This window comes from Amblyomma mixtum, chromosome 10, assembly GCF_055824585.1.
Source record: "Amblyomma mixtum isolate Tamu chromosome 10, ASM5582458v1, whole genome shotgun sequence".
In the NCBI taxonomy this organism is placed as follows: domain Eukaryota; kingdom Metazoa; phylum Arthropoda; class Arachnida; order Ixodida; family Ixodidae; genus Amblyomma; species Amblyomma mixtum.
Genome location: NC_143021.1, coordinates 99,264,901 through 99,394,385, shown reverse-complemented (window position 1 = coordinate 99,394,385; position 129,485 = coordinate 99,264,901). Strand labels below are relative to the sequence as shown.

At 47.5% G+C, this 129,485-nt stretch overlaps 2 protein-coding genes across 3 annotated transcripts; both read left to right on the top strand.

Moving 5' to 3' along the window:
- Positions 1-60,100: 60,100 nt before the first annotated feature.
- Positions 60,101-118,864, top strand: LOC149326519 (carbohydrate sulfotransferase 11-like). 2 transcript variants are annotated; one of them, XM_089563892.1, is made up of 3 exons: positions 60,101-60,355; positions 78,272-78,924; positions 118,427-118,864. In XM_089563892.1, the coding sequence occupies exons 1-3, from the start codon at positions 60,254-60,256 to the stop codon at positions 118,674-118,676; spliced, it is 1,005 nt and encodes a 334-aa protein (XP_089420018.1). In that variant the 5' UTR covers positions 60,101-60,253; the 3' UTR covers positions 118,677-118,864. The 2 variants fall into 2 exon arrangements, with proteins under 2 accessions (XP_089420018.1, XP_089420019.1); XM_089563893.1 differs by lacking the exon at positions 60,101-60,355 and adding an exon at positions 77,518-77,771.
- Positions 87,740-89,354, top strand: LOC149326520 (uncharacterized). Its single transcript, XM_089563404.1, has one exon. It carries the CDS (start codon positions 87,740-87,742, stop codon positions 89,102-89,104), a length of 1,365 nt encoding a protein of 454 aa, XP_089419530.1. The 3' UTR covers positions 89,105-89,354.
- Positions 118,865-129,485: the final 10,621 nt, after the last annotated feature.

The following is a 129,485-nucleotide window of genomic DNA, read 5'->3' as shown; positions in this document are numbered from 1 at the left end:
TGTTATTTACACTGTGCGTAGGTTGCCGCACTACATTTTTTTCCATATTTACGTATGCTCTTCCACGGATATATATATAAATGATCCCGGGCATTCTAACAGAATAAAACGATTCTACACGACTTACGCTAGCCATATGCTAGGGCTTCGTAGGATTCTGAACCATTCTCTAAATCCTAATGTTTGACTGTTCTCATTTATTCTAGTTTACTCCTTCCAAACAGTGGTTTGCTCGCGTGGTTGGCGCCTATTAATGAAATGAGCATCGTTAGGACCTATGCTTATTGCGGCGTATTGCGGCTGCGATACTGTTGGCATTAATTACTTTAGTCCACATGTGATACCCACCCACCGATACACAGTGCATTTCAGTTGGTTCCGAAGTTCTCATTCTCAGGTTGCCACCTGCACGTTGGGCAGGCTGTGTGACGTCACAAGGTCCCGTTACTTGTACCGAACAATCGGGGATGTCAGACAGCAGGGAAATTTTTGGTCAGACTGCAACCTAAAAGCTATCCCATTAAAAAACTGTGCGTCCACTTCGCCAGTGAACATCTTAGCGTCTTTCGGTGGACCGTCTAACAGACGCTTTTTTATAGACCGACGGTGAACGGCTTGGGTTGTCTTTCTGGTTCTGGGACATTGCCTACTTCTTCGCGTCCCAGGAGAATAGCGTTTTTTATAGTCGCTGAGGGCTATCAGCAGCACCCGCTGTATTTACTGTGTGCAGAACACTTTGTATGCCACAAGACTTACGGGTTTATAGAATGCCGTGTTGGATGTTTTGACAGAGGCAAAGCTGCGTGTTCTCCATGTCGATATATACTCGCCTATACACAACAAAATATACCTTTAGGTCCACATTTTATAGGGCCTTCATTATCTCCCTGACCTTTTTATATAACTGTCAGAAAAGGTTTCCCCTGGCGACGCCATGTTCGACACTGAAAACTAGGAACGTGACTCAAGCACAGAAGTTGTATAAACGCAAACTTTCAGAATCTGCAAATCCGAAGGACATGCGTTCCGATTTCTGCGTGTTACATATGGAGAAGTTTATGCTTCCATGAGTGTGGTAGTGGATAGCGCTTGAGGTACAGACGATGCAAATCTTTTCGAAAATGTAGGAACGGGGCTTCTCATTACTACATTTCATGGAGAAGGCAGCAAAGACGTGAGGGAAGCGGACCTATAAGAACCTACCGGCTTCATCGTCTGTTTGTTCAGTTTGTCCTTCTAGGCTTTTTATCACTGGCCATTAATGAGACAGCTTCTATCAGCGCGAAACCCAAGCGGACGCTTGGGTGTCCGTGTGACAACATCCAGCACAACAGAAGAACAGAGTATTTAAGAGCGATTACTGCGTAAAGTGGCACAAAAGAAGCCGCAGCAATTACCTCGCTCTTTGTGGTCACTACAATTGGGTCATGACGACGTGTAATCAAAGGCTTAAAAACGTCCGCAGGCAAATGCCTTCTAGATCGCCTGCTCATTGATTACAATACTCAAACAGAGGAGCGAACCGAAGTTGAGCGGACTGGCGCTACGCGCTCAAAGTTCGACCACTGCCACAAAACATGACAAAGGAGCCTCACCAGGGACGTCGGACCGCACGTGTTGCGGCCCTCAACGAACGCTATGGCTCTCGTTACGGAAGCTTCCACACAGATGGTACGGGCCTACACCACGGGGTCGGTACACGGCCGCGGTCATCCACCAAAACACATACATCCAGGGACTCACTTTCCACGCCTCAAACATCACACAGGCAGTAGTCGCCATAGCGCTGGCCACTGCAGAACGAGACTAAAGTGTTATCATCACTGACTCCCGCAGGGAGCTTGTAGAAATTCAGAATAAGGGTGCATTTCTCAGCGCGCCGAGATAATCCTCCACGGATGCCAGTACCGGGTTTGACCGGACACACTTGTCGTCATCTGGGCCCCAGCACATGCGGGACTAGAGGGGAGCGAGTCCTTAGATGCCTCAGCCCGCGCGTTTAACCGTCCGGCATGGCCTCCGCCCCCGCCGCTTGAGGAACCAGAACCCCATCAGGTCCTTACATACAAAGAAATTGCTAACTTGTACAAAACCCGACACAGCCTTCTTCACCCCTCGAAAAAGGGCTAACCAAAACTCAGGAGCGTTGACGCGTTTATACGCCAATACAGTACTGTGCCCGAAATTAGTATACTATTTCAGTCCGGCTTTTAACGGAGAAGGCCCGCACTGCGGGTGCGCCTCTTCGCAAGCGTACTATATGGTGTGGGCTTGCTCCTCTGATCCCGCCAACCCCCTTTCCCTTCACCTACCCGAGAAAGCTGCCAGGCTGCCCTGTTCGGCTGCTCTACCTTAGAGAGCCAATGCGTTCACATGGCTGGGGCCCAAGGAAGCACAGGTGTGTCGGACCTGGGACATCTCCTAGCCTTTTCTAAGGGGCTAGCCTTTAAGGCTTGCACCCTCTTTTCTCACACATGCAAATAATATCAAACAAATGTTTTTCACCACCACCACCTTGCCAAAATAAGGGTTGTGGGAAAAGGAAATTTTAAGACTTCTCGATGGAGAGAGCGAGATAACTTAAATGACAAAAAGGATTTGGGAAACGGATGTCCCCGCAAGACCCCACTGTTCTATAGGTTTTGAGTTCATGGTGTTTCATAACGTGGGCGACCCGGCCGGTGGCGATCTGCTGCATGGCCGGGTCCACAGAGCGCAGTAGGATCTCCCACTTTTCCCGACGGGTCGCAGGCTCCAGGGCCCACGGAGGAAAGTCCGCAGGGCATTACGAGAAATATGAAGATAGCAAAAGTAATAGTCTTGTTCAAAAGCGGTGACAAAAATAATTTAGATAACTATAGGCCTATATCTATATTGCCGCTGTTTTCGAAACCGTTGGAAAAAAATCATTCACTCCAGGCTGCTCACTTTCCTCGATAGGCATTCCCTTACTAATTGAGCTGAGTATGGCTTCAGAGCTGGCTTATCAATGGAGGTAGCTATGTTACACCAAAAGGAATTAATACTACGCATCATTGAGAATAAGCTGCTAACTCTAGGTATTTTTATCGATTTCTCTAAAGCCTTTCCTAATAAATCACACTAATATGTTAGAAAAACTTTTTTGTTATGAAATTCGAGGTATAACAGCTGATTTGTTAAGGAGCTATTTATCAGGAAGGTATCAATCCGTTTGCGTTGACCGAGAATAATCAACTGTCCGCAATATTAAATGTGGCGTTCCCCAAGGCAGTAAGTACCCTGGGGCTGCTCTTCTTCATTATATATATATATATATAAAAGATCTTGCAAACATTGAAAACTCCGCGAATTATATTATGTATGCAGATGACACAAGAATCTTTTTAACAGGAACAGACGCTAATGACATAATAAAGCGTTGAAACTCTTTAATTCATTTATAATAAATTGTTCTAAAATAAAAGTTGTCTTATTCCGTCTAAAAACTGTCCCACGTACCTTTGATAAGATGCTACACATAAATGACTCTGGTATTGAAACTTCTCCTGATGCTAAATCCCTGGGAATGATATTTAATAAATTTCTGCTTTGGGACCATCACACTGACTACCTACGCACTAAATTGTGGAAGGCTTTAGGTATGCTAATGAAGTGTATGTTTTTTCTCCCGATCCACCAAAACCGTCTAATATATGTAGCCCTGTTTGAATCACATTTGCGCTACTGCCATTTTGTCTGGGGAAATGGCAGCATGAAGGCAATGTATAAACAAATAATAATTGAAAAAAGTTCTACGAGTGATTTCATACCAGCCTTATGATGCCCACTCATCTCCATTATTCACTAAACTCAAAATCGTGAAATTACAGAACCTGTATGACTTTAAGCTACTGTCAACACTTAAATCGGAAATACGTAAAGGCACACATACCCTCACAACATTGGGAAATTTGAAAAGTAACATATATTTGCGCGTAATGGGGCACACAGAACTGTGGCATTTTCAAAGATCTCGCACAAATTATGGATTTCAGATGGTTCAGTGTAGCATTCCAAAGATTTTAAATAAATACCACCTCACAATCAGGAAATTACGCTCACTTTTTAAACTTCACTTGCATTCACTTTTTGTATAATGCTTGCTAATACTTCTCTGTTCATTCCAATTTCTTATGAAATCGATGTGTTTGTATTTGATGTCTATTGTTTGCAACCTAACTTCGCAGTCGGGATATTTGTTGCCTTCATCTGTGCTACCTACCTTTGTCAAAGCGTCCGCTGTCAGTTATTGGGAGGTGGGGCTAGCCAAGCTACTAATGTGTAGCTTTTTTCCTACCTTCCCTACCACGTCTCATGCATCAATTTTGGCTTTGCGGTAAAATAAACTTCAAATGCGGGTTAGTGTTTCTAAGTGTAGTGTGGAGGTAGGTGCACTGGGTAAGGGATGAGGTGTATGCCCCCGCCTGGATGCGGAAGAACAAAGAGGAGGAGGGAAGGGTGAAGGTCTGAAGGTGGTGCCATAATATTTCGTGGTAATTGTCAAGGAATTAATGGGATGGCGGATATCGCTGGCGCTCGGCGCGATCTGCCTCAGTCAGCTCGCTGAAGGAATGCTAGCACTCCCAAGAAGAGCCCGATTTTTAATTCGCCATCTCTCCTTGCAAAGCTGCCTCGTTCACGTATCCAAATGAATTAGAGTAGTCGGACTCTTCACGCACAACCAACGACGCTGCGACACAACACTCGCCAAGCTCCCGCAGGTGAGGGACCAGGCTTCCCGCATGGTCCACCGGGTTTCCAACAAGCGCGATGGGTTTCGATGCAAAGACACCTTGCGGCTGACGAAGACATTCGTGACCAGTCGAATCGTGTATTCGACTTCCTACATCCGCATGCGAAAACAAAATCATGAAACGAGCGCTGGCCCTCCCGGTCTCTACCTCTACCAGCCAGCTAATGGAACTGGGGGTGGTGAACACTTTTACGGAGTTTCAGGAATCCCACCTAAGCAACCAATACACTCGTCTCACAAAGACAGGGTCCGATCGCCGCCAACTAGGCCGACATCACATCCAGCCCACCTAATTCACAGAGGAGAGGTGTTGCCTTCCTGTACACTGGAGACGCGCCCTCCACGTGCTGCCCCTCCCCACCAACATGTCCAAAAAGGACCACATGGGCAGGCACCTGGCGTGGTCGGAAGCCTTAGACCGTCGCTTTGGGAGCAAACCAGGAGTATTCTATATGGACGCCTCGGTCCCAGAGCCCAGGGGACGGCACACGACAGCGATAGTCAACGGGGGCAGAACAGTAAATGCCCTTACTTTAAAGGCCCAGTCAGCAATTGACGTAGAAGTGGTTGCCATCGCCCTGGTAGCCTCTGACTCCTCCTCGAAATACATAATCACCGGATAGTGAGGGGCTGGTTGAAACGTCGAGCAAGTGTAGGCTACTCCTCTGGTTTATCGCATCTGCTGAAATTGTTGCCGAGGGTCGGATCCCGCGCACCGATCTCTCGTTTGGGCTCCAGGTCACCAAGGCTTGCACTGAAAAAAGGCAGTAGGCGCCACCCGTGCTCTCTCCCTCCGGAGAATGCCCAAGGGACCCGATGCTGACCAGGACTCCGATTTAAATCTAGTTTACACTTTTAAATAAATATGCGATTATTATCAATGCACACACCAAAATCTTCCCAGCCCGTGCAAAGGGTTCAGGAAGGCCAACGAGCGGGAACTCCTGCGCCTGCTCGTATACACGATGCTGTGCCTGGCATCTCTGAAGCATTTCGATCCCCAATTCGACGGGCGGTGCTCCCACTGTGGGGAGTTGTCTGACACCTACCCCATAGTGTGGGCCTTCCAGCAGAGCCAATCACTAACCGCCATCCCAAACCACATCTGAGAGGACTGGGAGGCGCATGCACAGCCGCTGTACCCTCCAGGCCTAAAGGGCCTTAACACAGCGCGCCCGGGCTGCGGAAACCACCAATGGGGTGCCTGAATAGGCATCCCACCTGGTTGTTGTAAGGACTTGACCCTTCTGGTCATGATCCCCAACACCTTTCCCTGTGGTTACATAACTGTCTTCATCACCCCCTTCCGGTTAAGACCTCGGGCGTGGTCATTGGCCGCTTCGTTGCCTTGGTTCCCAGAGTGAGCAGGCACCCATATCAGCTCCACATGGAGGCGGATGCATTAAAGGGGCGAGATTAAGGCTGCGGAATGCGATCTCACGGACGCGCCCTCGTGCAAAATGTAAAGAGTGGAGATTTCGAATCGGTAAGGACACACCAGGCATTAGTGTAAGCACAAGCGCTAGTGCTGCTTCTCCGGAGGATTCCGTGGTGGAGGCATTAAGGCGGAAAGTGGCGATGGGTTGGAGTGTGAAGTTAATGACTGTAAGTGCCGCGTCTTCGCTTAAGCAGGCTACATCCACCTGTACGGCGTCGGCTTCCGAACTGCAGTATTTGGGGGGCGCTTTTGCACGGGCTAAGGCGGGTCGAGCGATGGGTGCAGTGGATGTTCCGTGAATTGTGGCGATGGGTTGGAGTGTGTAGTTCTAGCGACTGCCACTGCCGAGTCTTCGCTTGTGCAGGCTGCGTCCACCAATACGGCGTTCACTTAGAACCTGCAGTATTTGTGGAGAGCTTTTGCACGGGCTATGAGCCGTGCCGAGCGAACGATACGTGGTGTGGGTGTTCCGTGAAGAGTGGCAATGGGTTGAGTAAATAGTTCTAGCGACTGCCTTTGCCGAGTATTCATTTGTGCCGGCTGCTTTAACCATAAGACGTCGACTTCCGAACTGCAGCGTTTGTGGAGAGCTTTGCATGGGCTATGCGGCGGGCAGAGTGAACGGTGGCATGGTTTTTCCGATGGAGGAGTTTTACCAGCAGCTGTGTGTGTACGAGGCGGGCGATTCGTGGTAATTTGTGGTCGGTTGCTAGGCGAGTGTATTCTGCTTCTCTGTGGACCTCTATGAGTTCGTGTGCAGTGCTTCAACTGACGCATGACATCTATGAAGCTCTCGATGGAGACTATGCGCGCCGTGAATTAAGTGAGGCTTCTTAACCGCATTGTTATAAAGCAAATGCGAGAGCATTTAGATTGCCTGCTATGATGCTTAAAAGGAGTGTCTAATGTTATCTCGATTTCCCCCGCCTAAAACCTGTAGGAACCGGTTTCTTGGTCCTTATATGGTATGCATGAGTCACACCTTTCTTAGATCATTCCCTTACCTTTCATAAGTTACCATCTGGGATTGAATTAATCTGACTAACGACTCCACCATAATGCAGCAACTAATTCACGCTGATTCACCTTAATCTATCTTCTGGGCTGGCCTTCGAAATATAGTTCAAAAGTATCTTTTGGTGGTCTGAATCGTTTAAAACGGCGCGAACAAAAACAAGGACCGAGCAAGAACACACTGCGCTTGTGTGTGTTACTGTGTTCTTGCTCGGTCCTTGTTTTTGTTCGCGCAGTTTTAAAATATTCCGAAATATCTGGGGGTTTCTTGGTACTTTCGCGGGTGCGTTCATTTGCAAATTTTGAAAGTTTGCGGCGCACTATGATTCGCGTAGCGGCGATCAGGTGGTGTTACTGATGTAGCAACTATCTCAATCGCACCATCGACCCAGATAGATGAAGAGTTCACTAATCGTATCATAACTGCCGCCCTCACAGGAGGCAAAAAAAAACAACAAAATAGAGCTTGTGGTAAATTTATCCGGTATGCGACACATGAAAATCTCGTTAGTTTTAAGAAGGCAAGAGCCAAAGGTCGGTACGTCTGTCAGAGTGCCGAGAAAGCATCATGGCAGAGTTATGTTCCATCCATTACCAGTCAGATGACATCTAAAAAAATGTGGGAGCAGGTTCGAAAATTAAATGGCAACTTTTCACCATTCACAATTCCTTTTTTAACAACACCTGGCACACAAACAAGCATAGGGGAACAGGCAGACATATTGGGGGAACATTTCGCTGCAGTTTCAAGTTCATCACACTATACGCAGTCTTTTTTTAAAATACAAAAACACAGCCGAAAAACAAAGACTTCCAACTAGTGGAGGTGCAAACCAAAAATATAACAGTGTCCCTCCAAGAAATAAATACAGTACTGTCTGCTGGTAAACAAAACTGCTCCAGGACACGACGAATTCCACTACGAAATGCTGGCCCATCTCTCTCAACCTGCCGTAGAAGCATTTTTAAGATTCTTTAACACAGTTTGGATATCAGGAAAAATACCTATCGCCTGGAAAAAAGCTGTTTTTGTACTGTTTCTTAAAGCTAGTAAACCCCCAACCTCTCCTAGCAGTTATAGTCCCATAGCCTCGCCTAATCCTTCGAAAGTATTCTAAATATACGATTAACCTTTGTTCTTCAATCCTGTAAACTTCTTGATATCCACCAGTGTGGTTTTAAAAAGGGATGCTCCTCTACAGATCACCTAGTCCGTCTCGAAAATGCTATCAGAGAAGCTCTTATACACAAACAACACTGTCTTGCAGTCTTTTTCGATTTAGAAAAAGCATATGATACAACCTGGAGGTTCAGGATTCTTCAGGACTTAGCTGAACTTGGCATCCGTGGCAGAATGCTGAACTGCATTAAAGACTTTGTATCTAACCATTCATTTAATGTCCGTCTAGGCTGAACCCTTTCGAGAGATTTTATTCAGGAAAATGGAGTGCCTCAAGGATTTATTTTAAGCACAACTCTTTTTATTGTAAAAATGAATTCTCTTAACGAAATAATACCAAAGTTCGTTATCTATTCACTTTATGTAGACGACCTCCAGATAGCTTACACAGCCTCCAACATATCAACATATGAAAGACAACATGAGCAGACAGAAATGGCTTCCGGTTTTCTCCACAGAAAACAGTGGCCATTCCCTTTTCACTGAAACGAGGCTCACAGGCAGACCCCACCCTACACCTGAACGAAATAGATTTACCTGTAAAAAATGAACATAAATTTTTAGGCATAACATTTGACAGAAAACTCACTTTCCTGCTTCATATTAGCGCGTTAAAAAAGAAAACTTCGCGATCACTGAACATACTCAAAGTCCTCTCGCACAAACACTAGGGTTCTGAAAGGACAAGCCTTCTAAAAATTTATCGTTCTGTGGTACGATCCTCATTAGACTATGGTAGTATAGTGTATGGTTCAGCAAGGCCATCGTACTTGAAGCAACTTGACCCAATGCACAATTTAGGTTTACGTCTTTCAACTGGTGCTTATAGGACGTCGCCTATAACCAGTCTTTATGTTGAAAGTAATGAACCATCACTTAAAGACAGAGAAATCATGCTCACATGCTCATACATTCTAAAAATCCGTTCCCTACCGCAACATATCTGTGACAAAATAGTTACAAAGTGTCCATCCAGAACACTCTTTAATAACAAAGCACTAGCTACCAGGCCACTCCTCTTGCGTTTTGAAGAGATGTGCCAGAGTCTTGGCGTACTGAACACATTACCTAACATTGCGCTCAGAGGAGAGCCACTACCTCCATGGTAGAACTTTCCTGCAATATGCGACTTCACTCTTACACAGTTTCACAAAAAGCAAATCCCACAACAACATATAGTACAAGAATTTCTTGCACTAGAGGAAAAATACAATGGTTTTACGGACTTTTATACTGACGGTTCAAAAACAGATGCCTACGTAGGAAGTGCAGTAGTACGAGGGCGTGAGAAAGAAATAACCAGACTTCCACAGTGTGCATCAATTTTCACAGCCGAATTTTATGCTTTATGCTTAGCCGTAAAAAAAAAATATTAAATGAAAACTTCAAAAACAGTATAATTTACGCAGACTCCCTCAGTTTAGTTACAGCTCTCCACCCTAGAAATGCATTTACCCCGATGTTCGGTGACATCATACACAACAAAAGCTTTGTTGGGTGCCGAGTCACGTCGGAATTAAAGGCCACAAGAGAGCATACCTCTGCGCTGCGTAGGCTCGTGGCAAGCAAATAACGAAAGTAAATTCCATTTAAAGGTTGCCTGAACTTGGTACTTTGTGAAATAAAGAAAAAATGGCAGTCTGCGTGGGACAATGTAGCCAACAACAAACTAGACTTCGTAAAACCAGTTTTAGGCGAATGGAAATTGTGCACTCACCAAGAACGCTTCAAAGAAGTCATTATTAAGACACACGCACCTGACACACAATTTCCTACTTACAAAAAGAGATCAACATATTTGCCAGGAATGCGGAGTTGAAGTTACGATTAACCACATCTTATTCTCTTGTACGAAATTAGAGAAAGTAAGGAGAAAGTACTTCACTCAATTTTATAAAGAATACATCCCTTTTTATCCTACACTGCTTTTAGGAGATAAGGCAATTGTTGATATATCACATGGTTTTAGCTTTCTTAAAGAATCAAGATTTCTAAAGCGTCTCTAAATGTGTTTTACCCACTGGCCTGTTTTAATTCTAATGCACCTCAGCCACTTTCTCACCCCTGAGAAGACGGCTGAGGTCCCTATTCTATCGGTTGGGGACCTCGAGATCCTTGCACAGCCAAGGATGGCTGCTGAGGTTACCGACACTCTTTAAAGCTTTTACCATCAGTCAGTTCTAAAATTTTGTCTTATATTTTTCTAGGATCGATGAATTAACTTTTTAGGCCCTTTATACCGCCGTACATTTAGTCTTTTGCATAACATCCTCTATAAAACAATTTTCTATACCCTGAGCTTGGCTCATGATAGACTAATCGCTTATGCGCCATTAAACACAACACAACACACAAATATCGTTACTTCTTTGCATGTGGCTACACGCCTTTTAGTAGCGTTATATTGAAGTGCTTTCTTTATTTGCGCACGCTATGTTCTAGTGAGCTGCATTTTTTTTTGTCATACGAGCCGCATTTAGAGTCGTAAGAGCCATGCGCTTCTGCCTTTGGAAACACGATATATGGTTAGAGACGAAGAACGCGCTGCACGCGAATAAGTGCGCTCCGTAGAAAAGAGTCTGAGTGAGAACAGCTCCACTGGCGTTAAATTGGAATGGTGTGTTGTTACTGTCTCCTTGCAACTGTGGTATGCTGTTGTCACGGAATGCCTATGCCACCAAATACCTGTCTTATAACGTCTCTCTGGGAGGTGGCACATGTGACTTCCGGTTGGTTGCTTTGTATTTGTAGGAAAGCGGCCGTTCCGTACGGAATTCTTTTATATGTCGTGGCACTTGCGATGGTACTGAATGATTGTGCTTTCTGTTGACTGCAATGAGTGAAACAATGCATAAGTACTATTTCTGTTCGTGCTGACAAAACGCTTGGAGTAAAGGAATCCTATCCCTATTTCTTGCAAACACGACGTAGCGCAAATACGAACATCAGCACTACTTACTTGTTACTTAGTAATAATAGCAACGAATGAAAAGTATTTTTGGGCACACTTAATTTTGTAAATGTTATTATAATAGTTCAGAAAACCCAATGCTTTATGTCACAAGCCATGATCTGGTCCCTTCGCAATATCTCCCAAGGTCAGATGAAATTTCTTTTTGTATGCTACGCATGGAGCAGGCATTAATGAGATCAGTTGTTTTATGCAAACGTTGCTGGGTAACTTCCTTTATAAAGTGCCTGCTTGAACGTTTCCTATGACAGCAAGCTGACTATTCGCATTTTTCCTCCATCTCTAATGCCCTCCCATTTGTTTCTGCCACGGGGCGTTTATTTTTTTTAGCATAACTTTTCTTTGTATCGACGCAACTGTCTATCGATCATGCGTTCGGAAAAGCAGGCCTAATTTCACTGGCAAAGTGCAGCTCTATTTATGCCCTTTGTGCGCGACAGGCTGGTAGCTCGTTTTCTGCGGGTGCGAATTTTAAAATTGTCTCGTGTATTCATTCATCAATCTCAATCTACGACACTGGCGCGTTTTTTGTGGTGTGGTTTTAAACTAATATATTACGACTTTTTTGCGCTGTTACATTTTTTATATGCGCTGAACTAGACTCACACAATGGTATGACAACCCTGTGCTCGGAAATTAGAGTGCCCGAGAAGAGCTTCGTGCGGAACGCGGCAGCGTCTTACAATGCTGCCAGGGAGTCCACAGAACGCCATCGCACGTTCGGCTCTACGCCTTGCTCTTTGGTAAAATAGCTTCTGAGGAAAGGAAATGCATCTGTCTGGCCTATCTCGGTGGACACCTGAACCTCGCCGTAAAGAGAGGGAGGAAGATGGGAGTGAAGGAAGACACCTTATTGACTAGACGCGCCTTTGTTCATTCCGAACCAGCGAGCTGGCATGGCGGAGTGGTTAGCGTGCTCGTCTCGCACTCCGGAGACCCTGGTTAAATAATAATAATAATAATAATAATAATAATAATACTTTATTTCCACCAAATCAAATACAATTTGATGGAGGAGGGTAGAAAGAAAGCGGCTATCCGCTTGACGGAGTTCTCCTCTCCTGTTCAGACGGCAGTGACAAAAAACGAGGAACTAAATTGAACATCAAGTCATCAGGTAATTAACAACATAAAATGAAGAACTAAATTGAACATCAAGTCATACATGAATAAAAACATCAATATAAGCAATGTCTGTAAGCAAACAGAAAACGCAGAAATCAAAAAGGGGTATCAGCACAGTAGACGACCAGTCATCAAATAACAAAAAGGGTGGAGAGCAGTTCATAAAACAGGAGTTGATGTATTAGCACTTAACCAAATGAACAATCATACTACTCAGAGAGGAGATGATTTCACGGAGGTTTACGCCTGCTTCAATTAATTGGTTTTGTAAATACGGCAGTTGGTAATTAATTCTTTGACGACCGTAGCTAGTTCTTGTGAATGGTAAAACCCATTGTGGTTTGTGGCTATGCGGATATGGTGAATAGAGGAAATGGTGTCAACGTGGCGCTTTTGCTCAACTGTATACACGCGCAGCAGTCTGTAAGCATAGAGGTTCAATATGGTAATAATGTTGAGGTTAGTTATCAAATCCTGAGTTGTGTGTCTAACGGGCAAGTCATAAACTATAGAAGGACTGAAGAAGCGTAGCTTGTTGGGCCAGTTGGTGCATGGTATGTAGAAAACCAGCGAAAAGGACGCATTCACAAGGAGGAGAAGTACACAGGACAACGCTGGACAATCCAGCGTTGTCCTGTGTACTTCTCCTTGTGAAATCGTCCTTTTCGCTGGTTTTCTACATACTATAGAAGGACTTTTTTCTGAAGTACTAATATCTTGTGTAAGTTAGTATGTGTTGTAGTTGCCCACTCTAATGTGCAGTAGTTTAGGTGTGAACAGAATAGGGAATTATATAAGACAAGTTTGACTGTCTGTGGTAAAATATGTCTGTGGCGTGATAGGAAACCTATAACCTTAGATGTCTTCAACATGACATGACTGACATGGCCATACCACAGCATATTTTCGTGAAAATAAACACCAAGTGATTAAATGATTTTACTATTTCAATTTCTTCTGATTTATAAGAGAGAGCTAGTTCTGCACTACAAGTTTTATTCTTCGGACGGAAAATACAGCTTTCGATTTTGACAGATTTATTGAAAGAAAATTTGAGCCTGACCATTGCTCTAGATTCTTTAATATGCGATTAGCATGCATGTTTAGATCGTCGCAAGTATCACCAGGTATAAGGATAGTAGTGTCACCGGCATAAATGATAAAGTGGGTTGAAGTGTCAATAGTTACAATGTCATTAATGTAGAGATTAAACAGCAGAGGGCCAAGGATGCTGCCCTGAGGGACACCGGTATTAACTGAGCGTTGTGATGATTTGAAGTTTCTAATCTGAACATATTGTTTTCGAGATGATAAATAAGATTTCAAGAGATGCAAAGCTTGTCCTCGTATCCCGTTTAGTTCAGGCTTTTCCAAAAGAATACTGGGACTAATCCTGTCGAACGTCTTCGTGAAATCCACAAATATGCCTAGTACTAACATTTTGTTTTCTGTTGATTTATTCTGTCTGAATCCATACTGTGAACTAGTAATTATGTTATGAGATTGCAGAAATTTTTCCATTCGTATTAGCACGATTTTTTCTAGACCTTTAGAAAATATTGGAAGAATACTAATTGGTCTGTAATTACCAAAGTCATTCTTAATACCCTTTTTATACAGGACAGTCACCGTTGCTATTTGCGTATCTGAGGGGAAGGTTGCGGTTTGTAGATATAAGTTGTATATATAAGCAAGATGAGTATAGATGTATTCAATGATATACATGTATTTCACAGGGCGAATCTGGATGTTGTTGACGTCACAAGAAGTGGAGTTTGATAATTCATGGAATGTTCGTATAATTTCCCTTTCATCAATAGGTGCAAGGAAGGGAGTGGCAGGGCACCTAGAGATACGTCTGTGGTGCTGTTCAGATGCAGGTTTAACATATTGTGTGAAATGAGTGTTAAATGCTTCGGCTAAGTTTTCTCCTGCATAATCTTTTCCGTCATGAGTCACCTTATCAATGGCAGCGTTGACATACTTGGCATCAAGGGATCGCAGCTTTTTCCAAAGTATGTCAGGACGGTCGACTGAGCCGAAGTAATTCTCGTAATAATGTCTCCTTGCATTGCGGATGATGTCATTGTTTAACTTATTTCTGTATTTCTTGAATTGCTCAAAAATAGAATTGTTTTTTGATGCAACAAAAAAACTGTACAGTTTGTTGTTCTGTTTTATACGCGCAAGTAGCTCTAGTGATATCCATGGTTTCCGTACGTTCCTACCTTTTCGTTTGTTTTTAAGAGGGAAATGCTTGCCATATATAGAGTTAAACTTTTCTGCAAAGGCTTGATAAGCGTCATTCGCGTTGGTTTTGTTATATACATCGTTCCAGTTTACAACGCACATCTCCGCACGAAAAGCGTCGAGGGATGCTGCGTTATGGCTTGGATTAAAGATGCATTCTGCTTTCTGAATTTGGGTTTCACGGTCTGACAGAATAAATAGATTCTCATCTGGTCACTCAAATCACAACAAGCTACCCCGGATATTATGGATGAAGGATTGATATTGGTGATAAATAGATCAAGAAGTGTTTCGGAACTCGAGGTTATCAATATCAATATCAATATCAGGTTATACGGGTCGGCTCTTTGGTAGTAATCGCCAAACCGAAGCTGCGCAGAATTATACCGAAGTTAACACTATTTGCAGCATTGGATAACATGTCTATGTTAAAATCACCGCTTATGACTAACTCATATTTATGTTCGCTTATAAAAGTAAGAAAGGACTCGATGTATTCAAAGAACAAAGAAATTTCACCGCTCGGTGGTCTATAAAACACAGAAAACACAGTATTATTGGTTATTACAGAAACAACTTCCACATCTGAAGACATATAACATAGGTCTTCTACCATGTCACACCCAATTCGGTTGTTAGCAAGAATACACTCTCCTCCACCTCGACGACAATCACGGTTCATAGAAAACGTTGAAAATGACGGCAAATAGAAGTTATTCGTATTCAGCCATGGTTCTGAAATCATAACAAAATCAAACGAAAAGCCAGAACTCTGGAGTAAAATTTGACACTCATCTAGTTTGTTGTTTAAGGATCGCACATTGAGATGGAAGCATTTCAATACAGACGAACACAGCCACTGTGGAAGCAACGTGTGGCTTATAGCACTGGGTAACAGATAACGTATGCTTGCAGCCATGATAGAAGTTGTGGTATGGCATTGCACTGAACAGGAAATTATCAGTTGACAAAGTTAGCTTGATCGCGTGCATCGGTGACCACCTGCACGGAGTCGCCTTCCTTCTTGCGGATGAGGACTTTGCCGTTTGAATACCAAACAAATCGGTAGCTATTGCTTTTGGCCCATTCTTTAGTTGTTGAGAGAAGAAGCTTTGCTCGGCGTATCAGGTAGTCACAGATGTACAGATTGCTGTCCTGCTCTCGGAGCAAAGCTCGCTTTTTCATCCACTCATCTTTGAGTGTTTGCCTTTCAAACCGCACTAAAATAGCAGGCACTTTACTTGGCTTAGATGAGAGCCTATGACAAGCCTCAACATCGCTCTCTTCGACCTCTGCTAAATCAACTAGTTTAGCCACCTCATTGACTTTCTGGAGGATGTATTCCTGGTCAGTTACCGGCACGCCGTGTGTCTCCAGATTCGTTTTTCTGCTCTTAAACTCAAGGTCATTTATATCAGCATGCAGCTGGCGTATTTCTTCAGCATTATTGGCGTTTTCTACATGTTCGAACCTTTTCTTAATCTGTACGATCTCTTTATCCAGGTTGTCAAGACGATTTAGGATATCATCAAAGTGATCAGACATAGTTTGAAATGAGTGTTCGATGTTGTCGACCTATTCCTTAAGTGGCAAGAGGGCGTCGAGCTTGCGACTCAGTTCAGCGAACGCGGCAGCTACATTGAACTCCTGAGACGCGTCTTTTGTATTCGCCGCGCCACTACGGGAAGCCGCTTTTTTGCATGTCGGACAAACAAATTTTCTGCAGCAGTTCCCACTTCTGGTCTTCGCAGACGCATCTGTTAACCCAGAACAATTTTCTGCGTGGTATGGGTACGCGCACTGCTTACATTTAAGAATATTATCAGCAGGTTCAATATCAAGATTTCAGGCCAAAAAAATTTCATTTTCTGAGTCACTCATGGCAAGCTATAATGTAGCACACTCCGTAGGAAACAACAGCAAAAAAAAAAAGAAAACAAAAACAATCTAGCAAGCTTGGCAGCAGCAGTGGTTTGAGCATACGCAGTGAAGAAAAGTGTGGAAAAAGTACCACAAACCTGTGAAAGAGCAGAGGGACTTGCCGAAAACGCCCGTCCGTAGCTCGCCACTGCCGCTGCCGAACTGCTGTTAAAGTGGGGCGTAGCTAGTCGACGAAGATAACGCGGCGGAGTGTTTGTGATGCACGATCCGAAAGCCGCCGATTCCTGGGCGTCCAAGAAAAGCAGGTCACTGTCGTTAGGTTCCGGCCCTCGATGTAGCATGAAAACAGCATAGCCAGGGACTTTCAAAGCTTGTGGCAGCAGGACTCGAACCACACAAACCTGGGTAAAAGCACAGGGACTTGTCAAAAACGCCCGTCCGTAGCTCGCCACTGCCGCTGCCGAACCCAACCCGACCAATTTCCTACTCGGTTTTATTTATTTTTGTGGTTTCGCTAGAAAGGGTAATTAGGCCAATTGGTTTAGTAAGCAATTAACTAAACTCAGTCGCACTTACTTGAAGCACCACTATACCATCCATTTGATTGGTTGCACGGTTACTAGGCAAAGTACAATTGGCCCCGTTTGAAAATCGCGCAATGTGACGTCACTACCATTTCGACCAATTGAAAAGCGTGACATTTCTCTCGACAACTTCTGCTTACAACGATGAGGCATTAAAGTCTTCCACCTTAATAGGATAACGCTTGCAGAAATACGCTGTCAGAAGCAGAAAAGGGGCCAATACCAGCGCTGTTGCTGCGACAGCTATTTGGTGCCTTTCTCACGTACTGAAATCAACAAAAACACACAGCCTACGAAGAAATATTCTCGTCTCCTCCCCTATCCTGGCCGCAAGCACAGCCAAAAATTGGCGCAGCAGGGAAGTGCGAGCTAGGTTCGAAGTTTAAACGCCATTTTTGTTCTGGAGAATACAATTAGTATCGCTTTTGATGTTTATAAAATTTATTTGATGCATCCCTTCTGCTTCACCGCGGTTCAGTGGCACGAAGCTACAGATGCTTAAGACATGATCAAGGATATACGAAGAAGCTCTACTTTGACCAACCATATCCTTGGTAGAGTTCCAGTTCGTTCACGTTATTAAACGAGTAAATCGCTTGTCCTTATTTGTAAAGATTTTGAAAGAAATGGACGGAACCGGCAGTCTTCTCTGGACGTAATTCGCTGCATATTGTTTGACAACTTTGGAAACTAAACTTACTGAATGTACAATGTTGTTAGGAAAGGAGGGTTTTTAATCAATCTCGAAGCTTTCGCGAATGCCCTCTGGCGCTACCAGCCCCGAAGTTCACATCGTCTGCAGAAAACAAAGCACAGCAGGCCGCAAAAAATCATGGCTTGTGTTTGCATGTGCCCACTATTTGCAACGGAACGACAGGATGCCATTTGTTTGAGGTTACAGAGGCCCAGGCCATACAATTTGCAAGGCTGAGACCTTGCAAGCCTGAGGAATCACGCATAACACGATGTATCTTATTCCTGTGTAAACTTCCAATCATGAGGCTAATTTTTTTCTGCACAAAGCATATTTTATTTATTTATTCATACTGTCAGTTTATGCCAAGAAAGGAGTTGAGAATGTTCAAAAATATAAAACACAATACACAATATGACACACAAATGGAACTAAACTAACTTTTTCTCCTCTTTGACATTTATAGACACAGTTGTGGCAATTCATACAATATGTAAAATCGAGCATTATAGTTTAATCATCAGATATAAACACCACAACGGGCACTTCGCAATTGGTTGCAGTACTAAGAGCATTTCCTTGACCACTGCTCCTTACTGAACACTGTTCAAAGGAAGTGCTGCTTGCAATATCGTACAAAAGCGCTCATTCTTCGGTAGTGTTAGAGAATACCGTAATTCTCTTCCTCTCGAGACTGTCAACCATTTTTACCGCTTTGAGTGGAAATATGCTCTCGTATGCTAGTGAGCAGAGTTTATACCTGGTCAGAAATTGGCAGCAGTTGAACAATTTCTCGTTTTCTAGCGACATGCTAAAATACAGCTATCAGTAAAGGAAATTTTGTTGTTGCTAAAGCCCAGACATCAATTATAGGCATTTTGAACTCCATTTTTTTCCCGTCATGCTTATAGCCTGTAAGAATTCGCACTGCGGTAGAATAAAGAAACTCAAACTCAATCATGAGCCCTAGAAAGATTGCGAACTCCACCGTACTTTCAAAAACGCGTCATACCAGTGGGGTGGCAGCAGAAGTTTAGAATTCATTGCATTAGCAGCTAAAGTACTGTGCAGTACTGTGATTAGTCTATGAGGCACTTCCGCTGCACAGACAATTCTTCACGTGGGCGTTTCATTGCCAGAAAAAGGCACCTGTGACGATTTTTTTCTTGCTCCACACCAAGCTTCCCGTCAAGAACGAAGGAAACCCCCGATTTTTTCCACTGAGATTATACTTCGGCACTACGCTTTCTTCCACAGTTCCCTCGCGATGATCGCCTCGGTCATCGTCGTCAAATACAAGGATCTACTCCGAGGAGCACTGAAGACACTGTCAGAGGCTCAAAACGCGTCGTACTATCTGGACCATGTTGGTAAGCCATCATTTTGACTGAGTAGTTATGACACCCAGTGCAGTAGTAGTCCAATGTATATTGTGCAGGTAAGCGTCATCTACTGTCTTCAGGTGCTTGACGATAGGTCTGATCTTCCCATCGTTGTAGTGTGGTTGGCTGATTCGATGCGGTTGCTTTTGTACACTCGGAAAGCCTGGTGGTCTTCTTGTGCATAAGCTCAAAGGCGACCATATATACGAGCCAAAGATTTCGACCGTAATGCTGTTTGGAGCCCATTGGTTCATTAAAAAAATTATATATAAAACCATCATATGAATGAAAGCGCGTCGAACAAAGCAGCACGTCAAGCAATAAGAAAGCATAAATATGGACATTCATTTTGTTGTACCTGCTCGATATTCACCGCATATTGTTGCTGGATATATTTATTCCAAGGTTCCTAAAATTCAAAGAAATTTATGCTGTGCAGCAAGGTACTCATGACACAAAATTCTCTGTGAACGCCGTATAATGTGCTGTCGTGGACGAAATCTGTATGGGATGTGGAATTATTGGAAATGCGTGCTCTATCTGTTGGAAGTATGTCATTTGAACTGACTAGCTTGAAAATTCAGAAATTAATATTTTTCTGGGGACATGTGCCATGCATAATTTTGTCCAAGACTTCCCGCTGCTGAGTAAATTACGTAGGGAATATTTTTTCTGCAAAACATAAGCAAGCCGCAGCAATCTTGGAAGAAACGGGATGGTTACCATTAGGCTCAAGTATTACCTTCTCCTTCAATAAACATGTACTAGGTTTATCTAAACAAGCATTGTAAATATACGCTTTACACCGCGAGCATTTCAATCATTCACTTTTCTTCTGCAGCGTTGCAATCTGATAGATGCCCTACAGAGAACAGCCATCAACAAGAAAAGGTGATATCGGTGAAAAGCGTCTCCTGTTTAAAAAAAGGTAATTTTTGCTCTTTATGGTTCATGGGGGTTTAACGTCCCAAAGACACTCAGGCTATGTGAGACGCCGCAGTGAAGAGCTCCGGAATGATCGACCACCTGGGCTCATTAACGTGGACTAACATCGAACAGTACACGGGCCTCTGGAATTTCGTTTCCATCGAAATTCGACCGCTGCGGCTGGGATTGAACCCGCGCCTTTCTGGTGGCTCGGTGCCATAACCACTGAGCAACCGCAGAGGCTCTTTGCTGTTCAGTGGAATCGTCCTGAATGTACTGACACACATGATTACGACTAGGCGCCCCTAAAAGCGATGGTCGTCTGATCACGGCTATGTTTGGTAATCAACTTACTTTAAAATTGCACTGCACCATTATCTACAGTGCACACTGGAAGAAGAAAGACTTAGATGTTATGCACTTGCAGGTTTTGACGTTAGTGGCGACAACACTCTTGAGGGCATTGCAGATATGTACAAAGAACTGGGCATTGGCGGGCATCGATGGCAGGGTGACGGTGTAACCAGCTGCATGATGAAGTCCTATCCGTCATGACGGACAAGCTCTGTGATTTGAACAGCGCACTGCAAACACATCGACCCAGAACTACGAGGACAAAGCTTATGTGTGGACCCTTTATGACCCTGAAAACATCACCCAATTCCTCAGGTGCTGCTTATATTCTACTGTCTTGGTATATGCATGGCGGCACCGTAGGTTTTTTTTTCTTTCGATCATCGCTTTTTGCAACTCGCTCCTTAGTATCCACGCCGCAGTACACTGCGGACATTGCGGCGCAACTGACGCATAGGTATATGAGAATATACAGAGTGGGATGCTCAATAGTGCTTAAGCTGTACAAATCACACACAAAAATTTATTTTTTATTCAGGTAGAGAAGAGACAAAATCCAGCGGTCCGCGTAGAAAATGTCAGAGGAGTTCAAAAGGGATGGCGGATTGATACTTATAAACTGAGAAGGCAATGCAGCTGTTGTAAATCGCTTCGCGAAATCCGCTTCTCAATGCTCTTTGTAACGCAAAGCTTTGCTCGGATTCATCTGATGGTGTGTCGTGCTTTTTGTAACTCATACGATTAAGCTTTGTTGGCTATGATTTCGCTAAAGGGTGACTGCGGTGAACAAGCAGCATGACTTGTGATGTTCCCGGAGCCTATCATTAACACAACGCCAACATGTGGTGTGGCCGCTTTCGGTTGGCCACACCACATGTTGGCCACACCACAACAGAAAAGCAACGTGCAAACTTTTTTGCATGCCTTAACCCTCGCGTGCTGCCGCCGCTCCTGACGCGGCAAAAGTGCCCCAGACAGGACATTGACATTGCTAGAATGAAAGGTTCCGAGTGTTTCGCAAGTCATGCAGTTAGGTTTGGTTTGGTTTATGGGGTTTAACGTCCCAAAGCGACTAAGGCTATGAGAGACGCCGTAGTGGAGGGCTCCGGAAATTTCGACCACCTGGGGTTCTTTAACGTGCACTGACATCGCACAGTACACGGGCCTCAAGAATTTCTCCTCCAAAGAAATTCTAGCCGCCGCGGCCGCGGTCATGCAGTTAGCTGCGCTATAAAAACACCTCCACACTGCGCTCGGTGTACAAAGTCCAGCCACTGTTATTAAGAGCGCAGTCATGCGTCGATCCTTGGATAACCTACAACAACAGCTGTATGAATCACTCTGCATTTGGTTCGTAATTGACGACGCGTGTAGACGCTACCAGTTAATCACTTTCGCAGGGGTAGAGGTAGCGTTCTTAAGAAGGTGATACGACTGGGCCCTGCACGCATTCAGAGATGTGACGACGTTATTAAGCACCTGGCGCCATAACTTTTTTCTTGTTTGGCATCGTTCCATTTCGCCTTATATTATGTTTTAACAGCTGAGATAAATGAATTCCCACGAAACTGAAATCTGTTTAAATTTAGCACTTTCTGTCTTCTTACTTTTTCTCCTCTCTAGTTGCTTGGTAAGCAGAATAGTGCACTAGAAAAGCGAACCCCTAGAAACTAGACTGGACACTTCGCAATTTCAGATTAGGTATTGTACCTCCCCGGGTATATATCGTTTGAACTGTCCGAAGACTATTTGCCTTAGAACGCACCTCATAGCAAACTTACCTAGCGGCAAATTTGAGGGAAAGTGTCACCAAAGATGCTTGTATTGTTCTTGTTGTATTGCTGCCTTGTATTGTTCTTGTAAACATGCGATCGCTAAACTCCAACGGCAACTTGCAAGCATTAGCAACTAGCAAGCATTACTGTTTATTGTGAATAAAACGCTAAGATTCATGTGTATTAACTTTCAACTATACATTGCCGCTGAGAGGCTTGCAGCTCTTGAGCATGCATTGATTCAGAACTACCGAGCAGCTAGTACGTCACAAAGACTGCACATAACCATAATAGATGTGTCAGCTAAGACGTATGCGCTGAAGTGCAGTTCAATTATTAGTGTTACTAGGAATGACAGGCAGTGTGCGCAACTTAAGCACACCATCACGTGTTCCTCAGTTTTACTGGCCAGTAACAGGATATGAAGAGTCTCCGAGAAATAAAAAGAATTCGCTTGAATACAATTCATTATTTGTTAGCATAAAAATGAGAAAAATCAGTAATTCAACTCGTGCTGTTATTGACAGCATCATTGGTAAATAGCGCTTTGTAAGACGACGAGTCCTAGCTGGGTGCTTGCGCAATGAGTATTGTTATGGCACTTTATATGAATTAGCACCATTCCCTGGAAAATTATGCTGCCTAATGTTGCGAAAAATGAGTTGGTTCAAGACAGACAAAAGGATCGGTCAAGAGAAAAAATCCAGTGGAAAATCAATATAAAACAAAACAAAAGATCAGTATTCAATGCAACAGTCTGTATTAGTCGGTTTAATTTTTTTTTTCAGAATTCTTCCGATATATTGTTACAGAAAAGAGGCTGCGTACTTAAAGGGGCCACGACAGGGTCGTTCTTCACATTGCAGTTTTTTTACTTCAGCATATAATACAAGAGCCTCTGATTCAATTTGTAAAATGTGGGTGCTTAGGGCGTACTGTTATTCGAAAAAATGCGATTGAAATTGAGACCAGGAAACTCCTCCCACCGGCAGCGACCGCCATATTGAATGCTCTCGTGACGTCACTAGGACACACACGGAGCAACGTCGTCTCCTATCATTGGTGCAATACGGGCAGCGAGGTCTCTTGTCTTGTGTACTCTCGCGGGCGATCGCAGTAGCAGCCGTCCCTCATATATGAGTGACTAGTGCCGCAAAAGCGATAACAGTAAGGTAGTTTTCCGGTAGGGAGCTATCACACTAGGCCGATGCGACGTCGATCGACGGTCGGTCGGCGGGTCGGTATGTAGATGCCGCAGCTGGCGTACCGGTATGTCACGCTTGAACCGATAACGACGCCAGCACGACCAACGACCGCGTATCGTAGCAGTGTAAAGAGTGAGCTTCGGTGAACTTTTGCCAGATTCTTAGAAATTTCGGTGGACGGCAGAACGCCGCCGGCCCCGTGCCCCTTTTGTGACGAGGCGTAGCGATTCCGCAGGATTCGTGTGTGCGATTGGGGAGAGTGAATTAAGAGCTCTTAGCGCATGCAAATAGCCTTCGAGCGTAGTTTTGGCTACAGTAACTATAAAACGACGACTGCCACACCTCACGATGCCCTTACAGTAAGAGAAAAGTGTCGATGTGACCCGGTGTGCAGAGCATGTGTGTTCAGGGTCGGCAGTTGGCAGCAGTCGTCTGCGTCGACTGTGGGCAACAAATTTGTTATTTAATTAATAGAAGTGGTGTCCAAACGCATTTTCAGGCAATGCAATTTAAAATTAAATATTGTTGACATCCGAAGAACCAGATACAATTAGCAAGGAGCGCCGTACGTACGCGATGTGTTTCTCAAGCAGGCGATAGCAGCATCGGCTCTTATTGCAATGTTATCGTAGTGTGTAAACGAGTCAAAGTAAATGCTAAATGAAGCACTATTACCTTGAAGCACTCATTTAGGCGGCGGCGACTATTCGTCGGTGTGGGCAGTGAAACATACGAGTCGTGTTGGCTTCTGCTAGCGGCTTGGTTCTGCAAAAGGGGTCCAAGAGCCGAGAGAACTGTATATTCGACTTGCACACACACATGTACACGTAGCGAGGAGGCAGTCGCATTTGGCACTTTTCTCTGCTCCTTTCGTGCCGCAAGCTTACTCTAGTGCCCCATTGTGATAATTTGAGTTTATCGAGCCGACGAACAGCGGGCAAGAAGAAAGGGCTAGCGACAGATCGCCACGTCGTTCACGGCGCACATCGGCGAAGGCATGCATGGCACGTGCCGTTTTTCGCGTACGGGAGCACTTCAGTGCTTCTAAATATAGATAATAAAACAGGGGTTCCCCGATTCCTGTTTCCTCAATAGTCAGAAAACAGGCGCCACGAGCAAGTTCGCTTTCACAAGGATCATTAAGCTCGCGTGCTAAGGTGAAGGCTTCCGAGAAGAAAACACAGAAAATGCATTTTATTTCGCTAAGCTAAAAGAAAAAACTTTTCGAGCAACCGCCGTCCACGGTGTGCGAGCAAGCACCTCAACGCAGCGAACAGCGCGCAGCAGACGACGCGGGGCGGGTATGCCCTTGTGACGTCAGCGATCAGAGGTTGCCAGACCAGCAGGTAGCTCTCAAGAGAAACGAAAAAAAATTGTTTTAAAAATATCCACCGCACAGAATCAACTGAAACTTCGGGGAGTGGTAGTTTAACGTGTTGGGAATTATGTGCAGTAAGCAGGGTATGCGCAAAAATAGCCTGTCATGGCTCCTTTAAGTATTTAGCTTTTGAAAGATGCTCCATCGGCATCACTTCCCCGTTGTATATAGATCCCCCCCCCCACTTACACAGTAAATACTGCCGTAAAGCAGACCCAGTCTTGTGACAGAGCATTGGTCCCACCACTCAAACTGGAGGCATAGCATTGCCCACGTGCCTGATTCTTGGTGGATAAGTGCTTTTGGCAGTCTCCGCAAGTGTTGACAAAGCTTGATGCCGAGTAAACACTGTTTTGCGCCCTAATGGCGCGTGAAAAAAAGAGACCTCTAATTACAGCTTCACGTTTTTCTTTCGCTGAAGACATGTTTGCTATGACAATCTCTCTTTTGGGGTATGCCTCTGGATGATGCTTTGGTTTCCGAAACCACGCAGCAGGAATACGCAAAGGGAACCTCCTGACCTACTAGCGCTCGACAGTAAAAATAATGTAAAAGGCGTCAGTCCAAGTGTTTAGCCTGCATAAAACATGGCTTCGTTGTTCAGTCGACTAAACAAGGGCGTCACACCGCTTCTCAAGAAAAAGTGTTCCTTTGACAAGGTGATCTTCTAGAAGTGACTTTCGCACTCAGCCAGCTACGTGCGCTGGTAGGTTCGTTATCCCAGAGAGCTTTGGGATACTGGGTTCATTGAGCACAATAGAAGAGCAGAGCTTGAATAATTCGCCACAGGTTGCTTATCCACCTCGCCACTTGTTATTTAGGTTGGGTCATTTTTGCCAATCTTGCGAAATCGCCCTTTTATAGTGATTGTCACCAGTTTCCTCGCCACTGTACAAACCAACCAGTGCTGGCTAATGTTAGCGATTTTTGCGACCTTACTCTTATTTTTTTAACACAAAACGTGGGCTTCGGCCATCAGATGAATTGCACATCAACACTCAGACACTGCCTCATGCTCTTTGCCGTGCTTCATACTCTTTACGTCTACTTTGTAAACTCCTTCCGACTGTTCCTGCTTTCTGGGAGCTTGGAAACAAGCAAACTTCCTGTCGCCTACGCTAGAAAATGTCACTGTTTTCTGCACTTGGTCTTGCGTTCCGCGACACTCTTCGAGTGTGTCGTGAAAGCGGTCTCGATCTCAACAGCGATACCCTCGACTGAGCGTTGCAAGCCCAGCCGGAAACTAGGTACCAAGTGACAAGGGAAGTGAACACTTGGCCACCAGCTTTCGCCGGTCTCAAGCCAAAACTCGGCCAGCGCCAAAGGTTCAAAAACAAATCAAAGTTTATACAGCAAACAGACGATACTCAAGAATTGACAGTCACTCGTACGAGCACATTCAAAGTGATCTGCAAAATAATGCAACTAGCGCAAAGTAGCACTCCAGCGAGACTGCAATTTAAACGAAATATTGCATTAAGTACTTTCACTAATGTAACAGAGAAACAAAGAAACAAAAAAGAGTTTGTTCACCGGGCACTGCGACAGTTTGACGGCCAGAGGACTTCGACGGAGCCGTCCTGCAGCCTGGCGCATGCGGCCTCGCTGGTCCGTGACTGGTCGAGTGCTGTTGACTCGGGAGTCGAGTGAGCGCGCTTCACTGCAGCTTAAACGGTACTCAAACTGACAGCGGCCGACGCGCTACTTAAAGAGCCGCGCTTCGCGTCTGTTCTTTGTGCCAAGGCATGCGCATGTATACAAGCAGGATTAGAAGTACAATTTCCTTATCATTCTCGAACCGGGCGCAAGTCCCGATTGGTTAGGCGTGGAGACCGGTTTCCAGCAGATTCGAGTTATTTCTTGCAATGCGGTGTGCGAGCGAAGTGAAGAGGGCGGCGCACCGGCGACCGAAATGGAGAAGGCAGCAAAGCACACAAGACTTGGCGCTCTACGGAGTGATTTCTTCCACTGTTCTAGAATTCTCTACGGCACGCACTGGCGAGATTGCTTCCATGCTGCGCCGGCTTTCCCTATGCGCGCAGAATTTTGTGACCCCGGGTTCGTTTTCTCACCATAGCATTGTGGTTGTTCGGCTCATATTGCAAGGACCGTTCAAAATTTAGGTCGCAGTGAGCTCTTTGGGAGTTAAACTCATCGCTTGTGACTGACGAAGTATGTATTATTCGTGAGCGCTCACAGCTGCATTGCAGTTTTTCTGGCAGCCTGCCCTTGTTTGCCGCATGGGAGAATGGGAAATGTTCAAGCAGGAAGTACGTGCGATAGCTATTCAAAGCGGCTCTGTTAACTCATTCTACAAAATGCATCAGGAGCAGGCAACCATGCAAACATTATGCATCCTGTACGAGTGGTAATGTGAAGCGCCTGGTTTTATACGGATGAAATTGCTTTAAAAAGGATTTAAAAAGGCATGGTGCGGAACGATACCAGGGTGCCCTTCTCATATCTCGTACGAAGCGTGCTTGGCATTGCGAACGCCCGACACGACAACACGACAAGCTTTGCTTTCATGAGCACTATCATGCGATTGCAAACAATATTCCAGAAATTATTTCCAATGGGACTCTACAGACAGGTGCTACCGAGTAATGTCCATATTCATGGATTAATAGATAGCGTTGTTTAGTGGCACTCCGGATACACAAAACTAGGGCGTCATCACGTGTTTCACATTTCTGGCGACGCCTTCATGAGAACAGGACTGTTCCGTTTTATCGGCTATTTCACACATCAGGAGGTTGGACTAGGAACAGATCACTTGCCTCTCTCAATAACTCCTTGTCCTGACGGGATTTCGATTGAATTTTTCATGCATTGGCAATCCTCATCACACTTGTTTTTTAACATGTTGGAATTGGTTCAAAGCAGAGCTGCCCGGTTAATTTTTTCACTGTACTCTTCACATGAAAGTGTAGAAGCCCTGAAAATATCGCTCAACCTCCCACCCCTAATCATGCGCAGAAAATGCAACCATTTAAACAGTTTGCAGGCACTGTACCACACCAACACACCACTTGAATGTTCACCTATTCTTCCGATGCAGCACATCTCGGCTGGTTTAGGCGGTATCATAAAGTGCACATCCATTTCCGCTTGAAGAGAACAATACAAGTACTCACCTAAAGTGTTGTCTTTGGGCGTGCATTTTCTGGAGTGCGTCCTGGAGTGTGTCTTTCGTCTGCACAGGAATCAACCATAGTCTACTAATGTTCCTGGCTATAAGCTAATGATACAATATCGTCTGCATATACTAAAGTAAGCAGCCACCGCTCTACGACAAATCCCCAAAGAAAGCCCCCTCTTACAAGCGACGCACCGGCTCTAGGAATTGAGATCAGCGGAGGACTCCCAGCGACCGCCTACAGGTGTTCCATCGTGGCTACGCTGGCCGCATCCTTCGTCATTCACCGTACAGGCGCTTTGGTCGGCTCGGTTTCGCTAATAACCTCCCACGACTACAACTTGACGAACGACCTCAGAAAACTGACGACTTCACGCTGGAGGGTACCTGTCGTCAAGCCATCTGTCCCGCTCCTCATCGCGGTTCACCACACGCTTTGTGTCGCCATGCTGCAGCTGCACAGTCGCTGTGCGAGGCAGGTTTCCAAGGTTCCTAGAAGAAACTGATGAGGTTCTCACGAAGGAAATGCTCAAGGTCTTTTACTCACCACACCGCATGAAGATGCCGCTTACATAGATAACACGATGCTGTCCGCGTGCAGAATGACGCCGCTGTTCAGAGGAATCACAGTGGCGTGACCCAGCCACAATCACAGCACCCGAAGAAGCCAAGTCCGAACTGTAAGGCCAACCTGTAGTGCGAGAACATGAACTCGGCTCTTGAAGTAGCCGTCTTGAAGTAGCCGTCGACTAGTCGAATGGAAATTGTGTTAGTGGGCACAAGAGCGGACTACTTTGTCGTGAGTGGAGCGTTTGCGGCTAAGCTCAAAAAAGTGCTGGCCACTTGGGACAGCCCAAAACCCCACTCAGCAGGAGGCCAGCAAGTTTCGCCGCGAAGACAGTGCATCGCATAAGAAAAGGTCAGCGAATACACCTAGTTCAGGAGAGCAAGCTGCCGGGCTAGTTAGTGAAGCATGTTAAACTGAATTCAGCTCAAAAAAACCGACAAGGGACAAAGAGAGACACACTGACACAACACGAGCGCTAACTACCAACTGTTTATTCATGCTGAAGTACAGGGGATATATAGGAAGGGAATGAAGAGCATGCGCGTAGCGAGGTACAGATAATGCACATCCGTCACGCAAACGAGTTAATCAAAAACGAATCTAAAAAAGCACATTCAGATGAGTATATGTGTACCGACGTGTCACTGACACAACGTTCGGACAGCTTTCTGATATAATAAGCTTCTAAAACGAGCCTTGCCTTATCATTACCGCTCTTGCCAAGAATCGTGGTCTTCTCTAATCCCGCCCTACATTTACACGAAGCAAGGTGCCGCACAAGGCAGGGGCTGCAACAAAAAACATGGGATCACCTACACCAAATGTGCAATAGGTGTGGTGTACTGCATCCCCCTCTCATGTGGGGCTTCATACATTGGCCAAACTGGCCGCTGTATTAATGACCGGCTACGGGAGCATGCCAAAAACAGAAAATAACGACACGAATGTGAATCTTGTGCGACACCTTGCTTCGTGTAAATGTAGGGCGGGATTAGAGAAGACCACGATTCTTGGCAAGAGCGGTACTGATAAGGCAAGGCTCGTTTTAGAAGCTTATTATATCAGAAAGCTGTCCGAACGTTGTGTCAGTGACACGTCGGTACACATATACTCATCTGAATGTGCTTTTTTAGATTCGTTTTTTGATTAACTCGTTTGCTTGACGGATGTGCATTATTTGTACCTCGCTACGCGCATGCTCTTCATTCCCTTCCTATATATCCCCTGTACTTCAGCATGAATAAACAGTTGGTAGTTAGCGCTAGTGTTGTCTCAGTGTGTCTCTCTTTGTCTCTTGTCTGTTTTTTTGCGCTGAATTCAATTTAACAAGAACACACCTACCCTGCGGCCTTCGTAGTCCTACATCAATATTCCTGACACATGAACTTAGGTACGCACTTTTTAACTGAGTATCGATCGGTCATCCACCTTCAATCAAAGTACATCACGCTTTTAATAGAAGCAGCCCTACCTATGAAGACAACGCCGGAGCATCACATTGCCCGTACTGTGCTTGATGAAGAAGTGAGCGTTCCGCCCTGTGAGGTGCAACCATCCCGCTGGGTGCCAGGATTAGGAGAATATCTAGGGCACCACAGAGGGAAACAAGCACTTTCTCTTAGACCCATTCCTGTAATCTACTGGCTCAGGTGACCGTTTCTTCCTAAGGAAGCCTACATCGCATCCGGCATTCAAACACTGATATTTTCAAAATTACTAAAGTGCCTACGGACGCTAAAAAAGCTCTCAACTCAGAACCAAAGTTCTGCGTTGATCCTCATTTCGATTATATCGAGTTGCTATCTCTAGTGAAAAAACGCGTTGCAAGAGCACACAAAGAAGAGGCTGACCGATGTATCAGCCAGGGTGTTGACATTCTTAGGAAGCCATTGACGCGTGCCGGCGTTCTGGGTGAGCCGAGTGAGACGCGTGCCGGCGTTCCGGGTGAGCCGAGTGAGACACGTGCCGGTGTTCTGGGTGAGCCCAGTGAGACTCGTGCCGGCGTTCTGGGTGAGCCAAGTGAGACGCGTGCCGGTGTTCTGGGTAAGCCAAGTGAGACGCGTGCCGGTGTTCTGGGTGTGCTGAGTGAGACTCGTGCGGCGTTCTGGATGAGCCGAGTGAGACGCGTGCCGGCGTTCTTGGTGAGCCGAGTGAGACGCGGGCCGGCGTTCTGGGTGAGCCGAGTGAGACGCGTGCCGGTGTTCTGGGTGAGGCACGTGAAACGCGTGCCGGCGTTCTGGGTGAGCCAAGTGGGGCGCGTGCGGCGTTCTGGTTTTCCGAGTGAGACGCGTCCCGGCGTTCTGGGTGAGCCGAGTGAGACGCGTGCTGGCGTTTCGTGTGGGCCGAGTGCGACGCGTGATGATGCGCCAAGTGACGTCAGCAGTGGCTCTAAAAAAGTGAGCACCTGCATGAGCGCCGCCGGAGAAAGTATCTCAGCTGTCGCCCAATAAAGTACTACGCAGCCTTCGTATCGCTTCTTCCGACGAGTAATTCCTGGGTTCGACTGTGGTTCGTGGAACTTCGTTTTCCGTGATTTCTTTTCTGCTTTGTGACTCAGAGGACCATACATAGGTCGCGAAGAGGCGAAGCGCAAGAGGCGAAACGCAAGAGGCAAAACACAAGAGGCGAAACGCAATATTCAAATCCATCTACTCCTAGCAGAAAGAGGAAGGCGTTCCGCCAGCTGAGTGACAATGTTCTGCATAAAACAATGAACTTGCACACGTAGCAACGCGACATTCGCTCCCGCAGTCGATGGTAGGATTACAGCGCGCATAACTTGGCGTGAGCAGAGCAAGAAAGCATAATAGAACGAAAGTACACCAAATGAGCATCCATCACATTTCGGTAGTCTTGAAATCACTGTTGACTGCACTATAGGCGACTGTACTCGGTACATACAGCAATAGGCGTAACGTTACCGCCATTATATCAGTAGTTCTCGCAAAAGGGCTAGTAGACAACGTTCTATGCAATCCCCAGTGTATGTGGAACAATTCTGCCAATACGTCAAAAGAAGTCTGATCTCAAATCCCTCGTAGGGAATTATGTTTGGCGTTTACGTCAGAGATTGTATGATGGTTTGTGGGGTGATGCCGCAATACTAGTTCAAAGGGACATTCAAGGGAATAAAATTTTTTATTACATGATAAAGCCAATTGGTTAATTAGTGCGTGGTAAGAACTGGACTCCCGTCTCCTGTGTGACGACTTGAGCGGGCTATCTCTACCCAACGGTGAGACAACATCATCATCATCAGCAGCAGCATGACTACATCCACTGCAGGGCAAAGGCCTCTCCCATGTCTCTCCAATTAACCCTGTCCTTTGTCAGTTGCCGCCACTGTATCCCCGCAAACATCTTAATCTCATCCGCCCACCTTACTTTCTGCCGTCCACTGCTACGTTTCCTTTCTCTTGGAATCCACTCCGCTACCCTTAAGGACCAGCAGTTATCTTGCCTTTGCATTACATGCCCGGCCCAAGCCCATTTCTTCCTCTTGATTTAAACTAAGATGTCATTAACCCGCGTTTCGTCCCTCACCCACTCCGCCCTATTCCGATCTCTTAACGTTACACCTATCATTTTCCTTTCCATATCTCGCTGCGTTGTTCTTAACTAAAGCCGAACCCTCTTTGTTAGCCTCCACGTTTCTGCCCCATAGGTGGGTACCGGTAGGATACAGCTGTTGTATACTCTTCTCTTCAGCGATATTGGTAAGCTACCTTTCATGATCTGAGAGAACCTGCCATATGCGCTGCAGCCCATTCTTATTCTTCTAGTTATTTCCCTCTTATGATCCGGATCTGCGGTCACTACCTGCCCTAAGTAGACATATTCTCTTACTACTTCCAGCACCTCGCTACCAATTGCGAACTCCTGTTCCTTTGCTAGGCTTGAACATTACTTTGGTTTTCTGTATGTTAATTCTTAGCCCCACCGTTCTGCTCAGCTTGTCTAACTGATTGATCATGCTTTGCACTTCTTGTCCTGAGTGGCTTAGCAAGGCAATGTCATCAGCGAATCGTAAATTACTCAGGTATTCTCCATTAACTCTTATCCTCAACTGTTCCCATTCCAGTCCTCGGAATACCTCCTGTAAGCAGTGAAGAGCATTGGCGAGATCGTGTCTCCCTGCCTGACACCTTTCCGTATTGAAAATTTATTGCTGACTTTATGGAGAACTATAGTAGCTGTGCAATCGTTATAAACATCTTCCAATATTTTCACATAACACTCTTCTACACCCTGATTCCGCAATGCCTGCATGACAGCTGAGGTTTCCACTGAGTCAAATGCTTTCTCGTAATCAATGAAGGCTATATATAGGGGTTGGTTATATTCTGCGCACTTCTCTATCACCTGATTGATAGTGTGAATGTGGTCTATCGTCGAGTATCTTTTACGAAAGCCTGCTTGATCATTTAGTTGACTAAAGTCCAAGGTTGTCCTGACTCTATTAGCGATTACCTTAGTACATACCCTGTAGGCAACGGACAATAAGATGATTGGTCCGTAATTCTTCAAATTCTTGACGTCTCCTTTCTCATGAATTAAGGTAATGTTAGCGTTCTTCCAAGCTTCTGGTACTCTCGAGGTCACAAGGCACTGCGTATACAGTGTGGCTAGTTTTCGTAGCACAATCTCTCCTCCGTCGTTCAACAAATCTGCTGTTACCTAATCCTCACCAGCTGCTTTCCCTCTTTGAATTGCTCCCCAGGCTTTCTTTACTTCCTCCTTCCTTACTGGCAGGATGTCCCATTGCTGTGCTCGACTGCCTCCCTCAGTACCTTGATGATTACATTCGCTACTGTATAGATTTGTGTAGCACTATTCGGCTAAATCAACTATCTTATCCATATTCCTTATGACATTGCCCTGTTTGTCTTTTAGCGCATACATCTGGTTTTTACCTACGCCTAGTTTTCTCCTCACTGATTTTAGGCTATCTCCGTTCCTTAGAGCATGCTTGATTTTCTCCATGTTAAGCTTTCTTATGTCGGCTACCTTGCGCTTATTTATTATCTTCGATAGCTCTGCTAGTTCTATCCTGTCTGTGGAGTTGGACGTACTCATTCTTTCGCGTTTCTTAATCAGATCTTTAGTCTCCTTCCTGGAAATGGACTTCCGTGTCCTGTGTCACGACTTGAGCGGGCTATCTCTATCCGTTCGATAGAGATAAGTTGAGACAATGGGGTTGGCAAAGAACCGGAAACTCCAAGATATGATGATGTAATGCGGTTTTCTCCCGTCTGGCACAGCGCATACTGCGCGCCTGCCAGAGAGACCGATCTGTATGCGTGCAACTCTTTTTCTTAAATATCTTGTGCGAAACACTTGCAGTCGTTTGTTGTCCAGCTTGGAGTGCACAAAAAGCCTAACGGTTATTGAGTTTAACGCAGAGGGGTTTATGCAGGCTATCGCATTCAGGTCTAATCAGGGTTATCAGCGCATGTTCAACTTTGTTAAAATTTTCCCACCCAACATAAGAGCCAGGCCACCAGCGAATGCACAAAAAGTCCACTCGTTTTGAGCGCAGCAGTCTTTTTTCAAAATATGGCGTTCTGGTGGCTCAAAACGTTATCTGAAGCGTAATAGTCAGGTACGCCGCAATGTAAACACGTCAACCTCTAATGCTCCGCAGAGGAGTTCTCTGAAGAGTAATGCACCTTGAGATAACTGGTTCTGACCATTTCGCAATTTGAACAACAAATAACAGAGACGCGCTCTTTTACTCGGCAGCCCTTTTGACAATAGTAATTCAGTTTTAATCAGAATTGTTGGAAAAAGCAAATGGTTTATGAAGTGCGCCGTAGTGAAGGGCTCCGAAAATTTCAACCACCTGGGGTTGTTCCGCGTGCATTGACATCGCGCAGAACAGGGTCCTCTCGAATTTCGTCTCCATCAAAATCTGGCCGGGATCAAGCCCGCGCCTTTCGGGTCAGCAGCCGAGAGCCATAACCACTGAATACCGCGGCGAATGAAAAAAAAGTTTAATACAACTAGGAATATTACTACGAGAACCCGAGCGCACTTTTCAGCCCGATAACAAAGCGGTGCAATTTAGTTTGACAAATGAGGCAGAAGATACATGAGTGAGAATGAGATCAAGTGAAGATCGTGCTTTTTTATATCAGTATAGTTTTCTTGCCCCTCTTTATTATATTCTTTAATTTTTGCTTACGTGAAGCACTCTATAATCTATTTTTGACAATCACATGTGCGACCATTCCCCTACTGGGTATGTGCCGTTCTCTAAAGGTACAACAACAAAATAAACCACGCTCTATGTACCATTTGCAGTTATAACAGCGAGGCCAAAAATCTTTAGCCGAATTTCACAGGTAAAATATACTAAATAACAATTTTAGTTTGAATTTAATCGGAACAAATTAGGTCAATGGGAAACCGTGATCTCATTAAGTGGTTGTTTGGCCATGTTGTTGAGATATTCCCAAAACATGAATCGCACAAACAAACGAGAACGAAGAAAGTCGACGCGACGCACATGAGCGCTAACTTGCAGTAAATTTATTGTGAAACGCGCAGCGAAATAGAAGCCAGTCGTTGCAGGACAGGCGCAGACGGTGTACCATCAGCGACGACGCAAGCGTTGCCGTTTCTTTGATGATAAAGCAGTCGACGACTGGGACCCACAGCCATCCCCTAACCTATCTATAAAATCTGCCGCGCAAATCTCGCAAGTTAGTTTGAATCTCCTTCTCGGGACAATGGTGCATTCTTTGTAAAATGGCACACAACTCAAGTTCGCACATGGATCTGCACTTTGGCCGAAACTCGGTTCCGACTGTGGCCATCATGGAACCGGCGACACATTTCCCTCATATTTCTACAATGCTCACGGAGGTGGTCGTTAACACAACAACCACTCTATCGAACATATGTCCACATGAGATCCACCTGACGCCTCCCAGGTTTCCGCTTCGAAGCGGTTATTCCGTAAGTAATGTTCAGGTTCTTCTATCTTCCTTCCTCGCACCAGAGGTGCCCCGCGAGAGACGGTTGGTTTAACTCGAAGAATGAAGCTTGATCTTCGCACCAGAGGTGCCCCGTCAGAGACGGTCTCACGATGAGTTGAGACACAGGGATAAAGGGAATACTTGACGTTTTATGCACAGATATTTACATTAGATACAAGTTAAGGCACTCGAGACCATTTAAACGGCAAAAAGAGACAAAACAACAAAAAGGTGGAACTGGCTAACACTAGGGGAGGCCCCTACTCTGCATAGCCGAAGATGCATAGCATCTCACCCTAGCGCAGATCCCCTATTTCTGGCGCCGGAGCCTGGTTTTAAAGACCTCAAACTCCGGCCCACATTTGGTAGCACCCAATCATTCTACACTCTTCATATGATTGGCTAATCGAGCGCATGGCCAACCCTCCATCTACCGTAGGGTAAATCACCCTCTCAACCTCGAAATAAAAATAAAAACAAACACACATACACATTCGTGCCAGCACGTGCGCGAATCGGTACCGCGGGGCGTGCACCCGTACTTCCCGGCGCATTCGCGAGCGGCCGCGTTCCGAGAAAGGCGACGCTTCGCTTTGAGCGCCGCGGCCGCCTCACCTCACGCCGGTGGCGTCTATTGAAGACGGTAGCTGGCGGGGTCGTGAGGGAGAATTACCGGTCCCGATGACCCCGCGTACACTACCGATCCCTTACACGCCCTTCTCAAGATTCTACAAAGGGCTCAGATGCCACTTTTAGAATTACAACAAAAACGGGATCGGTGCGGGTCACAAAACCACCCTGTGGGTTACATACCGCAGCTACACCACACTGGGACCAACAAAACCAAAAGCAAAATGCACACGGGAACCAACACAACGTAAGCAAATTGCATACTCAAATACATACAGTGGCATGCCTGCCGTGCGCCGTAACACGGCATCCATGTACCCAGTTCACTTGCATGCACACCCGCGTCCTGCTCGCGAATAAGCACACACACACACCGACACTCGCAACTGGCGTGTTCAGTAGCACTGATATGGGGTCTGAAAGCGGCCACGTGAGCCTCCTTGGTCGCACCGAGCGTCCCTGTGCGCGTTCTAGCCACCACGCGTGTCAACACGATGAACGCCTAATGGCTACTATGCTCATTAGGCTAGTGCCACAGCGGGGCAAGAACTCAACAACTGGTGTCCTCCAGGATCAAACACGTCCCGGCCCTCGATGGGTCCAAGTCGCTGACCACACGACGCACCTGAGGGCCCGCTCTCTCTAGCGCGCCGGTACGAACCGCGTGCTGCGTAAGGAGCATAGCGCTTGCCCCGTCTAACCATACCAATGCGGCGGTCTCGCTACGCTTGATTTGGTGACCTGCAGCACGGAACGTAACGTTCCACGTAACGACTTTCAACATGAAAGCCACGCACCTGCCTACTGGCACTTCACCTCGCAAAGAGCCATTTGCCCCGTTCCTGCGCGGGCAAACACTGACGTTGCCGTTCCCTGCTTGATAGGCATTTGCCGGCTTCGTGGCATCGTCTAACTCCGAGGCTCCATGAGCTCCATCGCAGTCACGTGACCCGAGCTTGCCTTGCGGCAAGATGCCACTCATTTCCGGGTCCTCAAATGACCTGGCCGGACACACACCGGGTGCGTTCGACAATTGCACGGCGCTCTGCCCGGTTGGCCCAGCAGGCCCACCTCCGCTCTCTGCCTCGGATGAAGTGCTCTTGCCACCAGTAACGCTACGGGTCACTTCATGCCCTATGGCCGACACAGTGTATGTTTGCAGCAACGCCAGATTTTCAACTGTTACTAGCTCCGTGTAGGAGGTCGCAATCTTAGTCATAGACCCTGCAGGGATTCCACCGCTGTCCTCTTTGTTATTGGACATCTTGGTCTCGATTGGCCCTAGTTCATGAGAATTGGGCTGTTCCTGTTCTTTGCTAGCCGCCCGCGGTGGCGGAAAAGCTGTGATATTTCCGCGTCCTTCAGGAATCCTGTTTTCACTTCCTGAACTTTTGCGGCCTTTCCTAACAACGATGCGTTCCCGCATACCGGCTGATTGCTTTGAGCGTCCTCACTGCTGTTTCCCTGATCTGTGCATGACAAGCATAATCCTTTGTCTTCCAGCACAGGCGGCCTCACCTCACGGGACTTGGAGCAGTTCTCCCTGGCTGATTCACTGGCTCTTCTACTCTCCTTGATCTTAGAGATCTCGAGCTCTACCTGCTGGCGTCTTGCTTCTATTACCTTCAAGACATACTTAACATCCTGAGGTTCTTCCTCGCGAAGCAGCGCCTTTCCGCCATTTACTTTCGCAAGTTGAGCCTGAAGGTCCGCTAAGCGTGCCTTCGCTAACTCAACCTGGTACCTCACATCGAGTGAGGGCAGGCATGGATAACTCTCCATACCGCGTCTGTACCCCTCAACTGTCCTACCGGCTCGAACACATACACAGGGACGTGAACAATGCGACGAAGAAAACTTCGATGCGTCGATCCGCATTGCCAGCTCCTTGGCGTCGGAGTCCACCGCCACTTTCACCGGAAGCTGCGATGAGCTGTCGGATGCCGCTGGTCCTGTGCACGTTGTCGTCACTTGCTGCGAACCGCTGGTGACCGTCGAGTTCTCGACGCGCTGCTTTCCTTCACCGGACGCAGTCTCGCGTCGCTGGACTACTGCCGTAGTCCTTGCCGCTGTCTCTCCCTGCAGGTCCGTTCTCGAACGCTGCCTTCTCGTCGCCTTTTTCCCTGCCTTCAGTCTTCTTCCTGCGCCGTCTTCAGACGGCCGCAGGATCCTCGTTGACTGCGCCGCTAAAGTTCAGGTTCTTCTATCTTCCTTCCTCGCACCAGAGGTGCCCCGCCAGAGACGGCTGGTTTAACTCGAAGAATGAAGCTTGATCGTCGCGCCAGAGGTGTCCCGTCAGAGACGGTCTCACGATGAGTTGAGACGCAATGATAAAGGGAATACCTGACGATTTATACACAGATATTTACAGCATATACAAGTTTAGGCACTCGAGACATTAAGCAGCAAAGGACAAACAACAAAATGGCGGAGCTGGCTAACACTAGGGGCGGCCCCTACTCGGCATAGCCGAAGATGCATAGCATTTCACCGTAGCGCTGATCCCCTATTTCGGGCGCCGGAGCCCGGTTTTAAAGACCTCAAGGCCCGGCCCACATTTGGTAGCACCCAATCGTTCTACACTCTTCATATGATTGGCTAATCGAGAGCATGGCCAACCCTCCAACAACCGCAGGGTAAATCACCCTCTCCACCAGAAAATAAAAACAAACACAAATGCACATTCGTGCCAGCACGTGCATGAATCGGTACCGCGGGGCGGACACCCGTACTTCCCGGCGCATTCGCGAGCGGCCGCATTCCGAGAAAGGAGACGATTTGCTTTGATCGCCGCGGCCGCCCCCCCTCACGCCGGTGGCGTCCATTGAAGACGGTAGCTGGCGGGGTCGTGAGGGAGAAATACCGGTCCCGATGACCCCGCGTACACTACCGATCCCTTACACCGTACATTCAGGCTGTCTCATCTGCTAAAGAAAGATTTCGCAAAGGCCCAATGTCCAAGTGTTTTTTACGAACGGACAAGCTCCAAAAATCGTGCATAATTGCTAATCCCGGCGCCTGTAATAATCTTGCGTGCAAGTTGCGGGCAACGAGAGGTTCGAGAAATGTGCGGAATCCGTCATGTACAGCCCACCGATTTCATGTCGAAAAATATATCTTGCACAATCTGGTAGGGGTATTAATCAGTGTCTCCATTGTTCCCATCAGTGTCTCCAGTGTCTCCAGTGAACATTGTTGTAATGTGAGGGAAAAGTGCGGAGAGTTCGTTGAAGCCCACTATAGGAAGCGGGAAGCCATTGCTTATCACAGTGACGACACCAGTGATGTACCGAGTTCCGGGAAAAGAGCAGATCCCTGTGCGAACTGGAGCTTTGTGGTATTTTACGAATGCACCATTGTCGCGAGAAGCAGATGCAAACTATCCCGGGAGATTATCCAGGCAGAGTTGACAGATAGGTTAGGGGGTGAGTAGGTGTCCAAGCCTTTGATCGCTTTATCGTCATCTCACATGTTCTGCTCAAGAAGTCAACTGAAACTAAAGAATCTTAAGACTCAATAAATGCCAACAAAGTGAGCAAAATGTATTTCCGCCTTCGTCTCTGCGCAACCTGCAGAGTTGTACAAACCAGAATGTATTCACGTTGAAATGTAGGCGAGATCAGCCTTGCATTAGCAGCGTGATCATCAGAACAATAATAATCTCTAAAATCGTCTAGCCTGTGACTCGCAGTGAAATAACTGCACTCGGGTATCTGCCACGGAATACAGCGCCCATTCAGGCCTCAAAAGTAGCTGAGTTGCTGCGTCTCTTGCTACTGATGATCCGCTCAGCGCGAAAAATGCTGTCAAATGGCATATTTTTTGTTAAGTTGAAGAGCATTTTGAGACGTGCTCACACCTCAGAAATGACACATTAATTTCACATAAATAAAATAGCCAGTTGAATACTTTCATATAACTGGAGGTTTAACAAAAACTTCCCTCGGCTTGTCTTCTCAAAGGAAGTTGCAGCTCTGTGTACTTCGTAAGCAATACAAAGCAATAACAGTAAAGTAGATATTACAGTATAATCCGCAGTAAAGTGGCAAATTACGTACTGCGTGAAGAAAATTTCCGTAAGGCGAGCTGAGGTTGTGCGGGGTTGAGCTCCTCAAACAGACCAATAGTATACTGTGTTACCAGTTTGCGTGAACAGATGATTTTATTCTTTGCATCTAGGATTCCCTACCGGGATTTATGCTCGATGACTAAACATTTCGTAAAGAGGCCCACCTGAACCTTCTCGAGTACTCACTTCGGGATACTGAGCTCCACTGCACGCTATAAAATGCACAGCAAAGGCAGATTTGGTGACATTTGAATGGACAGAGATTCCGCTGCAGCAGAAGAAATGCATCTGTGAGATCAGCCTTGCATGCTGCCACGTCAGTCATATTGCTACACAGAACAAGACGGCAAAGTGGGAAGTGGTACGGCACAGAGCTCTCGCGCTACGTCCACTGCAATTAAAAAATCTTATCATCGCCATCTGCCAAAACGTCTGGTTCTTCGGCTTGGCGTCACGTAACATTTGGCGGAGGTGCGGGCTGATCATCGCCATCCTGGTCCTGGAGGTTCGGCGGGCAGCGTCTGCCATGGTCGTTGGCCTTGCGTTCCTAATCCGCGCCGCACGGCTCTGCCCCAACCCGCCAGACCAGAACCGACCTCGCCTTTCGCCCCAGCCTCGTGCCACGCCCCGACTGCAAGACACGACAATCCTGCGGACCAGACGTTAAGCGACCCGACCGATCCGACACACGTGAGCACACAGCCCCCCTGCCGATGCCGTTTGGTGCGCCCTTGGACTTCAGCCGTGAGTTGAAGGTGAACAGTGTGCCAGAATCTCTGTGGACCAGCGTTCATCCGATCGCCTGCTCATCTCTTTCATTCTGCCGGCAAGCCTTACATCTTCTACTCTTCTTTGTTCATCCCCCCTGTCAGGTGTCAAGCCCATCGTCACGTATTTCCTTTCATCTTCACTGTTCTCTAAGTTCGCAGGGTCTGGACGATCGCTCAGTAGCCCCGGGTAGTGTTACGGACTAGCAGAAGACAAAGTTGGCAGTGGCGCGGCACGGAGCGCTCGCGCTATGCCTACCGCCATTAAAAACTCTTACCTTTGCCATCTGTCAACACGTCTGGTTCTTCGGCTTGCCGTCACGCAACAATATCAAGGGTGCCAGACCTCAGTACAGATTTTCGCTCCTGTAACTTTCAGTGTTCTTTGACAGATGTTGTGCACTGGCGTTGCACGGATGCGCAGAGAGGTATTTAGATTCAAGGATATCATTTTACATCGCCCTATCCTAGATAGCCAATTTAGCAAGTAATGAATTTCAGCTTTTACGAGCCTTCTTTGCGATGGCATATCATTCGTACATTGTGGGCCACTCCCCAATATGTTTTCACGCTTATTAAGGCATTTAAACTATTTTCTTTCCTCTTTAAAATAGCGCCGCTAGACGCGCAGCGGAATGTTGCTCATATCGTTAAACCTAGAAGTTCCAAAGCGGTCGGCTTTAACCATTACGCAAGCGCCTTTACACTGTACGCAGCAAACGCAAATTCAGTGTGCAGGTATTTTTGCCTCTTAAAAATGGCTTTGAGGAAATAAAAGGCACAGCAAGTGCCACTTCTCGTTGTACACCCCAACCACACGGGGGTGTAATGGAGGAATATGAGAGAGAAAAAGAAAGAGAAAAGGGGTGCCGTACAGGATGATTTGCTGCGGGATGATTTGAGGCACCTGGGTATCAGCAACGTGCACATATGTCGCACAGCACACGGGTGCCTTTTGCGTTTCGCCTTTATCGAAACGCAATCGTTGGGGCTTGGTTTCAAGGCCTGTAAAAGTGCTTGCAAACAGTTCTCATCAGGCGTGCACACCGGCGTCGGTGGTAGCATAAAATATGGGAAGTCTTTTTTTTTTGCCAGCTGCACTCTCGTTGTTTCCGCGCAGTTGGCAATAGATGGGTAAAAAAACAAAGCATAATTTTCAGCGCACATACAGCAAGAAGGAAGCCGCACAACTGGGTGCCTCTTTCCTGTTGTTGTTATATTCAGTTGTGCGGCTGCACCACAAAATGCTTTAAGGACACTCCACCCGCTCAGCGGAAGCGGTGTAGGCCAGACTTCCAGTTTGCGACGCTCTCGTATTGAGACCACTTTATTGCGCGTGCCAGTTTTCATCGAAGGTAGCGTTGCAAATATCGTGAAAAGAGACCGCAACCGCTACGGCAGACAGGAGAATCTGTGGGGTTACAACGTCATCCCCGGCGTTTCAACGGAGGAAAAAAAAAGGTGAGGGCTGCAGGCAGCTAATTATTTGTTGGAGAGTGTGGCCGTCAGTACGTGTGTTAGAGCAGTCTTCTTGGAATGTCTTACGAAGGAGGATGAAGTTCGTCTCCTTTCTGAACATTGTGTGCAGCCCCCGCCTTAGAGAACTCGTTCAGATTACTTTTTCCAGGTGCCTATCGTTACTTCGCCTATATGTCTCTTCCTAGCACTTACGAACCGTGACGGCGATCGTCAAACGGACTGTGTTATTTCCTTGTTATCTCAGAGCCTCTGTTCGAATTGCAAGCCAATCTTTCTCGTATATATGACGCTGTTCGCTGTACACGGCCTAAGCAGAGATAGGTGAATGTTTTCCCAGCGTGCTGCTCTCTAGACAGAAGTTTGCCACATGGTGGGTGCTGACAAAGCTGCCCTGAGCCATTTTGCTGCTCAGGTTTTCTTAATGTTGCATGCTGTTTGCTGCGATTGTATGACAGAAGCCCTGGGATAACATTTCAGCGCACAATTTCTTGAAATCTAGACCTGTTTAACTCTAGTCTTTCTGTATAACTTCGAAAAGTGTCGCTTGGGTTCTGGTATGCCGCTTCAGTCAGAGTTAATTACATAACATCTAGTACATACGTAATACAACCAAGAAGATCAATACACTGAGATTCTCAGAATTGCAGACGTAAGGTGAGGCAAGTTGAAACTAAAATATTGTGTTGTGTAGTTTTCTATAAACCGTTTTTTTTTTTTTGCAGAGAGAAGAGTTTGCCTCACCACAGGTGAAATTTCGACTGCTATTCCATGGACGGTATTCCAACAGCCATTCTTATGCACTCCACTTTTATGGACCTCAGGAAAGCAAGTTGTTTTCACATAGGGGGCGGAAATCAGCCTGGTTTTACGTCCGCTTATCTTTGAGAAAGCAATAATATGTCTGATGATTGAGTGAACATTGTAAAGCTAACAATACGTTTAGCTTTGTGTACTGCTCTTTGAGGTGATAGGCACGGCTTTTGCAGCTTTCCTGCATTTTATAGCGCCGACAATTATCACAAGCAATTCATGCAGATAAAAAAAGTAGAACAAATGCCACCTCTTAAAACTTTTTTTCAGTCAGACTGCCTTCTGCTCAAGCTAATATTTTCGCGAGACATTGTCACGAGAAACATTGTTTAAACGAGTCTAACCGCAGTCATGTTGGTTGTTTCCTGGACGGCGGTATTATAGGCGAACGTGACGTAAGGAAGGACTTCATCCCGCGTTTTGTGCTCCCCGTCCACGTACATCGAAAGCATGTCCGAGAGAGTGTTGTTCAGACGTTCGGTCAGGCCGTTCGGTCAGGCCGTTCGTCTGGGGATGGTAGGAGGTCGTTCTGCGGTGGCTCGTGCAGCTGAAGTCAAGAATATGCTGCATAAGCTCATCATTAAAGGCAGCTCCTCTGGCTGTAATGAGAACCCGTGGCAAGTACGATTTGAAGCACAAAACATTTGGCCACATCGACAGCGGTTCCACTAGAAGGAGCGGCCTTCTCCGTGTAACGCGCGAGATAGTCTGTGGCGACTATTTAACCGCTTTCTGGAGTTTCATATGGGGAACGGGACGAGCAAATCCATCCCGATTTGTTGGAATGTTCGGGACGGCGGGTCAGTGGGCTTGAGGAAGCCGGCGGACTTGGCAGGAGGAACCTTGAGGCGCTGACAGTCACGACAAGAGCGAACGTAATACGTAAAGTCATCTCCAAGGCGAGACCAGTAGTATTTTTCGCTAATCTTGGCTTGCGTTCTAGTAATGCCACGGTGGCAGGAAGCAGGTTAGCGTTGGCAGGCATTCAAAATTTCAGAGCGTAGGTTCTCGGGCACGCGAGCAAGTACTCGCGGCTGTTAGAAGAAAATTTCTTTTTGAAGAGCACGCCATCACGCAGGCAGAAGGAGGATAAAGCGCACTGGAAGGCGGCAGGTATTCTGCCACTGGAACATTCAAGATACTCATTGATGTCTCGAAGGTCTGGTTTGGCGCGTTGTTGTGGAGCAAAGTCGGTAGAATTTAGGGCGGTCACAAAGGCGTCGTCGTCCCCAGCGTCGTCAGGAGCTGGTTGTGCAGGGGCATGGGAAACGCAGTCAGCGTCCAAATGCTTGTGGCCGGATATTTAGGTTAGAGAAATGTCGTATTCCCGCTGTTGGAGACTCCATCGTGCATGGCGCTCTGAATGATCCTCTATGTTGACCACCAACAAAGTGCGTGATGATCTGTCACTACTTTGAAAGGTCGACTGTAAAGGTATGGTCGAAACTTGGAAACTGCCCGCACGATGGCGAGGCAGTCTTTTTCGGTGGAAGAGTGGTTTGCATCGGCCTTAGACAGTGCACGACTTGCGTAGGCAATTACACGATGTTGATTTTTCTGGACCTGAAGTTGGACTGCACCGAAACCAACATTGCTGACGTCGGTGTGTGCCTCGGTGTCAGCACATCCATCAAAGTGCGCCAGAATGGGTAGCGACTGTAGGCGGTGTTGAAGCTCTAGGAACATGTTACAATATACTTAACAGCGCAAAAAAGGGAAAAGACAAAATAAACGGACACTAAAAGTGCCATTGGCTTGTTGGTTCATGTGACAATATTTTTAACAGCGCAAAAAAAGGGCACGCACACAGAAAAAGACAGAAAGAAACGGACAGTAAGAGCGCCATGCATCAAATTCTATTGCAGCGCTCTAGGTACGCTTGTTGTTGCGGCGCTTCCCACTGGAACGTTTAGAGAAGTTTTTCACAAAGCGGCGTTAATCCGCACATAGTCCAATGAAGCGCTGAACTTCTTTCTAATTCTGTGGCGGCGAGAAATTCGGGATGGCGACGGTTTCCTCAGGATCCGGAAAGACCCCTTCGTGGTTCAGGAGGTGGCACAAAAAACTTCAACTCCTCCGAACCAAAGTAACACTTCTCGGCTTTTAGACTTATTCCACAGATATTATGGCCTTCAGCACCGCCTCGAGACGACGAAGGTGTTTTTCAAAATGCAGGAAGAAAACAATCACATCGTCCAAGTATACGAGGCAAGTGTTCCATTTCAGGTCCACGAGGACTGTGTCCATAAGCCTCTGAAATTTCCTGGGGCGAAGTAAGCCCAAATGACATGACCTGAAACTCCTACAACCCGTCTGAAGTGATGAATGCCGTCTTCTCGTGGTTCATCTTGTCTACCGCTATTTGCTAGTACCCAGACTTCAAATCCATGGTGGATAAATACTTGGGGTTGCATAAACGATACAAAGCGTCGTCACTCCTGGGCAAAGGGTAAACGTCCTTTTTAGTCATGTTACACAGTCGCTGGTAAACAACGCAGAACCGCAATTTTCCGTCATTTTTTCTATACGAGCACGACAGGTGCGGCCCAGGGGCTCCGAGACGCTAGAATGACGTCGTTATCAAGCATTTCCTTAACTTGCGTGCTTATAGCGGCGCGTTCTCTAAAGAAAACACGGTAGGGTGACTCTCGCAGTTGTTGTGCCGTGTCTTTGGTAATAATGCGATGTGTAGCAAGGTGCATACTGCCGACGCGCGGAGATTATGCAAATGTGTGTCTGTAGCGATTGAACAGGTCGCGCAGCATGCCTTGTTGCTGTTGCGGCAATGTCTCATTAATGTCGTACTTGACATCGACTATGTCCTCTGGTTCCCATCGCGAAGCACGAGTAAGGCTTTATGCGCACTGAGTATCAGGGACGGCATCTATGTAAGCGACAATCGTCCCTTTCTTCAGGTGCCGGTGCTCACTGCTGAAATTAATCAGGAGTACATCCACTTTGCCGTCTTCCAGAAACGCTACCGCCCGAGGTACTGCAATACCGCGGTTGAGAAGGAAAAGCTGTTTACTCTCGACTATACCTTCAGTGTCTCGAATTGTATGTCAACCGACAGTCACCAGTATACTGGAGCGGGGAGGAAGGTCACTTGCTCTTCAAGCACCGACGGGAGGAAATCTGTGGTTTCAATGGCATTCTCTGTCGAAAACTGGATGGAGTCTGACTGCAGGTGGATGGTGGCGCCGTTGTCCGTTAGGAAGTCCATACCCAGCAGAATATCACGATAGCAAGCAGCTAGGACAATAAACTTTGCTGGTGTAAGATGGCTACAGGGATGGTTAGAGGCACTGAGCGCCGGTGGCCCGTAGACACGGAGGTCGAGCGCCGAGAGCACACACCCAAAGCGATGGCACTGCCGCTGAACGCAACAGTCAGAAGTTCGTCGTCGTCTTCACATGAATAGGTACTTCTTCGTCGTTACAACTGCCCCCCCCCCCCCCCCCCCCCGGGGAGCGTATTCGCCAACTGCAGCCTGTACAGCCACAAGGCTTGAAACCACGGTGAATTGATCACGGTGACTGAAGATTGTCACAACGGGTTACCTAAAAGGGATAATAAATCCTCTTAAGCGGCGTTATATGCCACTAAGCATCACGATTTGCGACCTAAAAGGGAAAAAATGGAAAAAAATGAAATTAAAAAACAATAAAATTACTGTACAGAGAGCGGAGTCGAACGGCCGACCTTCCATACGCAAAACGTGCCTCTAATCCACTGCGCCATAGCGGCGATGTGGAGCCGTCGTTCTGAATGAATATTTATAACCAGCCTTAATGTGGCTGCTACCTGCCGGTGGGCGGCGCTGTCATCGCTGGCTGTACCGGCTGCATTTGGCGAACACGCCCCCGGGGAGGGCAGGAGCCATCCTGGCGACTTACGGCGTAGGTGAGAGGGCCGGATCATAATGCGGCTTAAGGCGCTGGACGTGAACAGCCTCGCGTCCTTGCCGGCGAAGATCAGGAGGCGGCATCAGCGGTTCCACCACGTAATTAACAGGCGAGGTGCGTTCCGTAACTCGGTAGGGGTCGTGAAACTTTGCGAGAAGTTTCGAGGAGAGGCCCGGAGTACTGGATGCAATCCAGAGCCACACGAGGCTACCAGAGGAAAAGTTCGGGGACGTGTGATGGCAGTCGTGGCGGGATTTTTGACGGTATTGGACCTCAGTTGTGAGGGAACGGGCGATTTGGCGACACTCTTCTGCGTGTCGTGCAGCTTGCGAAATAGGAGTACACTCAGATGCGTTAGGCTGGTATGGGAGAATGGTATCGAGCGGAGCAGAAGGATGGCGGCCGTAAAGAAGATAGAACGAGGAGAAGCCGGTAGTCGACTGCGTTGCAGTGTTGTAGGTGTACGTCACATACGTAAGGACGAGCTCCCAATTGGAATGGTCTGATGAGACGTATATAGAGAGCATGTCGCCGAGTGTACGGTTAAATCTTTCTGTAAGGCCGTTAGTTTGCGGATGATAGGCGGAGCTTGTTCAGTGAATAATGTTGCACTTGCGGAGCAGGGCTTTCACAACTTCCGATAAGAAAACGCGTCCTCTGTCACTCAGCAGCTCGCGAGGTGCACCGTGGCGAAGAATGAACCGTCGCAAAATGAAGGAGTCTACGTCAGACGCTGATGCGGACGGAAGGGCAGCGGTTTCTGCATACCTCGTCAAGTGCTCAACTGCGCCGATAGCCCAACGGTTACCAGCTGCAGTGTAGGGAAGAGGTCCATAAAAATCAATGCCTACGTGGTCGAAGGGGCGCGGTGGGCAAGGTAGCGTCTGCAACTCGCCTGCAGAATGGAGAGCAGGGGTTTGCGATGTTGGCAGGGCAGACATGAGCGGATGGACTTGAGTATGAAGTTATACATGGCGCGCCAGTAGTAACCCAGCCGGATCCGACTGTATGTTCTGAGGACTCCTGCGTGTCTGCATTGTGGGTCAGCGTGGAAATAATCGCAGACTTGCGAGCGAAGGTGGCGAGGAACAACTAATAACAACTTGCGACCATCTGCGCTGTAGTTGTGGCGGTAAAGACGATTGCCACGAATGGCGAAGTGAGGAGCTTGGCGACGGAGAGCGCGTGATGAAGAAGCCGCCGAAGGTTTGGAGAGGAAATCAAGCAGAGACCCAATCCAAGGGTCCATGCGCTGCGCTGAAGGCATGTCGTTCATGTGAAGCAACGGAGGCGAGTCTTCGAGTGTTGAGAGGCCGGCGAGATCAACCGGAAGGGGGCAGCGAGAAAGGGCGTCGGCATCTTTGTGCTTGAGTGCGGTGCGATAAACTACGCGGGCGTCGTATTCCTGCATACGAAGAGCCCATCTTGCAAGGCGGCCGGAGGGGTCTTTCAGGGAGGATAGCAGCAAAGGCCGTGGTGGTCCGTCACGACGTCAAAGGGACGACCATCGAGATAAGGGCGAAATTTGGTAAGAGCCCAAACGATAGCCAAACACTCTTTTTCCGTTACTGAGTAATTGGACTCTGCCTTGGTCAGGGTGCGGTTTGCCTAGGCGACAACGTACTCAACAAAGCCAGGTTTGCGCTGCGCGAGTACAGCTCCGAGACCAACACTACTGGCGTCGGTGTGAACCTCGGTAGGGGCCGTCGGGTCGAAATGGCACAAGATAGGTGGTGCGGTGAGGATGCGGCTTAAGGTATAAAACGCATGGTCGCATGCGGGTGACCACTGTGAAAAGTCGGAGCTGATGGATAGGAGTTGTGTTAAAGGGGCAGCAATTGATGCAAAGTTTCGAATAAATCTACGAAAGTAGGTATTTTTGCGGAAACTTCGTCGTCGTCCTCGCCTAAATAGGAACTTCTTCATCGTTACACTAGGAAGGTTTGCCCTTGTACCGTGACCCTCGCCGTGCACGTTCCTATCGGCGTAATCAAATATCCTCTAGCGGTACGCAACTGCGGGCCGTCCCAAGCTGTCATAACCTTTCTAAGCACAGCGGCGAATTGTCGACTGAGTACAGAATAATCGGCGCCAGTGTCAACTAAAACAGTTATGGCGGTGCCATCTATTGAAACGTCTAAATCGGCCGGCAGTGGCGTCTTGCGGCACAGTCGAGGAGGCCGATCGTGGCTTTGGTGCGTCGAAGGGATGCGGCGTCGAAGAGCACCGTCGTGGTTACGAAGCGCGGCGAGTTGTCGGCTTGTCTTAACATGCTGTCGTTCATGGGTCGTCGGGATCGGTGTTTTGCACGGCATTGGTGATGTGTCTGGTGGCGTCAGGGTCTTAGACTTCTCGTCGAGCAACCGCACTTCCAAAGGCTGCCACGTCTAGTTTCCCGTTCTAGACTGGACCTGGTCGCTGGGTCCCAGCAAACTGTGGCGGCGCGGAGATGGTCGGGAGATGCGACGCTGGCCGGAGTACGCGTGGGTGATGTAACCTGCGATCTCCCGTGCTCGCTCGCCAGCCAGCGGACGGGAAGCACCGAAGGGAAACCTCGAAGACACATCTCATTGTATGGCCAGCGGAGCCAGATGTGCCCTGGTTCCCCGCAATGGTAGCACAAGGGCCGCTTGTCCGGGGTTCTCCAGACGTCAGTTCTGCGAGGCCTACGTCGGTGGACAATGTTCGACTGGGAAGATGGAAGCTAAGGAGCGGGTGGCGTAGGTGGTTTGTACGTGGGGTCGAGGCCGGAATGAAATGGCTTGCGGCGGCAGCATAACTCAATGCTTGTGGCGGCGGTGGAATGGCTGCCGGAAGCTGCGACGTACCGAATGCTTGTTCGACCTCCTCGCGAATGACGTCTGTAAATAACATCCGTAAAGCCTTCGCCAGCTCTTCCGTCACAATGGCTCGAATGACCTCACGCAGTGGTTTATTTATTTATTTATTTATTTATTTATTTATTTATTTATTTATTTATTTATTTATTTATTTATTTATTTATTTATTTATTTATTTATTTATTTATTTATTTATTTATTTATTTATTTATTTATTTATTTATTTATTCTAAAGACCCAGAAGAGGGCATTACATAGGAGGGTGGAATGATTAAAGGCAGAGTTTGGGTAACATTTGGTTAAGTGCAGTATAACACATTGAAACCGCAAAATTCAACACGTTCAAACAAGTGAGTCATAATTAAGGCAAAATAGTAACTAAAAATACAATGGCACACAAAAGAGGCTCTACTGAGGCTATGGAGGTTCCATCAGTAGGGGCGCAGATCATCGATACGCTGGTGCGCTCGTAATGCCGTGCCCGCCTGTCGTGTGATTTCTCAATGGATGTTGCTGTTGGTTTTGTTGAGTATGCAGGGTGACCAGATCTTTGGGAGCCGGAGATTGAGTGGATATGGCACAAAGCCAACGAAACGACACAAAACAGTCAAGCTGCCACTTTTATTACCACAGAGCGAAAAAAAGGTGAAACAGCGTCGGCGCACCAACGGTTACAACCTGCGTACTCTCCTTCATTGTCATTTTTTATTTTATTTATTTATTTATTTATAGATACTGCGATCTTGTACAGATCATAGCAGGGTGGGACAAAACAAAATACAAGCATATAAACACACACAAATTCACAACATTTACAGGCACTTTTCAAACAGAAGTAAAGAATTTTGATTAACAGTCTCGCTATTAAGTTTATTCCAATCAGTAATTGTCCTCGGAAAAAAAGAATATTTAAAGCAGTTATTTCGCGCGTTCAAAGGGGTGATTGTTAGTGCATGCCTTTGTCTCGTGTTATAACCTGAGGAGTAAGAAAAATAATTAGAGGTATCAACTTTATAATGTCCTTGTATAAGCTGGAAAAAAAACTTTAGTCGACAAAAACGATTGCGCTCAGTGACGGGGGGTAACTCACTTCGCCTCACGAGCTCACTTACAGATGCACGGCCATATGAGTTAAAAACAAATCTAACCACTTTATGCTGTATTCGCTCTAATTTCTGAATGTTTGTTAACGTGAAAGGGTCCCAAATGATTACGGCATATTCTAGTAATGGACGGATGAGAGAATTGTAGGCCAATAGACGAACACTAGATGGGGATGACTTTAGGGAGCGCCTCAAGAAAAATAGCTTCCGCATTGAGTTTGCTACTACAGCGTCTATGTGTTTTGACCACGAAAGGTTGTTAGTAATCCATAGGCCCAAATATTTATACTCTGTCACTTCTAATAATGATATGCTGTTAGTACCGTACACATAATGAAGAGGCATTTTCTTGTTTGTAATTTTCATGAACACGGTTTTTTCAAAATTAATGCACATCTGCCATTTGTTGCACCACGCAACCACTTTCGCTAGGTCATTATTTAGACGCACCTGGTCGTCAACTGAAGACACCACTTGATAAAGGATACAGTCATCCGCGTACAGCCTCACGCGAACTGAAAGATCTGCCACAATGTCATTAATAAACAAAAGAAATAAGAGTGGTCCCAAAACAGATCCCTGGGGGACGCCAGACATAACCCGGACACTGCTAGAAGAAATATTATTCAGAGTGACGAACTGACATCTGTTCGAGAGATAAGCTTTAATCCATGCAAGTATCCTGTCATTTTTAATGTAATAACTTAATTTATGAATTAGTTTGTTATGTGACACCTTATCGAATGCTTTACGGAAATCCATGAATATTGCGCCGGTTTGTTTTCCCTGGTTAATCGACTGAGCAAAGTCATGCACAGTTTCAACTAACTGTGTACTTGTGGAAAACCCACGCCTGAAACCATGCTGAAAATCGGTAAGTACTTGTGCAAGGTCTTCATCTTCCTGTTGTGCAGATTTTCCGCCATTCGTCTGTACTGGTCAAACTTCTCAAGCACTTACTTCGCTTTTCGTCTTCATGGGGTACAAAACAGTATATCGTGAGTAGTCGTTTGTGAAGGTAACAACGTAACTGGAGCCCCTTTCAGCCATTGGTGTGATTTTTCCAACCACATATGAATGCACCAGCTCCAGTGGAACCTTAGTCCATGTTGCCTCGCCCTTTGGGAACCTTCTTCACCTTAGCTTTCCCAGACAACATGTGTCACATTTGTCCTTCATAGGGCCTTCACTAGCTCCGCAGACGCGTTGAACAGCATCCTGGTGAAGATTGCCTAGTCGTCTGTGCCACAAGGCTATGTCTTTTGTGTTTGCCATCTTCGTCGACATTGTTTCTTCTTTAACACAGTACAGTCCTCCTTCTCGAGTTGCAGTAAGAATCAGCTCACCGGTGTCATTTGTAACTTCGGTCGGCTTTCCCCCGGCGAACGTCACGTGCAAACCTCGCTGTTCAATTCTTCCGACTGATAGTAGGTTGCTGTTCAATTCGGGCACATAAACGGCCATCTTCTAGCGTGATGAATGACCCACCACACTCTTCAGTTTGTTGAATTTGAACTCTCCCTTTCCCCATGACACTCATGGATTCTTTGTTTGCAGTTTACACTCCTGACTCTCATGGCTTCAACCTTTCCCTTGTGAGATGTCATGTGATCTGTATCAAGATGCAAGACATGAGGAGGCGCTGTTATAGCATTTCTGGCACATACAGCCATCTGTTTTGCAATCTTTGCCTGTGTTGAGTTCCTCTTCGTCAGTTAATCCCCTTCGTCTCGAAATTGGTGACAATCTTTGGCTGTATAATCAATTTTACTACAAGCAAAACATCGAGCCTTCTTCTTTTGCATACTTTAGGTGCATTGACGAACCTTCCCGTACTTCTTGACAGTGAGTTAATGATTCACCTTCGCATTTGGTTGCTTGTTCTCAGTCTTTAATCGAGCTTTAGTGACCAGGGCCCTCGACTGATTCTCTTCGTCGCATGACCAATCTTCATCACGACGCAGCTTTCTCTTTTCTTCGATCAGCATCCTTGTCTTCAATGCTTTGGCAAGGGAGTGACACTCTCATAGAGCCAATGGGGACGTTTTTTTTAGAAGGCGATGGTGGCGGCACCTGGGAGAGGCGGTAAACGCATCAAAAATTCAATATGGCGGCGCGCGTTTAGGCGGCTGGTTGTGGCCGGTTGCTCGCGCTACAGTGCACTGTACTCGCGCGTTACTGGTGCTGGCGGCCGCTAGCTCGATTCAAGCTTTGTAAATACTGGCGATTAACTGCTCCCGCGCTGCATTCAAGCTTGATTTCCTAAGTACTTACGGAATCTGCTCACTCGCTTTTGTATTTCGATGTGTCTGTTGATGTAGCATGGTGCATGTTGGCGAGCGGCGCCACTGCTTGGCAGCTGCGCTCGCTCGAGAACGAGAAGCGCAAATGATTTTGTACAAAAGAACAATTTATTAAAAGAACATCAGCAGTGACAATCGATGTTCAAAAAGTGATTTTAGGCATCAGTGACATTGCAGTATCAGTAACAGGCATCCTAAAAATCAAAATAAAAAAACGCCAATTTGTAAACCTAAAAGACATGAGCGCACAGAGAATATATAGGGGATAAAGAAAAGGTACCAAGGTAGCTACAGTGTACATAATAAAATGCTACATGACTGAATATAGGTTTGTACGCGACTTTGTAAGAGATTCAGGTAAATAGCAGGGAAGTAAAACATCTGACATGTATTGAAACGCATCAGTCTGTGGCTATGAATAAAACACACCCAGAGAAAGGCAGCGAAAATTTTCAACCTTTGACTCGTGCAGAAGAAATCACAGTGCGTTGGGTTAGGGACAACATAATATGCTGCAGTGCAAGTGCTTCGTACAATAACTCCAAGAAAAGCTCACTGTGTGACTCGACATGACGCCAATGACGCTGCTGCAGTGCGAATGTCACCGACCGTCGCCGTTTTCGCTTGCGCGGCTGTCCGGCCGTCGTCTGCTTGTCGTCTGCTGCTGCGTTACTCGCGTCGTCATCGTCGCAACTAATTTCTTTGATATCTTATTTTTAATACCTATGGCTGGTTATAATTTAGTTCATAAGCATGTTTTTATTATTGATAGTGGTCGAGAAATTTCACTTTTATTAGGCTTAACTGCAGCCGCGTTTACCGCCGATACCAGGATCGCTGCAATCGTTTCAACCGTGGCGCCACCCTCGGCGCGGACGCGCAACTTGCAACATGCCACAGCCCTGGCTTTGGTCGAGAGGGTTTCTTCACTTTGCTCCAAATTCAGAATGAGCGGTTCATATGTGTCAGGAATTCCCATTAGCATCACTAATGCAACCTCTCTGTCTGTAAATGGGTAGCTTGCACTTGACAACTTCCTATGCAGCACCATCAACCTTCCTACGTAATCTTGCATTGACTCGTCTCTCTTCATTTTTACAATGACAAAATTGCGCATCAGCTGCAGTATTTGCGTGCATTTCCTGCAGCGTCTTCCAGGCTTTTTTTTTTGCAGTTCTGCAAGTCCCTATGTCATCCAGGTAGGTGTCGTCGATGATAAGGAACAGAAATGTCAAGGCCTTGTTGGCAGTCTGCTTCTCTCGCTAGTTAATTTCTCTATTAGAGGATCCAGGGTCGATCGCTTCCCAGCATCCGTTCTGTACGAGAGCAGCTCTTGCCCGTATCGACCATGTGTGATAGTTATCTGATGACAACTTCGGCAGTCTAAACTCGTCTAATGCCCACGTGTTCGCTGATCCTCTAAAGCAAGAGGGACAATGGACTTCTTCTTCGGAGCTGTTTCTCAGCGCACGCCAAAACGTTTTGTCAGTCACTTCTCGAGAAATTTCGCAACTAACATCCACTGAAAAGATTTTGTCAGTCACTTCTTCTTGACAATTTTGCCGTACTCACGCCGGACGAGTCGAAGCGTCTTCTTTACACTTCCAACGTGGAGCCTGCAGCAACGCCGGTGTCGCGTGACGGTCCGTCTTTACAAAATAAACGCACTTCTCATATATCGTCACGGGCACACAGCAATTGTCAGTCACTTGTTCCCGACAGTTTCACAATTCTCACTCCTGACTAAACTTCCGAGGACATCGGCACGACGTAGTGAAGGCGGTGTAGCTTGACGTTTTCTGCTTCAACGTGGTCGCACCTTTTCATCACTGAATCAAGGCAATCCGTCTCAATTCTTCAAAAAATGCGGTCGATGCGTCGTCCTGGGCCCACAACCTGTTGGTTTTGTTGAATACGCAGGGCGGCCAGATCTTTGGGAGTCGCGGAGTGAGTGGATTTGTTACGAAGCCAAGGAAACGACACACAACTGTCAAGCTGCCATTTTTGTATTAATACAGAGCGAAGAAAAGGTGAAACTGCGACGGTGCACCAACGGACACACGGCGCCATCTCATGACTGGCCATAACACTACTAACAGTTGCTTCCTTGATGAAGTCATTTACTGTTGCGGGTGGACTTGAAACCAGGCCTACAAAAAGCTGCTCCTTTGCACCCTTCATCAGCAATCGCACCTTCATTTCCTCCTACATGCTTGGGTCTGCGCCACGGAAGAGGCGTGTCATATCTTCCACGTACGCCATCACACTCTCGTTTGGAAGTTGTATCCGGTTCTGTAGAAGAAGGTCGGCTTTCTCCTTGCGAAACGTACAGGTGAACGCCTGGAGAAATTATGTTTTGAACGTCTCCCATGTTCGGAGGCCAGATTCACGGGTTACGTACTATGTCCTAGCAGACACTTCGAGAGCAAAATAGACGTGTCGTATCTTTAAGTCCCCGTCGCAAGAATTTAAAGCGGCCACCCTGTCGAACTGCTCCAGCCAGTCCTCGGCGTCCTCGTGAGGTAGGCCGTGGAAACGCGGCGGATCGCGTTGTTGGTGGAGAAGAACTGGCGCCGTTGATGCTGGAGGATTCGTTGTAGCAGCGCCGGCACTCCTTGTTGACTTGAGGTTGGGGATCAGCCCGAACTCAGGACATAGGCCTTGTAGTCGGCGGCTGCTCTGGTGAACACGCGTGTCTACCTCGGGTGGTCGACCTCTGGTTGAATCGAGGCTTGATGGGGGCGTCCGGTACATGAAAGATCTACCCCACTCCTCCAACAGATGTCACGTCGGTGTAAACGCGCGCTAACGCACTAGGCGGTTGGGAAGACTTCCGAGAACGTTGGCGGCAGACATCGATCGAGGACTTCGTTGTCCTCTCTTTTACAGTTCTCACGTCGTCGTCTTCAGTAGCGCTAGCGTCAATATTACACGAAGAACGCCTGAGGAAACTGGACAATAACATGTGGGCAGCTGTGGCATCTAAATACTTATGCACAAAGAGCGGTGATACGAATTTTGGAAAAGATCTCGGAAAGTAACCAGTAAGTATCCGCACGGGAACGGAGAAAGAAAGAGCATTAACGAACAGGTAAAAAACGGGGGGATGTAAGAGCGGGATCAATTCAACGCAAAAGAATGATTGTGTAGAACTATATCGATACCAGAAAAGTCACATCAGGAAGAAATCGTACTATGATAACTCCAGAGCCAATGCCCTACTCGTTGAAGCCAGGTCAGGGTGTCTTAGAACGCTCTGCTACAAATATAAATTTGACGAAGCAGGGATCACATGGGATGTACGTGGTGAATGTGTATAAACAATTCAGCACCTCATGCTCGAATGTGATGGCATCCATCTGCACGTCGGTTCGCGCATAGTCACTCTTCCTGAGGCCTTCGGGTTTACAGATACGCGTAATCATGAATGTTGCGTGGAAGCTGGGAAAAGGCAATTGGAAGATTGGTGGCTCAAAAGCTGAGAGGTGACATAATGTTCAAGTATAGGACTGAAAACGCATTAAAAGAAAATTGCTCTCGTCAAGATCATTTCATAGTAGACATAAACAAAAATAAAGAAAGAAAGCAAAGCCTGGCGAAAACTAGCTACACCTCGTTTCAAAGGGGACGCTCCTGTCTTCCATACATCCAACAACCCATGGTTAGGTTACATTCAACACAAATTCCATTGAAACTGGTGCAGAGCTTCCGTTCTAGCTTCTGGCAGAGCCGTGCACGCGACATGCGGAGATACTGGCTTCGGATCTGATCAGCGGCAGTTCATTTTTTTTCGTCTTTCTTTATCAATTGTAAGTTATAAAAGTTTACACAGCAGTTTTCCCATTCATCAAAGTCACATTATCCTTCGCTTTCATCAATTTCAGTGACCCTGCTTTGTGACCTTAACACATTGCCGTTATAAACTGTAATGAAAGGGAGATTAGGTTTGCTTACCTATTCACCACGCAAGAAAACCATAGGCATGAGCATATTTGCTCTACGTCATCTCAAAAAAGACAAATATACAAAAGTTGTTCTCGACTTTTAACTGAAATAATCACATGATAATGTTTACTTCAGTGTCATTTTTCAATACACTGCTCATATTAAATAAATGATCTGGATGACAATATTCGGTTGAACAATGCTTCACGCTGCACTTGCTACTAACGCTTATTCAAACACTAGTTTTTTGTACATATGAGTGGCTTCCTAAAATTGTATAATATTCTGTTATTGGTCTGTTTTGTACTCATTGACTTTGTTATCATTAAGTGTTCACTAAAATTCACAGTTGCTCCTGAGGCACTACATACTTCTTAACAGGAAGCGTGTGGGCAGTTTTCCGGTGTCGCAGGCAAGCCATTTGTACCAAAAAGCAAAAAAAAAAAGAATTTAATTAACTAAAACATAGATCGAGAAACCCCAATGTCGCCAGGATTGCCGTAGTGTAGAATTCATTGTCACCTATCTGGCTTGGCAGACACAAAGGGCGATGAGCTACGCGAACACCACAAATTTGTCCGAAAATCCTGGTAGCCTTCGGGTTTTTCATCCCTCTGAAAAGCACAGCCAATGGTTGGGCCGTGTCCTAGATCGGCAAGATCATTACTTCACAGAGTGCCGCGGATTACCAGACGGTTTACCAACGAAAAGAAATTTTCGCTTGTCCATTGAATTTTTTCTTTGGGTCCGCAACTTTTTTGCCTTCTTTTCGCTGTATGAATCGTCCCTAGCTCATCTAACTCAATGTCCTGATGGAGTGATGAAAGCTGACATGATTTGGCGAGCTTACAACTACAAGAGCAGAACGTTGGGCCAGTTGATATAGCGACACATTCAAGAAAACTTTGCGCAGAATAACACAAGACGGAGGGAGAAACGCGTTCACACACACGAGCGCAAACTTGCAACTGTATTTTCTGAAACGATGCATCGCCTTAAGAAGCAGAAAGGGCGCAAGCGTACAATAGCCAGTGCAACACCTGTGGGAGCACATTGATACTGCAAATATATACAGCAGTGATAGGAACAAGGCAAATAAAACTCAGCGAAAATGCCCAGAAAGCAGGAAGAAGAAAGCGGGTTATCGCCGGCGAAGAAAATCAAGTTCTTTTTTGAGAAGGGCTACCGATGTCTTACTCACGCAGCCTTCCGTAGTAGATATCTCGAGGGCCTCGACAATTTCCCGGTGCACCCTTTCGGAAGCTCGCTCGATAACCAACGTAGAATGGAGGAGAGGGCAACACTGCCGTTTTATCTTCTTACTCCTGTCTATGTAGTGTTTGCATTTAAGGCAATGCAATGGCAGGTTCGAGCCTCCGTTTGAGCCCAAGGATTTGGCACGCTCTCTGAGCCTGTTATTTTGACAGCGCTGGGCTGGCCTATGTACACACCCACACCTGAGTGGAACCTTGTACACCACTCCAACAGTGCAGGGCACAAACTAGGTTTGGTGTTTCGTGACACATTTGTTCTTCATTGCTTTCTTACCCTGGCATCTGCTGGTCATGCCACACAGGCGGGACAATTTAAAAGGAGCTGTAAAAACAACATCAACTCCGAACTTGTTGGCCACCCTTTTGACATTGTGCAATAGTTTGTGCACATATGGGAGGACTTGAAACGGCCTTTTTTCTCTTGCCAGCGTGAGGTGAGGAACATCGACGGCCCTCTTAAGCCTTCTAAATTGTCTAAGCAATGACTACGCTACAGAAACTAATACTCAACTCGGGAATCCAGCTCACTCCAAACGTTCAACCTGGTGGTCAAAACTGGATTCGACCCTGTGCCTGCACGACTTGGAAAGGGCTGATCTCAGACAAGAAGATGCAATGCCACGTTTTACACACGTTGCACTACTCCCACACATGTTGCACTGGCTATCGTACGCTTGCGCTCTTTCTGCTTCTCAAGTCAATGTATCGTTTCCGAAAATACAGTTGCAACTTGTGTGTGTACGTGTTTCTCCCTTCGTCTGGTGTTATTCTGCGCAAAGTTTTCTTGAATATATTACTACTAGACTCTGTATCATTAGGCATAGCTATCATAAACTACGGGGAACAAAAATAAACTAGTAGTAAAATAGTAAAAGAGGTACTATAAAAATGTGGTGCCATTATATTCGTCCAAACCGGGTAATAAGTCCTCTCACAGGAAAAGCTCCCTGCTTGATGAGCGAATAATACGAGGGCAATATCCAGTGCAAAAAGGCAAGACCTTGCGTCGATACCTATTAGACCATTCTGTTTACTTTCGGAGTGCCTTTACCTTCCCCTGCGTACATTTATTTCATCTGTTTCGTCCTTCAGCTGTGGTTAGTTGTTAGCACAAAAAGCAACTCTGGTTGGTACATCCATACATGCTGTGCTTGCAAAGCCACACTCTGGTTAATTGATATTTTCACCTTTCCCTCTCAAATTCATTCGGGTCATATTTCTTTACGTGGATACTTTTGTTGCCGTGCGCTCTTCTGCATTCGATAAAAAATGCCTCCAAGTGAATAAAATACAGCATCTTTTCATCCGACACGCGGCGTGCCGTATACAGGTGCCTGCTTGCGCGAGCGGAGCGTGAACAAGAACGACGGCTCAGGAAAGAAGCACGAAGCGTGCGTATTTCATCGAACACACAGAACGACGCAAGAAACACGGCGGCCGCGGTCTTCGCTGGCTTGCGCCGGGCTTGCTCGGGCCGCAGACATTTCCCGGCGAACCTGTGTTCCGGCAATGGGAAGAGCGTCCACAAAGGCCCTCGTTCTCGGATTGGTTGTGGCTGCTGCTGCCTTCGCCCACATCGGCATTCTTAGCCACTCTCGCTTCTACCCACAGGTGCGTAGATGTGCATACAAGAGCTACAGTTGACAGTATTTCATTTGAGTGCATTCATGATTTATATGCCACAACGCACAGACCGGTGTGTTTTACAATCCTAAGTAATATGAAACAGCAAGGTTACGTAATGTCTGAGCTGTGAAAAGAGATCGCTTGAAGTATTGCCAGCTGGTGTCATTTTAGAGCAGAATGGAAGCACCGGAGCCGCTCTCGCACAATAAAATTTAGGCTCAATGCCCCGCAGTCCATTCGATGTCTTCTTTTATTTGATAGAAGCTTCCGCCTGTTTTCCTTAAACGCTGTACTTGTTTCTGAATAATGAATGTTATAGGTTTGATAAGACCACAAGGGTTCTCGGTTGCTATGGGGTGTTGCTGGCATTATGATAGTTCTTTCGGAAACGAATTATCCGGAAAGCCACGCTACTAAGTCGCGATGCTGTGAAGAATGAGAAGTCAAATCGCACGTTCTTAATGTAGCAAAAACCCGATTCGTCAGATCTGCTCAGACAGTCATTTGATTTGGGCTTTTGAAGTTGCCTTTTAGCTGTATAAGGAGGGCTGCATAGTTAGCGCTGTGGTTTATTGTAAAGGCAGATGCTAGAGGTTTACGCCAGAAACGCCCGGCGCTGTTGAAAACTAGTAAATCTTTAATAATTTTCGACTTCAACACTAAATATGGGAGGTTTCTCACTAGTAAATTTAAAAGAGAGGATTTTTGGCCACAAGCTGTTGAACACAGATGATTAGATCTGCTGCATGCCTCTCTGTAAACAGCAATTACACAGAACCTACGGATATCGCACAGTGCCGGCATAGCCTTGGAGGTAGCCTGCTTAGGCTAGCTTAAAGCAAATTTCATGAGAAGCGTACAATCTGTTGTCCACAGAGCTTCAATGAAAACTAATTCAAATAAAGTGTCTATGGAAATGTACGAATGAAAAGTAACATTATCGCCTCAACATTTGAAACCCAACAGAGTTGTATGAATTAAAGAGCGAAGTTGTGTTCGGGCTTCGTGATATTCTTGGTGCCACTTAGAAGTGCTTTAGGAGGACGCTTGCGATTTGAATATTAGATATGGGGTGATCGAAAAGGAAAAAAAAACTCCTCTGGATATGGCGAAGTCTGGTAGTGAAGAGCGCCTGCGGAAATTTCTTATCCTGATTGATGTGGCAGGTAGCGACCGGCTAATTAATGGTCAATAAAAAAGGCATTTGCGATAAAACTTGCTGGATGCAGGAGTGAAGGCACAGCGGATACATACCCTGCTCAAAAACAGTTCTATGACGCAATTACCTCATAGAGGCTTTATCACAGAATATCAAACAATTTGTATGATATATCGCATAATTTCTATGACAGTCTATGACATCTCAATAATGACTGTATGATTTTGCAGAAATGTATAACATTTTTATCATAAATTTCTATTCGTTTGACAATTCTATGATATTTGTATGGCAAACTGTATAAGTTTACTTCACCATAGAACTCTTTTCAGCCGGGTAGCTATAGGCACAATGCAGCCGAAACGGTTTTTTACGACGCTGGCGGTGCTGGTTCATTAATGCGTAAACATTGTATGGCTATGTCTGCAGATTCGTGTCATCATCAGCTTGTTCGCACGATTACGTCCGAACTGCTATTCATGATCTGAGAGAACCTGCCATATGCGCTCCACCCCATTCTTATTCTTCTAGTTATTTCCCTCTCATGATTCGGATCAGCCTTCACTACCAGGCCCGGGTACTTGTATTCTCTTACTACTGCTAGCACCTCTCTACCAACTGCGAAATGCTGTTCCCTTGGTAGACTGTAGAACATGAATTTCGTTTTCTGCATGTTAAATTTCGCCCCACAATTATACCCTGCCTGTATTACTCATTGATCATGTTTTGAAGTTAATGTCCTCAGTGACTTAGCAAGGCAATGTGATCAGCGGATTGCAAAGGTCATAAATGAGCAAGCCCATTAAATATTACGAAAAGAGTTATTCAGGACCCCTGCAGTCCATGGGTGGCTGCTGTGATTCTAGCAAAAGAGAGAGATGGGACATGTGATTAGGCGTGTATTTCCGCCGCCTCAATGCAGCCCCTTAGAAAAACGTCCATCCCCTTCCCTGCATCGATGACGCCATCGACCGCTTTATCTCCGCCTCGTTCTTTTCATCTCACGGTTTTGGGTTGAGCTACAGGCAGATACCGATGCACCCTGTGGACAAGGAAAAGACAGCCTTCATGACAGCGGATGGTTTGTTTCAAATCAACACTATGCCATTCGGTCTGTGTAATGTGCCCGTAATGTTTGAAAGATTGATGGATGCGTTACTACGGGGCTTCAAAAGGCAAAAATATCCATAAATACAGTCCCGATCTTCGGGCTAAAAATGCTGCCTCTGAGAAGATATTGCTCAAGAACCGTGAGCTTTCCGGTGAAGCTCTCGCCCATTGTTACCACCTCGCGCACTTGCGCGTGCGTTCCCAGACACCCTCAGAGTGTGTGGGGGTAGCGGTCTCGGACACAAAGGAGCCGCCCTCGACTCAGCGTGGCAAGCTCAGCCACAGACCAGCTGCACAGTGACAAAAGGGTTGGTTGTTTTGTTCCCAGCATTCTCCAGCCGCAAGCCACCGAACTGGTCGGAGCCTGAGGCTCACAAACAAAAAAAAAGTTTATACATTAAAGAGACCATACAGGGGATTTCACAATAACTCTTGCGAGCACATACGAATTGAGTGACAGTACAATGGAACGCGTGCAAAGTAACATTCGAGAGAGATTACAATACAAATGAATTATAGCACCTAGAGTGCACTAACGCAAGGGAGAGATAAACAAACAAAGCGCAATTTTATCAGCGGTCACTTCCACAGTCCCAAGACCAGAGGTTCAGGATGGAGCTGTCCTACAGGTTCACGCGCATTGCCTAGTTGGTTCGTGGCTGGGCGAGTGGTGCTTACCCGGGATTCGAGCGGGGACGCATCTCTGAAGCTTGAACGGCAGATGGGGCACACAGACAGCGGTCAACGTCCTTCATTTATAGCAGCGCTCTTCGTCTATTCGTTCTTCGCGCCAAGGCAGGCGCACACCTACACACGGTATCAGCTGTGCTATTTCCTTCTCCCTCTTCGCCGGCCGCGCGTCCCCGTTGTTCACGTACAGAGACTGCCTTGATCATTCCTGAGTTGCGCGGGAATGGAAGGGGGCATCACTTTGCACGCTCAATGCTATGCACTTTTCGTCATAACTAAGTAGAAATTATTCCAATGCTCTCGATCAAACGGCGCGCTGACGTCATTCACTTCACGGCGCACGGGCGAGTGAGGTGGAGGGGGAAGCAACACACACAAGGCTAGGCGCTCCGCGGGGTTTCTTTCTCCCCCTTCTAACGGTGCGCGCTGACGAGGTTCCTTCTACGCGGCGTCGTTTTTACGAATATGTGCCGAACTGATCATTTCAATAAAGTATTTGTCGACAGCATCACCGCAGATCACTGCCTGCCTTTTACACCACCTGCAAGGGATAGCCCTATAAACAGTTTATTTTGTCACCCTGTAAGCGAGGAAGAAATGTCAAGAACATTCATGCAACTGAAACATAACAAAGCCCTTGATATCGACAATTTGCAAGTAAAGACTGTTAAGTTTTACAGTCCGTTGTTCTTGTTTTCAGCAGCTTTTTAACTTGGTCATCGAGTATGGCAAATTTGCTAATCCTGTGAAAAAATCAAAAGCAGCTTTTATACACAAAGGTGGCGTGAGAAATGAAGCTTATAATTACAGGCCAATATCCGTTACAGCAATATTCTCAAAGTGTGTGGAAAGAAATACTGTCATGAGATGAATTAAATTTTTTGACGATGTGAGGCTTGTTCCGATGCGCTATTTGGGTTTAGAAAGGGACGCTCGACAGAGAATGCTTCGCTGAGTCTTAAAGAAAAGCTCTTAGAAAAATTGAAAATGAGCTGCTTACTCTGGGTATGTTTATCGATCGTTCTCAAGCTTTTGATTAACTCAGTCATGATATTCTTTCACGTAAGCTATCGCTCCATAGAATTCGAAGAAGACCTTCAAATCTCATACGATCATATGTAAGCGATAGAAGCCAGCTCGTACACAATGATGACAGTCTTCTATTCTACCCATTTTTACCGGAGTGCCACAAACCAGTAATTTACGGCCATTTTTTTATTATACATTTTAATGATATCGTGATACGCGATTGGGGCTAAGTTCGCTTTTTATTCCGATCTCAGCAGCATGCTCTTATCTGGGCCAGATGAAAATAGTCTTGCAACACTGTGTAATGACGTGCTTAATTGAGTGGTATTCTGCTCAAGAAGCAACAGATTGAAGATTAAACCGAAAGGAAAAAATGAAAGTAATTATTTTTCGGCCGAGAAATAAACATTTAAACATGACGACCGCTCTTCACTGCGATGGCGAAGAAACTCCAGTTGTAATAGAACATATGATTCTAGTGGAAACGGTTTCCGATACATTAACACTGTATGCACAAACCACCAGCGTCTGCCTATGTAAAATAACCTGGGCCTTATAGCGCTGCCGCTCAATCCTTCGAGTGCATACCCAAGTATACCAGGTACTGTTCTTCTCAAATATTAGCTATTGCAATTTTGGGTGGCTAACAATAACCTATGGCAACATTAGGAAGAATCGCTTTTTGCACAAAAATAGATTGTGCGTATTATACCTAATATTGACTACTTTTCTTATACAGAACAATTGTCTCAGTACAACATAGTCCTGATAGAAAACAGGTACGACTTTTTATGTTGTGCTCAATTCATTTCTTGTCACCCGCTTTCAAACAGTTTATTCTGCCGATCGCATCGTCACAATATAACCTCAATGTTGCCTGTATACACAGCACTCATCGGTGGCTCAATACGTGATTTCGCATTGATTACAAACTCGAGTCTCTGAAACGTAACCCTCCCTTAATACTCAATGAAAATGAGCAATCTACCAGCCCTAACCTTAACCAGTTCCAGCAGTATTTTTGTCCCTTCAGCATTTAGTGAATGTTATTTATATCCTATTACCCATATTTCCTTCGTTCTATATCTTATCTTCAGGTTCTACTCCTCACGTGCATAAATCTTCTTGTTACAACGAATTTTAACTCGTTACCTTGTTCCACGTTCTTGTTCCAAAAATTTTTCACTTGTTTCCAGAACCCCGGAATTTAAAAGGACGTTCGCCGTTTCTTGCGGCTGTGCTCATATTTCCGTCGCTTTGTCCCTCGCTCTTCTGTCGTCGTCCACCCGCTCACGTGCCTGCCGCCGAAAGGCGCTGCCTATGACTGGCAATCAGTGTCGAATCTCGCCATTCCGCCGACTAAATTGCCTGCTAACGTTGCACCGCATTCTCCGCCGCTTCAACCCGTCTGCTCCAACCGAGGTCCATACTGACGAGGTCCATATTTTTTACGCTTGTGAGTGGCAACAGTGTATCCGGGTTTGACAAGGTGTCTTTGCGCATGTCTGTGTAAATGTATAAATTGACTGCGCACGTATGAATAAAATTCAGTTGTAAGTTCAGCGCCGTCAGTCTGTTTCCCTTGTCCTCTGTCCGTGTTCGTAAGCGCTGATTTTTTCTACAATGGATCACCACCAACTCGCCCAATCCTCAGTTCTTCTGCATACTGACGCAACTGGTGTTGCCATCAGTGCGGTGCTGGCCCAGCGCTCCTAAGAGGGAGCACATGTCGTGGCTTACGCTAGTTGGTCTTTAAGGAAGGCAGAACAAAACTACACCAATACCGAGCAAGAATGCCATTCAGTAAATTTTTGCCCTGCAGCACAGTTTCGCTGTTACCTATAAGGACGGCCATTCAAAGACATAACGGACCACGATGACTATGAAACACGAACTGATGGGCGAGTTGGTTTTGCATGGTGAGATTGAAACAGCGCAAGGCCGAAGGCCAAAGAAGAGAACGGAAGAAATAAGGAAACGGACAACACAACGCTGTACTAACAACTGACATGTATTTGGCACGCTGCGCGTATAAATGCATTTGGGCACCAAAATAGAAAACAACGCATAGAGCTCGTTCATGCACCCGGATCCCTCGTAACCTTAGCATAAAGCGTAAAGAGTCTCGTGACCTTAGCATGCACTGCCGTGAGTGCGATTGCTGCCCGCAGTTTAATTTTTGCCGAGTTGTTGCTAGGAATAAAGACCAGCTGTGCCGTGAAATATTCGAGGCTTCGAATATCAAGAAGTATGGTGATACATGTGTAAGCGCTGCATCAATACCTTTATCACAGAAAGAACTTCGCTCCCTGAATTGCACATCTCAGCTTGTGTTGGCTTGCAGGGATCCGGGTGCATGAACGAGCTCTATGCGTTGTTTTCTATTTTGGTGTCTAAATGTATTATACACGCAGCGCGCCAAATAAATGTCAGTTGTTAGTTCAGTGCTGTGTTGTCAGTTTCCTTTTTTCTTCCGCTCTTTTCTTTAGCCTCTGGGCTTGCGCTGTTTCAATCTTACCACGATGACCTACGTTCGCTGCTCAGTCTTCGTGATCGTCGAATCATCTTGCTCGCTGTGCCTCCCGGCTAACGAGAATACGACTACGCCACCCCGTATAAGTCTGCTCGACGACACGCCGACGTCGACTGCCACTTCCGGTTGCCGCTTGCTATGACACAATGTGATGCTGTTGATTTCGATCATTACAACTTTTGCATATCCCCAGAGTTTCCCGATTCTCGCATCTTCCGAGTAGCACAAGGATCGTTGCCACGAGCAATACACTGAGGCTGCGCAGGACTCTAGCGTGCCAGGACTTATTGTCTACGTGACGGTCTGCTATACAAGAAGACCTATACTCGGCCACCAGTGTGTGCTTTCTTCTTGTTCTCCCAGAGATTCTCCGCTCTTCCATGTTGCGCATTATGCAAGATGACCCAACTTCTGGACATGTGGGATATTCGTGGACACTCCATAGTAGACAGGAGCGTCTCTATTGAACGTGGATGAGCGCAATGATGAAGATGCAGCCAATTATGTCCAGTGCCAGAGTCACAAACCTCCCACTGGAGCTGCTCCTGGTATACTTCACCCTGTCGCGCCGACAAAAACACCTTGTGAGAAATTCGGAATCGACCTGTAGGGCCCTTCTCCCAATTCGCACGATGGCAACCACTGCTTCATTGTCTGCGTGGATTAGCTCACTCTTTACTCTTAGACCCCCACAATTTTCGTGAAGAATTCTATCATATTGCTACCGGGACCTCCAAGAGTGGTGTAACTTACTGAGGCCGCCAGTTCACTGCCGACGTCGTCGAGGTACTCCTCCGTTTATGAGCACCTTGCTTCTGCCATTGGACCGCTTAACATCCTCAAACAAACTAGTTACCGAAGCGCACCAACAGAACACTCACCAATATGCTTTCAATGTACGTTGCTTCACATCGCAAGAACAGGGACTCTGTGTTACCTTCCTTCACATATGCTTTCAGCACTGCCATACATAAAAGAACAGACAGCAGTCCAATCTTTCTCCTTTATGCGCGTTCCCCTCGCCAGACTTTCAACACCATCCTCTCTTTCTTCACCGATGACGTCCTATCATAGCGCAGACTCTGTTTGTCTAAAGAGGCTTGCTGGCGGTTCGCCTGAGGAATCTAGCATCCCAAGACCGCCCAAAAGCTCGCTACGACGGCCACCATCGCTATGTTACCTACCTGTCTAGTGAATTCGACTGCCTTGGCGAGCGATAAGAAAACGCTGATTTTACCAGAGAGTGCTGGCACACTACACTGCTCCTTATCTCATCGTGGGACAACTCAGTGACCTGAATTACTGCACTGCGCATCTTACTGGCGTTGGTCGCCGTTCCACAACAACTTAAGTCACGCGCGTTGCCCGGCTTAAGCCCTGCATTTTTGTCACAGTGCCTGACTCACCCAGAGAGATTCGCCTGCGGAGGCAGAAAGTGTTACAGGCGTGACGACTCCGGGAGCTGGGACGAAGACTATGAAATAGCAGAGCATATTGGTTGTAATGGGCTAGTGCTTTCCAGCTAGTGGCTACCTGTCTCTGTGTGGCTGTGTCTCTAACTGTAATGTTTCGGACATTAGAATACATCCCGCTTCTCATTAACAGCTGTGCGATGGCGAGGAAGCAGCAGAAAAAAAGATTCTGCATACATTACACACTTTAACTAGACAGACATCAATCTCGACAGTCAATATACAAAGGTGACATGTTTCCGTTACAGTTTGTAGCGTTTAGAGAAAGGAAGAGTGCAGGGTGGGTTTGGGAACAAAAGTTGACTAACGACATCCTAGCCAGCGAGGAGATTGAATGGCCTTTAGGTGGGCCTGGTACGCGAAGGCAAGGTAACCGATGGTCGTCTAGAGTAACGCACATGATTTCCAGAGAAGGCAAACGCAGCAAGAGATTGTAGACAGTCTGGTGGGAAGTTGAAATTAAGAAGCTTGAAGGGATAAGTTGCGCGTGGCTGGCACAAAACATGGTCAGCTGAGGGGATATAGAAGAGGCCTCCTTACACTGGAGAGAGTGGAGATGATAAATTGAAGGCGGGCATCAGGAGGGCAGCGATTGCACCTCCGTACACCGATTATGCGCAGCTGCACTCTAATCACTTTAACAACTCCGAGAAAAACAAGCCCAGAAAGAAGAACAATATAGAAAATAGCACAAGATAGAATTCTTGTGCGCTTTGCAGTATCTGCTTCAAATCACAACTATTTTTCGCCTCACGTTCGCCAACCCTTTCAAACGGTGTCCCTAAAGATATTCGGCAAAGTGAGATAAATACGTGTAAATAGTCAGGGAAATTTAGACAACACTTGTATTCCTTTGTAGCCAGAGTTCTGGCACAACATACCAGCATATTACTCGTGCGACATTGTGCTCATCTTCACCTGGGGCTTTCTGAAATGTTTGCCAGCGGCTCAAGCTCAGCGGGAAATTTAGTGCAGCTTACCATGTCGCTAGTCTCACAGCTCTCTCCGCTGGCTCTTCAAAAGGGCGGGAGTAGCTATAGGTCACGCGCACAGGGCACTTGTTTGCACTTTTTTCCTTCCAGCCACTTGTGGCTCCTTTCAACCTAACTTGCGAGGAAGTAGTAAGTGTGCGCTGTGCTTCAGTATCCCTGGAAAGCTATAATTCTACTAAGCCAGGGGTTCTCAAACTGGGTTCCGCGGAACACAGGGGTTCCGCGGGCTGTCTTCTTGTGTTCCGCGAGAATCCTCACCGGCCCTGACCCGGCGGCTGATATGAGACTGGCTCTGAGTGCTACTGAGCCACGCTTTGACTTGCTCTTAAAAGGGAAGCAGTGCACCCATCACACATCACATTAGTATGTGTATTAATCTGTGCAATAAACATTTAACCTCTGCAACTTTCCCTTTGCGAAAATTCACTGGACAACATTGCTGGTAAGTGAAAGCGGAGGGGGGGGGGGGGGGTCCCTGGAACTTATTGAAGGCTTTTGGGGTTCCTGCAAGCAAAAAAGTTTGAGAACCCCTGTACTAAGCCAAGCTTGAGCTGTGTTTTATTACTGCCTGCGTTGCGCTGCCACCGTAAGTAGAGTGGCGCATCTAATAGCTAAGGCGTGCCACTTGCGTCATGCCGTAGCCCTGCTAGGAGAGAGCACCGACGAAAGGGCGCATAATCAAGCATTGAGTGCTACTAAAACGCTTACTGCGACACCAGAAATGCAAAAGGAGACAAACGAGCAATAAAGGGAAACGAATAAAAAATATAAAAAAATTAATCATTGATACGGCTACACTTCTTGAGATAAATATTATTCAACTATTAAACTCTTTCCTTCCATACCATCCATTTATTCTGCAGTAATGCTACAGGAGCCGTATTGACACTTATGACAAATTTCTTTGCAATGCAGAACGCTCACAAATTAGGCTGGATCAAACATTACCTTCTCATTACAACAGCGATTTTTCTGAAACCGTAGGCGGAGGGGGATCGCAAGCCATTTGATCAAGGGAGTATGGGTATTTCTGGGCGAGCTTCCATGTATGCTCTGCGCGCATTTAGACGACATAGTCCTTTTGTGCCTTCAGCCTCTCACTTATGCATAAGGAGCCGCAGGTCTCCTTTAGCTTTTCAGGAGGACACAGGGGCGCAATAAAAGACACGGACATAGAAGTAGACAGGGACGAGCGCTTACTATTGTCACCTTGTAGTGACGGCAGTCCAGCGGTCAGGAAGACACCAGAAATACTTGCAAACGAAACTCTTTATTTGGGCTGACTTGCGCCCGCAAAAGAACTGACTAACTCGGTGGCGGCGTAAGCAACAAGCGTGCTCGCCAATCGTCGAACTACGAATGTCCGCCGCTCGCGGCATCGCTCAATTTAAAGCCGGCAAGGAAACTTCCAGATAACAAGACAAGATCATCTACAGAAATCTGGAAAAACCTAGATGCAGCCTTTCATGGCTGCGATCAATCGAGATTAGTGTGGTCGCTTCTCGCGTCACGAACAAAAGTGATAACAACCCTTTCCTGCAGCCTTGAGCGTGAACGAAGAAACACTACAATAATACGTGGCATTACCCCCCTTGCAAAGAAGCATCGTCTCGATGCTTTAAAATGAAAATAAACACGGAGAATGAAACTTCGAGTCCTTTAGCGTTCATAATATGGCTTCAGGCGTACGACATGTACGACTTCCGGGCGTGGGCGGCGTCGTTGAGATGCTGTCGTGCCGTCGGGGATGACTTCATAGTCGAGGTCACCGATTCGACGGAGAACCCTGTACGGGCCAAAGTAGCGTCGCAGCAACTTTTCGCTCAATCCACGGCGGCGAACTGGCGTCCATATCCAAACCCGATCACCTGGCTTGTAATGCGTGTCTCGTCGGCGCAGATTGTAGCGTTGGGCGTCGGTGTGCTGCTGGTCTTGAATGCGAAGCCGCGCAAGTCTTCTGGCTTCCTCGGCGCGATGAAGGTAGGCGGCGACGTCGAGGTTGTCTTCTTCGGAAACGTGCGGGAGCATTGCGTCGAGTGTTGTCGTGGGCTTCCTGCCGTATACCAGCTGGAATGGAGTAAACCTGGTTGTCTCCTGGGCGGCAGTATTATAGGCGAAGATCACGTAGGGCAGAATAGAGCCCCACGTCTTGTGTTCGGCGTCGATGTACATGGAGAGCATGTCTGCGATGGTCTTGTTCAGACGCTCTGTGAGTCCGTTGGTTTGCGGATGATAGGCAGTGGTCCTCCGATGGCTTGTCTGGCTGTAGTTTAAAATGGCTTGCGTCAGCTCCGCTGTAAACGCCGTTCCTCTGTCTGTGATGAGCACTTCCGGGGCGCCGTGTCGCAAGAGAATTTCTTCGACAAAAAATTTTGCGACTTCTGTTGCGGTACCACTAGGCAACGCTTTTGCTTCGGCGTAGCGGGTCATGTAGTCGGTGGCCACGATGATCCACTTGTTTCCTGATGAAGAGGTCGGAAAGGGGCCGAGGAGGTCCATCCCTATTTGCTGAAAGGGCTTAGTTGGCGGTGGTATGGGGTTCAGAAGTCCGGCTGGTCTAGTCGGAGGCGTTTTGCGTCGCTGGCACTCACGGCACGTTTTCACGTAATGGGAAACGTCGGTAACTAGCCGTGGCCAATAGTACTTCTCCTGGACGCGGTGCAACGTGCGAGTAATCCCGAGATGTCCTGCAGTCGGCTCATCATGACATGCCTGCATAATTTCTTGCCTGAGATTTTTGGGCACGACAAGAAGATGCACTGTCCTGTTCGGCGCGGAGTTCTTCTTCAGGAGGTCATTATTGTGAAGGACGAAGGACGACAGTTGCCGCTAGAACCCTCGGGGAGGCGATGCGGTCTTGTCTTTAAGATAATCAACTAGGCTTTGCAAGTCAGGATCCGAGTGCTGCTGCTGCGCGAAACTGCTGGCGCTTACCGGTCCTAAGAAAGCGTCGTCGTCTCCCTCTTCGGGTGCTGCGTCGACAGGAGCTCGTGACAAGCAGTCTGCATCGGAATGCTTGCGGCCAGATTTGTAGACTACCGTTATGTCGAATTCTTGAAGACGCAGGCTCCAACGAGCAAGGCGGCCGGAGAGATCTTTCAAATTGGTCAGCCAGCACAGAGCATGGTGATCGCTCACAACCATGAATGGTCGTCCGTATAGGTAGGGGCGAAATTTGGACGTGGCCCAAATAATGGCGAGACATTCTTTCTCTGTCGTCGAGTAGTTGGCTTCGGCTCTCGACAGTGAACGGCTAGCGTACGCGATAACTTTCTCCTGTCTGCCATTTTTCTGAACGAGGACCGCTCCTAAGCCCACCCCGCTTGCATCGGTATGAACTTCGGTTTCGGCGTTTTCATCAAAGTGCCCGAGCACAGGAGGGGACTGTAAGCGGCGCTTCAGCTCGTTGAAAGCTTCCTCTTGTGGCCTTTCCCATTTAAAAGGCACGTCAGCCTTGGTAAGTTGGGTCAAATGTTCAGCGATGCGCGAAAAGTTCTTGACGAATCGCCGGTAATAAGCGCACAATCCAAGGAATCTGCGTATAGCCTTCTTGTCATTAGGCTGTGGAAACTCTGCGATCGCAGCCGTCTTCTGGGGGTCTGGGCGAACTCCATCCTTGCTTACGACGTGACCAAGGAACAGCAGCTCCTCGTAGGCGAAGTGGCACTTCTCTGGTTTCAGTGTCAGGCCTGAAGACTTGATCGTTTCCAGCACTATCCGAAGCCTTTTGAGGTGGTCTTCAAAGCTTGAGGAGAAGACAACAACGTCATCTAAGTAGACTAGGCAAATCTGCCACTTCAAGCCTGCGAGCACCGTATCCATTACTCGCTGAAACGTCGCTGGGGCAGAGCAGAGGCCGAATGGCATCACCTTGAACTCGAAGAGTCCGTCTGGCGTGATGAACGCAGTCTTCTCGCGATCTCTTTCGTCGACTTCAATTTGCCAGTAGCCGCTCTTCCGGTCCATCGATGAGAAGTACTTAGCGTTGCACAGCCGGTCCAGTGTATCGTCGATGCGGGGGAGGGGGTGGACATCCTTCTTCGTAATGTTGTTCAGGAGGCGGTAATCGACGCAAAAGCGAAGGGTGTCGTCTTTCTTTTTCACTAGGACGACCGGTGCTGCCCAGGGGCTCCTCGATGGCTGTATGACGTCGTCACGAAGCATTTCCTCAACTTGCTGGCGGATAGCTTGGCCTTCTAGCGGCGATACGCGGTAGGGGCTCTGTCGCAGTGGTCGTGCGTGTTCGTCTGTGACAATGCGGTGCTTGGCAAGCCGGGTTCGTCGCACATTCGATGCTGATGAGAAGCAATCGGTGTACCTTTGAAGAAGACTGCGTATTTGGTCTTGTCTGCTCTGGGGTAATGCCGGGTTGATGTCGAACGTGGGTTGATGTCCTTGGTCAGATGGTTCTGCGGGTTGGTCGGGTAGGGCAAATACATCTCTGATGTCTGCCAGCTCGTCGAGGAAAGCGATCGTCGTACCTTTGTTTAGATGCTGGTATTCTTCCGTGAAGTTGGTTAGCAGCACCTGGGCTTGGCCATTTCGGATTTCGGCGACTCCCCTCGCGACGCCCAATCCTCGATCCAGGAGTAACTGGGTGTTCCCCTCGATAACGCCTACGGCATTTTCGATGTCTCCGGTACCTATGCAGACGAGAACACTTGATCGGGGCGGCACGCTCAATGGTTCATCGAGGACGTTTAAGGCAACGTGATGGGTCGCGCCCGTCGCAACAGGTATGGCTTTTTCCGTGGAAAGCTTGGTCGACTTAGATCGCAGATCGATGATCGCCCGATGTTCGTTCAGGAAGTCCATTCCCAAAATCACGTCTCTCGAGCATTGCTGTAGGATCAGGAAGGTTGTCGCATAGGTTCTCCCATTTACAGTAACTCTCGCGGTGCAGCGTCCTGACGGCGTAAAAAGGTTGCCACCTGCGGTGCGGATCAGCGGGCCATCCCAGGTTGTTGTTACCTTCCTGAGTCGGACAGCGAGTGGGCCACTTATGACAGAGTAGTCAGCTCCCGTGTCGACCAAGGCAGTAACCGCGTGACCGTCGACCGTAACTTCAAGGTCACTTGTTCGCGTTCTCGTATTGTACGTTGTCTTCGGTGTCCGATCTCGGCTTCGTCGAGTAGTGGGGCTGCGGTGGGCGTACTGCGAGGTTACTTCACTGGGCAGCGGTAAGAGCTTGAAGTCTGGCCGCGTAGTCGTCGTCGGTGTCGTCGTCGTCGGTGTCGTCGTCGTAGTTGAGGCATGGTCTTGAGTACTCGCCGATGGAGGATCTTTCTCATTGCGCTTAGAAGCAACCTCACCTCCAGAGGCTGCTTTATTTAGTTTAACTTTCGGGGGCTGGGGGAGCGTCCGCGCACGGCGTAACCTCGGCTAGGAGATACAAAGCGCGAGGACGATGTTGACGGAGAACGTGATAGGCGGCTCGGCGATGAGTATTCTTCCCGACGTAAAAACCCCTCGATTTCGGCTGGTCGCTGGCCGGGTCGGGGTCGTGGAGCGTCGTAGGAGAACCCTCGGATGCCCAGTCTTCTGTATGGGCAGTGCCGGAGGACGTGACCGGCTTCGCCACAGTGGAAGCATAGTGGGCGGCGCTTGTCGGGAGTTCTCCACTCGTCGCATTTCCTCGGCTGCGCGCGTCGCTCGTAGGACGGGCGGGTTGGGGCGAGTGGGCGGCGGTCCAACGCAGCTGGCTGAGGGCGATAGGGGCTTGATTCCCGTCGTTGAGGAGCAGGACGGCGCACAGCTGCGGCGTAAGCCATGGCTGGGGGCTGCAGAGGCTGCGTGGGTGTCGGCGTCACACCCAAGGCCTGTTGAACCTCGTCCCGGATGACGTCAGTGAGCGATGAAAGTTGCGGCTGCGTTCCCGTTGGCAGCAATCGTCGGAGCTCCTCTCGCACAACTTCACGTATAACCTCCCGCAGGTTATCGTTGTTAGCGGTATCCATGCAGCTTGCTGACAGAAAGCGCTGCTGGCGGTCATACTGGCGGGCTCGGGCGTCAAGAGTTTTCTCCATTGTGGATGCCTCTTGTACGAATTCCGCGACGGTTTTCGATGGGTTGCGAACGAGGCCGGCAAATAGTTGCTCTTTAACTCCTCGCATAAGCAACTTCACCTTCTCTTCTTCCTTCATGCTCGCGTCGGCACGCCGGAAGAGACGCTTCATTTCCTCAGTGTACACAGCAACGGTCTCGTTTGGGTGTTGTATGCGAGACTGTAGCAGCTGCTGGGCTCTCTCCTTTCGCACGACGTTCGTGAAGGTCTTTAGAAGCTGCTCCTTGAAGGTTTCCCAGTTCGTAAGGTTAGCTTCCTCATTCTCAAACCAGACTTTTGCTGGTCCCTCCAAGGCGAAGAAGACGTACCTAAGTTTTGTGGCATCGTCCCAGTTGTTCAAGATAGCCACACGGTCGAACTGCTCCAGCCATTCTTCGGGGTCGGCGCCAGGCGAAGCGTCGAAGGTTGGTGGCACCCGGGGCTGGTGAAGAATGATCGGAGTCGTCGTCTGGGGCAAGCTCATGGTAGACGTTGCGGCTGGCTTCCGCTTCCGGGTAGGGTCCGGCAGATTCGCGAACTCTGGTGCGTCCCCTTGCAGGCGTCGGCTAGCGCGGTGGACTGGACTCAGGTCCTGCGGTTGATGACTCAGAGGGCTGGCGTCACGGCTTGTAGGGGGTGTCCGGTACATGGAAGGCTACCCAGCACCTCCACCAGATGCCACGTTGTAGTGACGGCAGTCCAGCGGTCAGGAAGACACCAGAAATACTTGCAAACGAAGCTCTTTATTTGGGCTGACTTGCGCCCGCAAAAGAACTGACTCACTCGGTGGCGGCGTAAGCAACAAGCGTGCTCGTCAATCGTCGAACTACGAATGTCCGCCGCTCGCGGCATCGCTCAATTTAAAGCCGGCAAGGAAACTTCCAGATAACAAGACAAGATCATCTACAGAAATCTGGAAAAACCTAGATGCAGCCTTTCATGGCTGCGATCAATCGAGATTAGTGTGGTCGCTTCTCGCGTCACGAACAAAAGTGATAACAACCCTTTCCTGCAGCCTTGAGCGTGAACGAACAAACACTACAATAATACGTGGCACTATCAACAGGCTTTATTTGACGTAGCCTGTTGATAGTAAGCGCTCGTCCCTGTCTACTTCTATGTCCGTGTCTTTTACTGCGCCCCTGTGTCCTCCTGAAAAGTTATGAACCAACACGCCCAAATACAAGTACTTCTCCTTTATCTGTTCGCATGTACCTCATGCTCGCTGATCATCTCGGACGCAAAAAATATATTTCGGAGCTGCGACAACATTTGAACGCTTCTTGAAACTCGGCTGTGATTGGGTGAGAATGCCATCGACGCCGCCATGCACATCTTGCCAGTGACTCAGATACCCAGTGGTTACCCCTTCACTTTCAGTAGCGGCCTGCCATGAAATAATATTAGTTTACTGTAGCAATATCTGCTCCCGCTATGTTATTAATCGGAATAACTGAACTGCCGTCGATAGAATTTGTTCGGTGAGAATAACAAGGAAGTTACTCGTACAGTGAAGGTGCTACTTCCAGAAAAGGCTGCTGAGCCATGAGTGGAAGGGTTGAATGACACTTAGAAAAGCTCTGCCATGGCATTTACGAAATTGTTTCCGTGCAAAATTTGTGAGAACTGCCCCAGCAAAGAAGCGACATGTGAGTGAACAAGAGCAAGTTACTGGACGACGCAATGGACACCTTTTATGAAATGTTGAGCACAAACGTGAGAACAGAAAGCGCGACTGGTAAATGCGAATTTTAAGATTTTCCTCTGAGAAGCTACGCGTTTACTTCCACACTTATTACTGATTTCTATTTCTTCCTTGAGATGGGTATCTGTCCCGCCTGAGACCATCGTGGCTCCCTGTTTAAGAGAGAGATTACGGCAATTTATTTATTCGATAAAATTGTGGCCTGCGATTCATGAACTGCTCTCGATTCCTTTGTAGCTAAATACTGGAATCAAGCACACACTACAGTTTAAAGCGGAAATGTATTTTTGGCCACCAGTTCACGGTTTTTCGGTTCATAGTAAAGCGTCTCGATTTCAGTCGGGGCCCTGCTGTGGCTGGTTACACTTACATAGTCTGTTTACACGAAGGGTACCAAATCATCATGACTGGAGCTCGACAAGTTTCAACGAAGAATGTCATCTAATTTGTCTTTATCTGGGAAGTGCTGTGTCAATCTGCTAAACGTTACTGAATAATGCTGACCGCTATTGAGGTCGTCACGGTTAGTGTTATGTCGTATATCGGAGGAATAGTCCTGTATTTTCTCGTGCATGTGCTGAAGGCTCAACCGCCATGTGTCCGCACTGTTAAAAATGTGGCCTAAGAGGCGAGCGGTGACAAGAGTCGCTGGGACAGGCGCACGACAGGTGATCTTTATGCGTTGGTTATTTTCACCCGTGACGGCGTTTCACAAGCAGTGTAGAGGAAAAAATAAAAAGACAAAATAAGTAACCAATGTTACCCAAAACCGCACTTATTTGCTAGTGTTTATTTCCTGCGGCTTGCTGCTGCTAAAGTGGAACACACAATAGTTTTCGCGCATGTGAAACGTTAACGTCTCCGCTCTTGAGACGCGATAAACGCAAATAGATTTTCACTTCACATTGAGTCTATGCACAGTGCATTGCCTAAAGGTTTAATTTCTGGTAAGGTGTCCCGGAAATGCATTTCTTGAGAAAAAAGCTTCAAGGATTCGAAATAATTCTCAAATTGTTTCTTTCGTATGTAAAACTCTCTCCATGTTATGAACAGAGAAGGGTTAGAATATCATATGCAGGTATGCCTTGGAAACAACACGTCTGCGCTGATTGAAGTATTGAAGGCATTTTCGTTCACACGCAGAAATAATTTCGTTTTCATGCTACAGCATTCAGCATGCAACTGCAGCGCTTCGAGCGACCGCTCCATCCCAAGTGTGGAGGCGCTCTCGGAAAAGACCGTGGACAATCTGGCGTCAAGGCTCGCCAGAATGGACTCAGCGTGCAAAAAATACAGCGAAACGCTCCGTTTACGTCATACTCGAGGCCGCCAAGAGGTCTCAAAGGAACCTAATTGCACGTGGAGAACGTGTTCTCTCTATGTGGTGAAGCCACATCATTTCGCGTTTTGTTCGGTGCCGAAGGCAGCAACATCCAGTCTCAAGTCACTCGTTTTGAAAGCCGACAAGGGCTTGAGTTGGAATCAAACAGCGGACAGCATTTTCATGGAATTCCGGAGAAAACATCGCGTCGTCCTTCCCGGGGCCTACTGGAGAGACAAGCTTGGGTCCAATTACACCAAGGTGATCATCGTACGGCATCCGTTCGAAAGACTGGTCTCGGCATATTTGAATAAAGTCAGGACTACCAATCCTTCCGTGCGGGGAGCCATGCAGATGTACAAAGCAGGATTCGTAGGCAGCGGACCAAACGGGACATTCACGTTCGCAGAGTTTGTAGAGAAGATATTGAACAAGCCCGTGACTTCCTGGGACCCTCACTGGACACCCTACACGTCCCGATGCCAGCCCTGCACCATGAGGTAACTCCTTCCTTGCTTTCGTTGTAAAAATATGCTAGCGTAGCGTTTACATGGTAATTAGCACTGTTAGAAACCAGCGTCTAATGAAAAGATATTTCTTTTTATCTTCACTTTTCAAGTAAAATTCTGGAGCGGGTTTTAGAACTATGGTTACTTTAAGCACAATACATAAAGTCTAATTGCATGAGGGAGATTGGTTTCTAGGATGACTGAGAAATTGAAAGGTTCATGGATAATCAACCTGTCTCATATTCGGCTTTCAAATTTTACTTTCCGTGGTGCCCCAGTGATCATCGCTTTCCGCTACTACGCCGGAGTTCCCGGTTGCGACCCCGACCGCGGCAGCCGCGTTTCGATGAAGGTGAAACACAAAAGGCGCCGGTGTGCTGAGCGATGCCAGAGCAGTTAGAGATCACCAGGTGGTCGAAATTATTCCCAAGCCCTCCGTTACGGTACTACTTTCTTCTGTTGTTCTTTCACAGGATTTTTATGCCTTCCTTTACGGCGCGGCCCAGCTGTCCGCACAGGTGTGAGACATGCTGCGCCATTTATTTTCCTCAGAAACTAGTTATTATTGTCATTAATAATATTATACTTATTTACCACGACTGTTTAGTGTCTTCAGTGTTTATTTCCTTCAAATGAAATGGTCACAGATGTATGCGTAAAGAAATACAGTAGGCACGGTGTGTTTTATACATCCAGTTCTTTCTTTCACTGGTCTTATTTTAATTTAAATTCTTTAAATTTCTTTTATTGCTCGCCTCTTTTTACTTTTAGAAACTGTCTAAACCTTCGTTATGATTATGTTGATTTTACCAAATATACTGTAAATACCATGGGTGACTTTAAATTCCCAGGGTTAGCCTGGTTGACTAGTGTCCGCGTTCCAATAAGCTGTGAGGTTCGGGTAAAATGTAACCACCTGCTTTGCGCAGCTCCAACTAAAAAAATTGCCTTCCTCACTCAAAAAAAAGCCTGTTGGATTGGTTTTTGACAAACTCCATCAATTCCACTATCTCGGAACCTCTACCAGTGCTGGCGCCGATCTATGTTGGCACCGCCCATGTGAGGATGTTGTTGAATCTTCAAATGTACTTAACCTGACTACGTTAATGGAGAATTAAGGGGGACTACGGCAATGGGAACTAAGTCAGTGGGGACTACTTAGGACGGCGTAGATACTTGGAAAATGCTGATTGGGAAAACGCAGTTTTTTCCAGAAATGTGGGCCCCTAGAGCTGCTCAAAAGATCACCCACAGAATTGCAACTGCAATGCGCTCATGCATTCCTAAAAATGTGCTAAAAGGATCAAGGTATCCGCAATGGTTCTCTGCCTATTTGAGGAAAAGATGCGCAAAAAACTGCGTTGTCGTCGATGGTATCGTCTGATATCACTTCTTGAGTGGTATACAAGATACAGTGCTGATCGATCGGGCGAAAAACGCCTTTACCTCGATGCGTAATAGGGGAAAAAGACCCTAAACAAGAAATAGTCATGCGTTTCCGAAAATGTTGGCAACCGTGAGGCCGTCTGTAATAAATTTGCAGATTATTTAGCTAAAGTTTATGCCGAAGCTCCACTCGCCCCAGAAGTTACTCCTTCCTGAACGAAACGATTCTTTCCTTCGTATTGAGAGGGTTGATTTTAGAGAGGTAGAAGCAGCTGTACGCGCCCTACCAAACACAATATCTTGATGTGCTTACGATATTACGATGTTTGTATAGTAGGCTTCGTCGGAGTTCTTACTCCTGTTTTAGCCCACGTTTATAATTTATCCTTGCTCCGTCGAGAATTTCCATTCTGCCGGAAGCTATCGCTAGTTGTGCCAATACATAAAAAGGAAGCTTGACCGACGGGTGTTAAACTATAGGCCAATTTCTCTGTTGTTATCTCTGTCGAACGTGTTTCTCATACCTGTTTACGCTTCTTTTTGAAGAATAAGCCGAACAATGAGCAACACGGCTTTTTACGTGGCCGGCCTGTAGATACTAATCTGGTTTATTTTCTAAATTACGTTGCCTAAGTAGTTTCAATGAAGAAAGAGGTCCACGCCTTATAGTTTGATTTAGGAAAGCAATTTTCATAGTTAGCCATTCGTTGCTGCTAGAAAAATAGCGATTCTACGAGCTATCGCACATATCATCACGTTATCCTTTGAGCTGTGGTGTACTGCAGGAGTCAAAGCTGTTCCCGTTATTATTCGATATGTTTGCGAACGATGTTAAAGATTGTATCAAGCATTCTAAAATAATACAATTTCCTGGTGATTTAAAACATTTCAGACTGTCAATTCACTGCTTCACTGCAAAGTTCAGCACAAAAAATATCACCTGCGTAAAAGAATGATGCAGGCGAAATGCTGTAACACTAATTTCTAACAGAATATGTCAATCTCTTTAACACGCCAAAACAACCAATTCTCTTTATTTACACCGCTCATACTGATACAATACAGCGTGGTAATATTGTTCGTGCCCTAGGAGTATATATTGATTTTCAAGTCAACGTTGAGGCCCAAGTTAATTATTTAACCCGCTCGAGTGTTCGTACTTTAGGGGACCGTCGGACGCTTAACTAAGCAATTTAAATCCGAAGACTGTTTTCTTATTCTCTACAAGTCACTGATTCTCCAGAAATTGGAATTCTAAAGCGCTGTCTGGAACTCTGACATCTCTACAGTGCACAATGACCCAACGCGTCAAAAGGAGGTCGGTACGTATCCTATATGACCGATAAATGGGGCGACCATAGTATTTCTATTATGGTCGTTTACTGTCTCAACTGATTCTTCTTCCACTGCATGTCAACAAGGCATGAACTCCATGATTGTTCATTCGTACAGAAGTACTTGCAAGGAAAAATAATTTTCCGTGAACTAACATCAGCACTTAAACCCATAGCGCCCAGGCAAAATGCAAGAAGCCATCGTGTATTTTATGCTCAAAACCGCAGATGTCGCTCTCCCTCACTTTGCATTCAGTACATGCTTACTACATATATATTGTCGAAAAATGCAATGGTGGACAGTTTTATCTTTCACAGTTAAATATGGGTGATCTAGCGTCCTCGTGCTCATGGCACTTCCTATTTCGCCTACACATCGTGCATGATTGAATGCGCAGTGATGCACCACACCCCAGATAGGAATGATATTTGTGGCACAGAAAAATTACTAGGAACTTCAGCGGCTAAAGTGGTGAAAGGCGAAAGCCTGAGTGCTGCATTCTGCTACCCGATTGTTCACTTCCCATTTTGTTGGTGCATTAATTAACTGCTCATTAATGACGCTTAAGCTTCGCCTTTAGGAGTGGAACGCGACAGCGTGTTGCAGAGCTGCCAGGGAGACCACGGAACGCCACCATCCGTTCGGCGCGATCCTTGCCCTTTGTACGCAACGCTTTTTGAGGAAAGGAAATGGCGCTGGAATTCTCTGTCATCTCGGTGGACACCTGAGCCGCACTGTACGGGAAGGGAGGAAGTGTGAGGGAAAGAAGAAAGAGGGGCCGTAATGAAGAAAGTGAAAATTGTATTTGAGGAAAGGAAATTACGCATTCACTGTCTCACATATCTCAGTAGACACTAGACGAAAATTGTATTTGAGGAAAGGAAGTTGCGCAGTAACTGTCTCACATATTTTGGTGGACACCCGTCAAAATTCGCGCATGGTGACGTCACGACAATTTGGACCAATCAGAAACGCGGACAAATACGACTTGCTCGTCGGTAAATTGCTTTTTGAGGAAAGGAAATGTGTCTCGCATATCTCGGTGGACACCTAAACCTCCTCGTAACGGGAAGGAAGATGGGAGTGAACGAAGATACCGTATTCACTAGACGCACCTTTGTTCATTCCAAACCATCGAGTTGGCATGGCGGAGTGGTAGCGTGCTCGACTCGCACTGCGGAGACCGGGGTTCGATTCCCAAGCTCGGCCAATTTCTTACTCAGTTTTATTTATTTATCTGGTCTGACTAGAAAGGTTAATTGGACTAATTGGTTAAGCAAGCAATTAATTAAACTAAGTCAAACTTCCTTGGAGCATCACTATACGATCCCTTTAATTGGTTGCATGGTTAGTAGCCGAAGTACAATTGGCACCGTTTGAAATTCGCGCACTGTGTCATCACGACCGTTTCGACCAACTGAAAAGCGTGACATTTTCTGTCGACAGCTCCTGCTTACAACGATGAGGCATTAAAAGCCTCCGCCTTAAAAGTATGCAAAGAAATGAAGAAATAGTGGGGGAGAGGGGGGCGGAGCACTTAGCGCATGTGTGAGTATTTTATGTGCTCGAAGGAAGGAAACAAAACATTTCAGGGTGCTAACTGTGAAACCTATCGCGAAGTGCCATACACATAGCAGTAGCTGTAGTATTGACCATTCGGAATCGGCGAGATGCTCAGAACCTTAAGTACTCCTACGTAGACAGGATATAACTGATAAAAGATCATTACTAACCTTAAGTACTGCTACGTAGACAGGAGATCACTGCTAAAAAATCACTACTACGTCGTGGCCACGCGCACATAGCTAGTGCGCCACACCCTAGGCAAAGTTCGCCATGTTGTTTGACTGCGAAGTTACCGAAATATGAACATTTTACTGCGTAGCGCAGCAACACCTTTCGGACCAGCGCAGTTCCAGCCGCAGCAGTTATAAGAAGTCGCCAGCGGCGACGCTGTTCATCAGTCGCTTTGTGCAAGGTACGCTCATGGCGCCGAGGCGGAGCGCCCGTTCAGAGCGGTAGTGGCCAACTAGCGCAGATTATCTTCAATAGTAGCGGGTAACTACCTAATAGATTTTTTCACTACACGCACAGGCTTAAAAAATCGTGTATGCGCAACGAGACAGATTTTACCGCCCTTAACATTAACATACAAGTAAATTTCAAGTTCTCTATCTTCCTTCCTCGCACCAGAGGTGCCCCGCCAGAGACGGTTTGTAGAACTGAAGACTGCAGATTGATCTTCGCACCAGGGGTGCCCCGCAAGAGACGGTCTCGCAATGAGTTGAGACGCAGGGATAAAAAAAAGGAATACTTGAAGTTTTATATACAAATATTTACAGCATATACAAGTTAAGGCACTAGAGACAAATTAAACAGCAAAGAGATACATAACAACAAAAAGGTGGAACTGGCTAACACTAGGGGAGGCCCCTACTCGGCATAGCCGAAGATGCATAGCATCTCACCTTAGCTCAGAACGTCGCTTCCGGCTCCAGGGCCCGGTTTTAAAGCCCTAAAGGCCCGGCCCACATTTGGTAGCTTCCAATCATGTTACACTGCTCACATCATTGGTTTACTGAGAGCATGGCCAGCCCTCCATCTTCCGTAGGGCAAAACGCCCTTTCCATCGCAAAATAAAAGTAAAAACAAACACAAATACACATTCGTGCCAGCACGTGCGCGAATCGGTAACGCGGGGCGGGGGGACACCCGTAGTTCCCGGCGCGTTCAAAGAAAGGAGACGCTTCGCTTTGAGCGCCCCCAGCCTCGTTCCGATGACCCCGCGTACACTACCGATTCCTTACACGCCCTTCCCAAGATTCTACCCAGGGCTCAAATGCCACTTTTAGAATTACAACAAAGAAGGGATCGGCACGGGTCACAAAACCACCCTGTGGGTCACATCCCGCCGCTACACCAGCACTGGCATCAACAAAACCAAAAGGAAAATGCACACGGGAACCAACACAACATTACGCAAAATGCTTAAGGGCACCAAGAAAACATAAGTAAAATGCACTCACACACAGTGGCAGCCTGTCGTGCGCCGCAACACGGCGTCAAAGTTGGTGGGTTGCACCCAGTTCACCACCTCCAAGTACACACCGTCGTCCTGCTCGCGAACGAGCGCACACACACACAGACACACGCAACTGGAGCGTTCAGTAGCACTGATATGGGGTTCGTTAGCGGTCACGTGAGCGTCCTTGGTCGCACCGAGCGTCCCTGTATGCGTTCGTGCCCCCACGTGTCTCAATCGACACGATTAACACCTAATGGTCGCTATGCTCATTAGGCTGGCGCCACAGCAGGGCGAGAGCTCAAAAGCTGGTGCCCTCCAGGATCAAAAACGTCCCGGTCCTTGATGGGTCCAAACCCCTGACTACACGACGCACCTGAGGGCCCGCTCTCTCTGGCGCGCCGGTACGAACCGCGTGCTGCGTAAGGAGCATAGCCCTTACCCCGTCTAACCATACCAATGCAGCCGGTCTCGCTACACTTGATTTGGCGACCTGCAGCACGGAACGTAACATTCCGCGAACCGACTTACAACATGAAAGCCGCGCACCTGCCTACTGGCACTTCGCCTCGCTTAGAGCCATTTGTCCCGATCCTGCTCGGGCAAACACTGAAATTGCCGCTCCCTACTTTATAGGCGCTTACCAGCTTCACGGCATCATCTGAGGCTGTATGAGGTGCCTCGTAATCTCTTGATCCGAATTTGCCTTGAGTCAAGTCATCTCTCATTTCCTTCTCCTCGAAGGTCCTGGTCGGACGCCCATCGGGTGCGTTAGACAATTGCGCTGCGCTCTGCCCGGTCGGCCCAGCAGGCCCACCTCCGCTCTCTGCCTCGGATGGAATGTCCCCGCCATCAGTAAGGCTACGGGGCACTTCACGCTCTATGCCCGACACAGTGTTCCGTTGCAGTAACGTTACACTTTCTCCTGTCACAAGCTCACCGATCTTCCATCTGTAGTCACTGGCCGCTTCATGCTGAACGAACGGCCCTTTTCCGCGGCTTCCTTGAGACCTCGTTTTTGGAATTGTCAGAGTGACTACCAACAATCCTGAACTCGCGTCCGCGTCCGTTGTGTCATTTGGGGCAGATCTAACCTGTGCAGCTTGATCGTCGGAGTGCGCGTTCACCGCCTCTAATACCCCGACGCTGCGTTCCGTCACGATACTTTCTTCACCTGAAATTCCAGCTGCGTGGAAAGCTGGCTCTCTTTTTACTTCTTCCTGGCTGTTTTCTTGACCTGTGCTTGACAGGCATATGCCTTTGCCTTCCAGCACTGGCGGCTTGTCTGCTCGGGAATCGGAGCAGTTCTGCCCGGCTAGTTCACTAGATCTCCTCGACTCTTTGAGCTTAGCCAGCTCGAGCTCTAGTTGCTGGCGCCTTGCTTCTAACACCTGTTAATCCGGAGGTTTTACCTCGCATAGCGGCGCCTTTCCTCCATTCACTTTTGCAAGTCCAGCTTGAAAATAAGCTAAACGCGCCTTCGCCAGTTCTACTCGGTACCTCACATCAAGTGAGGGCCGGCTTGGATAACTCTCCATACCGTCTTCCGTACCCCTCAACTGTCCTACCGGCTCGAACACATGAACAGGGACGCGAACAATGCGACGAAGGAAACTCACAGTTTCGATGCGTCGATCCGCATTGCCAGCTCTTTGGTGTCGGAGTCCACCTCCACTTTCACCGGACGCTGCGATGACCTGTCGCACGCCGCTGGTCCTGTGCACGTTGTTGTCACTTGCTGTGACCCGTCGGTGACCGTCAAGTTCTCGACCCGCTGCTTTTCTTGACCGGATGCAGTCCCGCGTCGCTGGACTACTGCCGTGGTCCTTGCATCCTTGCCGCCGTCTCTCCGCAGGTCCGTTCTCGAACGCTGACGTGTTGCCTTGTCGTCGCCTTTCTCCCTGCCTTCAGTCTTCTTCCTGCGCCGTCTTCCGATGGCCGCAGGATCCTGTCGACTGCGCCAGTAAAGTTCACAGGTTCGCTATCTTTCTGCATCGCACCAGAGGTGCCCCGCCAGAGACCGTTTGTAGAACTGAAGACTGAAGCTTGATCTTCGCACCAGGGGTGCCCCGTCAGAGACGGTCTCGCTATGAGTTGAGACGCAGGGATAAAAAAAAGAATACATGAAGTTTTATATACAAATATTTACAGCATATACAAGTTAAGGCACTAGAGACAAGTTAAACAGCAAAGAGATACACAACAACAAATAGGTGGAACTGGCTAACACTAGGGGAGGCCCCTACTCGACATAGCCGAAGATGCTCACCTTAGCTCAGAACCTCGCTTCCGACTCCAGGGCCCGGTTTTAAAGCCCTAAAGGCCCGGCCCACATTTGGTAGCTTCCAATCATGTTACACTGCTCACATGATTGGTTTACCGAGAGCATGGCCAGCCCTCCAGCTTCCGTAGGGCAAAACGCCCTTTCCATTGCAAAATAAAAGTAAAAACAAACACAGATACACATTCGTGCCAGCACGTGCGCGAATCGGTAACGCGGGGCGGGGGGACCCCCGTAGTTCCGGGCGCGTTCGCGAGCAGCCGCGTTCCAAGAAAGCAGACGCTTCGCTTTGAGCGCCCCCAGCCGCGTTCCGATGACCCCGCGTACACTACCGATCCCTTACAATAAACATTCATAGCTTTGAAAAACGCTGCATATGACAAATGACACTCTATTTTGGTCTGCTCTAATTATTTTGAGTGCTCACTAAAAGTGCACAGTTTTGAAGTCATTACGAAAGAGAACTGAAGAAGTAGGTTTTGTAAAGATTTTTAGTGGAGTGGATTTCAGAGGGGGACGACATTTATGGTCTAGTACTGCTTTCATACTTCACTTATCTATATTGGCGCGTGCTCATGGGAGCGCGCCGACGATGAAGACGAAGTGTGCGTGTGCCGGTGGACAAAGACGAAGTGTGTGTGTGGTTCGGACAGCCATCGTGTGAGTTCTCTGCTGTGCACTGAACTTCGCTGAAACTGTGATATGTACCGGTCCTGTCTTCGTTACATTTTTTGTGGAGGTGCTGGGTACTTTCCAACATCTACGTGCCCCGAAGGCTCTCTATGAACACGGATTTGACTCCGATTCAGCGCAGTACGAGCTGCCGCATCCAAGGTCAGTCACCAGAGTACGGTCCGTTATCCCCTAGGACCAGGGCTCCAGCCGCGACGCGCAGGACTGACGTGGCACCTTTGGCTAGCAACGGAGACGCGGCAGCTATGGCTGCCAACGGGAACTCAGCTGCTCATTTCCTGGTCCTCCAGCCGCGAACGCCGCCGACCTTCCATGGCGAAGTGTTTGAGGACGCGGAGGACTGGCTTGACCAGTTCGAGCGCGTTGCCAGGTACAACGGCTGGGATGCGGAGCGGAAGCTGCACAATGTTTACTTCGCTCTTTACGACTCGGCGCGGACGTGGTACGAGAACCACGAGACAACGTTTCCTTCTTGGGAACGGTTCCGTAGCCAGTTGCTGGCGACCTACGTCAACACCGACCGTCGGGAACGAGCTGAGTCGGCGCTGCAGTCAAGGAACCAGCGACCCAACGAGAGCGTCGCAATGTATTATGAGGACATGACACGACTGTTCCGAAGGGCGGATCCAAACATGGCCGAGGACAAGAAAGTGCGCCACCTGATGCGCGGGATAAAAGAAGAACTGTTTGCTGGGCTTGTGCGAAACCCGCCTAACACCACTTCGGAGTTTCTATCGGAGGCCACTACCGTCGAAAAGACCCTCCAACAACGCGCCCGCTATTACAATCGCGCCGTGAACACCGTATCAACTGCCGACTTTGCGCCAGCCTCCAGCGACTCCGCTGACACCCTTCGGGAGCTGGTTCGATCTATCGTCAAAGAAGAGCTGCACAAAATGCGCCTCTCTGCCCAGTCGCAGCCCCAGTGTCCGTCGTTAGCACACATTATCCGAGAGGAAGTGCAGCAGGTGGTCCCTGAACCTGTTGCCCCTTCTGTCCTCACATCGATGCCCCCGCGCCAGACGTACGCGTCGGTACTCCGACAGAACTGCGACCTCGCCCCTTGGAGCACAAGCCCATCTGCATCTGCTTTCCAGCCGCGGCCCCCGCCTGTCCCTGTGTTGCCCGAAGCCAGGCTGCGGAAGACGGGCGTGTGGCGGGCACCTGACCAGCGGCCCCTTTGCTACCACTGCGGTGAGGCTGGCCATATCTTGCGGTGGTGCCCTTATCGTCGAGCTGGAATTCGCGGATTTCATCCGCGAGTCCCCTGTCCGCCCAATGGCGAACGGCCCCGCGAAATTGAGGAGCACCTGTCAACGCGCCGGGATCACACTCACACTGATTTCCCTCGCCCTGACTACCGCCCACCAACCTCTACCCGCTATCGTTCGCCGAGTCCCCGTCCTTCGACAAGCCGTTTCAGCCGCTCACCGTGTCCTCGCCGGGGAAACTAGACCCAGCGGCCTGCGGAGGTAAGGCCGCTGACGAGCGAACAGCCGAACATCCTCCATCGCGTTCCCGACCAGACGACGGCTATCAAACGAGGACACGTGACGATCACAAAGGATGTGCAGCTTCGGTCTTACCGGTGGATATCGACGATTTAGCAGTTACGGCATTGGTTGATACGGGAGCGGACTATTCGGTTATGAGCAACGAGCTAGCAAAAGAACTGAGGAAAGTTTTAACCGCGTGGACTGGGCCTCAGATTCGCACAGCTGGTGGGCACCGCATTACCCCTGTTGGCCGGTGTACGGGGAGAGTTGCAATCGACGGATTTGTTTACGTTTGTGACTTTGTTGTCCTACCTCACTTTTCGCGCGATGTCATTCTCGGCCTGGACTTTTTACAACCTAACGGCGCCGTTATCAATTTACAAGAGCCGCGCGTGACGTTTGCGCCGACGCAAGCAATTGAAATAGCCGACCCAGACGACTCCAGGATACCAGCCCTGCGTGTTGCTGCTGATGACGTGACGGTGCCTCCGCGGTGCAGCATGATGGTCCCCGTGCACAGTGACTCGCCCGGTGATCGAGACGTTATGGCAGAGAGAAACGTCAGCCTTCTACTCGAGAAAGGAATTTGCGCTGCAAGAGGGCTTGTTCGCTTACGGGATCGTTCCGCGACACTCTTGATCACCAACTTCGGAACAGAGTTCCAGCCTATTGCGAAAGGAACGGCCGTCGCATACGTTACCGACTTCGTTGAGCCCGCAGAAATATGTGCTCTGGAGCTACCGTCGCCGGACGGACGCGATGCAGCAGCCGTTCTGTCTACCGTGGACATTAATCCCGGCTTGTCGGTGGGTCAGAAGCAGCGCTTGTTAGAGCTCCTTCACGATTTCGCAGAGTGCTTCGCCACGACATCAACGGTAGGGCGCACCCCGGTAGCCAAACACCGCATCATCGTCAACGAGGAGACTAGCCCCATGTCCCAACACCTGTACAGAGCGTCGCCGATGGAACGGGAGGCTATACGATCCGAAGTGCAAGAAATGCTTGCAGACGACGTAATCCAGCCGTCCACGAGCCCCTGGGCTTCGCCTGTGGTATTGGTGAAGAAAAAAGATAACACCTTGCGATTCTGCGTCGATTATCGGAAGTTGAATCGTGTCACGAAACGTGACGTTTACCCCCTTCCACGTATCGACGACGCCTTGGATCGACTGCGTGACGCTAAATATTTTTCTTCACTCGACCTTAAGAATGGCGACTGGCAGATCGAAGTGGACGAAAGGGACAGAGAGAAGACAGCGTTCGTGACACCTGACGGCCTTTATGAATTCAAAGTGCTACCCTTTGGACTCTGTTCTGCGCCAGCAACCTTCCAACGCATGATGGACACCGTTCTTTCTGGGCTTAAATGGCAGACATGCCTAGTGTACCTTGATGATGTTGTCATTTTTGCTCCTAGCTTCGAGGAACACCTCAACCGGCTGCGAATGGTGTTACAGGCGCTCCGTTCGGCACAGTTGACGATAAAGCCACAAAAGTGTCACGTTGGTTCCGAACAGCTCAGTTTTCTTGGTCACGTGATAAGCGCTGACGGAGTCCGTCCTGACCCAGAGAAGACTGCCGCTGTGGCACAGTTCCCGCACCCACCGACAAAAAGTCCGTTCGTAGGTTTCTGGGCCTCTGTGCCTCTGTGCCTATTACAGACGTTTCGTTGAAAACTTTTCCACAGTTGCCGAGCCCCTTACAATGCTTACTAGAGACAATGTATCTTTTGTGTGGCATGATGATCAGGAATCTGCCTTCAACGAGCTACGCAGCCACCTACAAACTGTCCCAATACTCGCCCATTTTGATGAACGAGCTGCCACTGAAATTCATACTGACGCCAGCAATGTTGGTCTCGGCGCTATTCTCGTTCAGTGGCAGGATGGCAACGAGAAAGTCATAGCGTACGCCAGGCGCTCCCTCTCGAAAGCAGAGGCAAACTACTCTACCACAGAGAAGGAATGCCTTGCGGTAGTGTGGGCGATTAGCAAGTTCCGACCATATCTCTATGGTCGCCCGTTTCGAGCTGTCAGTGACCATCATTCGTTATGCTGGCTAGCCAACCTCAAAGACCCTTCGGGACGGCTTGCGAGATGGAGCCTTCGCCTCCAGGAATACGACTTCAGGGTAGTGTACAAGTCCGGCCGTAAGCACAATGACGCCGATTGTTTGTCACGTGCACCTGTCGACGTTGCTCCGGCCGAAACGGAGGACGACTTCCCGTTTTTTTCTCTCGTCACGTCGTCCGATATGGCCCGGCGTCAACTGGCTTACTCAGAGTTGCGTCCGCTCATCGAGCATCTGGAGGGCCTTAACGTCGCTGTTCCGCGGCTTTTCGTTCGAGGTTTGGGTTCCTACAGTCTCCGAGATGGCGTCCTTTACAAGAGGAACTTCGCCCATAACACGGAAACCTTTCTTCTGGTTGTGCCATCCGAACTCCGTCCAGAAATCTTGCACGCCTGCCACGACGAGCCATCGGCTGGTCATTTGGGTGTTACGCGGACGTATGCCCGCATTCGTGCGAAGTATTACTGGCCAAAGTTGCTCTCATCAGTCCAGCAATGTGTGAGGACCTGCCGTGACTGCCAGCGACGAAAGACACCACCAGTTAAACCCGCAGGGCTTCTCCAGCCCATCCCTCCGCCTACAAAACCTCTCCAACAAGTGGGCATGGACTTGCTGGACCCATTCCCATTGTCTTCTTCTGGGAACAAATGGATTGTTGTGGTGACGGACTACTTAACGCGGTACGCCGAGACACAGGCGCTTCCCCACGATAGTGCTGCAGAAGTGGCTCAGTTTTTTATGACATCAATCGTCTTGCGTCACGGTGCGCCATCAGTCGTCATCACGGACAGTGGAACCGCCTTTACGGCGGCATTAATGCAATCTCTCTTCGAACTCACCCACACCAGTCACTGGAAGACAACAGCCTATCATCCCCAAACAAACGGCTTGACTGAACGCCTCAACCGGACGCTTGCAGATATGCTTGCTATGTATGTCAACGTTAAGCATCGTACGTGGGACGAAGTTCTTCCTTATGCAACCTTCGCCTACAATACGGCAGAACAGGAGACTACCCGTCTTACACCTTTCCAGCTGGTCTACGGACGGTGTGTCACTACCATGCTGGATGCTATGCTACCCGCTGCTCACAACGACGGAGACATCGGCCCCTACGCTGACGTTGACACATTCGTCCAGCGGGCTGAAGAAGCCCGCCAACTCGCAAGGTGCCGGATTCGACATCAACAACAACTCGACGCTGGTCGCTACAACCTCCGACACCGATGCGTTCGGTACGAGCCCGGCGACTTTGTATGGGTATGGACACCTGTGCGCCGCCCCGGACTCTCCGAAAAGCTCCTCCGACGCTACTTCGGTCAGTACGAGGTGGTTCGTCGTATAAGTGATGTCACATACGAAGTTGTTCCGCGAGACACGACCTCCTTACCACGTCGGCGCCATCCGACCGAGACTGTCCACGTGGTGCGCATGAAGCCCTACCATGACAGGCTGCAACCCGCCGCTTTACCAGCTTAACAGCTCTCTGTATTCTCTGCCGTCCGCCGTCTATACCGAACATTACCTTTGCTGTCCGTGTTCGTTTCCGGCGTCGGGCCGCCGCCTTGATGGAGGGGGTAATGGCGCGTGCTCATGGGAGCGCGCCGACGATGAAGACGAAGTGTGCGTGTGCCGGTGGACAAAGGCGAAGTGTGTGTGTGGTCTGGACAGCCATCTTGTGAGTTCTCTGCTGTGCGCTGAACTTCGCTGAAACTGTGATCTGTACCGGTCCTGTCTTCGTTACAATATGAAAGAGAACCCAGAGGTTCCTCAATCAACAGGCGCATTTCCCGGTAGGAGTCTCAACTACCTGATTCGTGGAATGCTTGCAAATCTGTTACCTGCACTGGACAGGGCATTCGTTTTGAGGAACGTGGTTCGCTAGTTTCTGAAGCCTTTCATCGCTGAGGAAGTTAAACGCCCGATTGAGAGCTCTGTCAGGACACTGGAGTTACTGTGGATCGATGCTAGTGCCGTACGCAGAAAATCTGGACCAGAGAATTTTTATTTATTTATTTATTTATTTATTTATTTATTTATTTATTTATTTATTTATTTATTTATTTATTTATTTATTTATTTATTTATTTATTTATTTATTTATTTATTTATTTATTTATTTATTTATTTATTTATTTATTTATTAATTTATTAATTTTTTTATTTATTTATTTATTTATTTATTTATTTATTTATTTATTTATTTATTTATTTATTTATTTATTTATTTATTTATTTATTTATTTATTTATTTATTTATTTATTTATTTATTATTGTACCCTCAGGGCCCGAAGGCATTACAGAGGGGAGTGGGAATACATAAAAATTCAGCCTAAACAGCAACAACAAGGAGAGAAAACAAAAATAAACCAGGAATACATAAAAAGTGAAAACACAGGAAGGCAATGAGATTAGAATGCAGTGGAGATATACTAAAACAGTGTGTAGACAGTGAAAGGCAATCTTTAAACAGTAATAAACGACACATACTCAGAAAGAAACATTAAGGACTTTACGAAATGCATTGTTACCGGAAATACCTGCGATGTCGTGGGGAAGGTTATTCCAGCTGACACAAGTTCGGGGTATGAATGAGTCATGAAAACATTTGGTGTGACAAGATGGGATTGCAACTTTATGACGATGATCAACGCGTGCTGATATGTAACATGGTCTAGACAGTAACTTAGGATTGAAAAAGCTGTTGTGGTAAATTTTATGAAAAAGACACAATGAGCCTATTGATCTGCGGTGGGAAAGAAGTGGTAAGGACAAACTTGATTTCATGGCGGTTACACTGCTTGTTCGGTGATAATTAGAAAGAATGAAACGGCATGCGCGGTTCTGCACAGCTTGCAAATCTGAAACGAGTGAATCGATGCCAGGGCTCCAGACAGATGCAGCATATTCTAACTTGGACCGTACCAGTGTTTTATAAAGTAATAATTTTGTTGAAGTAGATGAACGTGAGAAATTTCTGCGAAGGTACCCAAGCATGCGATCAGCGTTATTTATTAAGTATTCAACGTGAGTTTTCCCAAGACAGGTTACAAGAAACGTAAACACCCAGATATTTATAACATGACACGGTTTCGAGAGAGACGTTGTTAATGTGATAAGAAGAAGGGGCATTAGAGAGACGAGAAATGCGTACATGTTTACACTTAATAATGTTTAGTTGCATGTTCCAAGTAAAACACCAGTCAAGTACCTTGTTAATATCGGATTGAAGACAAGAGACATCATTACCATCTTTAATTTCGCGGTAAATAACACAATCATCGGCGAAAAGATTAATTGAAGAAGAAATGTTAGCCGGTAAGTCATTTATATAGATGAGAAAAAAAATTCAGGGGGCACTTTGACTGTCTAAAGTGGGTAGAGGCGGAAGCGTTTTCCGCACCACCTTCACTGTTTCTGTGGCACCGGTGGCGTCACATATAATTCAGTACTAATTACTAGGTGATGACAAATCACTAATTAATGGTTAATCAGTGATTAATGTCTGAATACTAATTAACTGCTAATTAATGACGCTTAAGCTTCGCCTTTAGGAACACCACCCGTTCAGCGCGATGCCTTGCCCTTTGAACGCAACGCTTTTTGAGGAAAGGAAATGGCGCAGTAATTCTGTCATCTCGGTGGGCACCTGAACCGCACCGTAGAGGAAGGGAGGAAGTGGGAGTGAAAGAAGATAGATAAAGAGGACCCGTAATGAAAAAAATGAAAATTGTATTTGAGGAAAGGAAATTATGCAGTAACTGTCTCACAAAATTCAGGGGGGCACTTTTTTGACCTAAAGTGTGGTCACTGATGCCCCTAAGAGTGGAACGCGACAGCGTCTTGCAACGCTGCCAAGGAGTCCATAGAACGCCATCGCCCATTCGGTTCTACGCCTCGCTCGTCAGTAAATTGGTTTTTGAGGAAAGGAAATGTATCTGTCTCTCATTTGTCGGTGGACACCTAAACCTCGCGGGAAGGGAATGGAGGAGGATGAGAGTGAGTGAAGACACCGTATTCACTAGACGCGCCTTTGTTCATTCCAAACCATCGAGCTGGCATGGCGGAGTGGACAGCATGCTCGTCTCTCACGCCGAAGACCGGGGTTCGATTCCTGAGCTCGACCCAATTCTTAATCGGTTTTATTTATTTATATGGCCTGACTAGTACAGCTAATTAGGCTAATTGGGTAATTAATCAATTAACTAAGCTCAGTCCCAATTAATTGGAGCATCACTATACGGTCCCTTGAATTGGTTGCATGGTTACTAGCCAAAGTACAATTGGCCCCGTTTGAAATTCGCGCACTGTGACGTCACGACCCTTTCCACCAATTGAAAAGCGTGACATTTTCTGTCGACAACTGCTGCTTACAACGATGAGGCATTAAAGGCTTCCGCCTTAAAAGAGGGGCCCAAGAACTGACCCCTGAAGCACGCCGGAACGGACAGGCAAAGAATGAGAGTTTATACTGTTCGCTGTTACGAATTGTGAACGGTTAGAAAGAAAGCATTGTAGCCATGCAAGGACATTAGGGTCTATGTTAAGATTGCTTAATTTAAGAAAGAGAAGCTCATGTGAAACAGTGTAAAACGCTTTCGAGAAGTCCAAAAATATGCAATCTGTCCGAGACCCGTGGTCAAGGATGCAATGAAGGTCATGTGTGAAACATATTAGCTGAGTTTCGCATGAAAAAGACTTACGAAAACCATGCTGGGCAATGCTGAAAAAGGAGTTAGATTCTAAAAAAGAGATGAGATGAGAATATATGACGTGTTCCATGATCTTGCACGGGATACTAGTGAGCGATGTAGGTCTAAAGTTATCAGGAGAATGTTTACTTCCGGACTTATGCAGTGGAATCACTCATTTTGGGTGGAAAAAACAGCGCGAAAGGGACGGTAGACAAAGATGAAGGAAACCACACGGACCTTCATCTTTGTCTTCCGTCCCTTCCGCGCTGTTTTTCCTGACCCCTTGGCACGGCGCGCCGATAAGGACAGCCGGAGGGCATGTGCTGACGCCGCTAGGAGTGTGCTCCGCCCGAGTCGAGATTCCCCACGTAACTTTCTCCTGTTGATTTGTGGTGCTGGCGGAGTGCTCCAAGGACCTGATCCTCGGTCTTGATTTTCTTCGAGAAAACGGCGCAATCATCGACCTCCGTGACCTCATGGTGACTTTTTCGACCCAGCGCGCAGTTTCCGACGACTACACAACAGACAGGCCAGTTTTCCGGGTATGCGATGATCATGTCACGCTACCTCCACGCACCAGCATGTTTTTTACAGTGCACTGCGACAACCCTCCCGCCCATCAAGGCCTCGCGGAAATGAATGTGAATTTATTGTTGAGCCTACAAGTCTGCGTCGCTCGTGGGGTCTTTTCCTTGAGTAATAACCGAACTGAACTGCTTTTAACGAACTTTAGCGCCGAATACCGCCATTTACCGCAAGGGGCAGCCATCGCCTACTTTGATGAAGTCGGCGAGCCATCAGCCCACTGCGTCCTATCGTTGCTCAACAAGAACTCTCCCGAGAGCACTGGCCATACAATTCGAACTGACGTGAATCCTGCTTTGCCTTTTGACCAGAAACGACGCCTTCAAGCAATTCTTGACTCTTACCATGACTGCTTTGCCGTCACGTCCAAGGTGGGACAGACGTCAGTAGCAAAGCATCGCATTATAGTTGACCCCACCGAACGCCCTATCCGCCAACACCCCTACCGAGTGTCGACTAAGGAACGCGAGGCTATTCGGGCGCAAGTTGATGAAATGCTTCGCGATGGTGTGATCCAACCGTCCACAAGCCCATGGGCCTCCCCTGTTGTGATGGTCGCTAAAAAGGATGGCACACTCAGATTCTGCGTCGACTACAGGAGGCTCAACAAAATTACAAAAAAGACGTCTACCCACTGCCTCGAATCGACGACTCGTTCGACCGACTCCGCCATGCCCGATACTTTTCATCGCTCGATCTACGCAGTGGCTATTGGCAGATCGAAGTCGATGAACGTGATCGTGAAAAGACGGCGTTCATTACTCCTGACGGCCTCTACGAATTTAAGGTGCTTCCCTTTGGTTTGTGCTGCGCCCTCGCGACCTTCCAAAGAATGATGGACACTGTCCTAGCCGGCCTCAAATGGCAGACGTGTCTCGTCTACCTTGACGACGTCGTCATTTTCTCTGCGACTTACGACGAGCATCTGAGGCGCTTGACGGCCGTCCTAAATGCCATCCGCGCGGCCGGCCTCTCACTAAAACCGGAAAAATGCCACTTTGCATTCCAACAGCTAAAGTTTCTGGGCCATGTCGTCACCACTGAGGGTATTAGCTCTGATCCAGAGAAGACGGCAGCCGTAGCTGCTTTCCCGACTCCTACTGATAAAAGTTCTGTTCGAAGGTTTTTGGGCCTCTGTGCATATTACAGACGCTTTGTCCATGACTTCTCCCGGATAGCCGAACCACTGACTCGTCTAACAAAGGACGACCAACCTTTCATCTGGGCCGACGAGCAGCAACGGGCTTTCGAGGAGCTTCGCACACGCCTTCAAACAACGCCCATACTTGGCCACTTCGACGAGGAGGCGGATACAGCATTGCATACCGACGCCAGTAACGTTGGCCTCGGAGCAGTTCTCGTTCAGTGGTAAGATGGTGCTGAGCGGTTCATTGCTTACGCCAGTCGCACCCTCTCTCGTGCCGAAGCGAATTATTCTACTACCGAAAAGGAGTGCCTTGCAATTGTGTGGGCGGTGACCAAATTTCGGCCGTATTTGCATGGTCGGCCGTTTAGAGTGGTCAGTGATCACCACTCTCTCTGCTGGCTAGCAAACCTTACAGATCCTTCTGGCCGCTTAGCCCGCTGGAGTCTCCGCTTGCAGGAGTTCGACGTCACTATTGTGTACAAGTCCGGCAAGAAACACAGTGACGCTGACTGTCTATCCCGAGCGCCTATCCCGTGTTCTTCACTTGAAACAGATGACTCCGTTTTTCTCGGCGCTCTCACGACGCCTGATCTCGCTCAACAACAGCGAGGTGACACCGAACTGCGGCCCCTCATCGATTACCTCGAGGCAACCGCCTCATCGCCACCTCGCCTTTTTACGCGTGGCCTGTCGTCGTTCTGCTTGCGGGACGGCGTCCTTTACAAGAAAAACTACGCTTCCACAGGCATTCAGTACCTGCTGGTGGTCCCAACGCCGCTCCGTCCCGACGTTTTGCAGGCATGCCACGACGAGCTTTCTGCCGGCCATCTCGGTTTCTCACGGACCTTGGCTCGCGTACGACGAAGGTACTACTGGCCCAAGCTTGCTGCTATTGTCCAGCGCTATGTTAGGACGTGCCGTGATTGCCAACGTCGGAAGACGCCGCCTGTCAAGGCGGCCGGTCTGCTGCAGCCTATTGGTTCTCCTCGAGTACCCTTTCATCAAGTCGGTATGGACTTGCTCGGGCCGTTTCCTACGTCATCATTGGGCAACCGCTACATTATCGTCGCCACTTATTACCTCACCCGCTATTGTGAAACCAAAGCTCTTCCCAGCGGCACTTCTAATGATATTGCGAACTTTTTCATCTTTAACCTAGTCCTTCGTCATGGTGCCCTGCGGTTGTTTTAACTGACAGAGGCACTGCATTTACTTCAGCTCTAACCCAGGAAGTTATGCGGCTCAGTGGCACTTGTCATCGCAGAACAACAGCTTACCATCCTCAGACGAATGGCCTTACTGAGCGACTCAATAAGACCATCGCCGATATGCTTTCAATGTACGTCGACGAAGACCATAAGAACTGGGACCAGGTACTACCGTATGCAACATTTGCGTATAATACCGCAGTCCAGGAAACGACCCGCTCCACCCCGTTTCGTTTGGTGTACGGTCGCGAAGCCGTTCCCATGCTGGATGCAATGTTACTGCCCGATGTCGCCCTCCCATCAGTTGCCGGCGCTGACCAATTCGTCCAGCACGCTGAGGCCGCCCGTCAGCTAGCTCGAATGAGACTCCGGACGCAGCAGCTTAAAGACGCTCAACGCTATAACCTTCGTCACAGGGAGGTCATATACAACCTTGGCGATCAAGTCTGGGTTTTGGTTCCTGTTCGCAAGCGGGGTCGCTCCGAGAAGCTTCTGCGCCGCTACTTCGGCCCGTACGAAGTGCTGCGCAAACTCAGCGACGTCACCTACGAAGTGATTCCGCAAGGTACTGTTCGTACGTCCCGACGGCAAACACAGTCGGAAGTCGTACACGTTGCCCGGATGAAGCCCTTCCACGCCCGCTAGGTCCAGCCTACGCTTCTGCTTGACCTCGCGACGCAGCATCGGGACGATGCTTTTTCCACCGGGAGGGGCAATGCCGCAACGCATTACTGGCGCCGCCTAGTAGTCGCGCTAAGGAGGCTGGCGCGCGCTCTTCTTCGCCCGAGAGCTCGCTCGCTAGTCGGTCAGCCGGCCGGGCCGTTTCCGCTGGCGCTTGGACGCTGTGGCAAATATAAACCTAAATAAAATATAAACCCGCTTCTGTGACAATATGAAGCCAGGTTAACATAACAACCATAAGGTGCAGGTGCAATCCATGCGGTGTCTGTTGGAGCGGTCGATGCCACGTATATCTGAAGATATCCCGCTATCTGCATGAACAAACGCATGCTATCAAGCAACCGTGCCACGATGCTGTTCACACGCCCACGGAAACCGTTTATGAACGCAGTTCTTTCATATAATCTGATATTTGGCTGCAACAATCAATATTGCTGCAGATTTTATTTACAAAGAATAATTAAATAGGTTGGTCGACCCGAGCTTGACGCGGCAGCGGCAAGATACTAGAACTTCCGGAGAGCGCACTTCATCGTTCTTTCAGGGTCCATAGGCAGCGCGTGAAAATATATCTGCAGATGACCCGACGCAATCTTGTAATTTTTTTCATTCACATTTTTGGCATCGTCAAAAGCATTCCTCATCGATTTTCTATGGCAGCCTTAACAGTTCGATGCGATCGGTGGAAAGACTTTAAAAGAAAGATGTCTACACGTGAAAACAATGAATCACTACCTTCAGTACTTCCATACTGATGCCTTACAAATTAACAATTTTCAAACTTTTTCCCTGAGAAAGCTGGACATGCGTAACCTGGAAGGTGCACATGCACTAACCATGAGATATTGCTCTTGTCACTATCACACGTGCAACCTGCAGACGCAGTGTGGGTGGAGCTTCTTGATGTTCAATGGTACCTGGATATGCGAGCTACTGAGTAGAGGAGACATACATACACCTGCAGAGCGCGTATACTGCAGGAAACATAGACGACGCGAATCTAAGTAGGGACCCTTGGAAGCCAAAGTAACGAGCTGAATGCAATAAACTATTGTCAGAAAGTTAGTACGCTTTATTCAAAAAAGAAGACACGTGCCCCTGAAAAATTGTTGATTTCACACCACCGAACTACTTACCTTCTCCAGTCATTAAGCTATACAGTGAAAGTCTTACCAAATAAGATCAGTCTATCTAGCTTTAATAACGCTCGAATAAGGCGTAAAATTTTGCGCTCAATGTTTCTGGAGTGATTCGTGTTCCAAGTGTTTGCTCTTTCTGGCGTAAGATGGTAACGTGTTGAATAAAAACATACACATGGTAGTTTAATCTCTCATATCTGCAATTATCGCTTTTATTGCAGTTTTATGTGCATGTTAACCCTGGCTTTTGTATAACATCTCAATATTTTTTTATTCATTTACTTCACCTCTTATTTTTGTAAATCTGTGATAAAATGTGATAGCAAATTGATATCTTGTATATATTTATATTTTGTACTGCTGTCACTGCTGCATGCCGCCGGCTTCAAGGCCTCGTCAAGCTGTCACTACAGCTTTTTGCCTGGGAGACCGCCAACATTGTGAAATGTTGAAAATAAAGGTGAATTGAATTGAATTGCGTTGAATATGGAGTCGTCTATTTTATTTAAATTTCACAGGGTTTAATACCACATTCAGGCAATATTCAGGCATTTCCAGGCAATATATGCTACCAAACATTTGTTACCCAACTTCTCGCACATTTAGCGTCAAGTCCCCGCAGGGGGGCGTCTCCAGCATGCAGACTTTGGTGAGTGGCGACACCATGGGGTTAACCCGAGCATCCGCAGGGACATCCCCGCAGGGGGATGATGGTGAACAATGCGTCACCACGGACCCGAGCATCCGCGCCTAGCCGTGCGTGGCATCGCCGTGTCCGGGGAAAAGGGGATCCTGGTGGTTGAGCCAATGCCGAGCGTATGGACCCTTAAGGCCCCTCGGCGGAGGCAACACACCACTTTGGCCCCAGCTTCCTGTAAGACGGTACCTCCGGCCTGACCCAACCGGAGGAAATCGGCAGTAGCCTTTTCCTTTCCACCCCTCTATCTTTCACTTTCCTATTTCCTTTCTTACAACTTTCCTGTATCCTCCTCCCTTCTTCGTTTTTTCCTCTTTTTCCTGGAGGCGAGGGTTAACCGTGTGTGACCAACTACCCTGAGTTGAGTCATATTAGGTTATAGTTAAGGTGTACAGCTGGCGTGGGCAGGACTTTCAAGTTCCTGTCGCGTCCCCTTGTTGGGCTCCATGGTGGGTGGCTGGCACCATGACCGAAAAACCTGAAATTTTTATAGCTTTCCCCCTTTCGAAACCTGATCGCTCTCTCAAGAGAGGGCGGAACGAAGCAGAGTAATTTTTTTCCAAAAACAAACCAACATTTGCCAAATTCCATGTCGTCCACAGTGAAGTGCAAGATAAACAAGCCAGAATTCTATCCCCCTTCATCGTATCGAAATGCTTAACAGAGGCTTTGGGCCCCGGCTACAAAGTATCAAAAATGGCCAGCGGCGATCTATTGCTGTAACTCTGAGATAATGTTCAAACTTCCAAACTCGCAAACATAGTGTGTATGGGGGAGACACCTGTCTCCATCACAGCACACCGATCCCTCAACACTGTCCGTGGCGTCATCTCAGAAAATGATTTTCTACATCTCACAGAGAAAGAAATGCTGGAAGGCCTTTCCGATCAAAACGTCATTGATGTGTACCGAATCAAAATCTGCAAGGACAACAAAGAAATAGATACCAAACACCTTGTCCTGACTTTCAACACATGCACATTGCCAGAAACCATCGACGTTGGATACCTCAAAGTAAATGTTAGACACTATATCCCTAACCCCCGAAGATGCTTTAACTGTCAGAGGTTTGGCCACGGCTCACAGAGTTGCCGCGGCCGCAAAACTTGCGCGAAATGTGCATCAAAAGACCACCATTCTGAGGAATGTGACGCAGCTCTACGCTGCGCGAACTTTGAAGGAGACCATGCTGCGTACTCCAGGGCATGTCCATCCTGGAAGAAGGAGAAAGAAATAATCACCATAAAAACAAAGGAAAATATGTCATTTCGAGAAGCAAGAAAGCGATTCGCAGTCACGAACACTTTCAAAGCGAAACCAAACTTCGCTGATGTGGTGCGCAGGGGCGTAGCACCACGCAGCACTCCGGCACTTGCCGCTGCCACTTCCAGCGCGCCTGTGGCAGGGCCATCCACGCCCCAGGCAGAGACAGCGAAGGCTGCTCTGCCATCCCCAAAGCAGGGAATGCCGGCCCATGGGCCAGCATCCCGCAGGACTTCCCCCCGTCGGGGGATGCCTGACACCCACACACCCGCGGCTTCTTCGTGGTCGTCCAGCACCTCTTCCGAGGTGATGGACCAAACTCCCAGCCCGCCTGCTTTACAGCGGCGGAACAGCTCTCTTGAGCGGAAAAAAGGCAGGGCCACCATAACGGCCCCAGAACATAAGTAAACCTCTCGTTGCTCCTACCCCAAAACATAAACATGGCTTTTCTAGTTCAGTGGAACTGTAGAGGAATATTGAGAAATTACGATGACATAAAAAACATTTTAGGGTCAATGCCATCCATAGCCTTATGTTTCCAGGAAACCAATCTAGGTCCACAACATATGAACCTCCTGAAGCATTATAAAACTTTTAGACGCGATCGTGAGCAGGCAAACAGACTCTCGGGAGGCGTCGCGATTGTCGTACAAAGCGGCGTCCCTGCTCAAGAGATCAGACTCAAAACAAAACTTGAGGCAGTTGCAGTCAGCATTGTCAGCTACAAAACAATTGCAATCTGCTCTGTATATATTGCTCCACATCTCACACTAACAGTCCACGATCTACAAGGCCTCATTGATGAACTTCCAGAACCATATCTAGTAGTCGGGGATTTTAACGCTCACTCCCCTTTTTGGGGAAGTGAGCGCTGTGACTCTAGGGGTCAAATAATCGAAGATTTTATCCTCACAAATAGTGTAAGCCTCTTCAATACAGAAAAAGCCACAGACTGCTCCCCTGCCTCAGGGAAAATGACCTGTTTAGATTTGTCTTTTAGTTCACCTTCTGTTTTTAACGATTTTAACTGGGACGTCATTGACAACCCATAAGGCAGCGATAACCTCCCTATCACCTCCCCTTTAACATCCCCACCGGAAATAAACCCCACAAGGCCACTGCGCTGGAAGCTTCACCTCGCCGACTGGTCACTTTTTAGAGCAAAGGCAACCTTAGAAAATATAGTTTTAGAAAATCTCACCACCGACCAAATAAATGAAAAGTTCACTAATTGTATCATAACTGCCGCACTCACAGCTATTCCTCAGTCGTCAGGTGTGGCGCGACAAAACCATAAAGTATGGTGGACAAAGGACTGTAAAGAAGCTAAAAAAGACAGCAAAATAGAGCTTGGGGTAAATTCCGCAGGTAACCGACACATGAAAATCTCTTAAATTTTAAAACGGCAAAATGTAAAGCTCGGTACGTCCGTCGCAGTGCCGAGAAAGCTTCATGGCAAAATTATGTTTCATCTATCAACAGTCGGATCCGATCTAAAAAAATGTGGGAGCAGGTTCGAAAATTAAATGGCAACTTTTCACAATTCACAATTTCTTTTTTAACAACACCTTGCACACAAGCAAGCATAGAGGAAAAGGCAGACATATTGGGGGAACATTTCGCTGCAATTTCAAGTTCATCAAACTATACGCGGTCGTTTTTAAACAACAAAAACACAGCTGAAAGACAGAGGCTCCCAACAAGTGGAGGTACAAACGAAAGATTCAATAGTCTAATTACCTTCCAAGAAATCAATAGAGTACTAAATGCCGGCAAAAAAACTGCTCCAGGACCCGACGAAATACATTATGAAATGCTTGCCCATCTTTCCGAACCAGCCGTGGACGCACTTTTAAGATTCTTTAACACAGTTTGGATATCTGTGAAAATACCGGAAGCCTGGAAGAAAGCTATTATTGTACCGTTTCTTAAACCTAGTAAACCCCCAACCTCTCCTAGCAGTTATAGACCCATAGCCTTAACCAGTTGTCGCGCCAAATCCTTTGAAAGTGTCCTTAATATGAAATTAACTTTTGTCCTTCAATCCTGTGAACTTCTTGATATTCATCAATGTGGATTTAAAAAGGCATGTTCCACTTCAGATCACCTAGTCCGCCTTGAAAATACTGTCAGAGAAGCTTTTATACACAAACAACACTGTCTTAGCGTCTTTTTTGATTTAGAGAAAGCATACGATACTACCTGGAGGTTCGGGATTCTTCAAGACTTAGCTGAGCTCCGCATCCGTGGCAGAATGCTGAACTCCATTAAAGACTTTTTGTCTAACCGTTCATTCAATGTCCGCCTAGGCTCAACCCTTTCGAGGAATTTTATTCAGGAAAATGGAATGCCTCAAGGGTGTATTTTAAGCACAACTCTGTTCGTTGTGAGAATGAATTCTATAAAGAAAATAATCCCAAGGTCCATTATGTATTCAGTCTATTTTGACGATCTTCAGATAGCATGCACATCTTCCAATATATCTACATGCGAAAGACAAGTACAGCTTACAATCAACAAACTGGCAACATGGGCAGACAAGAATGGTTTCCAGTTCTCACCACAGAAAACAGCGGCCTTACTTTTTACACTCAAACGAGGCTTGCACACAGATCCCACATTACACCTAAACCAAACCGAACTACCTTTAAAAAAGGAACACAAATTTCTAGGCATCACCTTCGAGAAAAAGCTTACTTTCCTGCCTCACATAAATGCACTGAAAAAGAAAGCGTCGCTGTCACTCAACATACTGAAAGTCCTTTCACGCAAACACTGGGGTTCTGATCGAGTGTGCCTTCTACAGATTTATGGCTCTGTAGTACGTTCCGTTTTAGATTATGGCTGCATAGTGTATGGATCAGCAAGGCCGTCGTACTTGACGCGACTGGACCCTGTGCACAATATGGGTTTGCGTCTTTCAACTGGTGCTTACAGGACATCACCCATAAAAAGCCTTTACGTGGAAACCAATGAACCACCACTTGCAGACAGACGAACAATGCTCACATGCTCATACATTTTAAAGATCCGTTCCCAGCCTAAACACATATGTTACCCACTCGCTACGAAGTGTCCATCTCGAACACTATTTACCAACAAACCTCTAGCAATCAGACCACTTCTCCGCTTTGAAGAGAACTGCCAAGAACTAGACATAATGAACATATTGCCTAATATTGCCCGCAAACCTGATCCACTCCCGCCTTGGTACTGCCTACCATCTGTGTGCGACTTCACATTAACACAATTTCGGAAAAAAACATACACCACATGAACAGATATTACAAGAATATTTAGAACTCAACGAAAAATACGAAGAATACGAAGCATTTTATACCGATGGATCAAAATCGGCGCACTACGTGGGAAGTGCTATAGTTCAGAATAATTGCGAAAAATTAGTACGGCTACCTGAGTGTACATCCATTTTCACCGCTGAGTGTTACGCAGTCTTGGTGGCTGTAGAAAAAATAATAAATGAGAACATTCAGAACAGTATCATTTATACTGATTCTCTGAGCATACTAACCTCACTTCACCATGGAAATGCAGTGACACCACTGATTCGTAATATCATACACAACATAACAAGCGCCACAATACTGGGACAAGACATAAAATTTTGCTGGGTTCCCAGCCACATTGGAATCACTAGCAACGAGAAAGCGGATGAATGCGCTGCGAAAGCTCGGAACAAACAAATAAAGAAAGTTAACATTCCCTACAAAGATGGCATGAAGTTAGTACAGTTTAAGCTCAGAGATAAATGGCAGTCTGAATGGAATACTGAAGGTAATAATAAGCGCCACTTAGTAAAACCATTTATAGAAGAATGGAAGTCATGCTCCCCCCAAGAACGTTTCATCGAAGTTATTTTATGCCGCCTCCGTATTGGACACACACATCTCACACACAACTTCCTACTTACAAAAGAAGACAAACCTGTTTGTGAAAAGTGCGGAGGTGAACTAACAGTAAACCATATATTATTTTCATGTACGGAACTTGAATCACTAAGGAAAAAACATTTTACTACCTTTTACAAAGAACACATTCCTTTTCATCCAGCATTGATTTTAGGCGAAGATGCACTTTTCAGTATACCCTGTGTTTTTAGCTTTTTAAGGGAAACCAGTATTCTTCATCACCTTTAATCTACTCACCCCGTGCTTCACTACATACAATTATACGCCTCAGACACTTTCTCAATCATGAGAAGGAGGCTGAGGTCTTTATCTGAGTTGTTGGGAGCCTCGAAATCCTTGCTGAGCCAAGGATGTCTGCGGAGGTAACCCAACCTTTAAAAGTTTCTGCTATCAGACATTTTTGAAATTCTTGTCTTTCATCAGCTAGCTAGTAAAAATAACTTTTAGGCCCTTTACACCACCGTTTTTATCCACTTTGTTTTCAAACTCTGCTCAAGCCAATTTTTCCATACCTTGTACTTTTCGCATGATAGCCTTAGCTGCTTATGCGCCAATACACCCAACACAACACAACATTTAGCGTCAAGCTCCCAGACACCCTTAGAGCGGGGGTGGGGGGGGGTAGCGGTCTCGGACTGAAAGAAGATGCCCAGGACTGAGGGTGGCAAGCTCAGCGGAGACCAGCTACCGAGTGACAAGGCGTTTTTGGTCGTTTGGTGCCCTGCTTTCGCCGGTCGCAAGCCAGAGAACTGTTCGGAGCGAAATATTTGCAAAAAAAAACTTTATACAGCCAAGAGTCGATACAGAGGGTTTTAAAATAACTAGTACAAACACATACAAAGTGATTAACAAAACAATGCAACTCGTGCGAAGTTAACCTCGAGAGAGACTACAATAGAAAAGAGATATTGAACTTAAAGTGAACTCGCAAAAGAAAGAGGGAAACAAACAAAACAGAATTTGTTCACCGGGCACTGCGACAGTCCCACGACCAGAGGTTCACGACGATGCCGTCCCGCAGGTTGGTGCGCGCTGCCTCGTTGAACCGCGGCTGGGCGAGTGGTTTTGTCCCGGGAGTCAAGCGGGCGCGCTTCACTCAAGCTTGAACGGCGGCTCGGACTAAACTGACAGTGGTCAACGCCCTTTTTACATAGGCTGGGTCCGTGTCTGTCTGTGGTAGACGCGCACAAACAGACAGTATTGGCTGTGCAGTCTCCTTCTCGCGCCGTGCGCACGTCCCTGATTGGTCAAACGTCGGGATTGGCTTCGAGGAGCATATGAAATTTTTTGTCGTGGTGTCGCCGCCGACGCGTGAGTGAAGAAGAGGAGGAGGGCATGTCTTAGCACACGCAAGGCTATGGCCTCTCCGCCGGTTTCGAGTCGAAGCTTCCCCGACATTTCGGAATAATCGACGGCATGGCTGACGCAATCCCCCGCGCGCCCGGTCGGCGAGCGGTGGTGGAAGGGGCAGCCACACTCACAAGGCTTGCTCTCTGGAGTTTCCTTCTTCCCCGTTTTGCGACCCGCGCTAGCGAGACAAGTCCACCCGGCGCTATTTTCGATAATTTGTTTGAGAAATGCGCAGAATTTTGTGACACTGCCCCTTGCTATAACAATATTGTGTAACAATGTTCACAAAACACGAAATTCGCGCACACATGTATACGCTCACATACTCAATGGCGAATGCCAAAACACAAGCATCAATACAATGATGTTTGCATAACCACAACTCAATGCGATGTTCACAATGCACTTAAAAACACCGCATTTCGACAGTACATTAACACAAGATTACAAACATGGAGCGCACAAGGAGAAGGCGTACTTTCGCCTACACTTCCAAGTTTGGCCCACACTGCGGGCTCGGAAAATTGTTGTTTCCTTCAAGCTTTCTGTCGCGCTTTTCGTTGTTTGTCGCAAGTGACTGGGGCTTTTCTTCCTGTTGCGGGTTCGGCTCCTTTTCCTCCCTCTACGGAGGTTTTTCTTCTTTACGCGGTTTTGGCTCCGCTTCCTACTCGTACTCGTCGCTGGTTTTGCGCCAAGACTTCAAGCCTCTCTTCCTTTCCTGTGGCCAGCGCGTCTGTTGCGAAAAAATTTAACGCCAGTTCGCTTATGACGGTTGCGCTTCTGGTGTTTTCTTTCTTTTCGGTGTGCGCTGTTCTGTTTTCTCTGGCGCCTCCAGACTAAGTCCTTGCTGAACGCGGGGCTCGTTCCTCTGAACTTCTTTCTGACTTCGCTGTGACGTTCGGGAAGCTTACTTTCATTCGTCGCAGCTGTCTTTAGCTTGGGTCTGTTTCTTTCGATTCTTCTCGTGACTTCTCTCCGGTGTCCGGTTCGTTTTCCCATTAATTGGCAGTGCTCAATTTGCATCTCTTTCTTATTGCTTTCTTTCATGCTCTTCAACGGGGCACACCCGGTTCATTCCCAGTTGCCTCATTCGAGATGTGTTCCCGCGTAGAAGCCACTGTTTCAGTCGTTTTTTTGTTCTTCATGGCCCGACTTTTGTCCTCGGTCCGATGTTTTCTTCTTTTTCTTCTGACTCTTGCTCGAGCACAGTGCTAGGAGCATAGCTCAGGACTCATTGAAAAATAATTCTCAGTTGTGGTCAGTAATATCAGTAATATTTCCTCAGTTCCTTTCGTCAGTTGGTTAGCTTTAGTGCAGTAATAAACAGACCTTTATCCAGACTGCTCCTTTCCTTCCACTGCACAGTCTTCTCCCTCAGAGGCAAATATTTACTCGCCTTCGTCATAGGTTCAAATTTCCTTCCCTTCCTCTTAGGAAAAGCCCTCCTCTGTGCCCGAGGGTTCACACGGAATGGTTTCCGGGTTTTCCCTGAGTGCGCTGTCCTGAGCTATTACTACGTCGGAGCTCTCGTTCTCTTCGAAATTTGACTGCTCTTTCTCACGGTCACTACCGCAACTCGTAGGTGTACAGCAATGTGATTTGTCGCTGGAGCTCCAGCTTTCGTCGCCTTCAGGTGACGTCGTTAAGGTGCACTCTGACTGAAGCGTCAGATTGGCCTTCTCCTCAGTGCGTACTGCCTCAGCAGTGGTTACACTTTCAATTTCCTGAGGAAGCTGCACTCCGGTCGGTTCGTCACTCAGTGGTTTCAGCTGCACGAACAGGCTGTTACAGCATCTTCCGTGGTTGCTGCAAATCACACTCGTTAGTCTTCTTCGCGGCCCCTCCGGGGATAAGCTCCATATTCTTCCTGACATCGTTCAAAAACCGAATTTCAGCGAGCTTCCTTTAATGATTGCCATCTCTCTTTGAAAAGCCCTTTCGGCCTCTTCCTCTCTCCTCTTCCCTTCTCTTTATGGTGCTTCTCGAGCCCTTTCTCTTTCCTGGTCCACCCATTTTCGCAGTTCGGCTCCGGTCATCCCCATCTGGATGCCGCCTCCGCCTCTACTAGCTCGTTTAGCTCCTTTAAGCTCATATTTGGAGATCTAACTCTCCAAGGAAACTCACTAACCGCATCAACGCAGCACCTCACAATGTCGCTCTGCAGCTATCACTCGTTTACGACCTCTTTGTAAATTCCCTTGACTCTTTACAAACACAAAACGTCCTGTCGTGGATGCCAAAATAAATGTCACACAACTTCGTGCACTTTAGCGTGCGTTCCCAGACACCCTTGAGCGTGTGGGGGTAGCGGTCTCGGACTCAAAGTGGGTGCCCCTGACTCAGCGTGACAAGCTCAGCGGAGACCAGCCACCAAGTGACAAGATGTTTTTGGTCGTTTGGTGTCCAGATTTTATAGGTCGCAAGCCAGAGAATGGGTCGGAACCAAAGGTTCACAAACAAAACAAACAAAACATACAGCAAAAGAGTCCAGAGGATTTCACAACCACTTGTACAAGCACATAAAAAAGGATTAAAACACTCCAATTCGTGCAAAGTTAAACTCGAGAGAGACTACAATAGAAATGGGATATTGCACCTAAAGTGCTGTAAAACAAGAGAGAGGCAAACAAACCAAACACAGTTTGTTCACCGGGCACTGCGACATTCCGACGACCAGAGGTTCACGGCGATGCTGTCCCGCAGGCTGGTGCACGCTTCCTCGTTGAAGCGCGGCTGGGCAAGTGGTGCAGTCCCGGGAGTCCAGCGGGCGCGCTTCGCTGCAGCTTAAACGTCAGCTCAGACTAAACTGCCAGCGGCCAACGCCCTTCTTATATAAGCTTGGTCCGCGTCTGTTTGTTGTACACGCGAAAGTAGGCATGCACATACACACAGCATCGCCCGGCCCCGTCTCGTTTTCATTCTCGCGCCGGGCGCGCGTCCCTGTCTGGTCAAACGCCGGGAGTGGCTTCGAAGAGCATCTGGACCTTTCTGTCGTGGCGCCGCCGCCGACGCGCGAGTGAAGTGGAGGAGGGCATGTCTTAGCACGCGCCAAGCTACACCCTCTGAAATGCATTCAGTAGAAGCATCCCGGACATTCTGGAACAATCGACAGCAAGGCTGACGCAATCCCCCCGCGCGCCCTGTAGGTGAGCAGTGGTGGAGGGGACACCCACACACACAAGGCTAGCTCTCCGTGGTTGCCTTCTCCCCCCGTTTTACGACCAGCGCTGGCGAGATGCGCCGGCGCGGAGCTGTTTTTATGCGAAGCATATTGCTAGAGCTATGCCCCATGCCGTCACCGTGGCTGTACGCGTCCAACCACGTGACACGATGACGTCACATTACGTGACACGATGACGTCATGACAGATGAGAAACAGGTCCCCCACCTCGCCCCGTCACTCGGAGCTGTACGCGACCACCCACGTGACACGATGACATCACACCACGTGACACGATGACGCCATGACAGATGAGAAACAGGTCCCCCACCTCGCGCCGTCGCTCGGAGCTATACGCGACCAACCACGTGACACGATGACGTCACGACAGATCGCCGTCACGCGCTGGGAGAGGGAGAACGATGCCATCCCACAGACGCCGGAATGTCCTCGAGCGGCATTCCCGCGCATTTCGAACGCTCGTTCACACTCGGTGTAGGTGAAACGCTCGCTCCACCGGGCAGGCAGACGCGGCTTCCGTGGCAATCCAGGCGCTCACCCAACGCGCGTCTCGGGGTTAGTCGGCGTTCCGCTGTAGCCATGCCGTTGTCTTCCCCCACGACGAAGGCTTCTAGTGGTTCTATTAAAATGACCAAGTATTCAACCAAGGAAAGTCATGTATTACCAAGCCTAGCCATCAATATGCTTCGCATCTGACAAGGCTTAACCTTAGCTAAGCCTCAGCCATTTTTGTTTCTTTGTTTCCAAAATGCGCCGAATTTTGTGGCACCATTCAATTCTAAAAGTTTAAAACACCTTAACTTGTAGCATTACAGTCAAAGCCTCACAAAACTGTAAACTAACTCTAAGCTAACAGCGACTCTAACCACTTTTAAATTACTATCGTTCTCTTTTCTTACTTAATTAAAAAGATGCGAAATTTTCTTTGTTGATTTATGTATGACGCCCAGTCAAGGGACCGCCCATAAGGCTGATTTCCGAAAAAAAAATTATTGTCGCGGTAATGACACTCACGCAAACATTTCTATTTCAGTTAAAATTTTAAGCAATGCATTCACAATTTACGATTTTTAGAAATTGATGTACTGCATTAGTAAATCTCAGCACATTTGAGCATCAGAGGAGATATAATTTTGAGTAAACAAGCTTTCTGCACAATGCGATACCTTAGAGCGGTCGAAATGGAGCAGTCGAGGTGCTGGCATCAACGCGAGGCTAGAGCTAGGCACTGCATCACCACGTCCTCGCAAGCGGCCTCAGGCAAATGCTTCTAGTGCACATCGCACGAAAACTGCAAGACGATAGAGTAGCAAACTATGCACTTTCGAGTTCGGCGGATGTCCTCTCTAGGAAGTCTGATGCTTAACGCTCTGGAAGTACCTGTCAAAAGTGCATTTTTCTTTCGTTCTGTGTCAATGGCTTACATTCTAAATTCAAACTTGCCTCGGATAACTTTTTTAAATAAACATTTTTTGTTGAAACAGTTTCCAAGGAAATTGTGCATGTTAACATAAAGTTAATTCTTCTCCTGTATTGTATAACTAGAACGGAGCTGAGAAGCGAAGAATCTTGATGCACAGGTAAAGTTTTGCATGCAGTATATAAAAACTATCCTTTCGTCTTCATAGCCCCGTCCGCCGGGCCGCTCTACTAAGCTAAAATTGAAGGTGCCGTTTAAATATTACACTCTTAGAATTGAAGCAGTGCTAGGAACGACGAACTGATGGAGTTAATGCTTATGTCATATTTTACGCCCTTGTCATGAACTTTCCTGAATCGCCGCAGTGATTCCGGAGTTGCGTACGCACCCTCTCCTGCGGTGAATATAATCCTTCTATTGCGGAGACAGTACCACGGGAAGAATGGAACAGCGGCACCATTGAGTGGGAGTCAAAAATGCTGCGTCTTGACTGTCTGTTCGACTAATTATTTTACTTTCAAATAATACGAGTTGACAATGCAGTTCAAGTCGAGCGGCTCTTTCCTGAATAAATTCGGCGAACGCAAATATCCCAATGACCAGTGACTACATCTTAGACCCAAGTCAGCGCACACGCAGCGCAGTAAAAGAAATAGTTATTTGGTTTGGTTTATCCGGGTTTATTGTCCCAAATAGATTCAGGGTATGGGGGACGCCGCAGTGAAGGGCTACGGAAATTTCGACCACCTGGGTTCCTTTAGGGTGCACTGACATCGCACAATACGCGGCCCTGTAAAATTTCGCCTCTAAAATAATTCGACAGCCGCGGCCGGGATCGAACCCGTGTCTTTCGAGTCACCAGCCGAGCGGCATAACCACTCAGCCACTACGGAGGCCTCATTAAAAGAAAGCAAGCAAAATTCGCGCGTTGAAGGAAATTTTCATTCGGGAGCAATCTCCCGGTGCCCGGTACGTGCCGCTTGGGAACAGCGGACACTGCCGTGCTGTCACGACATTTGCTCTATTGACAGCCGGTGTAGCTTCCAAGACTGCGCGCGATACCTGAAAAGAGTATCTTCGATACCGATAACCTAAAAATTGTTTGGCCGATACTGATACGAGATACCAAACTAAAACTGTTTTGCGATACAGATACTCGATGCTATCATCGATACACATCTGAAATCGCCAAGATTATAAATCTAGCAAAATAATTTGCTAGGTTTCATATACGTAGTTTAATATAAGTGGTGTGGCATAGAAAATTTTACAGAACTATAAAAAATACGCTTTTTCAGCTATAAGAGCGCTTTTTAGGAATACCACTGTTAGTGATGTAGCACGTTTGAATACTACTAACAACTGCTAATTACGAGCCTAGTATTGACTAATACTGGATAATTCATCTTACAACTATTCCGACTAGGCTTCATAATTATTCAGAGGCGCCCAGCGTGATTAATGCTCATATCCGTTTTTTGAGTTTTCAAAACGTGCTTACCCTCGGCGCTGTGTAACAATAAATTTTGGTTATTTCGGCGCGTTACGTGCACTGCAGAGGTTGCTTTGGCTTGAAGCTTCTCGAAAGCGCGCGTATTTATGCATGATGTAGCCAGAATTTGCTGGACCACATCGCCGAGAGTGTCCGTGTTTTCGAAATTCCAGCAGCCGATATGCATATTACTTACGGGGGCTGACGCCTCTCAAGAATATGGAGCCTCACAGTAACGGCCTCATATAACACGTTGCGAATCTAATGCAGCCCCTTAACTTGGCGCCATAACTACTGAGCCACCTTACCTTGGTGGCAATGCATGCACTCATTCTCATGTCTTCATCAGTTAACTATTCAATATTGCTTAGCTATCTTGCTAGTTAGAACGTCTTAACTGTATTCCGATGCATTATACCGCTGAAAAAGGTATTCCAAAAAGTGGTCTTTTAGCAATCGTGTAAAGCGTGAGATGAAACACCTAGTACGATGTATAGCGCACTGCACTTGCAAGAGCTTCAACGTACGAGGTCTGTTAGAAAAGTATCCGACCTTTGGCCGTTGAAAAAAAACTTGCATAACTGGAGCGTTGCAAACCTAGTCATCTTTAAAGTAGTCTACTTGGGACTCCACACACTTCTCCCAGCGGTGCTGCCATTGTGGGAAGTATTCCGAAAAGGCCCTTTTCGGAATGGAGTTTAGCTCAGCTGTCGTTGCAGCCATAATGTTCTTCCTTGTCTGAAATCGCGCTCCTTTCAATGGCCTTTTGATTTTGGGAACCAGTCAGAAATCGCAGGGGCCATATCAGGACAGTAAGGAGTCTGTTGAACTACAGGAGTCTGGTTTTTCACCAAAAAATCTGATTCGAGTGCGAGGAATGTGCAGGAGCATTGGCGCGATGGGTGCGCCAATTTCCTGTTGACCTCAGCTCCGGGTTCTTGCGCCGCACAGCATCACGTAGGCAACAGAGGACATCCCTGTAGTACTCTTTGGTAATGGTTTGACCCTGTAGAGTGCGTACTCGTGGTCTGCCACACAGAGGGTGTCAAAGAAAGTAGTCAGCATCACTTTCACATTGCTGCGCAATTGGCGGGCCTTCTTAAGTCTTAGTGACGTGGAATGCTTCCACTCTGACGACTGGGATCTGGTTTCCGGGTCGTACCTGTACACCCAAGACTCGTCACTAGTGATTATGATGTTGATGAAGTCGGGGTCACTGTTTGCGGAATCCAGCATGTCCTGTGAGACTTCAACACGAAGCTGCTTTTGCTCCACCGTGAGCAGCTTCGGCACGAATTTCGCCGCAACTCTCTCCATGGCCAAATCTTCGGTGATAATAGAATGTGCGGAGAAATTGCTCATGTCCACCTCTTCCTCAATTTCTCGGATAGTCACGCGACAGTCCCGCATCACCATAGCGTTCAGTTCGGCAATGACCTGGTCATTTTGACATGTTGATGGCCGATTGGAGCGTGGCTCGTTCCCCACCGATGTGCGGCCATCTTTAAAACAATTGTAACACTGCTTAAACTGTGTGCTGCTCATAGCATCTTCACCAAAAGCCGTCTGAATATTTCGAATGGTTTCCACTCGGCTGTCGCCAAGTTTATGGCAAAATTTGTTGCAGTAGCGCTGCTCCTGTCACTCCGCCATTTTCCTTGCAATAAAAAACCGACGAGAGCACTGCACACTGCCTCACTCAAACGCTGCTTCCCAGCGACTGACGCTATCGGCAGGCGGGAAAATATTCATGCATGCGCATGAAGGTTCAAGGTCGCCTGATGCAAGCGCGCTTGTCTCATATCCATCAGGTGTTCGCAAAAAAAAATAAAGTCGGATACTTTTCTAACAGACCTCGTATACGGCCGCACAGATGACTCTAATATATTTAAGCTCCAGTGTCGGTGCACCTGGTGTCGTTAAAATTTTTGTGCTAAAATGCAGCCATGGTGCCGTTTATACGACCACTTCCATACGCAGCCTAGAAAAATCCCTTTCAATGCTGATGTTCTGCATGCGGACTGGTTCCTCAGCATTTCACTACATACGAATAAATTTGAAAGGGTTTGTTATACTCTTCGCTAGTTATAGCAATATTTACAGTTTGCCTCTGTCTTTCCCTGCTCTAAAAGGTGCATGCTCCGTGCAATTGTGAAGCCTTAACAGTTTTTCTCCCAGCACTATGTTTACCGGATGTTTGCAGTTGAACGTTATTTGTTATCAACAGAAAAAGAAAGGACTGAAAGTTTTCAGTAGGCGAAGCACGTCTAGCTAATCTCTGTAGTTTAGACTTTTGTAACTAACGATGATAGCAGCCTTTTCTCATATCATCGATCAGAAACAGCCACGGTGATCCGCTCTTCTTTCAACGAAAGAAATGAAGAAAAATTTTGTACACAGAGAACTCGCGCTGTTTGCGCCATTTTATTTCATGAAGGTTGCATTTATTGCTCCAGCATTAAGAGTCCCTTTCAGTATAGAAACCGGCGTAGTTCTTGGCATGTCGAGAACCTCACTATGGCCCGAGGAGGCGGCGACGTAACAACCTCCTCGCGCAAGTAATTAAAACAACCCAAAACAGTGACCTAGTAAAACAATCATTACTTAACAGCAGAATTTCTCAGTGGTCTACATGGTAGGGGCGTCACTCGAGCACCATTTCTTATTGTCTCTGAAAGAAACGCAATTGTTCTGGAAAGAAAAAAATGCCGAACCGGAGCTCGAACCGCTGTCCCATGAGTCGTGAGCCGGGCGCTTGACCACTGAAGAATCTCTTTTTTTTTTCGTGTTGCCTTCAAATGCGTTCAAATACAGTACAAAACCAGTGAAGTGGTTATATACAAAGTTGCAGCGCCCTTAGCGGGCAATGAACATTCTAACTTTCAGTGCGATAGCATTATACGTTCCATTAGCACAAAAACTGACGCCCGTCGCTGTCCAAGGCAAGAAATTCCTCAGTGATGTCACCGTGCTCTCCTATGACGTCAGCATTAGACCACGAGGGAGGGACGTCTACAGGAATGAAAAAAAATTACCGAGCACTGCGGTGTGTTGACTGCAACGTAAGGCACTTTTTCTGCAAGTCGTCGTTGTCTAACATGACTACATATCCCCAGTATGCTTTACCGTAATACACATCACAAGGCGTTCACGTCGTGCCATTGTTACACACTCGAACGAACACAGACCCACCTCGTTCATTTAAGTTCCTCTTCAGTGAACAGTGCGCCTTAGTGCAGGTGTTTGTGGCGAATTGGACTGGCCGCCTGAATGGTTGCCCGTTCGTCAAGCATGTGTGTGTCTCCCGCAATTTTGATACATTGGTGGAATGCAGTGTATGAGAATGTGCTACTGCATTGCGTAATAGTGTGCGTTTGTAAATAAAGATTCAGATAAGTCAGCGAGGTTGACTTCCATGAAATAAATAAAACAAAAACCCCTTCGTGGTAAATGCGTTGCTTGCCCACCTGGCACGCAGAGGGTCTCGGTTGGAAACCAGTGCGAGGTAATTTCTTCTTCAAATGTAGTCACGTGAGAGGTGCTACTTCCTGTGGACATATTTTGTGGAGAACGTCTGAGGACAACTTCCAGTGACGGGTTTTCCTTCACTGAACCTTATAATACTTTATCATTAGGAAGTAAAATTTTTTCGCTAGAACTTGGGTGCATTCCTAAATATTTACACCTATAGACGGCTTCCATATTAATCCAATTCAGAACATAACGTAACTTTATGGCTATTTTGTGCTGCAGCACGACCACTACTAGAGGTTCTAAAGCTGAATTTTAAGTAAGGCGTAACCTTACTGGTTCTCAGCACCCGCTATAATATGGTAAGTATAGCTCGCCCGCAAGGTATGGCGCGGTGTGTTATGGAAAGGGTGTTTAGCGCCCGTAAGCTGTAGGGTGCTATGAGATACCACAAAGTGGATGGCTGCGGGTTACTAGAGACCATTTCTTTACGTGCACAGTGGTCGCACAGCGCGCGGACATCATTTCATTTCCGCAATGTGCATCCGTATGTGATCATCGTGTTAGCCCACCCAACGTGCTGTTCGGTGAAGGATTTCGTTATCAAAAGCAGCGCGTTCTTTTCTACTTTATGCTTAACTATTTTTCTTCCTGTAGGAAAAAGTTATTCATAGTACGTACATTGCAGAAGTGTACTTTATCAGCCAATTGTTCAATATTCATTGTGAATTGAATCCAAGCATGACAGCTCTGCAAAGGCCAGGGAAGCACTGTAAGATATTAACTTCAAGGAAAAGCATATTTGATGGTATATTAAGTAATGGTTCAACTGGCAAACAAAAAAAGCATATAGGTAAAATTGCGTATGTCTATATTTTTTCTGTGCTCATATTTTAGCAATCTGGATACAAAACAGATGGGCTATATTCAAAGGAAAATGCTCATGTTGCAGGTACGATATCATCGGAAAAGTGGAGACATTAGACGCTGACCTGCAGCACCTGCTGCCCAAAATTGGACTAGCCGGCTGGTCGTTTCCGAGGATGAACGCCAAAAGCAGCACGCACGACTCGAGAGGGACATCCATGCGTTATTTCTCGGAGCTCTCGAGGCAGCAGGTCCTTCAGTTGTACGCCATATACATGTACGACTTCGAGCTGTTCGGATACACTTTGGACGGATTCGCGAGTCTCGTCGGGTGAAACTAGGAGAAAGTTTAGCGTTTATAAAAGAAAATTTGTAACTTACAAGGGAAGTTATGAAGGCTACTTGATCGTCCATCGTTCTTAAAACCCATTGTCCTGCGTTATCTCTAAAGAACCGACGTACTTGCAACGTGCTACATGTAAATAGCATTTTGACTTCCTTTTGCGCCTTGTATCAATTTCGACCTCTTGCGAATCACTCATTTGTATATATACATGTAAATTGCTAGAATAAACGTGCGCTTGTCAGCGCTGTGTTTGTCTCTTCGGTCTCTGTGTCTGTCATTTGCTCTGTTTTAAGTAGCAGTTTGCAAATACAATTTAAATGCTGACCCTGTGGGTTCCTTCGAGGTGAACGGACGGGAGCAGCTTTCAATATAGCGCTCGAGCGGTACGGCTGGAGATAAACTAATGCGAAAATGTATAAAATATATAGCCTTTTTAAGTCACGATGGAGAGTCAGAAGAGAACGGAGATGATGAAAGAAGCCTGTGGCAAAGAGATTAGCGGTAGAGATTGTTATAGGGAGGATGAGATCTGCCTTGTAGAGGCCCACAAGTGCAGTCTCGAGAGCGTTGAGTCTGAGTGAAGGTAGCCTAGGGTACAATGTACAAGGCCTTGTTGAGGGCCAGCGCGTGGGCAACTTGGCACGCATGAGCCTCGTGGAGACCTGAGCGTCGAGCGACCACGGGCCGCGAGAGGTGAGCTACCGAATGGCAGGTGGTGACAGCATGGTGGAGGGCTTGCACATTCTTCGCCGCATGCAAAGGGAAGCCAAGAATATTTGCACTGCGTGACGACAGGAGTGGGGGAGCCAGAAAGGTGGAGAGAGACGAAGTGATTTTGTGAGCGCTGGTAGGAGGAATAGTTGAGAAGGAGAAGCTCGGATTTCTCAGGAGCAGGAGAGAGGCCAGCGGTGGTGAGAAAGGAGTCGATGAGATCTAGGCCACGTTGAAGGGTGTCCTGTACGTGACCGGGAGAGCCAGACGAGCACCAGAGAGTGATGTCATCGGCGTAACATATATGATGCAGATCGGCTTTCCCTTATCCATCAGGGTCAGTTGTCATTGACTCAAGCGGGTATCTCGCCCATTCGTCTATCCGTTTACCTCTCCTATTCCCACTTCGTCTCCCAATCTTCGTATCCTTTCCCTCCCGACCAACATGTCTCCCGTCCTGCACGCCGGCCGTCGTCATGCGGCCGCGCAGCACCATTCCCCTCTCTTCGATACCCAGGGTGTAGACTACACGGATGACTCCGTGGCTCCTCGAGGTTCTTCCGGGTACGCCCTGTACCATCCCCACCTACCCGCTCCTGAAACCCACAACAGCGGTCCGTGTCTACGCCCTCCGGACGCATTCTCTTTCTAGGTCCTCGCCATTGCGCATGCCCTCCTGTCATTTGCCCCCTTTCCCTGTCTCCAAGAGTACACACTCTACTCACACTCACAAGCCTCTATACGCCACTTAGAGAAATGCACCCTAACCCCTTCTCTCCAACAGGAGGTCGAACGAGCAGTTTCCGCACTGCAGCCTTCCATCCTTTTCCTCCCCTGGGTACCTCGGCATTAAGGGATCGACGGCAAATAGCTGGCCCATCAGCTAGCCTGCGACACACTTTTCCGGGCACCGTTGATCCCCTGGCCCAAGCCCTCGGAGGACGGTGGGATACTCGCCCTTCGCCGCACCATAAAATAGGTCTACCTCAAGCTCCGCCTCGACAAACGCCTTTACCCTCCCGCTCATTCATCATGCACAGTGTCAGAGGCTGCATTCATCTGCTGCATTCATCTGGATGTGCCAAAGAAAGCGATTCTTCGGCACATCCAGATTAATGCAGCAATCATCCTGTCCCGCCTCTTTCTCGGTCACTATCAATCGGACACTTCCTGTCCCAACTGCCCCTGTTTCTATGCGGCCCTGGCCCATTACCTCCTCTATTGCCCGGCTGCTCAGAAGCCGGTTTCCTTCCCCCACTTTCTCTATACATCACCACCTGGCTCGACTGCCTTGGCGCTGAAGGGGAAGAAGAACAGCGACTTCTGGTAGCCCAGGCGGTCGACATGCTCGGCCTGTAAATTACGGTCGAATAAAGGTCTTCTACTACTACCGCTGCAGCCTTTTATCGAAAAGCCTTTAGATCGAACCAGCCTTCATCAAAAACCAAAGCCACGAGCACAATACCCTTAAAATAGCAGCTGCACAAAGAATTCACTAATATTTGTGCCGCAGAGCATAGGGCTCTAGAGAAGTGTTCTTTCATCTTTATAATGTAGTTCCAGATAAGCATCGATTAAAGAGAACTGTATTACGGGAAATGCTTTAGTACCACAGGATTCGGTGAAGGCATACTGAGACATGATGTTTTGCCTTTAAGGTAAAGCCATGAAGACTAAGCGGAACGGATATCGCGACGGTGTAGAATAAAAGTATAAGTCGAAGGCAACACCCACAAGTGCAGTTTTCAGGTTTTATTTTCGAGAGACAACACTACTAAAGTACGCTCCGACTTCAGATGCTACGGATAGAGCAAGCACGGTGAGGCAAATTAAAAGATGGTATTGAAGGCATGTTTTGTTATGTTTTTATATGAACATAAGTATTAAGATTGCTTGCAAGATACCACAGTACTTGAAAAAGCATTCCTCTTGGCGATTCCAAATTTAGGACAGCTGCTTTATTTATTTGAAGAACAAGTGCTATGATGCTAACGACACCCGCTAACTGCCACTCTGTGCTCGCGGCAGCACCACGGCTCAATCTCCAGCTAATGGCAGATTTGCGCGAACATCCGCCGTAGTAAGGGAAAGGGAAGCTACGCATCGAATAGCTGTGACGAAGACATTTTGGTTTCCTGCAGGAAATATTCAATCAACCAAGACGTGCTCCGCATGCGTTCCAGCGGTACTGCATCTTTCAAAAAGCACAGTTTTTTCCCATATAATTTTAATTACAGACGTCACAATGTTACGTTCCGTCAAGAATAATGGCGATAAAAGGAGCACAAACTGCCCTTAAACGCCAGAGACCAGCTCCGGTGTTCGAGATAACTACTTGCGACACCAGCGACGTTGCCGTTAGATATAATAGATATTTATATTTTCCCTTAAGCCCTGCAAGAGGAAGGAGTTAAGAGTTAATGGAAGCCATAAATGCTATGCCCGAGAATTGAAGTGACCTCGAGTCATCCCACAAATCAGCAGCGACTTGACGCGCTGCACATGTTTTTGAAAGACAGGAAGACCGCAGCAGTGCAACATACATGAGCACGAGTGAGCAAAAATGCATTGCTTTTATGCCGCTCCACTATTTTTCTTTTATCGAATAGATGCTGAATAATGTGTTACTGAAGGAAGAGTGGCTTTTTTTTGCTATTAAATGTTTCGCATTAAGTTTAACGATAAGCCTTCACTGCGGCAGTCAATATCTCCGCAGATTTGATTTCCCCCTCGGCAGGCATGCATTCTGTTCGCTATTAACGTTCCTGCTATCATCGAAATCGTGACCAGCGCAAAAAAGACGAAGGCAGCAGATAAGAAGGAGACAGCCCAGCACGAACGCTTGTGTTGTGTTCTCGTCTTCTTCTCGGCCTCTTAGTTTTTTTTTTAGGTTTATAGCCATGAGTACGTACCATTTAGCCCAGCTTCTCACGCTCCGCATTGCTTTTAAATGCGAGCTTTAACTACTCGACTCAAGCAATGCACAAATCTTTAAATAAATGATATTGCAAAGGATCGGAAGAATGACTATTTCATTTAATATTTCGATAACATTATGTCACAATACTCTACTGTTGCCTCATCATTACAGTTGGAGTGCGATAATTCTGAACGGGAGGTGCAAAAAGAAGCGGATGCTATGACACCGTTTGCAGTATGACTGAACCCTCTCTAAATGCAACAAAAGGGTCTTGAATAAACAGCGCGAACGAAGACGAGCACAAAAGACAAGGAAACGGACGACACAGCGCTGACTAACAACTGAAGGTTTATTGCTGATCATACGAGTATAAATACATAGATGTCGGCAGAGAGGGAAAGGTATACAAAGTGCAAAAAAAAAAACTGCGAAATTATAAAAAGATTCTTGTCCAAAAAATTGTTAATGAATCGAGACGCAACGATGAGAGTTCCGCTATTCAACGACAGTGTGGAACGCGGTCGAAGGCTTTAGCATAGTCGAGGAATATACAGTCGATTTGAAAATTAGGGTCCATACCTTGAAGCAGCTCATTAGTAAACGCAGGTAGTTTGTGTCGCACATGGTAACAGTTTTCTCAACCCGTGTTGCTTTGAAAAGAAGGAACCGTTGCCTTCTAAATGTAGTGCCGTGTTAGATGCAATGATGTGTTCGAGAAGGTTGCAAGATATACATACCAGCGACATTAGTCGATAGCTAGGAACAACAGTTCGGTCACCGGATATGAAAATTGGGATAACTTTTCCAATTTTCTACTCGTATGGTATGTGTACTGTTGAAAGTGATTGCCGAATTATAGGAGTTAGTATGACACTGGAATGAGCCTTGGTAAGTGTAGTGTTTGTATCACGATAGGCAAACGGTGAACTAACGGCCACGTGCCTGTATATGGCACCGTCCCCTCGCCTGTCTCTATCTCGATATAAGCACATGCGTGCTGGTTTGCACGGGCAGTCGCTGACCAGCGGGACGCGCGGTCTGAAGGCCGGCTGACAATAAATCCGAGTTCTCGTTACACCTCGGCTACAGTGTTGTTTCCCCTCCCAAGATACGACAACTTTTTGGCGACGAGGATGGGATTCTGAAGCAGAACGATGACCGATCCCACGGGGACCGTGAAGACGGGTATTCAGCCAAGCGTACAAGAAGGACCACGATGGAGCGACTCGGAAACAGCCAGGATGGTCACGATTGGCCAAGTGGAATCTTTCGATGAATCTCAGTCGGATTGGGAAACTTACGAAGAAAGAATTAATGCATTCCTTCGAGTCAATAGGATTCCGGACGTTGACAAAGTGGATGCCTTCCCGAGTATCGTTCGTCCGAAGACGTACAAGTTACTGCAGAGTTTGACCGCCCCGAACGCTCCGGCTAGTCAGTCTTTGTCAGAACTGCAGAAAGCATCAGGAGAGCATCTGTCACCCAAGCCATCGGTTATTGCGGAAAGAGCAATGTTTCCCCAAAGAACACCACAACAAATAGAGAGCATCGCGCAGTTCGTCGCAGGCCTCAAGCAATATGCAGAAACATGCAACTTTGGAGCTAACGTAGAAGAAACTCTGAGAGACAGATTTGTATGTGGTATTGCTAGCGCTGGCATCCAGAAGAGACTTTTTTTTAGGACGCATCTCTGACTTTAAAAAAGGCAGTTGATAGCCTTATCAGTTGAGGCGGCTTCCAAGAACGCCAGAAAGTGCCGCCCTAGAAGTGCAATCCAGGAGGACCTTCAGAAGTTTTCTGCACAAAAGTCCCTTGCACGGAACAGTTCACCGTGCACGCGATGTGGCTAGCGTCATCGCAACCGAGCTTGCCAGTTCCGAGCAGCGACTTGTTTTAAATGCCAACAAGTAGGGTATATCCAAACAGTGTGCCGCTGCCAGCTTAGATGTGATTCGCACCCTTCGAAAGCGAGCGGGCAAGACACACGAAAAAGACACTCCCGGAGGCAAAGCATGTTCGAGACCGAGGAAGACATCGAGCCACTGTTTCAAACCACGCTCGAGAAACCACGTCAAGAGCTGATACGCTTTACGATGTGTATTCAGGGAGTGCCGCTTGACATGGAGCTGGCCACTGGAGCAGCAGTGTCAGTGATGCCGAATAGTTTATTTCGCTCACGCTTCCCACAGCTGAAGTTACGCCCGGCATCGGTGTTGCTTCACTCTAACACAGGAGAGTGCGTGCGCCCGAAAGGGGTGGTAACAGTAAACGTGAAGCATCAGCACCAGTCTCTCCAGCAACCTCTGCACATTCTCTGCCAGGAGGGTACTGCTCTCATAGGACGAGACTGGTTATATCAGCACAGGCTCAATTGGAGTAGCGTTAATCACGTGGTGTGCAAGACCACCGGGACTTGGAACAAGCCTTAAACCGACATCCGCAGTTGTTCAACGATGAACTCGGCGAAATTCAAAGTGAGCAAGCGCAACTTTCCCTGAAGCCAGAACAACACCCAAAGTTTTGCAAAGCTACAAGTATTCCGTTTGCACTGAAAGAAGCGGTGGAGAAATAACTGGAAAAACTAGGTACTGTGGGCGTGATCGAGCCCATTTCGAACAGTGCTTTCGCTTCACCAATTGTACCTGTGTTAAAGAAAGATGCTAGCGTACCTATCTGCGGGGATTATAAGGCCTCTTTTAACCCTTGCTTAAACATAGACAACTACCCTTTACCCAAGATCGAAGAAACCTTGCCCACATTTTCGGGAGGGCAGGTGTTCTCGAAGATTGACCTGAGTAGAGCGTATCAGCAAGCGGTAATGGATAAGGATTCGCGCGAGTACCTCACCATCAATACGCACAAAGGACTGTATGCAGTAAATCGCTTAGCATTCGGGGTGGCGTGTGCGCCTGCGATTTTTCAAACGATAATGGACAACATGTTAAAAGTATTGAAAGGTGTGATATGCTACCTAGATGATGTTCTCGTAACGGGCCGGAACGAAAAGGAGCACCTAGTGAACCTGGATGCGTTACTGAACCAGTTACACGAAAGGGGCGTGCGGATTAAGGCAGAGAAGTGTGAATTTTTTAAACCAGAATTGCAGTTTCTGGCTCATGTGGTCAGTAAACAAGGAATTGCAGCATCACTAGAGAAGGTAAAGGCCGTATTAGAAGCCCCCGTCCCAGCCGATAAAAAACAGCTGAGAACGTTTACACATGGCGACATACTACAGAAAATTTTTGCCAGAGTTTTTAACAGTCATGTTCCAACTAAATCAGCTGCTGTGCAAGAATGCGCCGTGGGTCTGGAGTGAACAGTGCGACATAGCATTTAAAACGATAAAAAAGTTGATAAGAAAACCCCCGGTGCTGGCACATTACGATCCGGAAGCCAAGCTTCAAGTAATGTGCGGTGCCTCATCTTATGGGCTGGGCGCCGTCTTATCGAAAGTGGAACAAGATGGTTCCAGGCGGCCGATCGTGTTTGCATCACGCGCATTATCGCCGAGCGAACGGAACTACAGCCAGTTAGAGCGAGAAGCGTTAGCCTTAGTCTTCGGAACTAAGAAGTTCCATTACAATATTTACAGCAGAGAGTTCAGCTTGGTAACTGATCACAAGCCTTTACAGACCATACTCGGCCCCAAAACAAGAATACCAAGCATTGCGGCTGCTGGTTTGCAGAGGTGGGAAATTACGCTGTCGGCCTACCGTTACGATATCGTCTATCGTTCAGGGGACAGCAACGTCGAGGCAGACAGTCTGTCGCGTCTACCGCTGCCCGGGAGTGGCGACAAGGAAGATGACGACTAAGTAACCGCCTGCTACGCACTTCGGTGGGAGACTTTTCCATTAACAAGCTCGGACATTGCGCGGGAAACATCACGTGACCATACCTTACTGCACGTTATTCACGTGTTGTACAACATGAACTGGTGGGCGAGTTGGTCTGACATATCTAGTGAAGCAGCGCTACGGCACAGAGCCACAGGGGGGAAAGGGACGAATACAGCGCAGGGACAAACACAGCGCTGTGTTCGTCCCTTTCTCCCCTGTGGCTCTGTGCCGTAGCGCTGCTTCACTAGATATAGATTTATTCACGTGGTAACGGGTCAATGGCACGAGTGAGTGACTGATGAAGAGATGAAACATTTTGTTTCAAAAAGAGTGGAGTTGTCGGTGAACCAAGGATGTTTATTTTGGCGAATGCGCATTGTGGTTCCCCCGTATTTACAGAATACAATCCTGGACGAGCTGCACGAGGGGCATCCCGGAGTGGTGCGGATGAAGGAAGTTGCCCGGAGCTACGTCTGGTCGCCAGGAATTGACGCCGACATGAAGAACACCGTGAAAACGTGTGCGGCCTGCCAGCAGCAACGAGCGCTGCCTACCCAAGCTCCCCTTCAGACGTGGGCTTGGCCTATGAGGCCATGGGCCCGACTCCACTTGGAGTTTGCTGGCCCGTTTCTTCAACGCAACTTTTTGGTGGCGGTAGACGCTCATTCAAAGTGGCCGGAGGTGTTCCTGATGACGTCGACCTCGACAGAAGCTACCCTCGGTAAGCCGCGTGACCTCTTCAGCCGTTTTGTATTGGCCGAGGTCATCGTGTCAGACAACGGGCCGCAGTTTTGCAGCGCAGAATTTCAGTTCTTCCTCAAGATGAACGGCATAAAACATGTACTGTCCGCGCTATATCACCCGTCAGCTAACGGTTTGGCTGAAAGATTCGTCCAAACAGTGAAAGAAACCCTGCGAAAGGACAACAGAGCCCGGCCCATTGAAGAGCGACTAGCCAGTTTCCTTCTAGCGTACCGGAATACGCCACACGCAACCACCCAGCAATCTCCGGCTTCGCTTTTGATCGGGTGACCTCTCAGAACTCGACTCGATTTACTTAAGCCTAGTACTCGTTCAGTGGTCGACCAAAGCAGTTACGACAAACTCGCAGTCGAAGAGAACTTCAGAGAAGCTTTGTCGTTGGGGACAAAGTGTTTGTGAGGAACTGTAGAGAAGGTCGAAAATGGTTAAAGGCAACGGTGACGTCACGCTCAGGGCCAGTGTCTTATGTGCTACAAGTGACAACACCACGTGGGGTCATGGAATGGAACAGGCATCAAGGCCACATACCCACATGGCAGGAAGACCCGGAGGCAACGTCCTCCGACCACGGTTGTGGCGCCATGGCGAGGACTCCTGGCAGCCGTGGCAACCATCTGGATAATCGACAGGTACTGATGAACAGAGTGCCGTGCAGCCACAGAAACAACCAGCGGACACAGCTGAGGAAGATCAAGGGGCGGTTGCGGCAGGAGGAGGAGTATCGACGGAAGCCCTCGGTTCCGAAGACATCGATCACGACTCGGGGTCATCTCCTGGCGACAGGGGCCATGAAGCCTCAACACGACATCGGTATCCGACAAGGGAAAGATGTCCCCGGGATCGGTACACACCAGGGCCGTGATTTTGCCAACCAACATTTGGAGCTAGAGTTTGAACCGTTACTTGTTTCTGTTATTTCTGTATAACAACTAACCGTTTCTAATAAATGTCAACCATGTTTAATGAGAGCATGCATCGTCTAGGGAAGAGGGAGTGTAGTGTTTGTATCACGATAAGCAAACGGCGAACTCACGGCCACGTGCCGGTATTTGGGCACCGCCCCCGCGCCTGTCTGTATCTCGATATAAGCACATGCGTGTTGGTTTGCACGGGCAGTCGTCTACCAGCGGGACGCGCGGTCTGACGGCCGGCAGACAATAAACCCGAGTTTTTGTTACACCTCGGCTACAGTGTCTCCCAAGACACAACACGCATCGTCTCCGCGGCCGGTGTGAACGCGCTTTAACACGCCATTGTCCAATTTAAGTCAATCGCTTAAACACGACGGCGCGGCGGTATTTTCAAAAACTACGTAGTAAAACAGAATTACCCTTGAAAGGGATCTATCGCACGACCCATCCCTAGACAGAAATCGGTCGCGCGACAGAGGCCACGAGAGGCTGTTGCGTCGTGTGACAGACAGCACGCCAGACACTTTTGATGCGTGAAGATAGGCGTTTTGAAGTCTCTCCCGGGACTAATCCCACGAGAGGCAACTCTGTCGAGGCGCGCAGTCTTTGTCGCGCGACAGGACTATTTTTGTCGCACGACAATACCTGCGACAGAATGCTGTCACGCGATAAATCTGTCGCGCGACAGGACCCACTGCAAACACCTTTGTTGCGCGGAAGAACCCACGAAACGAACCTCTCTCGCACGACACAATACACGACAAAAAAGCCTGTCTCGTGACACAAAAGATCGTCGCGCGAGGGATGCGCGACACAAAATTTTGTCGTGCGTTTTGATCGGGCTGGGTTACCCAAGCCATGGGTAACCGAACATCTACATGGGGGTACCCAAAAGAAACCGGACTTATTTTTGTTTGAACTTATTTGTTCACATTTTAAGCACAGACCTTCAATCTCCTTCAAAGTATTCCCCACTTGCAATGATACGCTTGTCGAATCTTTCATTCCATTTTTGAAAACATTGTTTAAATTCATCTTTTGTGATGCTTGACAGTGCCTCCGTCGTTTTTTTCTTCGCCTCAGCAACATCAGCGAAACGCTTTTCATTCACCTATTTTTTCATTCTAGGAAACAAAGAAAGTAGCACGGGGAAAGGTCGGGAGAGTATGAGGGTTGAGGAATAGGGGTCATGCCATTTTTGGTCCAAAATTGTCGTAGAGACAGGGCTGTGTGAGCAGCGGCATTGCCATGATGCAAAAACCAGTCACCCGACCGCCCCAAATCTGGCCGCTTCCACCGCACACTGTTGCCCAATCTTTTCAAAACATCCAAGTAGAAAGCCTGGCTATCTGTCTGACCCTGCGGAACAAATTCTCAATTTACGACTCCTCTCACGTCGAAAAAACAAATCAGCATTGTTTTGAGGTTTGGTTTCACCTGACGAGCTTTCTTGAGGCGAGGTGAATTTGGAGCTTTCCATTGGCATGATTGTTGCTTTGATGAACGATTCGATTCAGGAACACTTGAGTTGTCCCCATAGCATCGTCCTTGTACGTCTTTCTTAATATTTCAAGAGTTGCCATTCAACTTTTTCCGAGCGAAAATCAGAATTTCACCGGCGCACTCTGTTCACGAAAATCAGCCATTGCAAAAAC

Bases quoted from the DNA above. Each gene is read 5' to 3' on its own strand.
- LOC149326520 (XM_089563404.1), top strand. From the start codon at position 87,740: ATGAACACGGATTTGACTCCGATTCAGCGCAGTACGAGCTGCCGCATC.
- LOC149326519 (XM_089563892.1), top strand. From the start codon at position 60,254: ATGGGAAGAGCGTCCACAAAGGCCCTCGTTCTCGGATTGGTTGTGGCT. The intron at 60,356-78,271 runs GTGCGTAGATGT...TTCATGCTACAG, and splicing joins ACTCTCGCTTCTACCCACAG to CATTCAGCATGCAACTGCAG. The intron at 78,925-118,426 runs GTAACTCCTTCC...CTCATGTTGCAG, and splicing joins TGCCAGCCCTGCACCATGAG to GTACGATATCATCGGAAAAG.